The sequence below is a fragment of the Rhinoraja longicauda genome, chromosome 11, assembly GCF_053455715.1.
Source record: "Rhinoraja longicauda isolate Sanriku21f chromosome 11, sRhiLon1.1, whole genome shotgun sequence".
Taxonomy (NCBI): domain Eukaryota; kingdom Metazoa; phylum Chordata; class Chondrichthyes; order Rajiformes; family Arhynchobatidae; genus Rhinoraja; species Rhinoraja longicauda.
Window position 1 is genome coordinate 49,039,747 of NC_135963.1, and position 127,936 is coordinate 49,167,682.

General features: G+C 42.7%; 2 protein-coding genes across 7 annotated transcripts; one reads left to right on the top strand and one right to left on the bottom strand.

Annotated features, from left to right (window-relative positions):
• Positions 1 to 3,920: 3,920 nt before the first annotated feature.
• On the top strand, positions 3,921 to 84,323 carry axdnd1 (axonemal dynein light chain domain containing 1). 6 transcript variants are annotated; one of them, XM_078407631.1, is made up of 29 exons: positions 3,921 to 4,193; positions 6,534 to 6,682; positions 8,826 to 8,945; positions 17,042 to 17,205; positions 20,645 to 20,748; positions 26,727 to 26,847; positions 31,814 to 31,902; positions 33,168 to 33,224; positions 33,795 to 33,906; positions 35,660 to 35,781; positions 36,681 to 36,821; positions 38,865 to 38,969; positions 40,517 to 40,637; positions 43,729 to 43,830; positions 44,885 to 45,051; positions 48,804 to 48,879; positions 52,778 to 53,012; positions 55,458 to 55,668; positions 59,337 to 59,430; positions 63,728 to 63,918; positions 65,729 to 65,825; positions 66,037 to 66,180; positions 70,535 to 70,639; positions 71,171 to 71,194; positions 77,108 to 77,140; positions 78,996 to 79,088; positions 81,922 to 82,050; positions 82,639 to 82,730; positions 83,288 to 84,323. In XM_078407631.1, exons 2-29 carry the CDS (start codon positions 6,556 to 6,558, stop codon positions 83,460 to 83,462), a joined length of 3,351 nt encoding a protein of 1,116 aa, XP_078263757.1. In that variant the 5' UTR covers positions 3,921 to 4,193; positions 6,534 to 6,555; the 3' UTR covers positions 83,463 to 84,323. The 6 variants fall into 6 exon arrangements, with proteins under 6 accessions (XP_078263757.1, XP_078263760.1, XP_078263761.1 ...); XM_078407633.1 differs by lacking the exon at positions 3,921 to 4,193 and adding an exon at positions 4,571 to 5,100; XM_078407632.1 differs by lacking the exon at positions 3,921 to 4,193 and adding an exon at positions 4,571 to 5,030.
• A 13,484-nt stretch (positions 84,324 to 97,807) lies between these two features.
• On the bottom strand, positions 97,808 to 111,199 carry LOC144598139 (podocin-like). The gene is made up of 7 exons (XM_078408030.1): positions 111,071 to 111,199; positions 110,303 to 110,375; positions 108,995 to 109,077; positions 105,205 to 105,408; positions 101,100 to 101,155; positions 99,894 to 99,972; positions 97,808 to 98,080 (listed from the first exon to the last, which is right to left on the bottom strand). Exons 1-7 carry the CDS (start codon positions 111,197 to 111,199, stop codon positions 97,808 to 97,810), a joined length of 897 nt encoding a protein of 298 aa, XP_078264156.1.
• Between the last annotated feature and the right edge of the window lie 16,737 nt (positions 111,200 to 127,936).

A 127,936-nucleotide genomic window follows, 5' to 3' on the forward strand; every position in this document is an offset into this window, starting at 1 on the left:
TCCCTACGGACTTCAGCAAGGCCTTGATGAGTTTCTGCATGGTAGGTTGGTCAGGAAAATTAGATTGCATGGGATCCAAGGAGAGCTAGCTCCCTGGATACAGGATTGGCTTCATAGAAGGAAGCAGAGGATGGTGGTAGAAGGTTGTTTTTTGGACATGTGGCCTATGACTAGTGGTGTGTCTCAGGGATTGGTTTGTCTCAGCCCATCGCTGTTTGCTTTTTTATCAATGATTTGGATGAGAATGTGCAAGACATGGTTAGTAAGCTTGCAGGTTACTCTAAAGTAGGTTCTATCATAGTTATCAAAAATTATAGTAGCTTGATGAGCTGGACTAGTAGGCTGAAGAATAGCTAATGGATTTCAGTGGAGATAAGTGGGAGGAATTGCATTTGGGACGTTAATCTAAGGCAGAACCTCCACAGTGAATGCCAGGGCCTGAGGGAGTGTTGTAGAGTAGAGGTATCTAGGAGTACTGGTACACATTTCCCTGACAGTGGCATCAAAGGTAGACGGGCTGATAAAGAGGCTTTGGGTACATTGGCCTTCATGAATCAGGATATTGAGTATAGACGTTACGACGTTGTTACAGTTGTACAAGAGGTTAGTGAGGCTGCATTTGGAGTATTGTGTTCTGTTTTGGACACCCTGAAAGGACATTAACTTGGAAAGAGTGCAGAGATGATTTTCAAGGATGTGGCCAGGGCTTGAGGGATTAGACATGCTCGGACTTTATTCTTGGTTTCGTTTCTTGGTTTCTTGGATTTTGGTCCTCCAAAATATTCCAGGTGGAATTTAAACTGGAGGTGCCTTGGAGCATAGGATGCTAAGGGACAATCTTCATAGAGATATATAAAATCCATGAGGGGAATAGATAGGGTAAATGCATAGTTTCTTACCCAGGGTGGGGGAATCAAGATTAAGGGACAAGGGTTTAAGTTGAGAAGGGAAAGGTTTAATAGGAACCTGGGGTAGCTTTTTCACTTGGAAGATGGTGGATATATGGAATGAGCTGCCATGTGTAGTTGGGGCAGGAACAATAACAATTTTTTTAATTATCAAAAAATACTTTATTCAATAAATATATACAAAACATGTCCCTTCCAAAACTCCATCCGACATTCTCGGAGGCTATACATGCATCCAATACATACATTGAATACACCAATTACATAAAATTACCCCCCACCCGTGCCACTCATGTGGCCCACTGGCATGGAATCTCTTCCCTTATTTTGAGGGGTGTCTCCACCACCCTCTGCCCCCCATGTCCAGCAGCGGAAGGACCCTAGACTGTGGTCCTCCCCCACAGAGCCTTGGTGTTGGCTGCACCAAGCTTCAGTGAGTCCCTCAGCACATACTCCTGCAGTCGGCAGTGGGCCAGTCAGCAACATTACCCGACGGACATCTCACTCTGCTGGGAGGTCAACAAACCTCGGGCAGACCAAAGAATGTCTTTCACCGAGTTGATGACCTTCCAGCAGCATTTGATGTCAGTCTCTGAATGCGTCCCTGGGAAAAGTTCATAAATCAGAGTCCTCTGTGCCGGAGCTGTTCGGAATAAATCGTGACAGGGACCCTTGCAGACATATCCAGACTCTCTTTGCAAATCCATACTCTGCGAAGAGGTGGGCAACCGTTTTTAAACATCACATGGACAAGTATATGGATGGGAAAGTTATGGGCCAAATGGGACCTCTTGTTGGCATGGACGAGTAAAGGCCTGTTTCTGCGCTGTATGACTCTTAACATTGCTAATTTAATCAATTTTTTAATGCCGCCGTTACAGTTTTACAGATATATTTCTGATATTGCAGCGACAATGCATAGTTGAGATTTTTAAAATTGAGAGAACACTTCAGTGTAAATGCATGGTTGATGGCCCCTTGGAATTATGCTGTATCTATGACTAATAAAACCTTGAATGCCTATTGATGTTTCGTAATGGATTAAATTATTGTCAGGATACATTTGTGGATTCTTTTCAACAACCCAAAGGTTATGACTGTTGCACTAATCAATCTATAATGCAAGGTAATAGCAACCAATTTGTGCATAGTGAGGTCAAACTGAAGAAAAATTAGACCTATAATTTGGTATCAGTATGTAATGTTTGAAAAATAAATATTGGCTGGGGTGCTAGGACACTTTTAGTTTAGAGATATGCGTGGAACCAGGCCCTTTGGCCCACCGAGTCCGCACCTACCAGCAATCTCCGCACACCAACGCTATCCTACACACACTAGGGACAATTATACATACACCAATCCAATTTACTTGCATACCTGTACGTGTTTGTAGTGTGGGGGGAAACCGAAGATCTCGGAGAAAACCCACGTGATCACGGGGAGAATGTACAAACTCCGTACAGACAGCACCCGTGGTCAATAGACAATAGACAATAGGTGCAGGAGTAGGCCATTCAGCCCTTCGACCCTTCGGGATCGAACCCGGGCCTCCGGCGCTGCATTCGCTGTAAGGCAGCAACTCTACTGCTGCGCCACTGTGCTATATGCTAATAAGGCCATTTATTAGCATTCCCTCTTGTTGCTGAGAACAAGGTGGTGTGCCACCTTGAAATGCTGTAGTACTTGTGAAAATACCACCTCTATGTTATATTTCCATTCACCCTTTCCGACCTGAATCCTCCACAAAAATCACTAATTGTTTGTGAACAAATGTCAGTAAACTGCTTTGCCATTTTTTATTTGTCTATGCATTGAAAATAAATTTTATAAATGGTAGAACTTGATCAAATTAATTTTCAAAAGAACTATTGCAGCAACTAAAAAAAAATAATTGTACTTTGCAAACATTAGTCTTGGAAACCAGGCAATATGTTGATGGTTGTTACTGCATACAAATATGTAATAATCAAAATGTTAGATAAAGATGTTCAGCATCTGGCCGATGGGGTTCGCAGCAGGACTTGGCTTGATCTCTTATTCACTCCCCTTTGGGGACTGCTAACTCTGCTCCATGATTGTAGAAACAGAGTAAAATAGAAGCAGGACTAGGCCATTCACCCCTTTGTACCAGCACTACCATTCAACATGATCATGGCTGATCATCTAAAATCAGTATGCCGTTCCTGCTTTTTCTCCTTATCTCTTGATTCCTTTAGCCCTAAGAGCTAAATCTAACTCTCTATTGAAAACATCCAGTGAATTGGCGTCACTGCCTTCTGTGGCAGAGAATTCCACAGATTCACAATTCTCTGGGTGAAGAAGTTTTTCCTCATCTCAGTCCTAAATGGCCTACCCCTTATTCTTAAAGTGTGACCCCTGGTTCTGGATTCCCCCAACATTGGGAACATTTTTCCTGCATCTAGCCTGTCCAATCCTTTAAGAATTTTATGTTTCCATAAGATTCCCTCTCAAACTTCAAAATTCCAGTGAATACAAGCCCCGTCGACCCATTCTTTCATCATATATCAGTCCCGCCATCCAGGGAATTAACCTGGTGAACCTACGCCTTCCCTCAATAGCAATAATGTCCTTCCGCAAATTGGGGATACCAAAATTGCACACAATACTCCAGGTGTGGTTTCACCAGGGCCCTGTGACAGCACAGGTTTTCCTTGCTTTTCTTCTTCGTGCGCCCCTGTTTTGCTTTTACGTATTTAACCTTCCTTTTTACTGGCACTTGAGCATTTTTATGCAATGGATTGTAGGGGTATCTCTAAACTTCGCACTTCACCTTTACCGTGACTTTATGTTGCATGCTCCGTGATATTTAGTTTTAATGCGAAACTTCACCGTCTTTGTTTCCTTTGGCGAACAAACGACTTGAGCAACAAGGTTTTTCATTTCTCCAGTTTCCCCTCAGTTTCTCCTGACGCTCTCCTGTCTGAAGAATGGCCTCGACCCAAAAAGTCGCCTGTTCCTTCTCTCCAGAGATGCTGCCTGACCCGCTGAGGAACTGCAGCGTTTTGTGTCTGTCTTGTGTCTCCCTAAGTTGGCCCAGGCCGGCCGCTTGGTCGTAACCAGGGTGACACAGAGACCAAGCTCGGCCAGGGTCGGAAGCGACGCAGTCTGGACGCTGACAAATCTCTTCAGGCTCGCCGACAACCCTGAGGCGACGATTATTTGAAAGATCAGATATATCATGTAATTGATTACCAGCAAACGCCGCCCAGCACCGGTGGCTGAACCTGGACGAGAGAGAGAGCGGCGGCGGCGGCGGCACCTGAGGTAAGTAAGGCTTTCCTTCCGTGACCCAAGATCATTTATTTAACTCGCTCGCAGTTATTGTTGCATTTAAAACTGCCCATTTGAAAAAAAAAGTTAAAACAAAACAAATTACAGCGTTGATGTTGAACAGTTGTTCTGACAACGGGGCGTTTTTCCCCTCGACCCGAGAAGCCCTGGCAACCGGCGGAGCGTCGCCCCTGGCAACCGGCGGAGCGTCGCCCCTGGCAACCGGCGGAGCGTCGTCCCTGGCAACCGGCGGAGCGTCGCCCCTGGCAACGGGCGGAACGCGGCGGGGGTTGGCTCAGCACGGTCATCCCTGGCAACGGGCCACACCGTCGCCCCTGGCAACGTGCGGAACGCGGCGGGGTTGGCTCAGCACCGTCGCCCCTGACAACGGGCAGAGCGCGGCCGGGTTGGGTCAGACCGTCACCCCTGGAAACGGGCAGAGCGTCACCCCTGGCAACGGGCGGAACGCGGCCGGGTTGGGCAGAGCCCTGGCAACGGGCGGAGCGTCGCCCCGTGGCAACGGGCAGAGCACGGCCGGGTTGGGCCAGCACCGTCGCCCCAGGCAACGGGCGAAGCGTGGTCGGGATTGGGCGGGGCGTGGCCCTGGCAACGGGCAGAGGGCGGCCGGCCGGCAGCGGCGAGGTTGCGGAGGCCGCCGGCGCAGTGAGCGAGAGCCGGACGGCATTGCGGACAAATTGCGCACTTGCTGTCCGTGCTACATCTGGCTGTATTAAAACAACGCTGCAGGCTTGAAAGTTAAGTTGAAAGGGTTCCGTTTAAAACCAGCAAGAAACGCGACATCAGCCTCCGGTCCCAAGTTCATCCTCGCAGGTTCATCCATGTTTTATTCTTCTATGACACGTTAACGTATTGTGCAAGTGAAAGGAAATATCACAAAAAGGTGGGGACATGGTCGAATAGAAATAAGACATGGTCGAATAGAAATGCCATGACATGTTCTACAAAACACAATGCAGAAATTTGGGGATTCCAAGGCAATCAAGGCTAACCAAAGCCATCTAAAAGTGAACTAAATACCAAATTAGAGCTTTGCCTCTGTTTTCACCAAGAAAAGGAAATGGGGGACAGTGAGATCAGTGCGGGGAATACTAATATTAAAAAGGAGCCTTGAAAAACATTAAGGTAAACAAATGCCCAAGATCTGATGGGATCTGTCACAAGTTATTGAGAGAGGCGAGAGATGAGTTTGTGCGGACCTCGATGAAAATCTTTGCACCTCTCTGGCCTGAGGTAAGGTGCCGGAGGACTGGAAAGTCGCTAATGTCGGCCCTTTATTTCAGAAGGGAAGTAGAGAGAATCCAAGGAATTGTAGACTGGTGAGCCTCGTGTCAGTGGTAGGGAAACTATTGGAGAGAATTCTTTGGGATAGGATTTATTTCAATTTAGAAGGGAATACGTTTATTAGGAATAGTCAGAATGCCTTTGACAGGGCAGGTTGTGTCTTCCTAATTTGAGTTTTTGAGGAGGTGGTGAAGGTGATCAGTGAGGGTAGGGGTGGATTTTGTCTTTGTCAATTTTAGTAAGGCATTTGATAAAATCCCCCATGGTAGGCTGATTCAGATTAAGATGCATGGGATTAACAGTGACTTGGGTTTATGGACTCATAACTGGTTTACTGATATATATATATATATATATATATATATATATATATATATATATATATATATATATATATATATATATATATCTTAAACAACAGAGGTCCAAGCTGGCTGGAAGTTTGTGACTCCACTGGTCACAGTCCTCCAGCCAGAATAACACCCATTCACCACAACTCTCAGTCTGCTATGAGTAAGCCAGTTCTGCATTCAAATGATCAAGTTACTGTGGATGCAATGCATGTTAATTTTCTGGATCAGTCATTGGGTGGATTTATCAAATGCTTTACCAAGATCTATGTGGAGCACATCCATTGCCCTAGGCTCATCGATCACCTTTGTCACCTCTTCAAAGAACTCGAGTTCAAGAGAATGATCTGCAGTAGACACAGCCATGCTGACAGTTCCTAATTAGCCTATTCTTTTCCAAATGTGTACATAAGTACAATCAAGCCATACACAACACAACAGGTAATGCAAAGAGAAAAAACACCAGAGTGAAGAATATAGTGTTGCACTCTTACAGTTACAGAAAGTGCAGAATTTAAAAAAAAGTGTAAATGCCATAATGAGCAGTTGGGAGACCCCATTGCTTACGAGAGGTCCGTTCAGTGGTCTAGAGATAGAGTGCATCATCATGATTTTTAGACATTTGTTGTGCCTACTTAGTGTACAAAATTATTGACTTAATTAGAATTAATTTTATTTATAGATTCTACTATAAATACGAAGAGATGTCTGACGAAGATTTCAAAACGGTATCTCAGCTTAATACTGTATCTCAGCTTACTATTGCTGGCCAAACATCTGTCTTATTTCAGTCCACTGACAAAGTGTGTAAAGAAATGAAGGGGCAATCAGGTACGCAACAAACAGACTTGCTTTCATGTCGTTCCTACAAAGTCTTCAGTATGTTCCTAAGTCTTAAGAGTCAATAAAGTACAATTTTAAATGTTGGCATTATTATTTTTAAAGTCATACTAGACCAAGTGGACCCGTTGGGCCCAAACCTCTCCAGCATTGGTGTAGCACCCTCTCCTCCCCTCCCCTCCCCCTCCCCTCTCCCCTCTCCCCCCTCCCCCTCCCCTCTCCCCCCTCCCCCCTCCCTCTCCCCCTCCCCTCTCCCCCCTCCCCCCTCCCTCTCCCCCTCCCCCTCCCCTCCCCCCTCCCCCCCCTCCCCCCTCCCCCCTCTCCCCTCCCCCCTCCCCTCTCACCCTCCCCTCTCCCCCCTCCCCCCTCCCCCTCCCCAGTATTTTGTGTCACACTTCATCTCATCATCGATGTTATAAATGATTGAGGTTTCAACATTGATTTCTGTGGCCACTCACAAGTTACAGGTTTCCAGTCTTAAAATGACCTATTTAGCTTGATTCACTGTTTTTGTAAGTTAATCAATTCTACATCAATGCTAATATATTGTTCCCATTGCAAAGAATCCTTACCTTGTGCAGTAATTTTTATGTGACATCCTGTCCAATGGAAATTCATATACACTAATCTTCTAGGAAGCAAAGGAGACTGCAGCTGCTGAAATTTGTAGCAAAAGAAGGAGAGCACTGGAGGAACTCAGTGGATCAGGCAGTATTTGTGGAGCCAAATGGGCAGTCGATATTTCGGGTTGGATCTCTTCATCTAAGATCCTCCAGCTGCTCTCATTTTTTGTTTGTACTAATTTGCTAGTTCCGTTTTATTCATCCTGCTCACTACATCCTTAAATAACTACCATTTCCCTTTCATTAATCCATTTTGACTCTTTGTGATTGTATTATGATTTTCTAAGTGTTCTGCTACTCTTTGCTAAGTGATGGTTTTTGAACATTTTCCCTATGAAATTGTTAGTACCCAGCTTTCTGTCTGCATCCTTTCATTATATGTTGTTACATATGTTGTTTATCAATCCAACAGGATCCTTTAGAATCCAAGGAATTTTGTAAGGGCATAACCAATGCATCCACTATCTTTGCAGCCACTTCTTTTAAGACTCTTAGATAGGGACTATTGGGTTCAGGGTACTTGTTAGGATCATTAATTACTAATAATTAGCTCAAAATCTCTGAGCGCCTCTGTGGAACAGGAGATGAGCCCTAAGCTCGCTCACCAACGTCGTTCTCTTCCATCTACCGCCGTTACCATCTTGAAGGGAGTTTAACAACTGTTGAGAAGGCATTAGTCTGAGAGGGACTTTAGTTTATCCTGTGGTAAATTGGAGTGTGGCAAAACACCCTGGGTCATTCATGGTGAATTTGAGAATCCCAAATGCATTGGAGCCTGAGAACTGTTACCTCAACATTCAATAACAGCTTCTTCCCATTAACCATCAGGTTCTTGAACTACACTGAACAATCCTAACCAGATCCTTGTCTCAGAACTGAAATACTATGCACTTTGTACAAGATTCCACCATGTACCTTGTCTTGTGGTCATCACCTCGTTAGAGTCCTCCAGGGCCTATAGTGGAAGTTGACGAGAGAGGGTCTGGTCTATTATGATCTATTATGTTTACACTATTATGATCAAGTTACTAAATATAATTGTAATTTGTTGTATTATTGTTTATTTTGTATATTTTTTACTTGTTGCGGTAATGTGCTTGTAAAGCTGTAGAAAGTAAGAGTTTAATTGTTCTGTTCCTGGTGCATAGGGCAACTAAACACTCTTGACTTGATTTCATCTCATTACTGTCTGTAGCATATTTCTGATGCAGGCAAATTTCTTCATCTTCCTTCAAAATACAAATAATTTATTATTTAACTTGATTTGAAAAGATGCAGATTCAGAGTTACTATATAAATGCAAGAATATTACATGAAAAATTAATCAAGAAATTAATTGACATTTTGGGCCACTATGTCATGTATTACATACAAAGATTACAAGCTGTTCAGTAGATTTCAAAATGGACTTAATACTAAATGTGGTTTAAGTGCCAGCTTTGAACATTGAACAAAGGGGTCAAGCAATCTGAAAGCTAATGAAAGCTCTGATTATGCTTTGTTTTCTTTAGAGCCTAATCTAACCTCTGAACAGATATTGGATGTCTGTGCTTGTTTTGATGAAGAACGAATGTCTGATGAAAATGGGAAGGCTGTCTCCAAAGAGTGCACAGATTTGAAGAATGAACAAGGTATGAAGTGGCAACGTCGAAAATGAGTAAGAATCAGGGTCAAAGTTTAAAGAGGAATGTGACAATCATGATCTCTTTTAAAACAAAAATGCTTGAAACTCCTTTAAACTAGCGTATTGAGGATCTTAGTGGTGCCGGAATTATAGGGTTTCTAACTATTGGATGTTGCTCTTATTAATATTCCAAGACACTTTCATAGAAGAATAATACATTTTCCAGTAAACCAGTGAGGTTTAAAGGGAACACAGAAACAGAACTCAAGGGAGGAACGAGAGAGTACCCCAGTGGATGTACCCCTTGGAAATAAATACTCCTGTTTAGGTACTGTTGGGGAGTACAGCCTACCTAGGGGCAGCGACGGCGCCCGGGCCTCTGGCACGGAGTCCGGCCCTGTTGCTCAGAAGGGTAGGGAAAGGAAGAAGAGAGCGATAGTGATAGGGGACTCTATAGTGAGGGGGTCAGATAGGCGATTCTGTGGACGCAGTCGGGAGACCCGGATGGTGGTTTGCCTCTCTGGTGCCGGTGTCCAGGATGTGTCTGAGCGTGTTCAGGATATCCTGAAAGGGGAGGGAGAGGAGCCAGAGGTCGTGGTACATATAGGTACCAACAATATAGGTAGGATAAGGGAAGAGGTCCTGAAAGGAGAATTTAGGGGGCTAGGAAGAGAGTTTAAAAAAAAGGACTTCCAAAGCGATAATCTCAGGCTTACTGCCTGTGCCACGCGATAGTGAGAATAGGAATGGAGTGAGGTGGAGGATAAATACGTGGCTGAGGGACTGGTGCAGGGAGCAGGGATTCAAGTTTCTGGATCATTGGGACCTCTTCTGGGGGAAGTATGACCTGTAAAAAAAGGACGGGTTGCATCTGAACCTGAGGGGAACCAATATCCTGGCGGGGAGATTTGCTAAGGTAATTGCGGAGACTTTAAACTAGTACGGTTGGGGGGAGGGACTCAAACACAGATAGCTAATAGGCAGTGTGTGAGGCAGGAGGCAGAAAAGGGAAACACTCAGACCCAATATGTAGGAGAGAAAGAAGTGAAAAGAAATAAACTGAGAATAAGAAATGATGGGTCCCTTAAATGTGTATATTTTAATGCTAGGAGCATTGAAAGAAAGGTGGATGAGCTTAGAGCTTGGATTGATATCTGGAAGTATGATGTTGTGGCAATCAGTGAAACATGGTTGCAGGAGGGTTGCGATTGGCAATTAAATATTCCAGGATTTCATTGTTTCAGATGTGATAGAATCGGAGGGGCAAGAGGTGGGGGTGTTGCATTGCTTGTCAGGGAGGATATCACAGCAGTGCTTTGGCAGGACAGACTAGAAGGCTCGATTAGGGAGGCTGTTTGGGTGGAACTCAGAAATGAGAAAGGGTTAGCAACACTTATAGGGGTGTATTATAGACCGCCAAATAGGGAACGAGAATTGGAAGAGCAAATATGTAAGGAGATAGCAGATATTAGTAGTAAGCACAGAGTAGTGATTGTGGGTGATTTCAATTTTCCGTACATAGACTGGGAATCACATTCTGTTAAAGGGCTGGATGGTTTGGAGTTTGTAAAATGTGTGCAGGATAGTTTTTTGCAGCAATACGTAGAGGTACCTACCAGAGAAGGGGCAGTGTTGGACCTCCTATTGGGAAATGAGACGGGTCAGGTGACGGAGGTATGTGTTGAGGAGCACTTTGGGTCTAGTGATCACAATGCCATTAGTTTCAATATAATTATGGAGAAGGTCAAATCTGGACCAAGGGTTGAGATTTTGGATTGGAGAAAGGCTAATTTTGAGGAGATGAGAAAGGATTTAAAAGGAGTGAAATGGGACATTTTGTTTTATGAAAAGGATATAATAGAGAAATGGAGGATATTTAACAGTGAAATTTTGAGAGTACAGAGTCTTTATGTCCCTGTTCGGTGGAAAGGAAAGAATAATAATTTGAAAGCCATGGTTTTCCAGGGAAATTGGACACTTGGTTCGGAAAAAGAGGGAGATATACAATAAATATAAGCGGCAGGGAGTAAATGAGGTTCTTGAGGAATATAAAGAATGTAAAAGGAATCTTAAGAAGGAAATTAGAAAAGCGAAAAAAAGATATGAGGCTGCTTTGGCAAGGAATGTAAAAGTAAACCCCAAGGGGTTCTACAGATATGTCAATAGCAAAAGGATAGCGAGGGATAAAATTGGTCCATTAGAGAGTCAGAGTGGACAGCTATGTGCTGAGCCGGAAGAAATGGGGGAGATATTAAACAATTTATTTTCTTCGGTATTCACCGAGGAGAAGGATATTGAATTATGTGAGGTAAGCGAAACAAGTAGAGTAGTGATGGAAATTATGAGGATTAAAGAAGAGGAGGTACGGACACTTTTGAAAAATATAAAAGTGGATAAGTCTCCAGGTCCTGATAGGATATTCCCTAGGACATTGAGGGAAGTTAGTGCAGAAATAGCAGGGGCTATGAAGGAAATATTTCAAATGTCATTAGAAACGGGGATGGTGCCGGAAGATTGGCGCATTGCGCATGTTGTGCCTTTGTTTAAAAAAGGTTTTAAAAGTAAACCTAGCAATTATAGACCTGTTAGTTTGACGTCTGTGGTGGGCAAATTAATGGAAAAGATACTTAGGGACAATATATATAATTATATGGATAAACAAGGCCTGATTAGAAACAGTCAACATGGATTTGTGCCTGGAAGGTCATGTTTGACTAATCTTCTTGAATTTTTTGAAGAGGTTACCAGGGAAATTGATAAGGGCAAGGCTGTGGATGTTGTCTATATGGACTTCAGTAAGGCATTTGACAAGGTTCCACAGGGAAGGTTGATTAAGAAGGTTAAATCGTTGGGTATTAATAGTGAGGTTGCAAGATGGATTCAACAATGGCTGAATGGGAGATACCAGAGGGTAATGGTTGACAACTGTATGTCAGGTTGGAGGCCAGTGTCTAGTGGAGTACCCCAAGGATCTGTGTTGGGTCCACTGTTGTTTGTCATTTACATTAATGATCTGGATGATGGTGTGGCAAATTGGATTAGTAAATATGCAGATGATACTAAGATAGGTGGTGCAGTTAATAATGAAGTAGAGTTTCAAAGTCTACAGAGAGACTTGGGCCTTTTGGAAGGGTGGGCTGAAAGATGGCAGATGGAGTTTAATGCTGATAAGTGTGAGGTGCTGCATTTTGGTAGGACAAATCAAAATAGGACGTACAGGGTAAATGGTAGAGAATTGAGGAATGCAGTGGAACAGAGGGATCTGGGAATAACTGTGCATTGTTCCCTGAAGGTGGAATCTCATGTGGATAGGGTGGTGAAGAAGGCGTTTGGTATGCTTGCCTTTATAAATCAGAGCATCGAATATAGAAGTTGGGATGTAATGTTAAAATTGTACAGGGCATTGGAGAGGCCGAATCTGGAGTATGGTGTGCAGTTCTGGTCGCCAAATTATAGGAAGGATGTCGACAAAATGGAGAGGGTACAGAGGAGATTTACTAGAATGTTGCCAGGGTTTCAGCACTTAAGCTACAGAGAGAGGTTGAACAGATTGGGTCTTTATTCTTTGGAGCGTAGAAGGTTGAGGGGGGACTTGATAGAGGTTTTTTAAATTTTAAGAGGGACGGACAGAGTTGACGTGGGTAGGCTTTTCCCCTTGAGAGTGGGGAAGATTCCAACAAGGGGACATAACTTTTGAATTGAGGGACAAAAGTTTAGGGGTGACATGAGGGGTAACTTCTTTACTCAGAGGGTGGTGGCTGTATGGAATGGGCTTCCGGTGGAAGTGGTGGAGGCAGACTCGATTTTATTATTTAAGAGTAATTTGGATAGGTATATGGATGAGAGGGGATTGGAGGGTTATGGTCTGAGAGCAGGTAGATGAGACTAGGTCAGAGAGAGTGGTCGGCATGGACTGGTAGGGCCGAACGGGCCTGTTTCCGTGCTGTAGTTGTTATATGGTTATATGGAGTGTGGTGTGTAAAGGGGAGTGTTGGAATCAGTACCCAGTGAGCTAGATGCACAACCATCAGGATTTCTGTGGTCAGGTAGGGCATCATTGGAGCTATTTCACCTTTCCTAATGACCTAGTTGATAAAGACTTATTCACAAAATGCTGGAGTAACTCAGCAGGTCAGGCAGCATCTCGGGAGAGAAGGAATGGGTGACGTTTCGGGTCGAGACCCTTCTTCAGGCTGATCTGCAGTTATTTTCTTATACTACTAGTTGATAAAGACGTTGCCTCGTGTCAAACTACATAAACTGATAACTGATACATGCTGAACTAGCCAAGTTTGGAAAGACATGGATCATGATAATATAACCACTCAACAAGCAGCTGAGCTACAGTTTGGAAAATAGATCGTCCCGTCAACGGAAGGCTCGAGGCCCCCGACCGCTGGAGGACAACGAAGGGTTGAACTTTTTTTTGGCTTCCATCACAGTGAGGAATGTGGAAGAGTCACTGTGGTGGATGTTCACATTAAAATGTATTTTGTGTGTTCTGTTGATTTTTATTGGTATGACTGCATGGCAAATGAAATTCCTCATATGTTGCAAAACATACTTGGCTAATAAAGTATGATTATAATTATGATGCTATTGTTACTTATTTACAAGTTGATATGATGGCTTTATTTCCCAAATGGAGAAATTATGGAGTAAGTAACAATGCATCATTTTAAACAGGGAATGTACTTGATAGGAAATGGTGGTCCATTCCAATTTACAGAGCCATGAGATCAAAGAGTGTAAAAGACAGAGATAAAGCGTATAATCTCTTGAGTTTCTTGTGCTATACTGACATGATGTTCTATCTTTGCCTTGCTGCCTCATTCCCTCTTTCCATTGAGTATCTGGGAGTGCAAAATCTGTCCCCTTAGATTGAGAATCCGAAGATCCACGGTTCTCTGAGTGAAGAGGTAGGAAAGATTTAGAGAGATGTGGGCCAAATGCAGGCCAAAGGGACTAGCCTAGATGGGCCATCTTGATTGGCAAAGGTGAGTTGGGTGGAAGAGCTGTTTCTGTGCAGTATGACTTTATGATAGGAATATCTTTGTAATCTCAATGCAAAGTTTTGGAAGATGCCTTTAAGTTGCACATCATTGAACTAAAGTAAGAAATTACGACTGACTGTAAGTGTGCAGTCAGGAAGGCTTGGATATTCTACCAGACATTGATCTTCCTCCCTGACAGATAGGAAGTAATAAAGTAAGGGATTTTGAGAGAGGATTGTGGGTGGGCAGATGGTGCAGGAGATCAAGGCAGGTGGAAAATGAGCAGTGATTGTCATAACGTCATAAATGATAGGAGCAGAATTAGGCCATTTGGCCCATCGAGCCTACTCCGACGTTCAATTAAGGCTGATCTATCTCTCCCTCCTCCATTCTTTCCTTCCCCTGATAACCTCTGATACCCGTACTAATCAATTGTGGGGCTTGAAAAGTAGTGTTTGATGTGAGTAGATGTGGAAGGGCAAGTATAGATGAGTGTGGGGACCAGCCAGAGAGAAGTTGTGCGAGGGATGTGGAAATCAGAAGGGAGGCCATCGTATTAGAGAAAGGATTGGAAGATAATTTTTGAAAGTGTGATGACAAGAGTTCACGGCATGCATGTTCCTGTTAGAGTGGCTAGATACCCTGGATCTGTCTTAGCTGCAGCATGAAAAACTGAGTGGTGACAGGGATTCATAAAATCATGAGGCGCAAGATAAGGTGAGTAGCCACAGTCTTTTTTTCTTCAGTGTTGGGGAGTCTGAAACTAGAGGTCATGGTTTTAAGGTGGGGGGGGGGAATGATTTACAACGGTTCTTGAGCATGGTGCTCATATGGAATCAGCTTCCAGAGGAGGTGGTGGAGGCTTGTACAATTACGACATTTAAAAAACCGTTGGACAGGTGCATGGATAGGTAAGATTTAAGATACATCGGCCAGGCATTGGTAAGTGGTTGATCAACTTGATTGCTGTGCTCTATTGGGTCTCACGGCCTGCTTTCATCTTGTATAGCTCCATGACCCTATTCTCTGTCTCAGGAGGCGGTGGAGGCCGATTCACTGGATGCATTCAAAAGAGAGTTCGATCAAGCTCTTAGGGCCAGCGGAATCAAGGGATATGGGAAGGCAAGAACGGGGTACTGATAGTGGATAATCAGCCATGATCGCAGTGAATGGCGGTGCTGGCTCGAAGGGCCGAATGGCCTCCGCCTGCACCTATTGTCTATGTATCTATGTTTCGATGTATCTATGACACAGATAAACAATATGTGTTGCATCATTACAATTGTTGATACAATTAGACTTGTCCAGCGGATTAATGTTTTTAGTTTCAATCAATGGAGATTCAATGCCTTCTATAATATCAGTAAAGCTACATGGGACAGTAGAATTTGACACACCCCTGCATTAATTTTCTTGATGGCTGTACCACCCAAGTCTGAACGATAACATCTAGGCTAGAAGTCACTATGGATTCCTATTCTACTTTAAATGATTATAGATCATTGAACAGTTTAGCACAGAAACAGGTCTTTCGGCCCACAGTATCTGTGCTGAACATGATGCCAAAATAAACTAATCTCATCTGCCTTCATTCTGCTCTTCAGTCCTGGCATATCCACCTGCCTAGTTTTAAGCTGAGAGGGCCAAAGTTTAAAGAAGATGTGAGTAGTGGGTGCCTGGAACTTGCTGACATGGGTGGTGGTAGAGTCAGATACGATAGTTGCATTTAAGAGGATTTTAGATAGGCACTTGGAGAGGCCTTCCAGTCTTTGACATTTGCACCTGGGAAAAAGATTCTGATTGTGTTGCCTATCTTTGCATCTCATAATTTTATATACTTGTATCAGGTAACCACCCAGCCTCCAATGTTCCACTGAAACAATCCAAGCCTATTCAATCTTGCTTTGTTGGGGTCTTTCAATTAGGGAGAGAAAGGGGACATTGCTTGTTATGTGCATCATCTCTGTTACATTTAAAAAAAACTTTTACTAATTCCACAAAATAATCCTACTGCCCACACAATACCATACAATGCAATACAATATCCTTTATTGTCATTGTACAAATACAACAAGATTTTAATTGTCGCTTCCATAACGATGCTATCAAGTCAAATATTTAAATAAATCACAGCGAACATGTAAACAACAAGAGGGGGGCGGGGGGGGGGGGGAGGAAAAAGAAAAGGGGAAACAGGGTAAAGTGCAAAAAAAGGTTCATGCAGGAGTAAGTTGTGCCAGATGACCCTTGGGGGCAGAGACAGATCATGGCGGGCTCTCAGCAGGACCGATTCAGAGCAGCTATAGCTCTAGGGATGAAGCTGTTCCTTAGTCTGGAGGTGCGGGCGTAGAAGGCTTTGTAATGTCTGCCAGATGGGAGTAGTTCAAGCAGACGGTGGCATGGGTGCGTGGAGTCCTTGGAGATGCTGGTGGCTTTCTTGAGGCAACGTGCGTTGTAGATGTCCTCCAGGACCCATTTACATTAACATTCTACAAAAACAAATCAAAGTCCTTGTTTACCTTGCTGTTTTATTCTTGTTTGAAAGCCACACATAAACTTTATTTTAAATGAAAACTTGAAACAAAGATGCTGTGGATGTGAATGTAAACATGAGAAAGTGGCCTAGCACCCGGGCACCGCCACACAGTGAATTATTAGTTTGGGATTTTATAAAATTCCTCTCTGCTCAGAAATCTTAGAAGTCTGTATCAGCTTTTATTTTCTTAAAAAGTGTATGCATTCCCTGTATCTAAGAAATCTTGGACCAATGAAGAAGCTGCAACAAAACAGCGCTGGCTGGACCTGAAAGAGTTTTTTTTGAGAAACACAAGAAACACAGGGAAATTACTGCCATTGAATTGTTCTCAAAGCTGGTCTCAGAGGTAGCAGCGCCACCTCATGGATGTCAGGTTATGCTTCAATACTATCACATAATTGCCTGAGACAGACACAAAATGTTGGAGGAACTCAGTGACTCGGTGGGACAGGCAGCATCTCTGGATAGAAGGAATGGGTGACGTTTCAGGTCTTGAAATATTTAAGTTTTGATTAATTTGCTAATCAGCTATTGTATTAGTCATAGTATTTTTATTGACCTGTGCTTGTGCAGAGTTATCCCAACTGAAAGAAAAGCTGGACACTATTGACCAACATAAGCCACTGCCACCTCTGCAGCATGACTTCATCCCGGAAGAGATCCTGGTGTCATTGACCACAAAGCCAAATTCATGCTGTCGTGCAGAGTTATCCCTGAAATCCTCAACAGATCTTAAGGTAGGGACATAAAAGTACTTTATATACTCAAGTGCTTACTCTTTAAATGCTAAAGTGCATTACAATAAATTAGTAATGCATTTAGTATTCTCTCTCCAGTTTAAAGAGGGACCAAAATGAACAGTGTCAGACTTGGATGCTTGCAAGGGAAGGTGAGAACTGACCTTCAGCATTGGATCAACCGAAGATTGGAAAGACTGGGCTTGTATTCACTGGAGTTTAGAAGGATGAGAGGGGATCTTATAGAGACTAATAAAAGGACTGGACAAGCTAGATGCAGGAAAAATGTTCCCAATGTTGGGGGAGTTCAGAACCAGGGGCCACAGTCTAAGAATAAAGGGGAGGCCATTTAAAACTAAGGTGAGAAGAAACTTTTTCACTCAGTTCAACTAGTTGTGAATTTGTGGAATTCTCTGCCACAGAAGGCAATGGAGGCCAATTCACTGGATGAATGTAAAAGAGAGTTAGATAGAGCTCTTAATGATGGCGGAGTCAAGGGATATGGGGAGAAGGCAGGAACGGAGTACTGATTGTGGATGATCAGCCATGATCACAAAGAATGGCGGTGCTGGCTCGAAGGGCCAAATGGCCTCCTGCTGCACCTATTTTCTATGTTTCTATGTTTCTATGTAACCCCACACTTTGGCATCCCCGGTCACCCTTCAATCTGCTTGTTGATGATCCATAGGTATTAGGCTATGACATCCCAGCATGTTGTTTCTCCCTGTGCAATCTTTCAAACTCTGTATGAAGTGAATGTTTGGTGGAAACCAAATCTGACTGCTGCCACACTGATTTTTTTTTTCTATCTTCCCACTCTCTTTATGTGAGCGTAAATATTGTGAATTTTCCATCCATCTCCAACTTCCAAATGTCGTGTTCCCTCCTAATGTCCTGTTCCCTCCTAATCCCTGGCTGTCCAATGATGTGTGCCAAACTTCACTTTCCACACCCACCCTTCAGCAGCCACACGTCTCCCCGCACCCAGATTCCAAACTGGGTAGTGGCTGGCAGATTTTTCAGAATGAAAATGTGCTCCAAGAAATCCAAGACGACAGATTTAATGTAGGATTCAAAATATAATTTTTTCCATGCAGCTATGAAGGTTCAGTTTTAATATAAATTAATGATAGCATATACAAATAGTAATGTTTGTGGCCTTGTACAAAGTGTTTGCAATGCTCTTTAAAGCTGTCACAGAGAAACCAAACACAGATTTGTGGTGCCCCAGCACACAGTGCACAGGACCGAATATAGCACTCTGCACTTTATAATCTCATTTAATGTGCAATCAATAATTTACCTGCTCTCATTGATGGTTTTAAATTTACCGTTTACATGCTTTAAACTCTAGGTTAAATGCTTTACCTTTTACCATTTACATGCTTTAATCCCCTGTCTATATGTATTGTATTGTATTGCACTGTCTAATTGTATTGTATTGTATCGTATTGTACTGCACTGTCATCCCCTGTCTATATGTTTTGCATTTGTATTGCACTATGGCCCCCGGTGGCACTCTGTTTCGTCCCATTCGTTGCATGATCTGCAAGGAGTGGAATGGCAAATAAACTAAACTAACTAACTAAGTGTGCGTCATGGTAAAATGGGAAAAAAACATTCATTATGTCCTCTGCCTAAATTGACATCAGTTATGGGAATTTTGGTTGATCCATTAAGCTCCTTGCAGATCTAAGGTTTCAAGTCTGTTAGGTCCTACTGCTCTAGCTTCTTAGAGCATGGAAACCAGCCCTTTGGCTCAATTTGCCCATGCCTGTCTAAACTAATACGATTTGCTTGTGTTTAACCCATTTCCCTCTAAATATTTCCTATTCATATACTGTCCAAAAGTCTTTTAAATGTTGCAATTGCTACTGCCTCAGCACTTCTTCTGGCAGCTGATTCCACATATCCACCACCCTCTGCATGAAAAACCTAGCCCCAGATCCACTTTAAATCTTTCCACTCTCACCTTAAACCTATGCCCTCTAGTTTTAGACTTCTCTACTCTGGGAAAATAAAGTTAGTGGGTATCTAATTTTATAAACCTCTTTAAAGTCATCCCTCAGTGTCTATGGAAAATAGTCCTGGCCTATCTAGTGTGTGCTTATAACTCATGCTTTCCAGTGCAGATGGCTTACTGCTGAATCTTTTCCACACCCTCTCCAACTTTATCATATCCTTCCTACAGCGTGGTGATCAGAACGGTAATTAATACTTCAGGTATTGTCTCACCAATGTTTTTGTCCCAACTCTTGTACTCACGGACATGGCCGATGAGGGCAAGCATGTCATATACAATCTTCACCATCCTTTCTCCATGGTTGCAACTTCCAAGGATACTATGTTCTTCTTCACCGAGGTCGGTCTATTCAAGAACACATCGAGGCCTTTGCCATTCATTGTGTGCATCCTGGACTGGTTTAACTTCTAAAAATGCATCACTTTGTACTTGTCTGAGCAATTTTCTGACCACTGTTATGAGCCTACTGGTAGTCTAGCTGAAATTGACACTCATCATTGTGTGTGTAAGCTTCTTAGCTTAATAACTGAAATGGTATAATCTTAGACTTACTGGCTCATAAAGCTCATTTACTAACATTTATAGTCTTAAAGATTAACCTTTTTGTTTAAATTGAAAGACTAGGACACATCTTCCTCCTTCATAGCCTTCCCTTTCCAATGAAATCAATTGAGTTGTCAGAGTGCTGACTTCCCTGCATAACTGCTGGGAAATGCAGGAGAAGCTGACATTGTATTGTTGGACTCTATCCACTTCCAATTATAGTGAAAAGGAAGTTCAGAACTTTCAAGTTTGTGCTGGTGTTTTGAGTTTCTGAACAAGAAAATCCAGTTGTCAATTTATGTAAAAAAATCTTTTTTTCCCAAGGGCTACTGTTAATGATAAAAATGGCTTTTCTTTGTAACTTAGTGATGCAATTCATACCAAAACGAACAGAACTTGGCTGAAACGTTTCTTAATTCTATCTTCATATCTTGGTTCCAAAAGCCTCCTTACACCACCCCACCAGAAAAATATGCGGATCTCTGATAGCTGTCCAGTTATTTCCACCATCTTCTCCATGATTATAAGGCATATCTTCAAGATACAATGGTTCCTCACAACCACAAAACCCATTTCTTTGTAGTTTATTCCACAGATGCTATACTTAAGTAGGTGTTTTATTTTGCCTCGGTTTATAGAAACATTGTCATTTGATTGCAGGACAGTCATAGGCATTCAGGGCATTTCTTTTCCCCACGGATAGTTTGTTTTTCCAAAAATACAACGATACATGATTTCTTTAATTTAAAGAACAGGATGAAATGAAGTACTTGTTATGATATTATTTTTGGCACATTCTTTGATTACGGTTACAACGATGCAGTTGATAGTTACCAGCTTCGTACAAATGATCCAAATGCTTTGATTCCACAGCAACACAGCATCCGGCCAAGTGATCAAGTATGGCATCACCCAAGTCGGAGAGCAAAGTTCAAGTACTTGATAGATCAGCCCATCTCCCTGGTTCGGGCAGGAAGGTACATTTATCGAGCAAGTTGGGGTGGGGATATTTGAATGGATTATGTTACCCTAAGTTTGAAAAACCCAGCTTATTCGTTTTCCCACACAATTTTGTCATTACAAAGTTTATTTTCTAATTGTGACTCGCAGAAAAACTCAGATTTCATGCTACTTTCTTGTGTAGAAGGTGAACCTGACACATTGTTCTTTTTAATGATTTGACTGATCGGAACACCAGAGCGGCCCACAGTGCAGTGAATGAAGAATGCAGGTTGTGGAGGGAAAAATAGGATATGCACGTTATTCAGAACACTTCACAGAATATCTTAGATGCAATCCATTTATGGAGGCACGGGAGATGCGGCTGCCAGGATGCTGAGCAATAAACAAAGTGCTGGAGAAACTCAGCAGGTCAGGCAGCATCTGTGGAAGGAGTGGACAGATGACATTTCGGGCCTGGATCCTTCGTTAGACTGATGGGATGGGGGGAGAACGCTGAAAAAGAGAGATGGGGTGGATCAAAGCCTGGCAAAGTGATAGGTGGATACAGGTGAAGGGGAGGAGGGGTGATTGGCAGATGGATGGAGGTGAAAATGAGAAAAAGGGAGTCAGATAAAGAAAGGAGAGGAGGAGTGAAATGCAAAGCTGGAGAGAGGGATATGGGTGGACAGGGATGGGGAGAGGGAAGGGGAAAGGGGGGCATAAAAGGAAAATGGGAGACTCGGGATGGGAGAAGAGTGTGAGGAGGATGAGGAGAAAGGACCAAGGTTTTGGAGGTGGTAGGGGAAGATGTGTGTACACCGGGATGGAGGGGTGATGGGATTAAAGAAGTGAAGGAGCATTGGGGGGATATTACTTGAAATTACAGAATTCCGCTACCCCAAGTGGAATTCCTGGCGCTGTTCCCTCAGTTTGTGTGTGGCTTTGCTCTGACAATGGAGAGAAAGGTCAATGTAGGAAAGGGAATAGGAATTAAAATGGTCAGCAACGGGAAGCTCCATCATGTCTTGGCGTTCAGAGAGCAAGTGTTCAGTGAAGCAGTAACCGAATCTACATTTTCTCTTGGCAATGAAGTGGAGGCCACATCGGGAACACTGAATTTAATAGACAAAGGTGGAAGACCTCTGTCTCATCTTTAAACGTTGTCAGGATCTCTGGATGGGAGTGAGAGAGGAGGTGTAGGGACTATTGTTGCATCTCTACCCTGCCCCCTTCCATCCATATCCCTCCCTCCAGCTTTATATTTCTCTCCTTCTCATCTTTCCCATCTGACACCCTTCTGCATCCTTTTCACTCTTGCTTTTGTCAGCGGCACGGTGGTGCAGCAGTAGAGTTGCTGCCTTACAGCGAATGCAGCGCCGGAGACTCAGGTTCGATCCTGATGATGGGCGCCGTCTGTACGGAGTTTGTACGTTCTCCCCTTGACCTGCGTGGGTTTTCTCCGAGATCTTCGGTTTCCTCCCACACTCCAAAGACGTACAGGTATGCAGGTTAATTGGCTGGGAAAATATAAAAAATTGTCCCTAGTGGGTGTAGGATAGTGTTAGTGTGCGGGGAACGCTGGGCGGCGCGGACCCGGTGGGCCGAAGGGCCTGTTTCTGCGCTGTATCTCTAAATCTAAAGAGAAATCTAAATCTTCACCCATCTTCCAATCACCACCTCTCCCCCACCCACCTCCTCACCTGTATCGATCTATCACTTCCCAGGCTTTGCGTCAGTGACTATATCTTGCACCTGATCCCATTGATTTTAGTTTACTGGACATTCTATCGGACGCACATATTGGGTTTCCTGTCATGTCTCCATCACTCTTCCACTGCAATTCTGGCTGTGTCATATTTCTGTCCGCGGCTGTGTTGAGGTGTGGAATCCCAGTCCTAATGGAAAGCAAAGTAATTATTAGCATTTTCTGTTCAGTACAGGTACATTGTTCCCTGAAAGTGGTAACAGAGGTATATGGGGTGGTAAATAAGGCATTTAGTGCATTGGCCTTCATCATTCAGAGTATTGAGGATGGACGTTGCACGTTACGTTACACTTGTGCAAGATTTTGGTGACGTTGCGAATAATTGATCGGACCAGCTTGTTTATGGATAAACCTTAGCATCTTTCTACATTATTGTGTATATGCTGGTGTCGACACTAAGGCACTGGCAGGCAGTGTATGTATGTCCAGATACAGGTTTTCACTACAGATGGGATGTTATCTGGAATTAGTGTGGCTAATCCATATACTGCCTGGGTGTAGTGAGGATGATAATAAGAATCCTTCACACATATAGCCACACCGATATGAGACTTTCAGGCTTAGGCCAAGCCAGGTAAAGGCAACAAGTTGGAGAAACAAGGAACTGCAGATGTTGGTTTACAAAAAAACATCAAAAAGTGCAGTGTAACTCAGCAGGTTGGGGAGTATCTCTGGAGAACATAGATAGGTGACGTTTTGGGTCGGGACCCTTCTTCAGAAACCTCACCTATCCATGTTCTCCACAGATACTGCCTGACCCGCTGAGTCACTCCAGCACTCTGCGAAACATCACCTATCCATGTTCTCCAGAGATGCTGCCTGACCCGCTGAGTTACTCCAGCACTCTGTGAAACGTCACCTATCCATGTTCTCTAGAGATGCTGGCTGACCTGCTGAGTTACTCCAGCACTCTGTGAAACATCACCTATCCATGTTCTCCAGAGATGCTGCCTGACCCGCTGAGTTACTCCAGCACTCCGTGAAAGGTCACTTATCCATGTTCTCCAGAGATGCTGCCTGACCCGTTGCGTTAGTCCTGCAATTTGTGTTAGTCCAGCAAAGGCAACAAGTTTCCTTCTTTACAATGCATTAGTGAATCTTTTGGGTTTTATGATAATCTGATAGATTTTTGGTTACTTCTAACAGCTTTTTGTACCAGATACACTTAATTTTTTGAAATCTTAACTCAAACCAAGCAACAGTCATGTTGAAATTTGTAGTTCAGTATTTCTACGATTTGGTAGACAATGTGAAAGATATGGATAGTAAGTTTGTAGATGGCACTACAAATAGGCGACATCATAGACAATGAAGAAAGTTATCAAGAATTACAAGGGGATCTTGAGCAGCTGGGTAAGTGGGCTAAGGAATAGCTAATGGAGTTTAATTCAGATAAGTGCAAATTTTGCTTTTTGGGAGGTCAAATCAATGTAGGCCTCGGGAGTGTTGTAGAACAGAAGAATTAGGAGTACAAGTACATAGTTCCCTGAAAGTAACTTCCCAGGTAGTCAGGGTGGTCAAGAAGGCTTTTGGAATGCTGGCCTTCATCAGTCAGGACACCGAGAATAGAACTTGGGGTGTTATATTGCAATGGTACATGATGTTGGTGGGCAACACTTGTAATTATGTGTTCAGTTTTGGTCACACTGCTGTACAAAGGATGCTGTTAAGCTGGAAAGAGTGCATAAAAGATTTACAAGGATGTTGCCAGGACTTGAGGGCCTGAGCTATAGTGAGAGGTTGGGCAGGTCTACAAATTCATTGGAGACAAGAGACTGAGAAGTGAGCTTAAAGAGGTGCATAAAATCATGATTATCAATGGACAATAGACAATAGACAATAGATGCAGGAGTAGACCATTTGGCCCTTAGAGCCAGCACCGCCATTCACCGTGACCATGGCTGATCATCCACAATCAGTACCCCGTTCCTGCCTTCTCCCCATATCTCTTGACACCGCTCTCATTAAGAGCTCTATCTAACTCTCTCTTGAAAGCATCAAGGAAATTGGCCTCCACTGCCTTCTGAGGCAGAGTTCCACAGCTTCACAACTCTCTGAGTGAAAAAGATTTTCCTAATCTCCGTTCTAAATGGTCTTCCCCCTTATTTTTCAACTGGTTCGGGACTCCCCCACATTGGGAACATGTTTCCTGCCTCTAGCGTGTCCAATCCCTTAATAATCTTATATGTTTCAATAGGATCCCCTCTCATCCTTCTAAATTCCAAAGGATACAAGCCCAGTCGCTCCAGTCTTTCAACATATGACAGTCCCGCCAACCCAGGAATTAACCTCGTGAACCTACGCTGCACTCCCTCAATAGCAAGAATGTCCTTCTTCAAATTTGGAGACCAAAACTGCACACAATACTCCAGGTGCGGTCTCACTAGGGCCCTGTACAACTGCAGAAGGACCTCTTTGCTCCTATACTCAACTCCTCTTGTTATCATCGGGTGTGTGCATACAGCCTTTTGTACAGGAGTTGAAAAAGAGAGAACATAGGTTTCAGGTGAAAGGGAAAGGATTTAAATAGGAAACTGAAGGACAATATTTTTTTACACAGCATGGTATGTATATGGAATGAATTGCTGGACAATGTGGTTGATGCAGATATAATAACAACATTTAAATGACATTAGGACTGGCACATGGATAGAAAAGGTTTAAAGGAATATTGGTCAAGTGGACTTGATCATATATATCAGAGGACGTTGTGAGAAGCTGGAGAGGAAATTGTGGGAGCTCCAGCTGTGATATACGAATCATTGTTAGTGTCAGGAATCAGTGATGGATCCTTTACGGTGGCAAAGAAAGTTTTTAATACGTTGTCCTTCAATGTGTATGGAAGTTGCAACATTAGGTTACAGTGGTGCAAGACATTGGTGAGGTCACAGTATTATCATATCATATCATATCATATATATACAGCCGGAAACAGGCCTTTTCGGCCCTCCAAGTCCGTGCCGCCCAGTGATCCCCGTACATTAACACTATCCTACACCCACTAGGGACAATTTTTTTAAACATTTACCCAGCCAATTAACCTACATACCTGTACGTCTTTGGAGTGTGGGAGGAAACCGAAGATCTCGAAGAAAATCCACGCAGGTCACGGGGAGAACGTACAAACTCCTTACAGTGCAGCACCCGTAGTCAGGATCGAACCTGAGTCTCCGGCGCTGCATTCGCTGTAAGGCAGCAACTCTACCGCTGCGCTACCGTGCCGTATTATGTTGAGAATAGTTCAGTTTTGGTCACCGTGCTCTAGTAAGGATGTCATTAAGCTGGAAGGATTGCAGAAAAGATTTATGAAGATGTTGCAATGATTCGAGTACCTGAGCTTTCGGGAAAGGTTGGTGAGGCTTGGACATTATACCTTGAAGGCTGAGGGATGATCTTATAAAGGTGTATAAAATCATGAGGGGAATCATTTTTTATCCAGAGTCAAGCACCAGAGGCCATAGGTATAAGATGAGAGGGGGAAGAGTTAAGAGGAAGCTGAGGGGCAACTATATCGCTCGGAGAGTTTAGTTTAGTTTAGTTATAGTTAGTTTAGTTTAGAATGGTTGGTATATGGAATGAGCTGCGAGTGGAGGTAGTTGAGGCATTTAAAAGACGGACAGGTATATGGATAGGATAGGTTTTGATGGATATGAGCCAAATGTGGGCAAATGGGACTAGCTTTGATGGGGCATCTGGCCAGCATGAATGAGTTGGGCCGAAGAGCCAGCTTCCGTGCTCTATAACTCTATGACTCTATTCCAGATTATTGCACAATGCTCTAGTTTATTAGGCCTGTAATTTTGCTGCTAGTTTGCTCGCATATAGTTTTCTTATCCACGGTGAGTTATTGTCCCTCTAATAATTCTTCTCTTTTCTTTGACAACAGCCAATCTCCTGCACTATTCATCTATCCAGGGTTTATTTACATTTCTCCTTGCTCTTGTTTCTTCTGCGCACTTCCTATATGTCTCCTTTTTTTTTGCATTACCTTCCTGTCTGCTGTGTTTTCCTTTGCGAACAGATTTTACTCCCTACTTTCTTATCTTATTTCTCAGAAAATAAAAATACGTTACTTCATTGGAAAGAGGGACTTCTAAAGTCGTTTTATTGCCATATGTTAATGTTAAAATTAGAAGAAGGCTGAGATCACTTCAGCCTTTTCATTAATTCGTTAAAATCTTGTTCCATCTGCATCCATTTTTGTTTTGTGATTTCCTTTGATTTTAACCTTTCCAAACCTTCATACAGGGATATCTCCTTTTTACGCGATGCCGTATATACCAAATGTCCCATTCATATGACGCCTGGATCATTAGCAACCATGGACAAAAGTGCTGCTCGGGCTCAGTTTGAAAAACAGCGTGCCATAGTGAGTAACAATTAAGATATCGAACAGTTTTCGAGCAATATTTATTATGTTTTGCTTCCGGTCTATACTGTTAAAATCTCTCTTCAATGTAGGCTTTTCATTATAAATGTTTATGACCTGAGAAAATAAAATTCCAATTCAACATGACTAGGTGGAAGTGAAGCTATCAAATGGGAGGCATCAATTCAGCTGCCAAGAGTTGAATTCTTTATCAAGCTAAATATGTGCATTTGGAAGGTTTCTTGACTGTGAGAAGTGCTTTCCCTGGGAAGAAGGCAACACAGAGAGAAATAAATATTGGTTTATGAGCAAAATTGTTACTGTAAGCCTGGTTTCTTTACCTAAGTCATTAATACAGAGTATAAGTAGTTGTGGTTCTATCACCGATCTTCATCGCCTCCCACTAGTTACAGATTGCCAACCTAAAAAATTATCCGCTTATCACAACTTAATTTTCCGTTAGTTAGCTAATATTCCATCCATGCTAACATTTTTTCTTCATTGCCAAGAACTTGTGGAGTAATCTTTGATGAGACAACTTATCAAATGCCTTTTAGTAATGAGTAACTATACCGCATAAGTCGTTTATTATCATACGCACAAGTATAGTGAGATACAGGCACTATGAAAAGCTTCCTTACGGCAGCATCTCAGACACATGGACTCAGACTCTATTCCGGACATAAATTGTACACAAATTATATATAAATTATGCAAGAAGGTATAAAAGAAAAGTACTGTGCAAAGCAAGACATTAGTGCAAGAGCATAATGAGAAACAGGTCCATGGTAGTGCAAGAGGTGGTTCACAGGTTTCCGATGCTGATTTAGGAATAGGGTTGTTCAGATCTGTTAAAGAATTGAACTGCAGGAAGGTAGCTGTCAGTGTTGCGAGACATAAGGCTTCTGTACCTCTTACCTGGTGGTGGTAGCAACTAGAGGTGATGGGCGGATGGTGGCGATCCTTAATGATAGGTACCGCCTTTGTGATGCAACATTTCATAGAACATATACAACATGGAACAGTACAGCACAGCACAGTCGCCCACAATGTCCCAGCCTAATGTGATGCTAGGTTAAACTGATCTCCTCCACCTGCACGTGATCCATACCCCTCCTTTCCCTGCATATCCCTGTAGATATCCAAAAGTTTAAATTACACCGTTGCATCTGCCTCCACCACCTATCTGCCCTACCTGTGCCTCTCGTAATTTGATGTACTTCCATCAGGTCTCCCCTCAACATCCGATGTGCCTGAAAAATTAATTCACGTTCATCTAACCTCATCTCGGTCATTCCTCCTGCTGCCCACTCCTGTCAGGCAGGGGAACTTTGTCCAACCTCTTCTTGTAGCTGATGCACCCCTCATCCAAGCACCTCTTCTGCACCCATTCCAAAGCCTCACATCCTTCCTGCTATGAGGCAATCAGAACTGCAGGCAATAGTTCAAATGTGGCCTAACCAAATTCTTATAAAGCTGCATCTTGACTTCCTGACTCTTACACTCTTATACTCAATGTTCTGATCAATGAAGACGAGGATACCATATACCTTCTTTACCGATCTTTCTACTTGTGTTGCCACTTTCAGGGAGCAATTGGCCTGGACCCAAAGATCCTTCTGCATATCAAGGCTGTTAACGGTCTTGACGTTAATTGTATTCTGTCATTCGACCACCTAAAGTGCAGCACCTCACTTGCTTGGATTAAACTCCATCTGCTATTTCTCTGTCCATTTCACTACCAGTTGATCTATAACCCGTTGTACACTTTGACCACCTTCCTCACTGTCACGCAATCTTGCTGTTGTCTGCAAATTTACTAAGCAACCTATCTATGTTTATGTCTAAGATTACATACATCACAAGCAACAGAGATCCCTGCATAGATCCCTGCAGAACTCCATTGGTCACAGAATCCAGCCAGAATAATAATAATAATAATAATAATATATTTATTTTATATAGCGCCTTAACACATGCACAAAGCGCTTTACAAATACAATTAACATAGAAACAAACAGACAAACAGACAAACTATCCTGACGGAAAAGCGGCGAATAATCAACGCCAGCGTCCTCTCACGTCAGGGTCCGGCAGTAGACATTAAAGAACACAAGACACACAGATACAATTTTTTTACACAAAACAGCCATCACAGTGATTGCTCTAGGCATACCCTCACTGTGATGGAAGGCAAAGTCTTATCTACTCCTCGTTCTTCTCCCGTGGCGCCACGAGGCGATCGAGGCTCCCAACCCCTTGAAGCCCCCACCGGGTGATGGAAAGTCCCAGGGTCGAGCCGAGCAGGCCGATGAAAGTCCTGAGCCCCCACCGGGCGATGGAAAATGCCGCGGCCGAGCCACGCAGGGCGATGAGAGTCCTGAGCCCCCACCGGGCGATGTAAAGTGCTGCGGCCGAGCCACGCAGGGCGATGAAGGGCCTGCGGGCGGGTTGATCGTGCCTCGTGCCTCGGGGCGGTCGAAGCTGCTACGGCTGGAGCTCCCAAAAGCCGGTCGCCAGCCAGGGACCTGCGAACTCCCGATGTTGCGGTCTGCAGGGCCCACGGCCGAAGCCTCCGAGATGGTAAGTCCAGGCCCTGCGACCGGAGTCTTCGAGGTCGATCCCAGCTGGAGGCCGCCGACTCCACGATGTTAGGCCGTAGCGCGAACGGAGATACGACACGGTAAAGGTCGCATCTCCATTGAGGAGGAGATTTAAAAAAAGGTTTCCCCCAACCCCCCCACCACCCCCCTACATACACAGAATTAAAAATAAAACAAAACGTACATTTAACATCAACAATGACAGAAAAACACAAAAAAAACAAAAACGGAGACTGCCGGTGAGCCGCAGCTGCAGAACAATGCCCTTCCTACTGCTGCCCTCTGTCTTCCATGAGTAAGCCAGACCTGAATCCAAATGACCAAGTTACCGTCACTACTGTGGATATTAATCTTCCGGATCAGCCTTCCATGGGGCATCAAATGCCGTATTAAATCTATATAGACAACATCCGCCACCCTACTCTCATCGATCACCTTCACCACCTCTTCAAATAACACATTCGTTAGTAAGACACAATCTACCACGTACACTGTCACTACTTGGCTCATTCCCTTCCAGATAGCAGCAAATCCTAAACTGAAGAGTGCTCTCTAATAGCTTCCCAACTACCAACTTGTTCATCGACCTACAATTCCCTAGATTACCTCTACCTCCCTTCTTAAACAAAGGAATAACATTGGATCATCTCCAGTTGTTTGGGATCTTATCTGTGGCTAGAGAAGTTGCAGTGATTTTCATCAAGGCCCCTGCAATTACCTCTATTGCTTTTCTTAATAAGCTGGAATAAATCCCATCAGCTTCAGGAGATTTATCCACCTTCATGCCCTTCAAGAGCCCTAACATCACCTCCTTATTGATCTCAAACTGCCTTTGCATTTTAGTATTTTCTCACTGTCCTCCATGTCCTTCTTGGTGAAGATAGACACAAAATGCTGGAGTAACTCAGCGGGTCAAGCAGCATCTCTGGACAGAAGGAATGGGTGACGCAGAAGGGTCTCGACCCGAAACACATCAGTCTGAAGAAGGGTCTCGACCCGAAACATCACCCATTCCTTCTCTCCAGAGATGCTGCCTGTCCCACTGAGTTCCTCCAGTATTTTGTGTCTATCTTCGATTTAAACCAGCATCTGCAGTTTTCTTTCCTACACATCCTTCTTGGGGAATGCAGATGCAAAATGCTCCTTTAGTACCTCGCCTACATACTCTGGCTCCAAGCACAAATTCCCTCCTTTATCCCCAGTTATCCTTTTGTTTTTAATGTGAGTGTGAAAAGCCTTGGGATTTTCTTCAATCCGACTTGTTTAAAGTATTTAACAGTCTCTTTTGGCCCTTCCAATCACTTGAGTTTATGGTGTGATTTATCTTTTTATGTAATACATTCAGTTTTGATCCTTCAGTTTTGACAATTTACTGTCTATCTTACTCTGACTCCTATTTGCTGGACTTTTTTTGCCTGACGATTTCCCCCTCGCCACCTTTTTTCCTTTGTTCACCTCCCTGCATTATCATCTTGTTCTTTTTCTTACACTTTTTAAATTATGCCTCATGTGAAATGCACCCCCACCCCCCACACCTATCACCACACTCCAACCCTTCAACCTTGCCCATTGTTCAATTTAAAACCAATTGTGATCTCTAGTTTTCTCACAAATTATGCTGTAATGGCAACTTTCCAACATTTCCAATGACTTATTTTCCAAATGCCATTACTACACAGGGAGTAAGAGTGATCTTACGCAGATCCAACTGAACAGATCTTCCACTCGTTATTTCCAGTTTAATTAGTTGTTTATTGAAGCAGATGTACAAACAAGGAGATGAACATACCAGGCTTTACTTATTTTGCATACAAGTCGTAGCTGGCAGCTCCGTCCCTGGTCTGGTCCCAGGTCTCAGGTTTGTCCACTCGTATGTCTGTCCAGGTCTGGTGAGAACTGTGTCTGCCACTCCCTGTCCCTTATGCCCATATATATACACCACCCTGTGCATCTAATGACCGCCCTCAACTGTCCAAAATAATATGCCAAGATATATCTTGACAAAATAATATAATAGGCCAACAGTAGCTAGCCTAGACTTAAATGGCTCCTACATATACCAATGGATCTTCAAACCCATTTATGGTTTCTGTTTAAAGTCTCAATTAAAAGGCAACATTTCCAATAATGGGCTTATACATGAAAGAAACATTGAGTGACTTGAGGTGTACTGGGAGAGGCTGATTCCCCGTCATCATTTGGAGATGACCTCACCCATCGTGTACCTAATGCCATGTAATTTAGTGTTGAGGCCTTCCAGGCCCATTCGCCTTCTGGGAGCTGCTCATGATATTTGTACTCTTGTGTTATTTAGGAACTGCATTTAATACTTTTGATATGAAGTACCTTTTTTCACTCAATAGAGGAAGGCGGATGTATCTGAGAGTTTGATACCAGATGAGTACCACATTGTGAAGAACAGGGGAGTCCTGGGACTGGAGTATTATGAGGAGTGAGTAATCCTCGAATGTATTAAATCTTTGACTAAAGTAGCTTTTTTCTTCAGTGAAAGCTTTTCTCCACCATGTTTGATCACAGCATGGCCCTGCATATAATACAATGCTAACACATCTCTTTTCTAATTTTCTAATAGATTTAGTGCAGGGGCCTAGTTAATATTATTTACAACGGAATGGTTACAGTTGATGTGCCTTTTCCCCACAATCTACTTAATACAGCACATTGAAGCTGCAATTTATTATACAACTGGGGTCATATGAATTAAAGATTAACAGTGGTCTGGAATTGGAGTTGGTATTGAACAATGTTATTAAACAGTCTTCTTCTTTCATGTCCATCATCTATGTTTCAAATGTTTCATCACTGTCTTCGTCCGTCCTGAAAAGGATGCAAACTTCTGGCGACAATCAGTGGGAGCCATCACTTGTACAATAGATGATGGTGGTAGCAGAGTTCAGAGCCGTTTTTACAGCATTATGGGACCCCGGGCAAAGCAGTGTACTGGGGCCCCTACCGTTACTCTCCCCCACCCCCCTTTCCCTACCAGCCCCCCCCTGTCGTGCCGGCGAAAAGCACTTACCGAAAAGCACTTAGCGATGGACTTAGGGTGCTACATTGTTGCGAAAAGCACTTACAGATGCTGTGAGAAGCACTTAGTGACCGAAAATGTTGCGAAAAAAGCACTTATTGAACCTACATTTTTAAAGTAGTATTTATTTATTGCAAGTCACTTAACATACACAGATCAGCATGGGGCCCCTATGCTCGTGGCCCCCCGGGCAAGTGCCCATCAGGCCCATGCGTTAAGACGGCCCTGGCAGAGTTAGCTCAGGAGACTTCCAGTTTCCAGCTTCTGCTATGGGGCTATAAAACAGTAGTCCGGTTTCTTTCATCCACCTTCCATGTTCCTTTATTCAAGGAACCTTTCTAATCATGTCCCTTTCTAATGCATATTTTTACTGCCAAAGAGTCCATTAAAAAAACTAATGTTCTCATACTCATACTCATTAACTCCCAGATCTATTCCCATAATCTTTATATTTGTAATTCTCTTTTTTCTTTGCTTTCTCTCTATTAGTTTAGTCTTTTTTTCAGTCTCTTTTCATCTTTATTTTTTCTTTAAAATTTTTAAAATTGCAGCTATGTAAGAATTCTATAACCAGTTTGTCGTTTATTATTATTTGTACATATGCTTTAAAAAATAAAAAAAAAATAAAAAAAAAATAACGAATGTTCTGTGGTTGATCTTTCTTATAGTAAATATACCACCCTACTGGAAGACCATGAGAAAAAACTGAGAGTATTTCCCTCCATGTGAGTAGTTGTATTAACTCCATGATTGTGCCAATTTGCTTCATGATGCACTTAAAGATCTTTTGTTAAAAAAAGTCTCTGAATTTCACAGTACTTGTAAAAACTGTCCCATTGTTGTCAATGCTATTATTAGCAGCAGAGAGGCCAAGTATCTGCCAAGATAAACAATGACAGACTTTTGCAGAAGCCCTTGCATATTTCTCAATCAATGTACTACGATGGAATAAAGTGATCCACCAAGGCTAATCAAAGAAATTAAGGATTATACGGTATCAGATTAAATTTAAAAAAATAGAATTGCTATGAAAATTGGTAGGCATTGAAAATTAATGGAATTTGAGTAGCAACCAGCAAACAATTACCAAAAATGATTAAAGGAGAAATTTAGCAAGTATAAACTGGCAAGAAACTTATAACGCATTAATTGTGACTTTTGGCAACAAGTGTGAAAACATTTTGTGCTTCATCACTACTTTCCTTCCTCTTCAGCAAATAATTGCCATTTCCCAAAGAAAAACAAAACTGTCGTTCACGCATTTTCCTGATTTGGCCAATGTTTTCTCTTCCCAGGAAACCCTGTGGGAGAATTGAGGCCATTCAGTTATCTCAAGTGATGGATGACATGTTGGAAAAAGCTGGGTTTAATGATAATGAAAAGCAGGAATCAAAAGAAGAAAGTCAGGTATTGTGAGAATGACAGAAATCGTATTTCTATAATTGTTGCGCATGCAGTAGAAACATGCAGGAGAAAAATAAATACCCATTTACAACATCAACATATATATAAAAAATGGATACTGTCTTTGTTGGAGATTAACTTTGCCTTTTTCCTGTTTAACTCTTTGTGTACATCAATGAATTGATCCTCTGACCTCTGCAAGGCAATTGATAAGGTTCTACATGGTAGGCTGCTCAGGGGAAAGTACCTGGGGAGGGGCTGGTTTAGGTGGGAAGGGATGAGTTGCAGAGGGAGCGGTCTCTGTGAAAATTAGAAAGGGATGGGGATGAGAAGATGTGATTAATGATGGGATCACGTGAAAGATGAGGACCAGGGGCATTCTATCCTTCTTGCGTCTGGGGAAAGAGGGAGAAGAACTCTAGGACTCAGAAAAGACGCGGGTAAGGGATCCATCTGTAACAATTGGGGGGAAACCACGTTCACTGAAGAACGAAAACATCTCAGATGTCCTTGTATGGAAAGTCTCTTCCTGGGAGCAAATGTGGAGGAGACATGTACTACAAACCTACCCTCTCCCATAGTTATGTTGTCAACACTTCCTCCCACCCTGCCTCTTGCAAAGATGATATCCCCTACTCTCAATTCCTACATCTCGGCTGCACCTATAAGTAAATGGGGGGATCTTATAGAAACTTACAGAATTCTTAAGGGGTTGGACAGGCTAGATGCAGGAAGATTGTTCCCGATGTTGGGGAAGTCCAGAACAAGGGGTCACAGCTTAAGGATAAGGGGGAAGTCTTTTAGGACCGAGATGAGAACGTTTTTTTTCACACAGAGAGTGGTGAATCTGTGGAATTCTCTGCCACAGAGGGTAGTTGAGGCCAGTTCATTGGCTATATTTAAGAGGGAGTTAGATGTGGCCCTTGTGGTTAAAGGGATCAGGGGGTATGGAGAGAAGGCAGGTACAGGATACTGAGTTGGATGATCAGCCATGATCACATTGAATGACGGTGCAGGCTCGAAGGGCCGAATGGCCTACTCCTGCAGCTATTTTCTATGTTTCTATGTTTCTAAAGATCATCTGAAATAGGGTTCAAGGAGATCTTTAAAAAATTGCCAAGGATTAAGGAACGAATTGCTGAGCTTCAGGCCTGAAGCTCAGCAATTCGTTCCTTAATCCTTGGTAGCAAAGGTAGCAGAGATGTAGCTGGGGTACAGAGCAATTCAAAAATTGGAATATGCAAGAAACCATGTCATGAACTGTGGTGTTCTTTGTGTATTAAAAACACAGCTTATTAATAAGCTAATTCCCCTGAATCTCAAACTCCCTATCCTCATGGTAATTTTCCAATATTAATGATATATAGACAATTTTTTATTTACATCCATATCACTAATAAACATCTAAACTAAATTTAGATAATTATAAAATGATTTTTTCATTGTATTACTATGAATCTCATAAAATAATGCAACATAAAAAAAGAAACTTAAATGTTTTGAATGTTATTACTCAACTTGTATATGGAGTTGAATTTCATTCTTGGGTGTTTATGCTATTATATTTGTCAGCTGACCTGCTTCTGACATTTGATTCCATTAACTTCAGTGTAAAGTGAAAAAGAAAGCTTTAATAATTAAGACTGAAAGATCATTAAAGGTTCTTGTAACATTTTACAACTTAAACAGATTCTACATTCTTGCCACTTGTTTGACACAATTTCCAACTGCCTTGTGCTGATTTTTATTTGCCCAGATGTATCATTTGCTGGATCTGGTGAAAAAGGAGCAAACCATTTACAATATTGTGTTCCATGAGCTTATTCGTCAGATTAGTGTGGATTGTGCAGAGCGAGGAGAGCTTCTTGCCAAAGTCAGGTCTGTCACAACCGTAGATGTTCACTGATTCTACTATCATTTGTTCCAAACTTTGCAACCTAGATACAAATTACCGTATAAAGTCTGCGAATGATTTTACTGATGTGTTGGAGATGCAAGCTAAAACGTACAATTTTGTTTTGTGTAGCCATGAAACATTATTAGAGATGCAAAATCAAACAAGCATTCTGATTGCAGACGTAATAATATATTTTAGTGTTTCAACTATATTTAACATTTTCTTTTAATGCATTTGGGTTGTAGGCTACCAGCTATCTTCCCTCCTCTCCATCAGTCTGAAGAATGGTCCTGACCCGAAATGTCGTCTGTCCATTCCCTTCTAGAGATGCTGCCTGACCCACTGAGTTACTCCAGCACATTGTCCCCTCCACAGATGTTGGCTGACCTGCTGAGTTCCTCCAGTAGTTTGCTTTTTATTCAAGATTGTAAAAGTCTCTTGTGAACCCTCTACTCTTTCAGTCTTGACGCAAAATTATGACAATTTCCCTCCAATGATAATTGACATCATGTCCAAATGTTAAACCAAATAACATCATAGACTTCCTCCCAAATTTGCAAAGCTAGCCACCACCCCAATTCGGAATTTAAATTCTTGGTTGGCCTTTACTGACAGATTGAAATATTACAAAGATCTGAATCGATGATACTGGAGGAGGGATGAATGATTTTAGGATGGAATGCTCTGGGAGGTAGCAACTTTACAGTCATCCAAGACTTGGCTGAAAATATCATAAATGGAAGTGAGCTTTCACAGTTTTATATAAAAAGGAAGAAAAGAGAATGGATTAAAAGGGGAAATCTTTTTAAAAGTTGTTATGATTTTGATTATTTCTTTTAGCTTAAGGTCAGCTATAATATTTATTTTGCTTCTTTCACAGAGAGAGGTATGTAAATTTATTGGACTACATTCCTCGCTATCTAACCAATATGCACAATGAAATCACGATGCAACGGTTATTGGACAAGGAACTTATTTTGGAACTGTTTCTTTTCCAGAATTCTGTTGAAAAACTCAACAGGTAATAATCGTAATCATAGAAGCTTTCCAGAAATGTTATTTTTATTGGGATGTAAGGGCTTTCTAAATGAACTAGTAATTTCCAAATTGTATGAAACTACTGGGTAGAATTGACCATGTGGGGTTTTCCCAGGTGCTCCGGTTTCCTCCCACACTCCAAAGATATACAGGTTTGTAGGTTAACTGACTTCAGTGAAAATTGTAAATTGTCCCTAGTGTGCAGGATTGTGTCAGTATGCGGGGATCGCTGGTCGGCACAGACTCCATGGGCCGAGTGGCCAGTGTCCGTGCTGTACCTCTAAGCTAATCAGAGGTAGGGAAGCTATTGGAAAGGATTCTTTGTGTTAAGATTTATTCATATTTGGAGGAGAACAGGCTAATTAGCGACAGTCAACATTGCCTTGTTTGCGGCAGGTCACGTTTTACAACGTTGATTGAGTTTTGTGAGAATATGACGAAGGTGATCAATGAGGTTAGGGTAGTGGATGTTTGGACACAAATGTATATGGGTTGGTTTATAAATTTACAGATGACACTAAAATTAGTGGAGTCACAGACACTGAGGAAGGTTATGGTGGGATATCGATCAGCTACAGAAGTGGGTGGAGAAATGGCAGATGAGGTTTAATCTGAGCAAGTGTAAGATGTAATACTTATTGATGAAGAATGTAAGGAGAAAGTATATAGTTAATGGCAAGACACCAGTATTGATGTACAGAGGGATCTTGGGATCCAGGTCCATAGCTCCCTGAAAGTGGCAATACGTAGATGGAGTGGTAAATAAAGCGTATGGTATACTTGCTTTCAAGGGTCGGGGCATTGAGCATAAGTGTCAGGAAGCCATATTGCTGTTTTGTAGGGCTTTGGTTAGGCTGCATTTGGAGTATTCTATGCACCTGGTCACCCTATTAGGAAGGATGTGGAAACTTTGGAGATGGTGCAGAAGGTGTTTACGAGACTGCTTCCTGGGTTAGAGGGTAATAGCTATATGATGAGGTTGGACAAACTTGGATTATTTTCTCTATAGCATCGGAGGCTGAGGGGAAACCCATTAGAAGTATATAAAATTATGAGGCATAGATAAGGTAGACAGTCAGAATCTTTTTTTCCATGGAGGGAAATGTCAGAGATATGCGGAGCGCATGTCTTTAAGGTGAGAGGGCATGATTTAAAGGAGATGTGTCAGGCAGGTTTTTTTACTCAAAGTGGTGGGAGCCTGGAATGCGCTGCCAGGGATAGGGTGGATGCAGACAGGATAGTGGCACATAGAGATGCAGGGAATGGTGGGATATGGATCACGTGCAACAGAGATTAGTTGGCATCATGTTCGGCGTGGACATTGTGGGCTGAGAAGCCTGTTCCTGTGCTGTACTGTTCTATGTTCTAAGTTCCAACTCTTTGCAAAGAGTCATAGTAAACAGGAAAATGCCAAGTTTTATCCTTGGTTGGTGTTGAGGTAGTTGCACTAAACCAAATGTAGGTGCACTCTTGGGTTAGGGAGTGGGAAAGTCAGTCAGTCAGTGTTCAAACTCCAGGCCTGTAGATGCTGGAGGAGGAAACTGGATCATTGTGGCTCCCCTGCCACATCATTCCCGCTACATACATTATCACATGCGAATAGTCATTAGAGAGGAATGGGGCGCAGTGGAACCATATCTAAAAGAAGCAAAGTAAGTATCCAGGTTGTGAAGGAAGGGGAGAAGGCTCAAAGATAAACATGGAAAAAAGTTAAGAAACACTCAGATTCTATAGCTGAGATGCAAGTCATCATACTGTGAAAAAGCAACTTTCTGCCAAAGAAGCACTTGGCGTTAATCATTTAACATAAGCTGGAGATTATGTTACTATATGAAATCCATTGTAATGGATGATCCAACAGTCTTCAATGTACTGAGCTTTAACATTACAGAGAAAATCGTGGAGAAAAATGTCCCTTCAAGACTGGTTACAAAGACTGTGTCTTCTGGGCTACATGCTAGTGCTGTTAGCATGCATGTACACCGTTAATAGATGCAATTTCTAACTTTCTGTCTCTTATTTCCAGTGAACTTGCTCTACTTCGAGAGCGTGACCGCAAGGCGACAAAGACCATAGGAAGAACACGGGAGGAGCTGAGTAATGCATTAATTGAAGCCCATAAAAATGCCAAGTGAGTCCTCAGTGTTCCCATGCAAATACTCAGACATTATCAGTTTAGTTTATTGTCACGTGTACCGAAGTACAGTGAAAAGGTTTTGTTGTGGAAAGACAATGCATGATTACAAACTAACCATTCTCAGTGTACAGATACATGATAAAGGAATAACGATTTGTGCAAGATAAAGCCAGTAAAGTCTGATCAAAGATAGTCCATCAATGAGGCAGATAGTAGTTCAAGACTGCTTTCTAGTTGTGGTAGGATATTACTAGCAGGAACCATAATTACAGTAAATAGGAAGGTGGAATTTTAGCATGGAAAATATTAAATAATTTGAATCTCATGGCTGTAGTTTTATTGGCAGTTGGATAGAGGCATATATTATAGTGGAAATTGAAGTAAGAAGCCTTATTGATGGAAGGAAGGTGGAGTTGGAAGCAACCATAATTTTAGTAAGTTGACAACTTTCCCAAAGTCTTCCTCAGTCTAGAGATAGGGGAATTTATAACAGATGCTAAGAACCGAGGAATCGGGTTGGGACCCTTCTTCAGAGTGGACCTTTCAGAAGGGTCTGAAGAAGGGTCCTGGCCAGAATCGTTACCTACCCTTTTTTCTCCAGAGATGCTGCCTGACCCGCTAAGTTAGGCCAGCACTTTGTGTCTATCATTGGCAATATGTTGTAGCTGGTCAGACTGGTGGATTTCTCAAATAGTACTGCCAAATTCTATGTGTAGGAAAATAAACTGCAAATGCTGGTTAAAATCGAAGGTAGACACAAAATGCTGGAGTAACCCAATGGGTCAGGCAGCATCTCTGGAGAGAAGGAATGTCCCGTCCCCCTCTGCTGACATCATTCTGAAGAAGGGTCTCGACCCGAAACGTCACCCATTCCTTCTCTTCGGAGATGCTGCTACCTGACGCGCTGAGTTACTCCAGCATTTTGTGTCTACTGGCCAAATGCCATGCTGAGTGAGATTGCATTTATTAGATCTGGAATTTTCAAACTCTTCTAAGTGTTGCTTTGGTGACGTGGAGGATGTTTGCTGCTATGCCCAATTTTCTGAGGCAACATATAAGTTCTTCTCTTTATGGAAAGAGTTCAAAGGTTTAGATGGGGTGAGGGTGAGGTGGGTATTGGATGACATTTAGAAAGGGACACCTTAAAGAAAATCTTGATTAAACAGGACAAATAAACTGGTTTTTTAAGAGTCATGACTTATTCAATGGGACATTTTTCATGGCATTAAGACACGAACAGACTTAAATGAGAAATGGCTGGAATGTATGTCAAAGTTCATTGTTGGCCTACTTTTTTTAATAATTGTTAAAAAAATTAATGAACTAAGTTTTACAAGATAGAGAATGCTGAATTAAAAAAATCCTTGCCATATTGCCTTTGGAAGAAAGTGGTGAACATGTGAGATGATTTACTGGGGAATGTAGTACGAACAAAAAGTATCTTCATGAAAAGAACCAACTCACAACCGACAGCTTTTATGATTAAGAGGTTAAAAATACAAAATTGTTTTTATTGGTTGACTTTTATTTTATGCCCTCAGTATGCTTGATGAATATCACCACTTATATGAAATGCAGAGAAAAAGACTGATTGCACAAATAGATACTTTAACCCAGGAGAAGGGCTGGTGGAGTGATGCTGCCTATAGCCTGGCACTAAAGGTAATTCATCGTACTGCACCTTTGCAAGTAGCACTTCATTTGTGATAACTTCATTGTTTGTCTCCTCCTTCCATCGTTCCTCAAAATACAGAGTCATAGAGTGATGCAGCGTGAAAACAGGCCCTTCGGCCCTCCCTGCCCTTGCTGGCCGATGTGCAGCATCAACACCAGTCTAACCAGCTGGTATTTGGTCCATACCTCGGGCTCTGGGTTGTTTGCACTTTTTTGGTTTCTTTAATTTATTGAGCTTCTTTGTTATTATATTACGTTTTTACATTATCTATTGTGTATTATGTTTGCAAACTTCTTGTTCTGCTGCAGGTAAGAATTTCATTGTTCCATTTTGGTACATATGATAATAAATCACTTTTGACTCTTGACTTACTTATCCAAAAGTCTCTCACATGTCACTATTGTATCTGCCTCAACCACCACCCCAGCAGTGCGTTCCAGACATTTACCACCTTTCTGTAAAAAAACTTGCCCGGCGCATCTCCTTTAAATTATGCCCCTCTCACCTTAAAGCTATGCTGATAGATATCGGATTTTTCCATCTTGGGAAAAAAGGTTCTGACTGACTACTCTAGCTATACGTCTCATAATTTTATATCCTTCAATCAGATCTCACTTTAATCTCCAGTTCTAGAGAAAACAACGCAAGTCTGTCCAACCTCTCCCTGTACCTAATACCCCCTAATCGTTTTGGTAAACCTCCTCTGCATGCTTTCTAAAGCTTACACATCCTTCCTGTAACGGGTGACTAGAAATGCACACAATACTGCAAATACAGCCTAACCTCTTCTTCTTATCGTGTCCACACATGCTAGATATTGTGTTTCAGCTAAAACTGAACACAACTCTGAGCAATATCATTGTTCTCTGCGTGGCCCTCAGCTTTGCATGCGTGCTCCAATAGAGGACATCTCAGTAGGTGCTCCATAGTTTGTGGTTCAGTGCCGCATATGCAGATGATGTCTTCAGTGTCTATATAACCCCACTTCTTGAGAGTCACTTTACAGTGACCAGTACCAGCTCTCGGTCTATTGAGGCATTTCCATTCAGCCCAGCTTGATCCGGCCCCAGGAGGAAGTTCTTCTTTGGCACTTATGGACATCGATGTCGTTGATGGTGGATTGGCGAGTCTCTCTTCCCATAATGCAACTCTAGTACCTTCAGCTTCAGCATTTGGTTCAACTTCGTTGAGGAAGCTTGGCGTGGACTTTAGCCGACCCTTTGCGGGTTCATGGCCGAATAGGGGATGTCGTACATCTGTGATCTGGCGATGGTGTTCTCTACTGCTTGCTGCACTGCGACCAATCTCTGGTGGCGCTATATCAGATAGCCTAACCAAAGTCTTACAAAGCTGCATCATGACTTCCTGACATTTGTACTCGGTGCCCCAACCTATGAAAGCAGGCATACCATATACATTCTTTACCATTCTATCAACTTACGTTGCCACTTGCAGGGAGTAATGGACTGGACCACAAGGATCCACTTTTTATCGATGATGCTAAGGGTTATGCCATTGATTGTTTATTTGACCTCCCAAAATGCAACACAAAGAACCTGGGTCACTTCTTTATGGGTGATTCTGTCAAATTTATTGCTCCACTCTCTTGCCTTTCCCCTGATCAATTTCAACGCTGATCAATACCATGGTTTCCATTCCATCAGTTTCAGTTTCGATGAAGAATCACTTAAGATCTTTATCGAAAGTCTTCTGAAAATTCCTATAACTAGTATCATGGAAATGATCCTGTTCTATGTAGGTAGAACACAAAATGGGTGATGTTTCGGGTCGAGACCCTTCTTCTGTCTGAACCATTCCTTCTTCTGTCACCCATTCCTTCTCTCCAGAGATGCTGCCTGACCTGCTGAGTTACTCCAACATTTTGAGTCTACCTTCGATTTAAACCAGCATCTGCAGTTTTCTTTCCTACTGTTCTATGACTCAGTTATCTTATTGACCAAATTCACTCAAGTTTATCAGGCATGCTAGCTTTCCCTGATTACCTGAACATTTTCAAGATACTCCATCAAATCTGCTTTCAATTATTAATTCTGGGGACATGAAGTTTATTGGTGTAACAGATGCCCCTATTTTATTCCACAAAATTGATATTTTGAGTAAAATTGATCATGTAACCCATGAAGCACCAATGGTGTGCATGCATGACATAAATCCACATACCCCCATTCCTCCCACCTTGTGATTTGATCCATGGATATGCAAGATGGAGCATATGTGGAAATCATGCACTTACACTATTTAAAGACACTAAATTACTTGCAGATTTTTGGGTTAGGATTGAAGCAGAGACCATTGCGTGAAATAAAGGTGAAGTGTTGGATCGAGTCTCGATCTAGGCATTTTACATTCAAAATTTATAACCAGTTTACTAACATAGGCTGACGCAGAAGGGGAATGAAATGTTCCTTGGAAGGCTTGTCTGAAAATTCCTGCAGGAGTTCGAGGAAGGGGCAGGGGTGAGGGGAGGAGAGAGTGGGGGTGGGAGGGAGAGTGGGGGTGGGGATGGGGAGTTAACTTAATTAAGGGGAATTAAGCAATTAACTTAATAAACTAATAAAGGGGAATTAAGCAATTAACTTAATAAACTAATAAATGTGACCCCCCCCGCCGGGAGGACTGGCGCCCGTCCCTGCATGCCCCGCGCCTGACCTTCCTCCCGCGGTGCAGTGCGGCATCAGAGGGTCAAAGAAGATGGCCGTCGCCGTCGAGCTGCCGCTGCAGGAGAGGTTTCCACTCAACGGGTCCACGGCTCATTCTGGCCGCCGTGATGGCCGCCCGGGGCCAGAGTGAGTGCTCCCTCTCCCTTTCCTCTCCCCACCCCCCCCTCGCCCACCCACGGCCCCGGGGGAGACTCCCCGACTGGCCGGCAACGGGTCGACGGTGGAGGGTTGCCGGGGCAGGAGAGGTTTGGCCCAACAGGTCCACGCCCGTCTAGTCTTATAGATATTTACTGCACGGATGAAAATTTTAATCTGTTACTTTCATTTTAGATTATAGGTCCTTTGGAGTCGGGATGTTATGTCTTAGTAACATCGTTACCTATTTCTGTCTTTGCAGGTGTCTGAAGAGCACAATCTTAAACTAGTTCACGATCTTGAAATCAGTGCAAAACTCTGGAGTACAATTGCACAACATTTTCTAGCACAGCTTGGCATAAAGGTAGCTTGTTGGCTTCACAAATTACTTTAGTAGATTTAGAAATGTATCATCTATTTTAAACAAAAAATGTTCAGAAATGTTTTTCAATTTCAGTTGGAATATTCAGGGCAAATTTGTGTGCACAACTGATGCTGTATTTTTTATTGTTATGAGTTTGTTACAAAGTTGATGCAGATTTTATTTTTCGGTGCTCCGTTATAAAACAATAAATCCTCGTGAAACAAAGAATAAATCAAATGGAAACAGTATATATTACCCATTCTAATGTTTCACAGCCCCTCAGCAAGAAATAAGTTAAAAGTGCCTATCATGAGCACTCTTTAGTTTCAATGATATGTGCTTTGAAATACTTACAATAATGCAAGCCTTGTATTAAGTTAACATGATATCTATCATGATATCTATGAGGTTTGTGCTTTGAATGCACCATTAAAAATATGAAAAATATTATGCAAATTAGAATGGTTCATGTAATATATTGTGCTTTTCATAGAATACTGCACATTTGACCTAGATTTCAAGATGAAAATTATGGACTTTTGAAAAAACTATTTCCTCCCAACCCAGTTCATATGTTTCTCTCACGATCCTGCCCTCCCTTCTATACTCCTCCCTCTGTAAAGCTTTACATTTCACTCTTCTTCTCTCCTTATCTGACATCCCTTTGTCTCCTTTTCATCTCTAGCCTTTGTCACATACTTCATGCTTCTGCCAATTAAATCCCCCTCACCAGCATCCATGTATCACTTGCCAGTCCTCTTTTCCAGCTCCCACCATCCTCACTGCAATGTCTGAAGAAGGGTCCCCCAACCCAAAATGTCACAACCATTCTTTCCAGATTTGCTGCCTGACATGCTGAGATCCAGCACGTTGGGGGTCTCGCTCAAAATTCCAGCACCTGTGTCCCTAGTTTAGTTGGAAATTTACAGACCATGATTACAATTTGCCATGGAGTACCTCACACATGTTGTGGAATCGTCATAATTTCTACTGATGTCGTGTACTCTTTATCAATAACTTGTACCTTTTGAGATTGTTTTCTTCATGCTCTAAGGATGCAGAAGACCAGGCTAAATTACAGGAAATTACTGCGGAATGGAGAGAAAACATGTTGAAGTTCATTAAAACTCTGGAAGATGCAGAGAATTCAAGTTTGGAAAAAAGAAAATCAATTCTATCTGGCTTTCAAAAATGGCATGAATATTTATCAGAGAAAAAAAAGTAAGCTTTATATTGGGTAAGATATTGGCACTGACTCATGTGACATCCAGAGTGAAAAAATCTTTAAAGATATCTATCTATTCAAATTTGTATTTCCTCCCTCAATTTATTTCCCCATTCATTGGATCCAATTCTAATCTTGAGTCCAGGCCAGGAGGCCCAGAATCTACAGTGGTAAATAAAGGAGGAACATAGAATGAAAATAGGCTATGTAGCCCATTAGTTGGACCCAGAGAGGGCGATCTTCTTAGTTAGATGTTGATGCTCTATCTTTGTGAGAATTTAACAACAGAATTTGTTTTGAGGAACAGCAAACAACATGTGAAGTGTTGGCAATGTCCCAACCACACTCAACTCTTGCAGAAAATGTGGAGTTGTCACCTGCAGCATGAGGGGCATTGAGGGCCAGATCCTTGTACCGGAGTCTTTGTCCATGCAAGACATGGCCACTACCAGCGGCAATCACCTAAAAGCCACAGATATATGCCAAGGATTCCACCTTTTAATAAATGACAGATATTTATATCAAGCTTCTACTGCTGTCTTGTAAAAAAACATGTCCAGTAGTTCATTGCAACAGTGAGAAATAGAATGTCATCCGGGTTATAACAGTGAGGAGAGTATGGAAGCTTTATCCCTAAACATAAATTGTGCAGAAATTATATAAGACAGTGAAAAGGAAAATGACTGTGCAAATGAACATTAGTGCAAAATACACAATTAGAAAAATTTGCAGATATGTATATATATTGAAAATACCTCTATGAGTGGTGAAGATGCTCAAATGACAAACATATAGCACTTCATTGGCTTGATATCTACCATTTTAGGTGCAAAATAGCATAGATTGTAATGACCCCGTGCTTTATTGGTAGGCATTCTCAGTGTGATCATGAGAAAACCTTTTACTAATGTTGCGGTGTCCCGAATAACCTGTCTGCTGGGAAGACAGAATAGATCGATAGAATTGGAGTGGCACAGTGAATGATTTGTGGCAGCTACTCAGTTATCTGGAATGCCCCTGGAGAAACCTCTTACCATGGTCGGGGGACATTTGTTCCATACTAATTGCGTAGAATCCTTGCCAAATGATGATTCCTGGATGGGTTGAAGGCATCTTGTTTGTCAGTGTCTCATCCCTCATTCCTGCAGAAATACATGCGGTGCACCAAATCCAAATGGTGTCTCATTTTGGTTGGGGGCATCCATGGTGTGACTGATGTGTATAGTAGCAAATGTGAATTGGATACATGTTCCATGAATATAAAGGTACGACATTGCTACTCTCCAGTCCTTCAGGAACTCACCTGCAGCTACAGAAGATACGAAGATCTTCATCAAGGTCCCTGCAAATCTCCTCTCTTGCCTCTCTCAATATCCAGGGATAGATCCCATTACAGAGGTAATTCCTCAGAGCAATCTGTTTTTTTCCAACTTGGATTAGTCCACACTTTGGACACAAAATAATGGACACAAAATAACTCTGCCATAAAATAATTCTCTATTTTTTGTTTTACTTTTGAGTCTGTTATAACAGCATTTTTAAAATTAAACAGATTAACTCCTATGAAGCACAAAAGCACTGAGCAAATATTTAAATGCTACTAGACCAAGTGGACAACGTTCGCCCCAAACCTCTCCTGCATTGGTGCAGCACCCTCTCCTCCCCCCTCCCCCCTCCTCCCTCCCCCCTCCCCCCCAGCACCTCCCCCGTTCCCTCCCCCTCCCCTCCCCTTCCCCTCCCCCCCTCACTCTACCCCCCTTATCCTCCCTCCTCCCCCCTCCCTCTCTTCCATTAGCACCAAAGGGATGACGGTGAGTAAGGTGGGCCTAAAATTGTCGCGCTATTGTGTACCCTTTCGGCTGTAGTTCAAGAACAAACAAACAAAAACAAACGAGAGTTTTAGTATATAGATATTTATATCGAGATATATGTTAACATGAAAATCTTCAGCCATCAATTTGTTTAAATTATTGGTTACCCATTTTGGATGTTCACATGTAATTTGATCTTGTCACAAATTCTTTTAAAGCCTGCATTTTTCAAATATGAGTTGATCAAAGAAAGATGGCATGGTGGCTTTTGTAGATAAAAGGACTTCCAAACGAAGAACATTGTACTTCAGTTTCGTATGTCACTTGTCATGTGTTATTTTACTTGAGAAGCATGAATACTTTAATAATATATCTTACTAGACCAAGTGGACCCGTGGTGCCCAAACCTCTCCTGCATTGCAGCACCCTCTCCTCCCCCACTCCCCCTCCCCTCTCCCCCCTCCCCTCCCCCCTCCCCCCTCCCCCCTCCCCCTCCCCCTCCCTCTTCCCCTCCCCCTCCCTCTTCCCCTCCCCCCACCCTCCCATCCCCCCTCCCTCCACCCCCCTCCCCCTCTCCTCCCTCCCCTCCCCCTTCCCTATCCCCTGTACTCCATCCCCCTCAACCCCCCTTATCCTCCCTCCTCCCCCTCCCTCCCTCCCTCCCTCCCTCCCCCCCTCCTTTCCTCCCCCCTCCTGCCCTAGGGGATAGATTTAAGCTTTAAAATTTGAATAATTTAAAAAATATAACACCAATTTCACTGAAACTTCTTCCATTAGCACCAAAGGGACGACAGTGAGTAAGATGGGCCTAAAATTGTCGCCTTATCGTGTACCATTTTGGCTGTAGTTCAGGAACAAACAAACAAACAAACAAGAGTTTATTATATAGAATGTTATTGGTACTATATGTTTCTGCTCATTGCTTGGGAGTTGCAGTCGGTCACAATTATTCAGTCTTAATTTGAAATCAAGCAACAATCTATAGTGGGATATGATATAATGAACAGGTGAAGTGTTGCTAACATAATAGTTTGGAGCAGGTAGGCCATGTGGCCTCTTGTGCTTGTTCCACCATTCAATAAGGTGATGGTTTCAGGTGCACTTTCCTGCTTGTTGCCCATAATACTTACCTCCCCCAGAGGCTCATGGGCACACTAAAACTAGTTGTGTATCTGTGTAAATAAAAGCTCTGTCTGTGGTAGGGTTTCCACTATCCCTTATTAGCCAGAACATCCCGTATTTTGGGCTAAATTGCCTTGTCCCGTATGGGACCCCCCCCCTTATCCCGTATTAGGCCCGGAGGGCACTGTAGGCCCGGACGCTGTAGGCCCGGACAGTGTAGTAGGAAAAAAACTGCAGATGCTGGTTAAAATCTGTCTCTGCCTTCCAGACAGTGTACTAACGGTAGCAACCCACCTCTACCATCTGGACAGTGTACTAACGATAGCAATCCGCCTCTACCATCCGGACAGTGTACTAACGGTAGCAATCCACCTCTACCATCCGGACAGTGTATTAACGGTAGCAACCCGCCGCCCAACCCGGACAGTGTACTAACGGTAGCAACCCGCCTCTACCACCCGGACAGTGTGCTAATGGTAGCAACCCACCGCCCGGCCCGGCCCGGGCAGCCGCCCGCCATTGATGGAGCGGGAACATGTGGCCGCTGGCTGGGTGAGGTCGCATGGGGCGCGGGGCAGTGACGCCATCTTGTCTGTATTTGGGAGTGAGATAGTTGGCACCCCTAGTTTGTGGTAAGGTGAAAAGTGACTGCAAGAACATACAGTGGTAGATCTAGAGGAATCTACTGGCAAATGGCTCTATGAGCAAGCTGGGGAACACTTGACAGAAGCATATTTCATTATTGTGGCTTGTGAAAAGTCTGTAGATTATTTAGAAGTACAGCAAGATATTTCTAACAATTTATATTGTTGTAGGAAACGTCACGGACTGAAAACAATGCCTCAAGAAATGCTGCTTACACTAACAACGGATCTAACACACTGGCACGAGGTGATAAAATTTTTTTCTAGTGTTTCATAAAATCATTATGTATTGAATGCATCTCATAATCATAGTCGTAATTTATTAGCCAAGTATGTTTTGCAACATACGAGGAATTTGGTTTGCCATGCAGTCATACCGAAAAAGCAACAGGACACACACCTACATAAAATTTAATGATAATAATAATAATAATATATTCCTTTATTTGTCCCACACCGGTGAAATTTGCAGCAAAGTGGATAGCAAGAAACATTCATTATAAATGAAAATAAAGATAAGGATAATTGTCATCATTTACTGTGTTTTTCCTTTACTGTTACTGTTAACTGTTCTGTTGACTGGTCTGCTGGAAGTAGCGCTGGTTGTGGAGTCTCACAGCAGCAGGAAGGAAGGACCTCCGATATCTCTCCTTCACACACTTGGGGTGAAGGAGTCTGTCATTGAAAGAGCTACTCAGTGTAGTGACAGTGTCCTGCATGGGGTGGGAGTCGTTGTCCAGCAGCGATGTTATCTTTGCCATTATCCTCCTTTCTCCCACCGCCTGTACTGAGTCGAGGGGGCAACCCAGGACAGAGCTGGCCTTCCTGATCTGCTTGTCAAGTCTCTTCCCCATCACTGCTGAGATGCTGCTGCTCCAGCAGACCACTCCATAGAAAATGGCTGATGCCCCCTGCACTCCAAAGGACCTGAGTCTCCTCAGCAGGTAAAGTCTGCTCTGGTCTTTTTTGTACAGTGCATTGATATTTTCGGTCCAGTCAAGTTTATTGTTAAGGTAAACACCCAGGTACATAAGAGTCCACCCTCCCAATGTTTTGACATAAACATCCACTACAGCGGCTGCTCCCCATTCCCCTCTGTGATGGAAGGCAATAAAGTCTTATCTGCTTTCCTCCTTTTTCTCCCGTGGTCGGGGGAGTCAAACCACCCGCAGTCGGCACGATCGAAGCTCCCGCAATCGGGGCGGTTGAAGCTCCTGCGGCTTGGACCTCCCGAAGTCGATCCCTAACCAAGGGACCGCGAGTTCCATGATGTTAAAGTCCGCAGGCTCCCGTGGTTGGAGCTCCCGAAGTCGATCCCTGACAAAGGGATCACCAGCTCCAAGATGGTAAGTCTGCAGGCTCCCATGGTTGGAATTCCCGAAGTCGATCCCCAGCATGAGGCCGCCAGCTCCATGACATTAGGCCGCAGTGCGAATGGAGATACGACACGGAAAAAAGTCGCATCTTCGTCGAGGAAAGAGGTAAAAAAAGTTTCCCCCACCCCCACATAATACAAAACTAAAAGTACACTAAAACATACATTTTACAACAAACTAAAAACAACAAAGAAGGAAAAAGACGAGACAGACCATTGGCGAGGCAGCCTTCGTTGGCGCCACCTGGTGGTAATAGTTTTGGCAGGTGGCCATAGTTAAAGTAAGTTTTGCCAAAGTGATATACAGGTGGTTCTGCTTTAAAGCAATAGTTGCATTCCTAAGAAACCTCGTGTTATAGAAAATTGAGTTACAAAGACAATTGTGTCAATGGGGATATGGGAGTTGAGGGCTAGAGAGTTTCAGACTTGCAATGATAGTTAATTTTCCCACAGGATTTTCAAAAGTAAAAGACTTTTCAACAGTCATAGAGACTAGTCACACAGTTATACATTGTGGAAACAGGCCCTTTGGCCCAACGGCCACACTCACACTGGAAGCAAGAAAAGACCACGACAAATCAGGGCTGGCACCAAATGACCTCAGATGGTGGTTCCCTGATTGTCCAGTTGTTGGACAGGGACAATATCATCCCAAGGGGAATACATCGTTATGAACTGGGAACTGGTTAACCAGTGTTTAGAGGGGAAAGGGGGGGGGGGGGGGGGGGGGGAGAGGAAAGAAACGAAGGGAGGGGGTGGTGTGTATGTAGAAGTTTAATAAAATTAGAAATTTCAATGTTCATACCCCTGGGTTGTAAGCAACCCAAGCGAAATATAAGGTGCTGTTCCTCAAAATTGCGTGTGGGAGGAGGCCCAGGACAAAAAGGTCAGTATGGAACTGGGAAGGGCAGTTAAAATAGTTACCAGTGAAGAGATCAGTGGGCCTTGGCGAACCGAGCGTGTGTTCGTCGCCAAGTCTACGCTTGGTCTTGCCGATGTACAGGAGGCCACATCGGGAACACCAGGTGCAATAGATGAGGTTAGAGGAGGTGCCTGTGAACCTCTCTCTCAGTGGCGCGGAAGTGGCGGCGCCTAACGGCTGCGGCTCGCTAGCAGTCTGTTCGTCTTTTTTCCTTTTTTTTTTTGTTGTGTGTCGGTGTTGGGATGGTTTTTTTTTTTTTTTGGTTGTGTATGTGTGGGGGGTGGTGGTGTGGGTGGGGGGGGGGGGTGGGGGAAACCTTTCTCTTTTAGGTCTCTTCCTCACGGCTCGGCCGCGGGGCCTTCCATCGCCCGGCTCGGCCGCTGGACTTAACATCGTCCAGTGCGGCTCGGCCGCTGGACTTAACAGTGCCCGGTGCGGCTCGGCCGCTGGACTTAACATCGTCCGGTACGGCTCGGCCGCTGGACTTAACAGTGCCCGGTGCGGCTCGGCCGCGGGGCGCAACATCGCCCGGCGCGGCTCGGCCGCGGGGCCTAACATCGCCCGGTGCGGCTCGGCCGCGGGACTTTTCATCGCTGGTGCGGCTCGGCCGCTGGACTTAACATCGCCGGTGCGGCTTGGCCGCGGGACCTTCCATCGCCCGTTGCGGCTCGGCCGCTGGACTTAACATCGCCCGGTGCGGCTTGGCCGCGGGGCCTTCCATCGCCCGGTGCGGCTCGGCCGCTGGGCTTAACATCGCCCGGCGCGGCTCGGCCGCGGGGCCTAACATCGCTGGTGCGGCTCGGCCGCGGGGCCTAACATCGCTGGTGCGGCTCGGCCGCTGGACTTAGCGGTGCCCGGTGCGGCTCGGCCGCGGGGCCTAGCATCACACGGCGCGGCTCGGCCGCGGGACTTAGCTGCGCACGGCTCGGCCGCAGGGCCTTCCGTCGCCCGGCTCGGCCGCGGGATGTTTCAGCGCCCGGTGCGGCTCGGCCGCGGGGACTTCCATCCCCTTGCGGGGACTGTGCGTGTCGGTCGGGGACGAGCTGTCTGTCCGTGGGCGTGGGGAAGAGAGTGGAAGTTTTGTTGCCTCCATCACAGTGAGGGGGTGTTTGGAGTCACTGTGATGGACGTTTGTGTTGGGGTCATGTGTCTTGTGTTCTTTTTTGTGTATGACTGCTATGTAATTTCGTTCGGTACCTTGGTACCGAATGACAAATAAAGCTCTGTTGAACTGTTGAACTGTTGAACTGTTGAACCTGGAAAGACTGTTGGGGTCCCTGGATAGAATCAAGGGAGGAAGTAGAAGGGCAGGTGTTGCATCTCCTGCATTTGAAGGGAAAATGCCTGAGGTGGGGTGAACCAAGGAGTTGCGGAGGGAGCGGTCTTGCAGAAAGGTGGAAATGGGTGGAGATGGGAAGATGTGATTAGTGGTGGGATCACACTGGAGGTGCCAAAGATGTCAGCGGACAAAGTGTTGGATGCAGAGGCTGGTGGGGTGAAAGTCGAGGACAAAGCGAGCTCTGTCCTGGTTATGCCGGGGGAGAGGGCACGAGAGCAGTACTACGGGACACAGAGGAGATACGTGTGAGGAACCCATCTATGACAGGAGGTGGGAAACCACATTCGCTAAAGAGCTAGGACACCGTGGATTACAATTATCAGCACTGGCTCTATTAAGCCAATATTGTGTAATTTATGTTTATTACAACTTTAATAAGTGACCCATATTTGTAAACTTAAGTGTGGCAATTGTGTCCATTAGCCTAATGTGAGAAACTTGCATGATTTTTTTTGAGCACTATCTGAATAAATCTTAATAATCTGAATACATTTTCTTTTCTATTTCAGATGGTTTGTCAAGACTATGAGCGATTTGAAGGATCATTATTTTTAACTAATCAAGAAGACCTATTAGAGATAGTCCAGTTGAAAAATGATTGGACAGAGCTCAGTCTGTCTCTTTTTAATCGACATAAGTGGTCCTCTGATGATAAAGTGGCTGAACAAATATTAATGGAAGAGTTAAACAACTGTGTGAATGTACTTTCTCACCGGCTTATGTTCACGCTCTCAGGGGAAAATGGTATTTCTGAAATTAGTTTATATACATATTTTACTATTCAAACTCTAATATTGTTATGAAACTTTTTTACTGCTGAAATTTAGAGGACTTGCCTCAGAGTTCTTGTCTCAGCAGCTCGGTTGATGCAGCTCCTTGGATGTAACAATGGAGTGCAAGCTGGAAGTTAAATCTAACTGTCAGCAGGAGTCTGCTGTGAGAGCACAAGATAAGAAAATAGGAGCAAAAGATGTCTCCATTTCTCTATCTTACAAATATTTATCTATCTCCATCTAATATTGATCTAATAATCTGACCTCCACCACCTTGGGAGCCTGAGACTTCCAGTAATCCATCACTTCTGAGAGAACAAACTTCTATGTAGCTCAGTTTAAATGATTTACCCCTTCTTTTGTCCCCATGTTCCTTTGTTCATGACTTTTCCATTAGCAGCAATCACTCAGCATCTACCCTGTCAAGCTCCTGAGGAAACTATATGTTTGAATAAGGTCACTCTTCATTCTTCTAAACTCCAAGGAATACAAACCCAAACTCTCTAGCTTCTCTTGTTGGGATAATCCTCTCACCTCAGGAAGTAGCCTGGTGAAACTCCACTGGACTTCCTCCAATGCTACGATATACAGACACACCCCGACTTACATATGGGTTACATCCCATGGACTCTTGCATAAGTCAGATGTTACCTAATTCGGAAATGGAAGTGCTACTGCGTATGCGTAAATTTAATATTCGACATGGAGACCCCATGGGAGCTTTGACATGGAGACCACGTGGGAGCTTTGACATGGAGACCACGTGGGAGCTCCTACATGGAGACCACGTGGGAGCTCCAACATGTGGACCACGTGGGAGTTCCGATGCGGAGACCACGTGGGAGCTCTGACATGTGGACCACGTGGGAGCTCCGATGCGGAGACCACTTGGGAGCTCTGACATGTGGACCACGTGGGAGCTCCGATGCGGAGACCACTTGGGAGCTCCGATGCGGAGACCACTTGGGAGCTCTGATGCGGAGACCACTTGGGAGCTCCAACATGGAGACCACGTGGGAGCTCCAACATGGAGACCACGTGGGAGCTCCGATGCGGAGACCACGTGGGAGCTCCCAACATGGAGACCACGTGGGAGCTCCGATGCGGAGACCACTTGGGAGCTCTGACATGTGGACCACGTGGGAGCATCCACAAGAATAGTTGACTGGCTTGTGGAAATGGACACATGTGACGATAGTAGCCCACTGCTACCGAGGCTACCAAGACGCACAACCTGGAAATAAAATAGTGGGTTAAAGAATGGCTTACATAAGTGTGAGTACGTAAGTCGCTTAATACGTAAGTCGGGTATTGCCTGTGTTTATTTAGGTTAGGGTACCAACATTCCAGCAGTGGCCTCATAAACACCCAGTGTAATCTAACAAAATTTTAGTATTTGTAAATGCCAAGCCCTTCACAATAAAGGACAGTGTCCAAGAACATTGCCAATGTGATTCTGTTATCCTAGTTGGTGGTTGCAGAAGCGATAGCTTGTATTATAAAGATCTGGCATGCAATGGATTTAAGCATTTTAAATATTAGAACAGGAACCATTTGTTTGATCTGCTCCTGAACTATCACAAATGCATCATTGAATATTTTAGAAGAAAAGAAAGAAAGTATTTATTGTGCACTTGGACTGCCAAACATAACCTTGAGGATACAAGCATGATTTTAAAATATTGTACAATTCATTCATAATGATTATATTATTGCTGCATCTGTAAATGTACTCTAAAAAGATAGACCTTTAAACTTACAACCAGTTTATGTTTTCAGCACATCACAAACCTCTTTACAATCTCTGACATACATTTGAACTGTTGCTTGCACAAAATGTGGCAATTAATTTATACATAACAGACATCAATGAAATAATCACCCGACTATTTGTTTCAATTATGCTGCTTGAGGTACAGTTTAGTTTATTTTAGAGATACAGTGCGGAAACAGGCCCTTCAGCCCACCGAGTCCACACTGACCAGCTATCCCCGCACATTAGATGGTGGTGCGATCACCCACATCCATGGGAGATGACAGAAAGCATCTCTTACAATTCACCTGGTCATTGTCAGCACTTTGAAGCGTTTGACGGTAGTAATTGCTGATATCTCTGACTTGGGGCTTCAACTCATGAGCTAGTGAGAATGCTACAACTGAGCTGATACTGATATCTGAATCTATTGTGGATTTTGATAGATTATAACATTAACAATTTGAATAAGCCACAACAGAATAAAATGTCAGGCGATGCAGTGAATTGGAACATTGTTCTTCGTGTCTGAGATTTAGACCTTTTTTGCCAAGTCTCAAACACAATGAGCTCCTACTCTATTTCAGTCTAGATCACAGTAGACAAATAATTATTATTGATGGATGATTCTGCAGAGAATTTTACCTGTAGTCATTTTAACAGGCACTGCTTGGCATTTAATGAAGTTACAGGACCAGCTTGAATCCTGCAGAACTAAATTTGACTTTACCACTCTGGAGGAAAAGGGATTGATAGAATATAATTTGCTGAAGCTTTCTGAGGTTTTCCCGATGTTGATAAATCTAATGGAAGAGGCTATAAAATTATCAACACAAGACGAGGAGGCGACAAAAATGAATCTCCCAGATGTCAGGTATGATCAACTGTAAAGGTTTATTACTTGAACTACGGTCTTTGTCTTGAAACATTATCTGGTTCCCCTTCCATGGGCACATCCTAACTCGCTGAGTATCTCCAGTATCTTCTGGTTTCATTTCAGATTTGTAGTTTTTTATGTTTCTTTATCTACTTATTTATTTCAAGGCCACAGATTAGCATTTGTCCCAGAAAAATGATCAGAAAGCAGTCCCAAATCTCTAATGGAAGACTTTAAATTCTAGCAAAAACAGAAGTTAACCTGGTCATCATAAACAATGAAAATCAACTGTAAACAGTTTTAAACGCAGAATGCCAATTCCAAAATGCTTTCCAAAGAAATCCCAAAACTATCATGATGTCAAAATGAAATGTAATTTTAATTGAATTTAAAATTGAGTTTTAATCCACTTTGGATGAACAATTGGACTCATCCCTCAGGAAGAGTGCTGGTCAAAGGGAAAATCAATTACAGATTCATGTGACTACTAATGTCATGGCTTCAATCCCTGGCTAACTAAATATGTTTGGAAATTGGTTATTTATAATTGTTATGTACATTTGAGATTGCAGCATTAAATACAGACGTAATATGAATTATTAAACTTGCATTATCAATGATGAGGCCAACAGTGACATTGTAGAATTTAGCAAGGACATTCAAAACAACTACAGTTTCAAGTATCTGTTTCAACACTCACTGCCCCACCCTTCCCATTTTTCACATTTCGGCATAATCTGATTGCTTAATATGTTTGGGCAGCTGTAGATTGTGCTCACTTTAGACATACAGTCTTCAGGCAGATTTTTTAAAGCCTTAAGTGAACATAGAATGATATTTTAATCAGGATTACTGACCATTTAATTTCACACCCTGCATGTGATAAAATAAATCAATGCTTACATTTGCATTCAACTAAAAGGCTCATGTAACAGAATAAATTGTAAGATGATTGCAATTTACAAGCAGAGGTTACAAGTCACAGAGGTCTTCTTTTTGTTTTATGTTGGAGACTGATATTTTGCAACAGTCATAAAGCTGCAGGAGAGTTAACTGTCTGCAAGTAGAACTACTCCATTGGTAAGCTACAGCATTATTACCTGTAACAGATTTTTGGGAAGTGACTTCTATGATCTTTCATTTAATTGGCAATATCTCCGATCATCTTGCATAGCTGTTGACCTTCCATTAGGGACGTTTTCTGAGCACTTACATTACGCTTACACCCCTCTAACCTACTGAATTTCATAACTTTCTTCTCCAATGTCTTAACTCCAGATTGAAGTTTGAGTTCCTGAAATCTACTATTGTGCCCATCTTCATAGTCACATCATTTGTCTGATTGGGAATCATAACATTTAGAACCATTTCTCTTTAGCACAAGATCCCTGTGAATGGGTTTTAGTCTAGTGGAATAAAAAATACTCTTCTCTGGAGTGTGACAATATCATAGTTTGACAATATCATATTTTAAAAGGACCTTGCCTGAACAAATCCTTGGCCAAAGGGCAAGAATTCCACCAGCAGAAGATGTCAACAGCTCCTCTTCTCTGAGAAAGGAATCTTTTTGAAAATAGGCAGAATGTCTAGCTGGAGTAAGGGTAGAATCTTTACATTTCCTATTAGCAAGGGAGAAAGCACTAAATAACGTATTTTATTTTATTAGCTCTTTCCTAATTTTTTTTTTTAAAGAGTGCTAAGTAACTGAATACTTCAGTTGTGCCTCCTTCTATTGTACATCATTGAAATGAATTTTCATCCTTCAATGAGTTGAACAGCGATTTTGAGTACCAGCAATGTTATGGGTCTGGAGTGGATGAGTGGCCTCATTCCCCAGGACCAAACAAAATAAAGAATCAATACCCATTAATCTTCAGCACAAAAGGTGGCAGGCGGGGCTACAGTCTAAGAATAAAGGGGAGGCCATTTAAAACTGAGATGTGAAAAAACTTTTTCACCCAGAGTGTTGTGAATTTGTGGAATTCTCTGCCACAGAAGGCAGTGGAGGCCACTTCACTGGATGAATTTAAAAGAGAGTTGGACAGAGCTCTAGGGGCTAGTGGAATCAAGGGATACGGGGAGAAGGCAGGCATGGGTTACTGATTGTGGATGATCAGCCATGATCACAATGAATGACGGTGCAAGTTCGAAGGGCCAAATGGCCTCCTCCTGCACCTATTTTCTATGTTTCAATGCATTAAATTGATGTCTCCATAAAAACTAACAACTAGCCAACAACTTTAATTGTGACCACATAACATGTAACCTCAGTGTATGGCATTGTCTTGTTTTTTGAAATGTAGGTATTAAGAGTGCAGGTCAGTAAACTATGCACCCAGAGCTATTTTTTTGCCAGCAAAAGGGAACCAATAATTTGAGCAGCTCAATATGTTCTCCATTTTTGTTGCTTGAAATAGAGCAAGTATTGGGAGCTTGAAATTGAAATCCAAAGCATCTTTCTGCTCAGTTGGGGCTTGCTTCCTAAAATCTAAATGAATTCTGATGCAATCTATACATTAACCAATTTAATATCTAACGGATAATAGGTTACTAATCTTAGAAAAAAATAATAAGAATCAATGTAGAGAATTGCCTTCTCAAATTATGTCTAGTTTATCTCTCAAACTCCAGTCCGAGTTCCATTAGGCTCCTTATCTTTTTATCTCCTCCTTCAGTGTGCCTCGGTCAGATAAGCCACCAACTCACTCTCTGCTTGTGCAAAACCCTCTTCCCTCCAACCCAATCTAAACAGATATCTTCTTTCACTTAGAACCAGTACATCCATCTGATTTAATTTGGTTCAAGCTGGCATTCTTTTTTCTTTCACCTACTCCTCTCTAATAATGTACACTAAACTCCTACCCAGTGAGATATACTCTTCATCCAACCACCTCAGTACAAGTTCTTACTTTCCTACGAGAATATACCCTGCCTCCAAATTTCTGAAGCGAGCAGAGCCTCTGTCTTTTGTCCCTCTTTTACCCCTTGCTATCATAAACATGCCAAGAAATGCTTGAAGAGTCGGAACAGCTTCATGGAACTAGAGCCAACGGTGCCAGGTACCAAAACCAAACAACAGATGGCACCAGGACACCACCTGCCTTATACTACCTGGACAGCCCTAAACCGCCTCCGCACTGGAGTGGGATGTTGCGGACTCAACCTGAAGAAGTGGGGCTTCTCAGACTCTGACAAATGCAACTGTGGAGAGGTACAGACAATGGCCCACCTACTGACTTGCGGCGGAGAGGCATGCACTGTGGTCGATCTCCGCAGAGGCACAGATGTGGCACTGACTGTGCAAAGCGATGGCAGAACGTCATCTGACACACCAGCGAAAAAAAATCATAAACATGAATTTCCTATTTTTCTTTCTCCTTCATTTTCATCCATTTATCCCCAACGTTCTCCTTACTTGCTCAACCTTGCTCAGTGATGCAAGTGAATATATATTATTAGGGAAGATTCATAATGGCACAGCAATCCTGGGTATAGTATGTAGTACAGAGAAGGGAAAGGTTAGCGGATATTGCTATTTCCGCAAATATGAGGAAATGTTGTGTTCTCTTGATAAAATAGTAACCAGATTGTTATCTATTTTCCACTATAAAACATACAGAATTTAACTAGAATTCTGGTTTTCTTCTTTAATTTCTTTATGTCAGAGAGCAATTTGCAGAAGTGAATCAGAAGATACAGAACTTTTTGATAACACTCTTTAAGATGATAAATTACAAGGACACCAAACTGACACAGCAGGTAAGCCACTGGAGATACTCCCAAAGAGTGGTTGCAAGACTGGAGATGATGGATTTATTTGCAGAGCTATTTGGGGAGTAGTTGTGGTTAACTGCATCGAGGGTTACCTTCCAGCCATCTATACACTAAAACTTGTTTGTTTGTTTGTTTGTTTGTGAACTACAGCCTAAACAGTACACGATAGCGCCACAATTTTAGGTCCACCTTACTCATCGTCGTCCCTTTGGTGCTAATGGAAGAAGTTTCATTGAAATTGGTGTTATATTTTTAAAGTTATTCACATTTTAAAGTTTAAATCTATCTTCTAGGGAAGGAGGGGGGAGGGAGGGAGGGGAGGGGAGGGAGGGAGGAGGGAGGATGAGTGGGGTTGATGGGGAGGGGGGGTGAGAGGGAGGGAGGGAGGGGGGAGAGAGGGAGGGGGAGAGGAGAGGATGCTGCACCAATGCAGGAGAGGTTTGGGCCCAACGGGTCCACTTGGTTTAGTAGTTCACTAATCATGGGGATTTTATTCTGGCTGAAACATTCACCAAAGATAAAGAGACAAGAGTAGTGAGTTTAACTTCAGAGTCAAGTTTAACTATATACCATTTACAACAGACAAGCAGAATACTTTGCACAATGTTATCATGTCACTGCCCAGTGGTTCAATGGTACTTTGTTACATGTACAGAGGTAGGTACACGGAAATTCCTTTTCTGCAAACAGTTGATTAAAAAACTTAGTATACATGGGCACAATCATACTTAAATACAAGAATATAAGAATAGTAGTTACACTGAGTCAGTGCACAAGAGTTGCCATGTTTCTGCTGCCATCTTGTTAAACATTATGAAAAAAGTTAAAGTTAAAAGTTATCAAAAAAAATGATCTTGAAGGGTGGTCATAACTTGGCCATAAATGCCCATTGTCCTTGTGGTGTCACTTGGTTCAAGTAGATGGGGTTGTCCTGACCAGGCAATGTTGTTGATGTCCTCCACCGCTGTTTTGCCACTCCATGCCACTGCAAGCCATTTCCAGTCTGCATGCTCGATCACTTGGAGCACCTCTGAACAACATCCCACTAACAACATGCTTTAGTGATCAAAGTTCCTACACTCTAACGACCATTCAGACTCATTTTACTGCACGAATAAAATAGACATGTCAAACTGTGCACACATTTCCAGCCTTGCAACTCTTGGGGCCACAGTCTAAGAATAAAGGCGAGGCCATTTAAAACTGAGGTGAGAAAAAACTTTTTCACCCAGAGTTGTGAATTTGTGGAATTCTCTGCCACAGAAGGCAGTGGAGGCCAATTCACTGGATGAATTTAAAAGAGATTTAGATAGAGCTCTAGAGGCTAGCGGAATCAAGGGACATGGGTAAGTGACATGTCAGATCGGTCCCAATCCGAAACGTCACCTATCCATGTTCTCCAGAGATGCTGCCTGACCCGCTGAGTCACTCCAGCACTCTGTGAAACATCACCTATCCATGTTCTCCAGAGATGCTGCCTGACCCACTGAGTTACTCCAGCACTCTGTGTATTTTTTTACGGTGGAGATTCACTCTGTGTTTTGTGAATTAAATGTATAATATGCTTCTTCAGTAAAATGATAGAATTTTTTTAACGTTTTGTGCATATAAATAAGAATAAATTTCTACCTTGGCAAGTTTTATAATCCAGAAAATTTAGATAAAGGAAGATAAGATTAAGAAGGAAGTTTAAAATAGGGCAGAAAGCAAGGAAAAAAATTAAAAGAAAAGGTGAACATTCATTGCAATTCATAAAACTGGTGAGCACGCAACAAAAGCTTTTCACTGTATCTCGGTACATGTGACAATGAACTAAGCTAAACTTATTAAACTAAATTGCAGTACTGATGCCCTGTTGATTTACCTAATGCCTCCCCCAGCTAGTTGCCAATCCCGCAGGATAGAATTAGCTGCTGGTAGATCTTTGTTCATTGCTAACATTCTGAAAATCCTGTTTGATGTTCCAGAGCACCACAGTGTTTCTTAAAGAGCAGATAGAATCAGAGCAATCCTGTGTAAGCATGGTGAAAACTAAAGTACTGATACCTGGAGAGCAGTCCAATAGTCAATTTATTTGCCAATGTTTAAACATATTTTTGTTTCCTACGTTGTTTATTTTTAACTCTAATTCGCTTCATTTCAAATTTCTACAATTAGGTAGAAACTGCCAAAGTACACTATCATCTGATACTTGAAATTAGTTGTATTTCAATTTCGATGTAATTTTTTTCTACTATTTATTTTAAATACATGCAAAATGCACCAATATGTTGTTCATTGAGGCATTAAATCCTCCTCTTATCCAGGTGTGAATTCTGCACAAATATACACAATCATGGAATTTGAACTTGTAAAATACTTCCTTGACCGTCCTTCTACATGTATAAAGATCTTATCGAAACGTATAAGATTATTAAGGGGTTGGACACGTTAGAGGCAGGAAACATGTTCCCAATGTTGGGGGAGTCCAGAACAAAGGGCCACAGTTTAAGAATAAGCGGTAGGCCATTTAGAACGGAGATGAGGAAACACTTTTTCAGTAAGAGAGTTGTGAATCTGTGGAATTCTCTGCCTCAGAAGGCAGTGGAGACCAATTCTCTGAATGCATTCAAGAGAGAACTAGATAGAGCTCTTAAGGATAGCGGGGTCAGGGGGTATGGGGACAAGGCAGGAACGGGGTACTGATTGAGAACGATCAGCCATGATCACATTGAATGGCGGTGCTGGCTCGAAGGGCCGAATGGCCTACTCCTGCACCTATTGTCTATTGTCTATTGTCTATCTAGTGCTGTTTCGGTTGCACTTTTAATCTGGCGCCATAAAATAGACCATTGCCATGTCATGCACATCATGATGCAGTTTTTCATTCATGTTTGTGTGGCCTGCAAACTGCATGGGCAACCTTTCTGAGGAAGTGAATATAATTTGCAGAGCATCTGCCTGAGCATGGACGATGGCAGTGAGAACCAGCTTCAGGTGGTTCTACCTTACGCATAAAATTTAGCTCCACCCTACCCCACAATTGTGAACCCTAACGTGCCACTTTGTAACAGTCTTCCCCATCACCAAGCTTCACCGCTCCCCTCTTGCTTCACCCTTTTCCTCCTACCATCCCTCCCTCTCTAATGTCTCCTCTTGATAGTGTGGCGAATGGACATCGGGGTTTTAATGCATGAGTTGTGAAAAGGTACTCAATACAATACAATGTATCTTTATTGTCATTGTACAGGGGTACAACGAGATTGGGAATGCGCCTTCCATACGATGCAATAAATGAATTAGCTAATCAGTATAAATTTATACAACCAAAATTAGAAACAGTTTTAAGACAGTATAAAGTTCAAGTAGGTCTGTGCCGGTTCACTGTGCGATGTGACCATCCGGCTCAGCAGGACTGGTTCATAGCAGCTATGGCCCTGGGGATGAAGCTGTTCCTGAGTCTGGAGGTGCGGGCGTAGAAGGCCTTGTAGCGTCTGTTCGATGGTAGAATTTCAAACAGACTATTGCAGGGGTGTGAGGAGTCTTTGTGGATGCTGGTGGCTTTTCTGAGGCATCGTGTGTTGTAGATGTCCTCCAAGGCTGGTACCTGTGTTCCGATAGTCTTCTGAGCTCTGTAGACTACCCGCTGAAGAGCTCTCCTCTCTGCCTCCGTGCAGCTGAGGTACCACACAGGGATGCCATGCGTTAGGAAGCTCTCTATGGTGCAGCGGTAGAAGGTCGTCAGCAGCTGTTGGGGCAGACCAGACTTTTTCAGTGTTCTCAGGTAGAACAGTCGTTGCTGCGCCTTCTTGACCAGCACAGCAGTGTTAGTGGACCATGAGAGGTACTCTCGTCTACAAGGTAATAATGTATGGCAGACCATCAATAGAAATCTTAATTGCCCATTGTGCAGCACCTGTTCAATGCCATTTTCCAAACACCAATGATATTCTAGGCTACACCTTGATCCAGCAACACCGATGGTGTAATGTAGAATGCACAATGTATTTTCAAGGCAAAAGATTTAGGAGTACAAAAGTCAGATTTAGATTTTTTTTTAGTCGCATTACGGAATCTCTATTGCTTAGAAAATTGAGTTCCTAGCATCTGCCTATTGCACGAAAGCTCTGAATGGTTTGTCTGTACAGTATTCAGATTGACATGACTTCTGCTTGTTATGTTGATTTTTTGCATCAATAAGAGCATCATAAAATTGTTAAATGTACAATGGGCAAGAAAGATAGCAAAACAGTTGATACAAATTAAATATTTTTTTATGCCCTTTCATTTTTCCGTCTTTCAGATTGCCCTCGTTCAAAGTGCAATGAGCCACTTGCTCGTAGATATATTGCTTTACATTGTACATGACGTAGAATATGGTACAGAAAGAGTATACTTCAAATACCTGTCTGGACCAAATACATCTGATAAACTGATGGACAGAGCTCTGTTGGTGGCCAGTCAACTGAATATATTATCAACACAATTGTATAGGTAATAACAAAGTCAGCCCAATTGCCAGAATATTGGTGTTGAAAAATGATGAGGCATTGCTAACATCTTTATCACTTTTGGATGTATAGGCAGATATTTACTATTTAATGTAATTTAATTGAAAAGTTTGTAGATGATCATATACTACTTTCCTGAGCTTAGCATTTTCCCAAGCATCGACAATTATCAAAGTACTTTTGAAGGCAACTTACTGTAATGTTGGAATCTCAGCAGCCAAGTTGTGCACAGTTAAGTTCCAGAAACAGCATTGACATAATAATCAGATTATTTAACTTGTGGCGAGGGATAAAAGTTGGTGATGTCACTGGGAAAAGAGTTTAGCTCTTTAAATAGCACCTCGGGATCTTTTCTAGGTACCTTATCTCAGACAGTAGGGATTTTCTTACTACGGCAACGGAGTGATATCATAAGATCATAAATGATAGGTGTAGAATTAGGCCATTCAGCCCATTGTGTACTCTGCCATTCAATCATAACTGATCTATCTCTCCCTCCTAACATACTCCTGCCTTCTCCCCATAACCTCTGACACCCGTACTCATCAAGAATCTATCTATCTCTGCCCTAAATATATCCATTGACTTGGCCTCCCCAGTCTTCTGTGGCAAAGAATTCCACAGATTCACCACCCTCTGACAAAAGAAATTCCTCTTCATCTCTTTCCTAAAAGAACGTTCTTTAATTCTGAGGCTATAACTAGTCCTAGACTTTCCTGCTGGTGGAAACATCCTCTCAACATCCACTCGATCCAAGCCTTTCACTATTCTGTGTGTTTCAATGAGGTCTTCCCTCATTCTTCTAAACTCCAGCGAGTACAGGCCCAGTGCCGTCAATCGCTCATCATAGGTTAACCTACTCATTCCTGAGATCATTCCTGTAAACCTCCTCTGGACCCTGTCCAGAGCCAGCACATCCATCCTCGGATATGGTGCCCAGAATCTCTCACAATATTCCAAATGCGGCCTGACCAGTGTCTTACAGACCCTCAGCATTACATCCCTGTTTTTGTATGTAAACCTAATAAATGCTAGCATATTACTAAATATGCCCTGGGATACAATCAAAGTTAAATATATTGATAATTAATTAAATTTGCATAAAACTCAATGCTAACACTGAAAATGATGTTCTAATTCCTCCCTTTCTCTCTTGCTCGCTTCTTTCTCTTGCACTTTTTTTCTCACTCTTTATCTTTTTCCTTTTTTCGCTTTATTTCTATCTCTCTTTCCATTTCCCACATCCTTTTTCCCCTTTCCACATTCTCCCTCTCACTTTTGCTTGCGCTCTCTCTCTCTCTCTCTCTCTCTCTCTCTCTCTCTCTCTCTCTCTCTCTCTCTCTCTCTCTCTCTCTCTCTCTCTCTCTCTCTCTCTCTCTCTCTCTCTCTCTCTCTCTCTCTCTCTCTCTCTCTCTCTCTCTCTCCCTCCCCCTCCCTCCCTCCCTCTCCCCCTCCCCCCTCTCCTCTCCCCCCTCTCTTTCTCTCTCTCTTTGAATATATATATATATATATGAATATTTTCTCTCTCTCTCGCTTTGAATATATTTAATTGATTCACAGTGTTCCAGGGTAGAGAACTGCAGATAAATTCCTCCTTACCTCCATCTTAAACAAGTGATCCTTTTATTTTGAAATTCAAAACTATTGAAATAAATGGCAAAAACAGCTTCCTTTGACAATGAATGAACATTGAAACTGGTATCTTTTTGACCTGTTTGTTGCAGTGTTTAATGTCTCTTATCTTTTCGTTATGCCTTTTACCCATTCTGTACCTGTTATGTTTATTCTTCTAGTTGGTGCAGGGACATAGTTGAGGAAACAGTGAAGCAACTGGAAGCAGATCACACAGAAAATCCAGATCATGAATTAAAGCAGCTCGAAAATCTCAAGGTAATATTCCCGATTGACAACAATTAGTTAAGTATTAGGACCAGTTAATGGTGTCTGCTTTATTCTTTTGCATTTAAAATATCTTAGTAATCTTACTGTGTCATTTTCTCCTCAGTAGTTGAAAAGGTGCTTTATCGTTTTGACAGTCTTCTCACAATTATTGAATCATTTTGCTACATGACCACCTTGAATTCTTTTTTTCCCCCGCAAGATGGAGTCTTCTGAGTGGATAAACGTTTGTGAGACTTTGCTTTCAGGAATTCAAGGATACTCAGTCCACTTGTTAATATCCAGAGATGAAGAGGTACAATCACACATCAATAAGACCCGGGATCTATGCACTGCCTGCTTGCGGGTAAGAATGGGTGTTGGAGATATTTAGAAACATATTAACCATGCTTTCCTTTGGCCCAGTGCCAGGTTCTGGTAACTGTGCTGATACGATGAGTTAGTTCCATGATTGAGTTTTGTCATCTGATCTGGACTCTGTCTTTAATAGTTAAGGACTAATGAATATCAGCAAGTTAGTTCACCCTGACAGTGAGTGAGAACTCAGCAAGTGCTGAGAGTATGCATTGTCCACACAAGCATCATTCCAATTAGAAACTCAGATTTTGTTCTGAAGTCATTATTCTTGTGCTCTTCACCCGAAGAGAAACATTTCTAACCGTCTGCGCTATCTATGCCTCTCATAATTTTATATACTTCTATCAGGCCTCTCCTTACCCTCCAGGTTTCAGAGCAATTATTCAAGGTATGTCCAAACCCTCTTTACAGGTAATGCCATCTAATTCAGGCAGCATTCTGGTAAACCTTTTCTGCACCCTCTCCACAGCCTTCCTGTAATGGACTGCCTAGAAGTGCACACAATATTCCCAATACAGCCGAACTGAAGTCCTATAAAGCTGCAACTTGACTTCCTAATTCTTATACTCAATGCCAGGCCAACGAAGGCAAGCATACCATAAGCATTCTTCACCATTCTATCTACTTGTGTTGCCACTTTCAAGGAGCAATGGACTTGGACCCCAAGATACCTCTGTATTCCAATCCTGCTAGGTTCCTGCCATTAACTCTATACTTACCTCTCACATTTGATTTCCAAAATGCAACACCTCACACTTGCTTTGATTAAATGTCACCTGCCATTTCTCCACAAATTTATACAGCTGATTTATATCCCGCTCCGTACTTTGAGAGCCTTCTTCATTGTCCACGACTCCACCAATGTTGGTGCTGTCTGCAAAGTTCCGAACCAACCCATTTATATTCACACCCGACTTGTTCATGTATATACAGACCTCCAACTGGAAAACCGACCTTCACAACCCTGTTGAGTAAGCCAGTTCTGAATCCAAACGACCAAGCAGGAGAGAGTGCAGAGAAGATCAATGAGGATGTTGCCAAATTGGAGGTCCTGAGCCATATGGAGAGATTAGGCAAGCTTGGACTTTATTCCTTGTAGCACCCAGGGCTAAGGGATGATCTTATAAAGATGTTTAAAATCATGAGAGGAATTGAAAGGGCGAATGCACAGAATCTTTTACCCAGGGTAGGGGAATCAAGGACCAGAGGACATAGGTTTAAGATGAGAGGGAAAGATTTAACAGGAACCTGAGGGACAAAGTTCCCTCAGTAATGGATTGAAGGATCAGTCTAGATTTTTGTGCTCATGTAAATAGAATGGGACTCGACTGCGAAACAACAGAATTGATCCACGGATAGCCCAAGTTAGTGAAATAGATGATAGACTGTGGAGCTAATACCCTTGTCAGTAAAGCTATTAATAAAAGTCACAATGGAGAAATAAAGAACTGCAGATGCTGGTTTCTACCAAAAATAGACACAAAGTGGCAGAATAACTCAGCGGGTCAGGCCGCATCTCTGGAGAAACAGGATGGGTGATGTTTCGGGTCCCGACCCAGACATCAACCAGCCTTTTTCTCCGGAGATGCTGCCTGACCCACTGCGTTACTCCAGCACTTTGGGTCTCTCATTAGTATGAATCATGGTCTTATTACATTTTTAAAGACTTATCCTCTTAATTACAAGCAATAATTCATCTGGCACTGAAAATTGTCTTGCGAAGCATTTAAAAATACAAAAGAAACTAAAAAGAAAAAATACCTGACTTTATTTGAAACTTAACAGTTAAATAGACCATTGTGGAAAGTTGTGCAAGAGAGTTCCTCAGAGCACAGAGGCATGGTGGAATGAGCTGCAGCCGCCATTACTGGAGTAGAAGTCTCTGGAATGGGACTTGAATCACAATCTGCTGATCCATTTGAGTGGGCAGAGGAATTTACAACAATAAAAGGCTGACACAACAAAACATAACAGAATCAGAATAGCCTTTATTGTCATCCAAAAAACATGTATTTTGGACGATATTCCGTTACCCACAGTCCAACAATAAGAAGCAATAAAAATAAAGCAATAAAACATACACAATCACAAAACAAAAAAAAACATCCATCACAGTGAGTCTCCTCCAGTCACCTCCTCACTGTGATGGAAGGCCAGAATGTCTTTTCTCTTCCCTGCCGTCTTCTCCCGTGGTCAGGCTGTTGAACTTGCCACGTCGGGGCGGTCGGGGCTCCTGACATTGAAGCCCCCGCCGGACGGAGAAAATCCCGCGGCCTATTCAAGGCCGTGCCGGACAGTGAAAGGTCCGCAGCGGGCCAACCCGTGCCCCGCTATTCGGGGCAGGCGAAGACGCTGCCGCAGCCGGAGCTCCCGAAGTCGGCCCCCACCCAGGGGCCTGCGAGCTTCCGATGTCCACGTGGCCCGAGGCCGAAGCCTCCGGAGCCTCCGAAGGCGAGTCGCAGCCGCACTCACAGCGCCACCAACATTTGGCAAAGTAATGTAGAATGCTACAAACAGGAACTGCAAACAGAGTTAAGGCTTTTAATTAGTAAGGATTATAGCCATTATGGCCAAATGCTTATGCATCGCCAGATGTCTAATTTTATAATCCAAGAAAGCTCATTTAAGATAATTGCAAAGAAGAACTCTCCTGCCCTCATAACTCAACGCTCTGACACCTTGTGATTCTTCAGATGCTGAAAAAGTCTGTCTAACCAATTGGTTTTATTTTTACCACAAAAGTTTCCATTTTAATAAATCATTATGAACAAACCACCTTTATCAGATTTTGTTTATCCACATGTAGTTCTTCCAAGAATTAGTTTAGATTTATTTAATACAGCTGTCTTTAAATTCTTTTGTGTTGTTGGCCTTCATGGACTCACATTTTATGTGTCAGATACTTCAATCCAGTATGAATAGCAGCCTTTTACAATCTGCACTGGTCATTAAAAATAACTGGTCAGACTTACGGTTCAAATCCTTTGCGTTACCTTTCGTGGTTTTCCAGTGATTAGTATCATTCATGAATTGCCCATCTGACAATGATCTATCCTAGTTACCTGCATGGTTTGTTTAGAATGAGCTCTCTTTGACAATGAGTTTCCCTTGCTGCATGCCCAACTTTGCTGATTCTACGATCATATCAATCTGCGCATTTTGCCTGTTTTAATTTACCCGTTGAAAGCCTAAATGTCCTAAGAGTAATTTGTGTTCAATTTCACACGTAATCCTTTCTAATCCTTCTTTTAATAATGAATGCAAAATAGAGCCATGGAGCTTGCAGCATGGAAACAGGCCATTCAGTCCACCATGTCTATGGCAACCTAACTGGCATTCTGGGCTGGTCTATATCCTATATTTGGCCTACATCCCTCTGACCTTTCCTGATCCGATTATTTGTTCAATTGTCCTTTGAAATGTATCAGCTTCTTGCATCAACATCGAACCAGAGTATCTAATACTCTTTGATATTTCTGATCTTTGTTTAAATAGCTCTGCTTGTTCATTTATAGTTCTGTTTGCACTTTTCATTGCACTTAAATGAGATTTGTCTTATATTGTTCTGATTTTATTTTATCACTTGAATAGCCATAACTTTTTTTCCTTCTTGGGGGGCTTGTGAGGAAGTCACTTTATAAAGCATTTGCCCTCTGCATGTATCTTGCGTTTTTAATAAATTTAGTTAATTGCAAACATAATGGAGACCTTTCCTCCAATTGTTTACATCCAGGAACTACCAAATCTAGAAAGATGATCCAACATGGATTGCTACCCTCCTGCCAGAGACCTTTTAAATTTGAATTTATGTGATGCACACTATAAAAGTTTGCACAGAAAAAAAGTCAAAGTGAGCCAAATTGCACCCACAAGATTGTTATTTAAAGCAAATTTGCTTTATAACTGACAGTTCTTCTGAAGTTTAGTGCTTCCGGTATTGTAGAATTAGTTCCATGAGCTGAGAATATTCACAGAAAGCCAGGCCCAGGGTTAAATTTGCAATATTTTGATTCTGAAGTGAAAAGTTTTAGATGAAAAGTGTTTCATGAATGCAAGAAGGCAAATGCAAGAATGCGAATGCTTTCATTTCATTGCTAACTTGAGCAAGGAAATGGTGGCGTCAATACATTCATCATAAGTGAAATGTTATGTATTTGACATTTCTGCCAAAAGAGAATGTCTTCTTTCATGTGTGGGCTGTCATGTTAGATCTTGTATGCATTGCTAATCTGTGAGGAATGCTATGTATTGATGTTTTCTCCGTAGTTTAGTGAAAAATAATAAAATTGTAATAGAATGGGTATGTTATTATTAATCCTCTTCATACATTCTTCATCTTGCAGCGCTCATCCACCAATATTCTTGAGATGTCTGACTCTGATCTATACCTGTTGCTATCAGGGAAATCAGAAATTACTGAAGAGCCCACCACCATTTCATCTTACCTGGTAAAGTCAAACAATTTCTTCTTTAATAGAAGGATGAATGTTTTCTTCAGTATTAAAGTTCAATCAGTAAACAACTGTACATTTTAATGCAATTACTGCAAAATTAATGCAATTTAATAGTAATATAATAGAGTTGCCCACTCTTTGTTCAGTAACATAATTCCACTGATAGAGGCATGCAATTCTGCTTATTTTGAGACAGATAGTTATGAATGTATAGGAAATGTGCCAAAAGAGTCCTTAAATATTTTCCATTCATCAATAAATGTATGGCTTTATTATGCTGAACCTCTTGGTTCCAGTAACGTAAATGTATCCATAAGTGGTGCAAAAGTGGTTATTTCCCGGTCATTCATTCTCTCTCATATGCCCATCAATTCTATTTAGATTTATTTTTTGCTGCTTGTCTACACTAAGAGATAATTTAAATATTTTGCTAATTATTATTGATTGATTCTGTAATGGTGTGCATTCACTTTTATACTGTATGAGCTAATCTCATTAGTCTCCTCCTCTTTTTCTGTGTTGCAGAAAATGAGCACCATTGACGCAACTGTAAGTTTGGGCCTTGAGTTTGGGACATAATTGCCATAAATGTGATATCACCTGAGTGTTTTCTTCAAATTCGTATTTCATGTTTAAGCAGAAAAGTTAAGGAAATAATCGTTCTAACACAAGGTTCAATAAATAATAATACACAACCTTCTGAAGAAGGGTCTGAAGAAGGATCTCGACCCGAAACGTCACCCATTCCTTCTCTCCTGAGATGCTGCCTGACCTGCTGAGTTACTTCAGCATTTTGTGAATAAATACCTTCGATTTGTACCAGCATCTGTAGTTATTTTCTTATATTATACACAACCTTCAAATCAGAAAGAAAGTAAAACAGAAATATTCAGCAATTGGGCAAGAAAACTATAGTTAAAAGATTTGGCTGTCGTAATGGATGATTTTCAAAAGGTCCATGTGTAGACACAGCAAATAATGAGGAAAGCTAAAAGAATGCTGTTGTCAAGGGGCGGCACAATGACATAGCGGTAGAGTGCCAGAGACCCGGGTTCGATCCTGACCATGGGTGCAGTTTGTACGTTCTCCCCGTGACCTGCGTGGGTTTTCTCTGGATGTTCTGGTTTCCTCCCACACTCCAAAGATATACATGTTTGTAGGTTAATTGGCTTTGGCAAAATTGCCCCTAGTGTGTGTACGGTAGTGTAAGTGTGCCGGGATCGCTGGTCAGTGCGGACTCGGTGAGTCGAAGAGCCTGTTTCTGCACTGTATCTCTAAACTAAACTAAAATTATAAAAAAGACACAAAGTTTTGGAGTAACAACAGCATCTCTCCTTCATTGTGGTGAGGTGTGGGGGGGGGGGAAGAAAGCTGGAAGAGAGGAGGGGCAGGACAAAGCCTGGGGAGTGATAGGTAGAAATATCTGAGGGGGTGGGGGGTAGGGGGTTGATAGGCAGATTGTTGGACAAAAGCACAAAATGAAAAAAACAAAAGGTGTGAGGGAAGGATAGAAGAGGTGTAAATTGTGAAGCCAGAGGAAGGAATACAGAACGTTACAAGCAGAAGGAATACACAATACAAGCAGAAGGGGAGGGGAAAGGAATAAACGGGTGTGTTCAGGTGGGGCACAGGTAAGAGAGATGGAAGGGGGGGGGAGGGCTAGAGACAGAAAGGGGAATTGTTTACGGTGGAGGGAACTGATTACAAAAGTAGAGAGGTCATTGGTGAATATAAAAACATTAAACCATTAAATTACCAATTTAATGGCTTACCGATTTATGGCAGGGATGAGGCAAAGAGGCGTAGGTACAACATGAGGAATTGAGAATATTCTCAAATCATCTGTGAATGGTAGTGCAATCTTGAATGGGCTGAGCAGCAAACCCCTGCTCCTAATTTATGTGTCCTATATATCCATTAACTTATTTGATGGTCTTAGCAGAAGATTGAAGTCCATCCACTCCTTATAGAAAGGATGAAAGGAGATGCAACAAAGTCAATTGGACAGACACGTTGCTAGTTTATAAAAGTGTTGGAGTACCTCAACTGGTCAGGAAGCATCTCTGGAGAACATGGATAAGTGACGGTTCGAGTCGGGATCCTTCTTCAGACTGATTGTGGGGGGGGGGGGGGGGGGGAAGAGGGGGAGGGGGGGGGGAGGAAACTGAAAAAGAGGAGGGGCAGGACAGAGCTGGCGGGTAATAGGTTGATGCAGGTGAGGAGGTTTTATTAATACGCAGATGGTTGGACAAAGGCCAGAGATGAAAAGGCAGAAGATGCAAGGCAAAAGGAAGTGGGGGTGGGGAGAACTAAGGGGGAGAGAGTTTGGTGGGGGGAAGAAAGGGGAGGGATAAGAGACGTCTTTGTAGTAGTTATCTAAAATTGTTGTCATCTACCCAAGCGGAAAAGAGGTGTTGTTCTCCAGTTTCCACGTGGGCTCATTCAGGCAATGGACGAGGCCCGGGAATGGGAAGGGGAGTTAAAATGGTTAGCATTTATCTCGACATCGTACAGATAGCCACATCAGCAACCACATCAGTAAGCATGCAGGTACAGCAGGCAGTGAAGAAAGCTCATGGCATGTTGGCCTTCATTGCAAAAGGTTTTTTAGTTTAGGAGCAAGGAGGTTCTACTGCAGTTGTTCAGGGCCCTGGTGAGACCACACCTGGAGTGCAGTTTTGGTCTCATAATTTGAGGAGGGACATTCTTGCTATTGAGGGAGTGCAACGTAAGTTCACCAGGTTAATTCCCAGCATGGCGGACTGACATATGATGAAAGAATGGATCGACTAGGCTTATATTCACTGGAATTTAGAAAGATGAGAGGGGATGTTCCAGAAACATATAAAATTCTTAAGGGATTGGACAGGCTAGATGCAGGAAAAATGTTCTCCATGTTGGGGGAGTCCAGAACCAGGGATCACAGTTTTAAAATAAGAGGTCAGCCATTTAGGACTGATATGAGGAAATACTTTTTCACCCAGAGAGTTGTGAATCTGTGGAATTCTCTGCTACAGAAGGCAGTGGAGGCCAATTCACTGGATGTTTTTAAGAGAGAGTTAGATTTAGCTCTTAGGGCTAGCGGAATCAAGGGATGTGGGGAAAAAGTGGAAATGGGGTACTGATTTTGGATGATCAGCCGTGATCATATTGAATGGCTCGATGGTCATTCCAGCTGTCTTCCCCTACAATATTGGGAGGAAAAATGGAAAATTCGTAGTTGAATAAATGGTAAATAAAGCAAAAAAATATTTAAAAATTGTAGATGTTGCAAATCTTAAATAAGAGCAGAACAAACTGGAAACATTCAGCATGTCAGACAGTATCACCAGAGAGAGAAATGGAATGTTTCAGGTCAATCACCTGTGGTCCATACTGTGTGTAAATGTTGTTATTTGGGGGATTTCGATGTCCTTGTGCTCAAATCACAAAATTAAGAAAGGCAAATGCATGTTAATATTTTTTTTAATGGATTTTGAATGCAAAAATAAAAAGGTCTTGCTGCAGTTATAGAAGTCAATAGTGAGTGCACAAGACACTATATGGTTATGGTTGTGGATCAGTCATATTAACTGACTTGATCGTGTCTGTGTTCTGTGATGTATATCCGGTTCCTGATCCAGTCCGGGTTTTTCTATATGCTAACCACCTGTTGGTAGGGTGGGACTCAGCCACCAGGGGGTCAGTGGGGACTGGGCGCGGAGACGACAGCACGATGGATTGTATCCTCTGAGCATTAGTTCAGCATTCAACACAATAGTCCCCAGCAGACTGGTTGAGAAGCTGCTGGAACTGGGGCTTAGCACCCCTCTGTGTACCTGGGTCCTGGACTTTCTCACTGCCAGGCCCCAAGTGGTCAGGATGGGGGAACACACATCTAGCTCCCTCACCCTGAACATAGGATCCCCCCAGGGCTGCGTCCTTAGCCCCCTACTGTACTCCCTGTACACACATGACTGTAGGGCCAGGTTCAGCTCAAACTCCATCATCAAGTTTGCTGATGACACTGTGGTGGTGGGCCGGATCTCCAACAACGATGAGAAGGCCTACCGGGAGGAGGTGGCTGATCTGGCACTCTGGTGTCAGGACAATAGCCTCCTCTTGAATGTCACTAAAACAAAGGAGCTGATTGTGGACTTCAGAAGGGCTAAACATCCAAGGACGTACACGCCACTGGAGATAAATGGGTCTATTGTGGATAGGGTGAGCAGTTTCAAATACTTGGGAGTCCGCATCGCAGAGGATCTGACGTGGGCAACGCACATTGCCGCACTGGTGGGTAAGGCTAAGCAGCGCCTTTACCACCTTAGACAACTGAGGAAATTCAGAGTGTCGCTGAGGATCCTTCATTGCTTCTACTCTGGGGCTGTAGAGAGCATCCTGTCCGGCAACATTACAGTCTGGTTTGGGAACAGCTCTGCCCAGGACAGGATGGCCCTGCAGAGAGTAGTGCGTTCGGCAGAACGCACCATGGGAACTACACTCGTCCCCCTGCAGGACCTATACATCAGGAGGTGCAGATCCAGAGCAAGCAAGATCATGAGGGACCCCTGCCACCCCAGTAACGGACTGTTCTAGATGCTACGGTCAGGCAAACGCCTCCGCTGTCACGCTGTGAAAACGGAGAGGATGAGACGGAGCTTCTTCCCACAGGCCATCAGGACTGTCAACTTTGATAACCCCAGAGACTAAATTTTTGTCGACACTTTTTGTGCTATGTTTAGTAACTTATTAACTTTATTTATATGCTGTAACTGTAATTATTTTTGTGCACAACCCGCAGGCATTGCCACTTTCATTTCACTGCACATCGAGTATGTGTATGTGACAAATAAATTTGACTTGACTTGACTAAAGAATTTATGCTTCAGCTTGACTCATGCTGATTGAATGGGACAAGAACAATGGTCTCTCACCAAATAACACGTGTTCCCCAGCTCCATTGAGATCAATCACCATTAACGAGATAATGGATTTAATCAGAAGGGCAGGGCCCACACAGTGATTGGCAGGGCTCTGTGGAGTGTTGTGGAGCAGAGGGGTCTAGGAGTGTGACCAAAGTTTCTTGAAAGTACCACCACAGGTAGTGGCCTCACGGGTGGTTAAAAGGCTTCGGGACATTGGCCTTCATCATTCAGATTACTGAGGATAGAAGTTGGGAGGTCATATTACAGTTGCACAAGACATTGGTGAGGCCACATTTAGAGTATTGTGTTCAGTTTTGGGCACCATGTTATAGGCAAGATGTTGTCAAGCTGGAGAGGCTGCAGAGAATATTTATGAGGATGTCACTCAGGGCGAGCTATAGGGAGAGGTTTAGCAGGCTAGGACTCTATTCCTTGTAGCGCAGGCTGATGAAGGGTGATCTCATAGAGGTGGATAAGATCATGAGAGGAATAGATGGGGTAAATGCAAAGAGTCTTTTGCCCAGTGTAAAGGAACCGAGAACCAGAAGACAGGTTTAAAGTGAGGGGGAAAGATTTCATAGGAACCTCAGGGGTAACTTGTTTTTCACAATGGGTGGTGGGTATATGGAATGAGCTGCCGGAGGAGGTAGTTGAGACAGGTGCTATCACAATGTTTAAGTGACATTTGGACAGGCATATGGGTAGAAAAGGTTTAGAGGGTTATCGATCAAACATGGGGCAGATGGGATTAATGTGGAAGGGGCATCTTGGTCGACATGTGCAAATGGGGCCAAAGGGCCTGTTTCCATGCTGTATGTAGACACAAAATGCTGGAGTAACTCAGCGGGTCAGGCAGCATCTCTGGAGAGAAGGAATGGGTGATGTTTCGGGTCGAGACCCTTCTTCAGACTTTATTACCATTGCCTATTATTATTTATTACCGTTACCAGTATAGTGATCAAGTAAAATCTCTTAAGTGTGCAGGGAATTTTATTTAAAAATTAAAACTGATTCGCTATGCATTTTTCTCATTGCTCGATTTAAAGAACTCCCCCAACTGCCCAGACTTGCATCAAAAGAGAAAGTATGGATCATCCCAGATAAGCCATTGATAAAATTAAGAAATATGGACAGAAGTCAGGCAGGTGGAGTTTGCATAAAGGTTCAGCCTTGCTTTTACTAACTGGCAGAGCATGTTTGAGTGCTTACCTCCAGGTGTTCCTCCTACTTATTCTTTAAAGTTTTAAGACATTCCAACACAAAAAGCACAGGGGTGAACTCATTATGTACAAATACGGGAATCCTTTAGGATGTAGATACTGGAATTGAAATGATCATTGCAGTTTTAATGCTCAGTTATTCTGTAGGTTTTTTTAAAATTTGCAGATGCTAAATAGGAAATTCCTTTGATTATCTGCTGCCAATTTGAATTTATACAATAATTAATTTTGGTAATTTTTTTCCCTGTAATCATGTGTTTTAATTTTTATCCTGTTGCAACTCATAAGATCGCAGTTATTCTTACTCTCTCTCCCCCTCTCTTCCTATGTTACAGATATTGGGCTCCTCTGACGACATTGAAGCTGGTGTAAGTTTGGGCATAAAGTAATTGTTATAAATGTTACATCACTAGCTACTTCCTCCATGCATTTTATGACCCATCTCCAACCTACTTTGCTGTTTCCATTGCTCGCATCTGGTAGGAAAAATAAAACTGCAGACGCTGGTATAAATCAAAGGTAGACACAAAATGCTGCAGTAACTCAGTGGGTCAGGCAGCATCTCGGGAGAGAAGGAATGGGTGACGTTTCGGGTTGAGACCCTTCTTCAGACTCGCATCTGGCTGCCAGCTCAAATTTTCATGTTCTTATTTCGGATTGGTAGTTAGTTGTTTTCTGGCTGTCTGCTGCAATTGCTTGATAATTACTGAGTTATTCACTGGTTCTTATTTGTGGCTGATTTTATCTCCAATTAAGTGAACTATTGCTTGATCCAATTTTAAGCAATGAGATATTGAAGTTACAGACACAAAGAACTGCAGATGTTGATTAATACACGAAAGGACGCAGTGTGCTGAAGCTACTCAGGGTCAGGCAGCATCCCTGGAGAACATGGATAGGTGACGTTTCACAGAGTGCTGGAGTAACTCAGCGGGTCAGGCAGCATCTCTGGAGAACATGGATAGGTGACGTTTCACAGAGTGCTGGAGTAACTCAGCGGGTCAGGCAGCATCTCTGGAGAACATGGATAGGTAACGTTTCGGGTCAAGACTGTTCTTCAGACTGATTATGGGGAGTGAAGAGGGAAAAGAAAAGGGGCAGAGCAGGACAAAGCTTGACGGGTAATAGGCTGACTTGGCATGGGTGTTTTTTTTGTTAGGCAGATGGTGGGAATAACGGGCAGAAATAAGGAAGAAAGGTGTGAGACAGGTTTGAAGAGCTGTGGGGAGAGGGGGAGGCACATGGCAGGGGTGTGGGGTGGGTGAGTGGAGGAGAGAAATGGGTGGGAGTCTGGGGTGGGGCACAGGGGAGGGAAGGGGGGGGTGGGGTGGAAGAGGAGGGGGGGAGGGGCAGGGATGGAGTCAGTGAGCGGTTACCAAAAAGTGGAGAATTAAATGTTTATTCTGGGCAGCCTACAACTCAACGGTATGAACATTTAATTTTCCAATTTTAAGTAACATCTCACTAACTTATGCCCCTCCCCTTTCTCCCTTCCCCCCTCTTTCCGCCCCCCACCTCCCTACCCTGTGCCCCACCTACCCTTCTCACACCTCTCTTTCTTATCTCTGGCCTTTGTTCCAACTATGCCTTTCAACCCCCCCCCCCGCCCCGTTCCTATGCCTGAAGAAGGTTCTCAACCCTAAATGTCTTCTATCCATGTTCTCCAGGGATCTGCTGAGTTACTCCAGCACTTTGTGTCCTTTTGAGATATTTAACTTGATTATCACAATTAACATATGTGGCTATTTGAAACTCTACGAACATTGTGGCTTTGAAGTACAAAGCTCTCGGAATGTTTTATGTTGGTAAAGCTTTGCAATATGTGGATAAATTAGCCGTTAATAAGCTTCCTTTGCAAAAATAGTTTTTTTCTATTTAAATCGAACCCATAAACACATGTTCCCTGTGTGATTATTACTTGAAATGTCATAAACATTAGTTGTGTTCCTTACTGTAATTATGTGGCAATGTAGGTCTGTGAACATGCTGTAATGTAGTAAGAAAAACTGCAGATGCTGGTTTAAATCAAAGGTAGACACAAAATGCTGGAGTAACAACGGGTCAGGCAGCATCTCTGGACAGAAGGAATGGGTGACGTTTCGGGTCGAGACACTTCTTTACCCATTCCTTCTCTCCAGAGATGCTGCCTGACCCGCTGAGTTACTCCAGCATTTTGTGCCTACCTGTAATTTCTTATTGTTCCTTCCTTACCTCAAACTTCAGACTTCTGCTCAAGGACCAGTCAAGAGCACCACTGTTGCTGGAGAAAGTCCAGCTAAACATCCAAAAGGTGCTGAGGGAACTGTAGATGTTGAGGTATTGTCAAACCATGAGCATTCTTTTTTCAAATGATCCTCTCTTGAATGAAGTATTTAAAATATGACCATCAAATTATGTCCTCCGGTTGATGCATATGGTGACTGTACAGGCATTGCATACTCACTACAATGAACACACTATTGATTTTTGATCATGTTTATTAATGACTTTTGAAATCGAAATTCAACATGTTAAAAACAAATAAATCACCAACAGACGTCCGTGGACAGGTATTTGCTGCCATGGACTTCCACTATCTGTAGTTGCTACCTCAGGCCTTCCTGCATCTGATGGACTATTATTTGTAGTTGCTACCTCAGGCCTTCCTGCATCTGATGGACTTCTACTATTTGTAATTGCTACCTCAGGCCTTCCTGCATCTGATAGACTACTACTTTCTGTAGTTGCTACCTCTGGTCTTCCTGCATCTGATGGACTACTACTATCTGTAGTTGCTACCTCTGGTCTTCCTGCATCTGATGGACTTCTACTATCTGTAGTTGCTACCTCAGGCCTTCCTGCATCTGATGGACTACTATTTGTAGTTGCTACCTCAGGCCTTCCTGCATCTGATAGACTACCACTATCTGTAGTTGCTACCTCAGGCCTTCCTGCATCTGAACGTGCCAGGTTGGATGTGAAGGGTCAATCCAATGGGCTTGAGACATGTTGGACTCCAGTGACACATGGCTCCCCAACACTTGAATGATGGCTGGACCAAGAATTCAGAAACAATTACGAGTTGTAATTCAATTATTTGTTAACAAAGTAATATCAGCTAAAACACAAACCCACAACATAAATAACTTAAATGAAAGTGTGCCTTTCATCTCCATCACTTGCCAAATCCAGTGAGGTCATAAGTCATAAGTAATGGGAGTAGAATTAAGCCTTTCGACCCATCAAGTCTACTCTGCCATTCAATCATGGCTGATCTATCTCCCCTCCTAACTCCATTCTCCTGCCTTCTTCCCATAACCTCTGACACCTGAACTAATCAAGAATCTATCTATCTCTGCCTTAAAAATATCTATTGACGGCCTCACAGCCTTCTGTGGCAAAGAATTCCACAGATTCACCACCCTCTGACTAAATACATTTCTCCTCATCTCCTTCCTAAAAGAACATCCTTTAATTTTGAGGCTATGACCTCTAGTCCTAGACTCTCCCACTGGTGGAAACATCCTCTCCACATCCATGCTATCCAAGCCTTTCACTATTCTGCATGTTTCAATTAGGTCCCCCGTCATTCTTCTAAACTCCAGCGAGTACAGGCCCAGTGCCGAAAAACGCTCATCATAGGTTAACCTACTCATTCCTGGAATAATTCCTGGGATCCAGTGAGGTTAATGGGCTTGTGTATTCTGTGGCAGAACCAACCAGGCCACAGGACTGGAGAGCCACATCTCAGGGGATCTCAGCAGGAGCAAGCTCTGCAGTTAATCCATAGGGAGTGACATTGACAGATCTTGCTTCATACATTGTTCACTAAACTTGAGACTTCTCTGTTGGATCCCACACGCAAGGGAGTCCTGGAACTACTGCCATTGACATTGTGCTGTTATTTATTGGTATATAACATTTATTCTAACCTATAAAGCAATTTAAAAGCAGCTCAAAGCTAATATGAGCATTGCATTCCCTGGATAACCAAATAGGATGAAAGCTAACACTATTCTTTCTTTAACACTGATCATGTCCATCCTCATTAATCAGTCCAGCCCCTTCTCCATTATACCTCTGCTGGCGACAGGCAGTAACTACAGGTTGCAGCAGTCTATGGCAGCAAATACCTGTCTACGGAAAAACTCTTGGTGGTTTATTTGACTTTGATGTCTGTGCAGTCACCATTGTATGTATCAACCGGCGGTCATGATTTGATGGTCATATTTTTAATATTTCACCTAATGCGAGTTTGAGATTTAATGACTTTGTTTTTAAACCCTGTAAAAGTGAGAATTTCTTTTTTATTCTTTCGACCAACTGATTCTCCAATTTGTCTGACCTTTTCAATAGATTGTAGTTCAGAAAGCATTGAATGATCTTTCATCCAGTGCTAACCATTAACTTTAAATAGTTTTTCATCTCCTCCGTAAATTTTTATTCTTCAGTTTGTTTTTGAATTCATTGTCAAACGTAGAAATATAAAGTGAATGATACTGTATTATTCACAATACATTACACAATATATTAGCATTGAACAAAGGAAATATTTTTATAGTTTATCACAAATGTCATATCATTAACATTATAAGTTCATTAGTAATAGGAGCAGAATGAGGCCATTCGGCCCATCAAGTCTACTCCGTCATTCAATCATGGCTGATCTATCTTTCCCTCTCAGCCACAGTCTCCTGCCTTTGCTGCCATAATATAAAGATTTTAATTAATTTAAAATAATGAATGAATATAAACGTTAATTAATGACTTGGAAATGCTTTCATATTTGGAGCAAGGAAATTATATCATAAGATCATAAGATCTTAAGTGATAATAGAATTAGGCCATTCGCCCATCAGGTCAACTCTGCCATTCAATTATGGCTGATCAATCCCTCCTAATCCCATTCTCCTGCCTTCTTCCCATTACGGCTGACACCCATACTAATCAAAAATATATCTCTGCCTTAAATATATCCACTGACTTTGCCTCCGCAGCCTTCCGTGGCAAAGAATTCCACAGATTCACCATCCTATGCCACATGCTTGGGTCAGAAAGATGTCTTTACCAAAATTTTTTATATTTCCTCTTATTTAGTTATTATTTCCGCTCCACATGATTTTCTTCAAACAAAAAACCTGCATTCTAACAACTGTCTCAATTTATACAGGATACAACTTTTGGAATAATATTAATTAAAGACTCATCAAGCCATACTAAATCTAATGTATTGTACATTGGTGAAGATACTAACATCCATCAGAGACACTTGCAAGAAACTCCTCTGCCCGCTGAGAAGGTAAAACAATAACTAAAAGATATATTGATTACAAAAATATGCTGATTTTTATAAAAATGATCAAACTTTCTTAAAACCTTTCACTTCTATGTCATGTGTTTTTAATGAGCAAGTCAAGTGTTCAAGCCCTGCATTATGAAAAATTAAGAGAATTATCCAACCTGACTTTCTGCTGCAAAATCAAACAATAGCTACTTTGCCAGAGCTGATGGCTTGCTAAATTAATGCCATGCTGTTCTCTTATTCTTGATAAAAAAGCATATTGTTGTTGCTGTAACTCATCAGTATTTCAAGAGAAAATGGTTGAATGAAAGGCTACAAAGTAGTGCAATACTAATTTTTTGCTCTTTTTATATTTTAAAATATATTTTAATGATTCTCACAAGTCTAGAAATAGAGAATTAACAGAGACAACTATTAAAGAAAGAAAATATGTATGTTTGAGATAATTACAACAACAAAGGATTGCATTTGATATCTTTGCTTCACTCGTCAGTAAATTGCCCTTGACTGAAACGTGTCCAGTAGTTCAACTCCTAATGTAATAAAAGTGTTTGCTGTGCACTCAGTGGCGACATTTGTTTGCAGGGTGAACTCAGTGCCGTTACACCTGTAAACCCAAAGGCAACAAGGAATTATGAAGCATTAGTTGAAATGGGAGTACTACAGAAGCAGCTCTTGTGAGTAGCTATTTATGCTTCCGAATTAAATTTTAAAAACTAGATTTATTCTCAACACTGGTGCCCAATCCATTATTTCTGATGCCATACCACTGGAGTACAGCCAATGGTATATTTTTCTTGACAAAAACAAATGTGTAAACAATTTATTAATTATTCAATATTTTACTGATGTGTGTCAGGGGGATGGATTTCTTCCAACCTTAGTCAAGTAAATGATTTTTGAGTTTGCACACTTCCCTGGGTAATTTGATGAAACCTTTGAGGGTGGGGTGCCAGAAGACTGGAGGGTGCAAAGGTTGCGCATCTATTTAAGAAGGGCTGCCGAGAAAAGCCTGGGATCTTGTCAATATTGCAGGGTACCGTGGATAATTCTCTATGAACCATTTAGTATAGCATTTAATTCAGTTGTACATTTTTGGTGTACTCCCTGTTAAATCTATTCTTTCAGTCACACATGACTGCTCTAATCTATGCTTACATATTTCAGTCTCCCATGACGGCATTGTTTTTTGTTTATTTTTAACAATTATCTCTTCATTATAAATCTGTGGCAGAGAAGCAGAGAAGCGTGCCTTGTATGCAGAGGAACAAGCAAGTTCTCTCAATGCTAGCCTGCAGGAAGCTTTGATTAAAATTGAGGACCTGAAACTAGAAGCGAAATCCAAAGTGCTGCCACCAAAACAACTGGAAGTTCAAGAACCAAGTAAGCTTCCATTTAACCAGAAGTAGTTTTATAGCCACCATCAGCTTTTATGTAATCTCTGCAGAATTCACTATAAATCTTGGAGAGATAACGAAATGTTATTCATTGTAATTACTTGCCAACTTCACACAGGGTACACAAAATAACAGGTTTGATTAAGAAGGTAAAATTGATCAAAGTAATTGAGTTAATTGAGTAGTCCAGTCAATCCTGAAATTTAACTATTAAAATAGTTTCAAATGATAGGTGCAAATACACAAGGCAAGACTTTTACTCCTCAGAAATGTCTGTTAATGTCTTAAGGATAAAGTGACCTTGGTCTTCTTCATGTGATAATGTTTATATTAAGTTAAGACTAGTTTATATGTTAATCATGTCTGCAGCCAAGCAAGCTCAAACAAGATCGGGATTAATTGCTCTTGATTATGGAAGTTAATAACATAGTTTAATTAGTGTTTCATTCTTGATATGCAAAAATATTAATTATCATATTATCTACAATTATGCTGATATGTCATTTCTAGCCAAGTTTATGATACATGACAGTGATTATTTGCTTTGATTGCTTTGAATATTTGAAGTGATGTTCGGTTGTAGTAGCTTTAATTATTTAAGGTTGAATATGGTTTACCTGATAAGAAACACTGCAAGTTATGGGAAGAAAGGAAGATAAAATAAGAAGACAACAAAAGATAAGTTAAAGAATCCTAAATCAGAACATCATTAAAACTTGCTGAACTGTTTAGAACGTCACTTCATGTATGTCTGCTCAGAATTTATATATCTTTCTTAAAATTAGGGTTTGCATGAAAGCATACAAATGTTTTTTGAACTCCAATTCTGTCAAAAAGTTGTAAATATTTTAAAGTTATTAATACATTTAGGCTTAACCATGTTATGCTGCTTAATGTCACTATATTGTACAATGTTGCTGTCACTAGTTTAATAATAGATAAATAAAACAATATTTGGTTATTTGTTGAATGATGTGTCTAGTCCTTAAGATTTCCAAAATCACACTGTATTTTGCACACTAAAAACTGTGTTCATTTCAACTGCTGACCTATGGAGTTTAACATAGGTCATCTTTTGAGGCAAATTACAACGCTGATAAATGATGATCTTTATCCCATAATCTAAAACTGTGAGTGAAAAGGTGAGTAGAAATTCAGCCTCTTCTTGAGTTTATCTTGCATTTTATTTCCTGCAAAATTCTTCTTAAACTCTTTCTGACATTCAAAAACAATCCAATAACATAACAATATATCACTCCTTTGCCCTTACCACCTTCACATAATATTGATTTGCTGCAATCAAATGAGAGCTTCCTCTCTCTTTAATTAGTCCCACAATTGCAGGATCTATTAATCTCCTGCAGTATTACATCATTCCAATCTGCACCTGCCTTATAACAGTATTGTTATCCAAACATTTCTTGAAAGAGTTAATCACTGCTGCATCGGACATCTGTTTTGGTATCACTTCCACAACTTCAAATGTTAAAACTTCACATCTTAAAACTTTGCTTAGCCCTTTTCTTTTGCTAGGTACATGCTTGCTTGCTGTGGATGTGTGATGATAGTTTCTCTCCAGCATCATACAGCAGCACCCTTTGTCCTAGTGACTTGACCGCTTTTTGGTCTGGTTGATCATTTTGACCTTTTTTTTCTCAGATTATGCCTCCTCACTCTCCTGTAGTCAAGGCAAATGTGGGTCCCTTGAAGACAGAAGCAGGGGAATTTATTATGGGGAACAAAGAAATGGCAGACGAGTTAAACCGTTACTTTGGATCTGTCTTCACTGAGGAAGATACACACAATCTCCCAAATGTTCTAGGGGCCGGAGAACCTAGGGTGATGGAGGAACTGAAGGAAATCCACATTAGGCAGGAAATGGTTTTGGGTAGACTGATGGGACTGAAGGCTGATAAATCCCCAGGGCCTGATGGTCTGCATCCCAGAGTACTTAAGGAGGTGGCTCTAGAAATAGTGGAAGCATTGGAGATCATTTTTCAATGTTCTATAGATTCAGGATCAGTTCCTGTGGATTGGAGGATAGCAAATGTTATCCCACTTTTTAAGAAAGGAGGGAGAGAGAAAACGGGTAATTATAGACCAGTTAGTCTGACATCAGTGGTGGGGAAGATGCTGGAGTCAATTATAAAAGACGAAATTGCTGAGCATTTGGATAGCAGTAACGGGATCATTCCGAGTCAGCATGGATTTACGAAGGGGAAATCATGCTTGACAAATCTACTGGAATTTTTTGAGGATGTAACTAGGAAAATTGACAAGGGAGAGTCAGTGGATGTGGTGTACCTCGACTTTCAGAAAGCCTTCGACAAGGTCCCACATAGGAGATTAGTGGGCAAAATTAGGGCACATGGTATTGGGGGTAGGGTACTGACATGGATAGAAAATTGGTTGACAGACAGAAAGCAAAGAGTGGTGATAAATGGGTCCCTTTCGGAATGGCAGGCAGTGACCAGTGGGGTACCGCAAGGTTCGGTGCTGGGACCCCAGCTATTTACGATATACATTAATGACTTAGACGAAGGGATTAAAAGTACCATTAGCAAATTTGCAGATGATACTAAGTTGGGGGGTAGTGTGAATTGTGAGGAAGATGCAATAAGGCTGCAGGGTGACTTGGACAGGTTGTGTGAGTGGGCGGATACATGGCAGATGCAGTTTAATGTAGATAAGTGTGAGGTTATTCACTTTGGAAGTAAGAATAGAAAGGCAGATTATTATCTGAATGGTGCCAAGTTAGGAGGAGGGGGAGTTCAACGAGATCTGGGTGTCCTAGTGCATCAGTCAATGAAAGGAAGCATGCAGGTACAGCAGGCAGTGAAGAAAGCCAATGGAATGTTGGCCTTCGTAACAAGAGGAGTTGAGTATAGGAGCAAAGAGGTCCTTCTACAGTTGTACCGGGCCCTGGTGAGACCGCACCTGGAGTACTGTGTGCAGTTTTGGTCTCCAAATTTGAGGAAGGATATTCTTGCTATGGAGGGCGTGCAGCGTAGGTTCACTAGGTTAATTCCCGGAATGGCAGGACTGTCGTATGTTGAAAGGCTGGAGCGATTGGGCTTGTATACACTGGAATTTAGAAGGATGAGGGGGGATCTTATTGAAACATATAAGATAATTAGGGGATTGGACACATTAGAGGCAGATAACATGTTCCCAATGTTGGGAGAGTCCAGAACAAGGGGCCACAGTCTAAGAATAAGGGGTAGGCCATTTAGAACGGAGATGAGAAAGAACTTTTTCAGTCAGAGAGTGGTGAAGGTGTGGAATTCTCTGCCTCAGAAGGCAGTGGAGGCCAGTTCGTTGGATGCTTTCAAGAGAGAGCTGGATAGAGCTCTTGAGGATAGCGGAGTGAGGGGGTATGGGGAGAAGGCAGGAACGGGGTACTGATTGAGAGTGATCAGCCATGATCGCATTGAATGGCGGTGCTGGCTCGAAGGGCTGAATGGCCTACTCCTGCACCTATTGTCTATTGTCTATTGTCTATTGACACTGATTTTTGGGTTTGGTCCACCACAAAGATGTCATCTGCAAACGTAGTTGGAGTTAGATCCACATGGCCACACAGTCACGAGTGTTTAGGGAGTTTACTAAGGAACGAGCATGCATCTTTGTAGAACACCGGTGATAAGAATTGTTGTGGAGGATGTATTATCACCAATCCTCATTGACTGTGGGTCAGATAATCAAGGATCCAGTCGCAGAGGGGGGTGCTGGCTCTTCCATCCAAGTGTTTGGAGATGAGCTGGGATGGATTATGGTGTCGACGGTAGAACTATAGTCAATAAATAGAGGTCTGAGGTAGGCGATGGTCTTAATTAGTTGTTCCAGAAATGATTGTAGGGCCAGGGAGATGGTGTCTGTTGTGACAGTAGGCAATCTGCAGTGGATCAAGCATGTCTGGGAGCCTGGAGTTAACGTCCTGTCTCTTAAAGCACTTCATGATGGTGGATGTGTAAGAAGGAACTGCAGATGCTGGTTTGAACTGAAGATAGACACAAAAAGCTGGAGTACCTCAGCAGGACAGGCAGCATCTCTGGAGAGAAGGAATGGGTGACGTTTCAGGTCGAGACCCTTCTTCAGACTGAGAAAGGGTCTCGACCCAAAACGTCACCCATTCCTTCTCTCCAGAGAAGCTGCCTGTCCCGCTGAGGTACTCCAGCTTTTTGTGTCTATCATGATGGTGAATGTCAGAGATACTTGCTGATAGTCATTAAGGTGCCAGTTTAGGGTGGTAGAGGAGTGCAGCTGGTAGTGTTGCTGCCTCACAGTGCCAGAGACACGGTTTTGATCCTCATCTTGGGTGCTGTGTGGAGCTTGCACCTTTTCCCTGGGATTGCATGGGTTTTCTTCCACATATCAAAAGATGTGCAAGGATTGTAGATTAATTGGTCTCTGTAAATTGCCTCTAATGTATAAGGAGTGGATGAGAAAGTGGACAATACAATACTCTGTGAATGGGTGATTAATGGTCAGCATGGACTCCATGAGCTGAAGGCCCTGTATCCATGCTGTATCTCTAAACTCTAACAGGGATGATAGTGTCATTCTTTAACTTGTGGGGACCTCAGAATGGATGTTAAAGATGTTGGTAAATACTCCTGCCATCTGGTCCATGCAGGTCTGGAAGATGTGGCCGAGGGCTCCTTCTTTAAGTTACTTTCCATGGATTCACTTTCAGGAAGACTGAGTTTACATCTACTACATCCACAATGGATACTGGATGGTTCCCAGATTGCAGATCAAACTAAAGTAGGTGACATTGTAGATAGTGAAGATGATTATTAAGAATTACAGCAGGATCTAAATTAGCTAGGGAACAGGGCCGAACAGTTCCTTGAAAGTATCATCACAGGTCGATGAAGTGGCGATTATGTTTTTTTGGCATGAGAATTGAGTATGGAAGTTGAGATGTTATGTTACAGTTGCACAAGACATTGGTGAGGCAGCACTTGGAGTATTATCTTCAGTTTTGGTCACTCTTCTATAGGAAAGATGCCATTAAGCTGGGAAGAATTCAGAGAAGATTAACGAGGATGTTCCCAGGACTTGAGGGCTTGAACTATAGGGACAGGCGGGGCAGGCTTGGAGTGCAGGAGGATGAGAGGGTGATCTTAAATGTTTGTAGAGTGGATTTATCTTGAGTGGGTTTGATAAGATGAATGCTCATAGTCTTTTTCCCAAGGTAGGCAAATTAAGAACTAGACGGCAAAGTTTTAAAGTGAGGGAAAAAAATTAATAGGAAGCTGAGGGGTAACTTTTTGACACAGACCGTGGTGGGTATAAGGAATGAGCTGCCAGACAAAGTGGTTGAGGTGGGTACGATAACATTTAAAAGCTGTTTTGCAGGTACATGGATGGGAAAGATTTAGAGTGATATGGGCCAAATAGGTGCAAAAGGACCAGTTTAAATGGGGCATCTAGTTTGGCATGACGAGTTGGGTTGAAGGGCCTGCTTCCATGCTGCACGAATGTATGAATCTATGCACACAGTGAAATATGGAGCGACTGGTAATAATCCACCGGAGAACAGATTGCTGGAATGTCATGAGCAATTCAAAGTCCCTTTAAACTATGGAGTCCATGCTGATGGCATTTTGAGCAACGTGGATGAATTCAGAATTTGCACTTGGATGTTGTAAGGCCGTTGCCTGCCCTGCAGAGAAGATGTGATGCCAGGCATCAGAGGCTGCACCTTGGGCGATCTGCAGCTGTTCACTGTTCTTATGGCGAAATGGACAACCTTCAGCTGGATACAAACTCTGTCAATTCTACAGGGGAACGTTAAATAAAGAATGGTTGGCCACTTTGCTGAACACTGCCCACTTAGTCTACAAGCATGACCCTGCTCATTCACTTGGCTAATTATTTAACTGCCCATTCCCCTCCCTCTGACCTCTCTGTCGTCCTGCTTCTCTGCAGTTGTAATGATGCTCAAAGTAAGTCTGATATTTTTTCACGTGCAAATGCTACCTTCTGGTGTCAACATTGAGTGAAATAATTTAAATTAATGAACATTACCAGCATTTCATTTTTATTTCAGATTTCCAATCGCTGTTTTACTTCTGAAATTTAAGATAATTAAGTTTCTCTTGATCTTTTGTTTCTTTATTTGACCCACTCTCATTCTCCTTTGTCTTACATTGTTATCCCTTTTGTCATTTAACCACATTCAATTTTATCATCGTTCTTCCTTTCTGTTTTCGCTTTCCCATTCCTCTGCATTTTACCATTTGTCTATCTCTAACTATTTCAGAATTCTGAATTCAGAGACTATTCCAGACTCTAATTTCATCAACTTGAAACCTTAACTGTGGTCTCCACAAAAATTCTATCTAACCTATTGAGTATTTTCTGCATTTGGAGTATGTTCCTTCTTCGGCCTTCTATATTTCTTAAAACTTCACAACTAGGGTTGCCGGTATTAGCCGGAACATCCCTTATTTTAGGCTAAATTGTTTTGTCCCTTATGGGACCGCCCTTGGCCTGTATTAGACAAGGGGGGGCGCTGTAGGCTCCGACACTGTAGGTTCCGACAGTTTAGGTCCCGACACTCTAGGTTTCCGACATTTTAGCTCCGGACAGTCTAGGTCCAGAGGCCCAGGCGCCGCCTAACGGAGATTGTGTAGCAACCCACCTCCAGGCCCGGGCGGCCGCCATTGATGGAGCGGAAGCACATGGCCGCTGGCTGGTGAGGTCACGTGGGGTGCGGGACGGTGACGTCACCTTGTCCCATATTTGGGAGTGAGGAAGTTGGCAACCCTATTCACAACGCATAGTACACCTTTTTTTTAAACCTTATTTTCCTTGAAAAAACAGATCTGGAATATTGTTCCTGCTTACTTCATTTAATTAGAAGTATCCTAATTGTAACAGATAATCATCGTTAGATCTGCTGATGTGATGTCACACAAATGGACATGAAGACATTGGTGATATCAAAATATAGTGTCCCACTAAGATATTTATACTATTTCTATAAATTGCAACTTTAAAGAGAAAGTTGCAAATGTTGCTTCTTAACTCTAAAATAATAAATTCTCATTTATATTTGACATTAATTCTTTCATCTGCTGTAGTACATTTACAGTGTTTGTTGCTTTCTTCCAAACCTTGTTTCTTGGTTTTCTTTTCTTAGTGTACTGCATTCATGTTGAACCTAAAGTTAATGAATGATGAAGAGTTTATTCCCATCATCAGGCACCAGTAGCCGGTCACTTGTCTAATAGGTGGAGATTCATGGAATAATTTTGGTTTCCAAATCTGATGTAGTACCTATTTACTTCATGAACTCCCAACCTGATCTTCCTACAACCATTAGTTCTGCTCAGTGATCAATGTGTTTGCTTTATTCCATTTCCATTCATTTGCTACCATTCATAAATTCTCCTCCTAATTGTCGTGCCACATGAACTACCTTACCATATTCGAGATGTTTTCTTTCCGTCGGAGTAGTGAAACCTCCAACCCCTATGATGCATTTCTCTCACATACTCGGAATCTACCTAAAGATCTTGTTGTAGAATTGAAGCTCTGGAAACAGTCCAGAATCTCTGTCCTAGGCCATACGTTCAAGGGTAAACCTATGGGATAGGAGCTTCTTGGAAGTGTTACTAACAAACACGAATATGTTTAGAGCTTCTTTCATTCATTCATTCATTCATTCATTCATTCATTCATCCATTTTTGCAATAATTATGGTGTGATACTTTTTGCGATCTCGAAGAAAGTGATACTTGTTCAAGGGCGAAAGAAATATAGCCATCATAATTTTATTGAATTTGCAATTTGGTAGATTGTAGCTTGGTGTAAAAGAAAATCTAGTTAATCCGTGGTGTTTACTGGTTGCCCTGGAATAGGACTTTAACTTTTCTTAACCTTTTGATGGTTTAATTTGCAACATTATTGACTCAGCTGTTCTCTTTGTATTGGAGAATATTTTGCCTAGAAGGCATTTTGGTGCAGACCTGCAATAATCCCTGGTCTTAAATATATACATGGAAATAAATATTAAGAAATAAAAATTAAATTAAGATGAAAGTGGCAGAAAGTAAGGTGTTACCAAATGTTTTTTTCTCTTCTGCTCTCTGAGTTCTCCTTGATCCTGTACTATGGTCATAGGCCTCTCACCCAGGTTTTGAATAGAAACAATAAAACAATGAACTCATCACAAAAGTAAAAAGGTGATTTTAGTGGTATTTGTAGAACAACCATCAGGTGGCAAACTAGAGCAACAAAACTTTGGGAAGTTGAATTATTCCAAGATGCATTTTAGCAGTGGCTCTTCCATTATTCTGCTTGGCATCATTCCCTTAATCAATATAATGTTTTTACAAATGAACAAAGCAATTAAACATCTGGTGTTAGGGAGGGAGAGAGAAAACGGGTAATTATAGACCAGTTAGTCTGACAACAGTGGTGGGGAAGATGCTGGAGTCAATTATAAAAGACGAAATTGCTGAGCATTTGGATAGCAGTAACGGATCATTCCGAGTCAACATGGATTTACGAAGGGGAAATCATGCTTGACAAATCTACTGGAATATTTTGAGGATGTAACTAGGAAAATTGACAGGGGAGAGTCAGTGGATGTGGTGTACCTCGACTTTCAGAAAGCCTTCGACAAGGTCCCACATAGGAGATTAGTGGGCAAAATTAGGGCACATGGTATTGGGGGTAGGGTACTGACATGGATAGAAAATTGGTTGACAGACAGAAAGCAAAGAGTGGTGATAAATGGGTCCCTTTCGGAATGGGAGGCAGTGACCAGTGGGGTACCGCAAGGTTCGGTGCTGGGACCCCATCTATTTACGATATACATTAATGACTTAGACGAAGGGATTAAAAGTACCATTAGCAAATTTGCAGATGATACTAAGCTGGGGGGTAGTGTGAATTGTGAGGAAGATACAATAAGGCTGCAGGGTGACTTGGACAGGTTGTGTGAGTGGGCGGATACATGGCAGATGCAGTTTAATGCAGATAAGTGTGAGGTTATTCACTTTGGAAGTAAGAATAGAAAGGCAGATTATTATCTGAATGGTGTCAAGTTAGGAGGAGGGGGAGTTCAACGAGATCTGGGTGTCCTAGTGCATCAGTCAATGAAAGGAAGCATGCAGGTACAGCAGGCAGTGAAGAAAGCCAATGGAATGTTGGCCTTCGTAACAAGAGGAGTTGAGTATAGGAGCAAAGAGGTCCTTCTACAGTTGTACCGGGCCCTGGTGAGACCGCACCTGGAGAACTGTGTGCAGTTTTGGTCTCCAAATTTGAGGAAGGATATTCTTGCTATGGAGGGCGTGCAGCGTAGGTTCACTAGGTTAATTCCCGGAATGGCGGGACTGTCGTATGTTGAAAGGCTGGAGCGATTGGGCTTGTATACACTGGAATTTAGAAGGATGAGGGGGGATCTTATTGAAACATGTAAGATAATTAGGGGATTGGACACATTAGAGGCAGGAAACATGTTCCCAATGTTGGGGGAGTCCAGAACAAGGGGCCACAGTTTAAGAATAAGGGGTAGGCCATTTAGAACGGAGATGAGGAAGAACTTTTTCAGTCAGAGAGTGGTGAAGGTGTGGAATTCTCTGCCTCAGAAGGCAGTGGAGGCCAGTTCGTTGGATGCTTTCAAGAGAGAGCTGGATAGAGCTCTTAAGGATAGCGGAGTGAGGGGGTATGGGGAGAAGGCAGGAACGGGGTACTGATTGAGAGTGATCAGCCATGATCGCATTGAATGGCGGTGCTGGCTCGAAGGGCTGAATGGCCTACCCCTGCACCTATTGTCTATTGTCTATTGTTATTGACTTGCCAATCAATTTATTTACAAAATGCTGGAGTAACTCAACAGGTCAGGCAGTATCTCGGGAAGTCTGAAGAAGGGTCTCGACCCGAAACGTCACCCATTCCTTCTCTCCCGAGATGCTGCCTGACAATAGACAATAGGTGCAGGAGGAGGCCATTCAGCCCTTCGAGCCAGCACCGCCATTCAATGTGATCATGGCTGATCATTCTCAATCAGTACCCCGTTCCTGCCTTCTCCCCATACCCCCTGACTCCGCTATCCTTAAGAGCTCTATCCAGCTCTCTCTTGAATGCATTCAGAGAATTGGCCTCCACTGCCTTCTGAGGCAGAGAATTCCACAGATTCACAAATCTCTGACTGAAAAAGTTTTTCCTCATCTCAGTTCTAAATGGCCTACCCCTTATTCTTAAACTGTGGCCCCTTGTTCTGGACTCCCCCAACATTGGGAACATGTTTCCTGCCTCTAACGTGTCCAACCCCTTAATAATCTTATACGTTTCGATAAGATCTCCTCTCATCCTTCTAAATTCCAGTGTATACAAGCCTAGTCGCTCCAGTCTTTCAACATATGACAGTCCCGCCATTCCGGGAATTAACCTAGTAAACCTATGCTGCACGCCCTCAATAGCAAGAATATCCTTCCTCAAATTTGGAGACCAAAACTGCACACAGTACTCCAGGTGCGGTCTCACTAGGGCCCTGTACAACTGCAGAAGGACCTCTTTGCTCCTATACTCAACTCCTCTTGTTATGAAGGCCAACATTCCATTGGCTTTCTTCACTGACCTGCTGAGTTACTCCAGCATTTTGTGAATAAATCGATTTGTACCAGCATCTGCAGTTATTTTCTTATACTACTTATTGACTTGCCATATCTCTTGTTTTACTACATTGGCTCGAAATTACATTAGAATCAATGCCTTTTCATCTAGGTTTTTGACTTTTTGACTTTTTGAAGAACAAGCAGTATTGAATGATTTGAAAGGAGGTAGTAAAAATAGAAATTGTTGGACACTTCTACCGTAATGAAGTTTATCTGCTTATTATAGATTAAGGAAGCATAATAACATATTTATAATTCTCTGAATTAAGTATTTAAAATTGTTATGTGCAGAGGAGAATTAAAAACATTACCTTAATATAGAGCACATTTTACCATAATATAGAGCATTTATAGCACATCTTTCTGGTCATTACTGCAGATAAAATGTCTGAGTATAAAACTATACCCCTTTTCCATTATCACTCAAGGCTACTCTTACCCCTTCCTTTATTTTTATATCTATGATGATTACAATGTATTTTATTTTTCTTCTAGGTGCACTACCAACGAGGATGACGTCTGCTAGAACTGTTGTAACAATCGCAAAGTTATCTGTCAAGTCAAAAGGCAGCAAAGCTAAATCTAAGAGCAAAAAGTCATGATCATTGCCTTATTATTTGATCATATAACATATTTACTACAAAAAACAAACAATGCTTTTTCAAAATTTTGCGATCAGTACTTTTTTCATTGATGCAAAATGTGTTTCAAATTCCAGCCAACAACATTGTCTTGAATCATGCTTTAAGTAGAGTTTCCACTTCAGCTTGGTGTTAAGTTGTAAAAGCATTACAAGTAAATGCCTCAAAACAATTCAGACAAATACAAAATACTCTGAATTAAAAATATAACAATGTCTTTGCTTCTTTAACTGAACTCTAGCATAAGTGTCAGAACTTTCAGACCTACAGGGTGTGTTTTCTAATAGGGTGGAATTATTTAGTGGGAAAGGGACAGAGTCGATGTAATAAATCAGTAACTAAATCCTGCCCCATATTCACAAGAAACAACATTCTGTTTACTGGCACGAAGCTTCAGCATTTAATTTGAGATCATTTTGATGTGAATAATGGAAAATGTCAAGCAAACAAACAATCTCCTAATTTGAGGAAGGACATCCTTGTAATAGAGGCAGTGCAGCGTAGGTTCACGAGATTGATCCCTGGGATGGCGGACTGTCATATGAGGAAAGATTGAAAAGACTAGGCTTATATTCACTGGAGTTTAGAAGGATGAGGGGATCTTATAGAGACATATAAAATTATAAAAGGACTGGACAAGCTAGATGCAGGAAAAATGTTCCCAATGTTGGGAGAGTCCAGAACCAGGGGCCACAGAATAAAGGGGAGGCCATTTAAAACTGAGGTGAGAAGGAACTTTTTCACCCAGAGAGTTGTGAATTTGTGGAATTCTCTGCCACAGCGGGCAGTGGAGGCCAAATCACTGGATGGATTTAAGAGAGAGTTAGATAGAGCTCTAGGGGCTAGTGGAATCAAAGGATATGGGGAGAAGGCAGGCACGGGTTATTGATTGTGGATGATCAGCCATGATCACAATGAATGGCGGTGCTGGCTTGAAGGGCCGAATGGCGTCCTCCTGCACCTATTTCCTATGTTTCTATCTATGTTTCTATATTCCCAATGGGAATGCAATTTTTAAAATTGCTCAACTACACCATTAAATTATGAAGAATAAACTACAAGAATAAACTACAATATCAGATGCAGCAAATGAGATACTCTCAGAACAACATCATACATGAGGGGAGAAGTAAGTAAAATGATATGGAAAAAGCACCACTGTCATAATTCATTACATGCAGTTATCCTAAAAAATTATGATGGCCTGATTTTCATGAATTATATCACAAAATGAAGGCATGTATGAATTTTCATTTTATGGTAAGTTTATATTTTTATTATCACTATTTATCTATTGCATATTTACATCGTGATACTGTTTACATCAATAAAGTATGGTTTCTTTCTTCTTAGGCAATCAGGAGCATGATGTTCAGCATGCAAACAATGTGGCCTGGTTTAAAAGGGCATCAATAAACCCAGTGCCAAAGAAGAGTAGGGTAGCATGCTTTGATGACTACAGACCAGTGGCACTCGTCCATGGTGAAGTGTTTTGAGAGGTTGGTTATGGTGCATATCTCATCAAGACCCTGGACCCACTACAATTTGCTTATTGCCACAATCGATCAACAAGAGGTACGATCTCGCTGGCTCACCACTCCACACTGGACCACTTGGACAGTAAAAACACATATGCCAGGCTGGTGTTTATAGGCTACAGCGCACCGTTCCACACCATCCTCCCCTCCAAATTTGAATGCCCAGGAGCTAACAAAATTACAAAAGGTAGCCCTCCATTCTCAGAGTGTCCTGGGCATCCTCCATTATCAGCGAGCTCAAACGTAAATTGGAGGAACAGCACCTCATATTTCGCTTGGGCAGCTTACAACCCAGTGGTATGAATTTGATTTCTCTAACTTCAAATAAACCTTGCATCCCTTCTCTCTCCCCGTCCCTCCCCCACCGTCGTACTAGTTTCACTGTCAGCCTGTTGAGTGCTGCTGTCAGTATAACTCGTTATCACCTAGCCCACAGCCAACAATGGACCATTGAGGACTCCACCGTTCCTTTATAGTCATTCCTTTTTCCATATCTTCCATTCATTTGTCATAAGTACCACCTATATCTCTCGTTCCCTTTTCCCTGACTATCAGTCTGAAGAATGGTTTCCACCCGAAACGTCACCTCTTCCTTTTCTCCAGAGATGTTGCCTGACCCACTGAGTTACTCCAGCTTTTTGTGTCCATCTTTGGTTTAAACCAGCATCTGCAGTTCCTCCCTACACATAACATTTGACTGTACATGTCCTGTTGATAACTAGGTCTCCCTTGATAAATACAAAGGAAATCATGGTCACCCACAGAAAATTCATCACACTTCACTGAGCATTTATAATGCAATTGTAAAATGTAAAATCTTCCCTCGGGCTGTAAAGATAGTTCTGCATCTTTACATTTAGCATACCATTTAAATTGATTGTTCACAGTCTTCTAGATCAATCTAGCTTGTTGAAAATGATTAGGTTACATTTGAATTATCTTGAATATAATTCATACATATTGGCCTAACTTCCCTCACAAGAAAAGCTTAATCCAGTGACAAATATTTCCCATGCACGAGTAGATTGACATTTATAAATAAAAGGGAAGATGGAGTTCTTGACATTTTGCAGAGTACCTGAGAACATGTTAGTTTCATTAAAATACCCCGTTTTTGAACATGTTTACTTTTAGGCCTGGTTTTCTGTAGGCAAATTTGTATTGTGGCATGCAGTATTTAATTAAACAAGAACAATCTGTACTTATTTCAATGAACCACGCATTCTACGTGATGAGATTTATAATTTTCTGCTATGAATGACCTGCTTGTTATTACTCCACCATGTTTGATGCAAGCAGAGCTTTCCTTATTATTTGTCTCCTCTCAGAACCAATGTGTTTTGTAATTTCCATAAGCACTGGACATTTCATTCTAAGTGCATGAGTAAAATGTTTATGTATTTATTTTGCTATTATAATTCAGATAATTTAGCAGATAATTTCCTCCATAATACCACTGGCTAGATGACAAAGGTATCCACATAGCTGGCAAAAAGAAATGATGGATAGTTCTTGTCGCTTAGAATTATCATTTCCATCTCTTATAACATTGGGGAGTCAGACTTGGACTTCTGTTCTTGAGACAGTGTTGGTTTTGTTGTTTCAGTTGCAGCAGTGGTCTCTGAAGATTTCTGATGAATGGTTGACATAGTATTAAGAACATCATAAGGCAGAGGTAAGATGACTGTGGAGGATTTCTCACCAGAAAGTGTTTGCAGATACCGTAGCTGGACAGCAGCAGGACATCCAGAGAGAACATTCGCTGCATTTTTTAGGGCTTCTAAGGCATCCTTCTCAGCTTCAGCGGCAATCACCTGCAATTCATTTCCAAGGATTTGAGAGAAGGGTCAATCATTTGGCAGTTCATGTTTTCCTTATTGGCTTGAAGGACACTTCATTAAATCGTCCATTTTATGGTGAAAAGCTTTTTGCAACTCTGATTCACATAACAAATGTATTTTGTTTCTAGAGGATAAAAACCCCCAGAAATACTAATAGTCTATTCTCAAGTGGCACAGTAGTGCAGCTAGTAGAACTGCTACTTCACAACTCAGGCAAGCTGGGGTCAATCTTGATCTCTGCCGCTGCCTGTATGGAGGTTGCAAATTCTCCCTGTGACTGCAGAGGTTTCCTCCCCCATCCCAAATATATGTTGGTTTGTAGATTAATTGGCCACAGTAAACTGCTCCTGATGTGCAGAAGGGAATTAGAATCTAAGGGAATGTGGGGGGGGGGGGGGGGGGGGGGAATGGGATCAAAGTAATACGAGTGAAAATGAGTGGTTGCTGGTCAGTGTGGACTGGGCCAAAGAGCCCCTTTCCATACTGTATGGTTATAAGGTTCAACTTTAAAAAACATTATGCATTCATCCACAATTGTTTACATGTTGTACTTTGGAATGTGGGAGGAAACCGGGCACAGGGAGAATGTACCATCCTCATACAGACAGCACCCATAATCAGCATCGAATTTGGGACTCTGGCGCTGTAAGGCAGCAACTCTACCACTGCACTACTGTGCCGCCGCACCCTACGCCCAAACTTTGCCGCTTTGATGAAGGTGTTCACAATCGTAAATGGTTACGATGGACAAACTGACTCCAGTGGCAAAAAGGTGATTAATCGGAAGACATGGATTTACATGATGTAACTTGAGGAAACGTATTTTACATGGCAAGTAAGCAATGCATTCACTGAAAGGGAAACTAAAAACCTTCAAATGCTGGCAATTTGAAATAAAACAGAAAAAAACATGAAATACTCATGAAGATCATTAAACGGAGGCGTTCACTCTGATTCTGCCTCCACAGATGTTGCCTATTAAAATAGAATTGAATAAATATTCAAAAAGAAATGGGGAGAATAGGATTAATTAGATCGTTCAACCCAAAGCTATGTTACAAGCACAATGGGTCAAAACATCCCCTTGTGTATCATATAATTGTGTAATTCTATATCCTGTATCCAGAACCAGGGGCCACAGTTTAAGAGTAAGGGGTAGGTCATTTAGAACGGAGATGAGGAAAATACTTTTTCACTCAGAGAGTTGTAAATCTGTGGAATTCTCTGCCTCAGAAGGCAGTGGAGGCCAATTCTCTGGATGCTTTCAAGAGAGAGTTAGATAGAGCTCTTAATGATAGTGGAGTCAGGAGGTATGGGGAGAAGGCAGGAACGGGGTACTGATTGTGGATGATCAGCCATGATCACATTGAATGGCGGTGCTGGCTCGAAGGACCAAATGGCCTACTCCTGCACCTATTGTCTATTGTCTATTCCATGTTTTCCAAAACAAATTAGAGTTATATTTCAAATGATGTATTCCAAATGAGCTTGCATACAGCCCACTAGATGCTCCTGGAACTGGGTATTGTTGGTTTAAATGAGCATTCCTCTGGATTAGATAAAATAGAATATGTCTTTGAATGCTGTTTGGAAATGAAAAAAGGGATGAGTAAACTCGGGCAGTCCACATTTATACTTAATGGCTTTTGTTATACCCCCATCCCGCCCCCATTTTCCTTCTCTCTCCCTGCTAATTTATAACAAATTCTGCTTATGAATTAGAGAGAATTGATGAATTGCCACCAGTTGTTCATGATCTCCTGCAATTAATTCAGCATTTTCTCACCTTGGCTTTTGCTTTCCGATGTGCCTCTGCTTCCACTGCTAATGAATGCTGAAGCTCTGCTGGTAGGCGGACATCTTTGCTGTGATGGAGGTAAATAATCAACAGCAAGATGTTACCCGTTACCACATACATGTTTGCTGTTTCATTCCAATGCATATTTCCACTTTAAGGGAGAATACTGATTCTTAGTATTGCACGTTAAATCTAGCCTACTGTCAGATGGGCTTTGCCAAAGGTTGAACTTTTTGTTGATTGTCATTTTTCCATAGTCCGATGCCAGTGCTTCCCATGGTGTCACCCAGTGCTTTGCTGAGGACTAATGCCTAACTGGCTTCAGGTGACCCTGCTCCTCTCCCAACAATCCCACATCTGGAGTGGTGACCGTAAATGTCTTGCTTGTCACTGCAGCATGCAGCACAATGTTTCTACCTGGCAGAGATCGGCCCTACTTGAAATGACCCAGATGGAGGACGTTTATGGTGACTTGACTGCAGAAGATCAGAGGTATCTCCCACCACTGAATGAGTTAACCACATCCAGTGAACAAACAAAATAAAAGCAGCCATGGCAAAGTGACGATTGTGTCGGAGCATCCATGCACAAAGTCCGCTTGTGGCAGCCTGCACATTACGGAAATGTCAAATAGCTGAGTAGCCTTCTAAAAGCACAGCTCTAGCATATGGGGCAGAATGAAAGTATGGTTCTCATCATGTTGTCACTGATCTTTCCATAACCACCACCCGTTTCCGCTACCAATGTCCCAGACAAGCGAGCACATTGGATGACATCATTCCAATATGTATGCTATGTGGACAAACATCTTCTCGTCAGCGCTCGTCAGGACAACCAGTAAATTACTCTTTAAATTATAATTGTGCCAAATCAAATTCACCCATTAATTTGTATGACTGGTTTCCACAAACAGCTAAGGGATGATGGTGGATCTTGGCTGGGCACATTGCATCCTTCTCTGTGTCCATCTGAACGGGCGAATGAAGCCTCAATAACACCTCCAAGATCAGTATCTCTGACAGTGCAGCACTCCTTTGTCATTGTTAGTGGTTGGTTTAAGTGACATGCTCAAAACCCAGGACAGCGTTTGAAATTACCACCTTCCAAGAAAGTTCCACCTCAATGAAGGCCATAACGTCTGATTACTAATAATGAGTTAAGAGTGGTTTTCAGCATTTCCTGCCTTAAACTTACATTTCAGCATGTTCCACCTTAATTCCCCATTTCCACGTTACCGCGTCAAGTGCAACCTGCAAAACAAAATGAAGAACTGATAAATGAACGAGAGCAGATTATCGTGCAGGAGCATGGGGCTGGTCTACTTGAATAGATGAATGGCAAAAATTGTCACTCAATTTACTACATCGCCATGGAGTTTCAAATCTAGTATTCCAATGGAGGACTTTTTATTGAAATGCTACAGATCCTTTTACTTGGATTTGTTGCTGATGATCAATGTAAAAGTTTCATAGAATCAAAGAATAAGGATGATGGACCTCTTGAACCTGAGCTGACTCTTAGAAAGGATTATCCAATTAGCTCCACATCCTTACTTTCCACTCACCGCCAAATAATTATTATTACATATATATATATATATATATATATACTAATTCCTTCTTGAAAATTACTATTGTCTTAGCTCTAATGGCATTTTGCATATTGCATTTCAGATTTGAACAACATCTTTCCTTTACTTGGAGCAACAGCTTTGGGCTGGGAGATGATGAGGAGAAATCTTGTGCTGGAAATTCAGCGTTTTCTGGGTACTTCCCTTGGGTTGGCTGAGAGAAAAATATATAAGCCTAGAACTGCTATCTCCTGTGCCATGCTTTTATGGTCTGCAAAATAACATTTATGATAGATGTACTTCCTTAAATTAGATGTGGGCTGCTTATAGAAAATTATGTGCATCCCATGAAGATCATTGGGCATATTCAATGAAGTTAAGTGATGTGTGCAACAGTGTAACATTGTACTTGGGGAAAATTGTACTATGTGTGCTAGACCTGTGAGTGGCATAAGTGGCGCACAGTGAAGCAGGCTGTAACCAGAAGATGGAGACCAGCGTTTGCATTTTTAAAGAGCCTGATCTTACCCGGGCCATTGCTTAGTGTGAGCCTGAGAGCTCTGAGAGCTCCCTTGGTTACATCTCCACAAGATTGCTCCTGCCGTCTCCAAATTGCCAATACCCTCAGCACCCATAACCAACCCATTGCGAACCACTCACCAATTCCCCTCTATGACTGACTGGATCTGTAATCTCTCCTCATTTTAAAACTTTCCATCACAAATCTACCCATTTTCTCACCTGATTGTATATATAGTTCCCGTCACAGTCATCTTTCTGACTGAAACCCTCCTGACTAAACCCTCCTGCTTTTCTCCATGTGTAGGAAGGAACTGCAGATGCTGGTTTATACTGAAGATAGAGAAAAAATGCTGGAGTAACTCAGCGGGACAGGCAGACAGACCGAGTCTGAAGAAGGATCTCGACCCGAAACAACAGCCATTCTATCCAGAGATGCTGCCTGTCCCGTTGAGTTACTCCAGCATTTTGTCTCTATCTTTTGTGTCTATCCTGCTTTTCTCCACATTGTTTCCCTCATTGATCTTTGCATCATGTCATTCATCTCGATTGTATAATTCTCCTGTGCCCTTCTATCTCTCCCCGGACTGCAATTCTTTGCAACATTCAGTTCTCTCCCCATCACAATTCTGCTTCTGCAGTCTCTATCCCTCAGAGAGCTTCACTATCCCAATGGTGGCAGCTGAAAGAGGAAGGGTTAGTGGGACCTTTGCTGTGCAAGGCTGGTTCTTATGTGCAGAATGCTTTGGGCTTCCATGCAGTAGAATATCACAACTGAGGATCCGTCATAACACAGGTCCAACATCTGCTGAGAGATCTAAACACAGCAGACAAAATGGTTATAAAAATACTTTCATAATGAGAATGGAGATCGGCAAAAAAAACAAAAGATTGAGGAAAGCACTTCACTGGTCTGGTGGAGAAATAATAAGGTGAAACCGCAGCAAGAAGAATGACAAGAGGAGTGGCATAACCAGTTCATCATCTTCAACCGGGTTCAAATCATCTTTAATCTAAAAAGATCTGTAGTGGAAGTGGTATGTGTGGATGAAAGTGAATATTCAGCAGATGATCAAACTGACCACAGCACTGGAGGTGGGCGAGTGAAACTGATAGTGCTGAAGATGAGGGACAATGTGATCAGGAACATGGACTTTGTTCGCTGCAGTTGTGACTGGAAGTTCTGTTGTTTAGCAAATGATAGGATTAAAGTGTGGCAGGAATAGGATTCAGCTGAAGATAGACACAAAAAGCTGGAGTAACTCAGCAGGACAGGCAGCATCTCTGGAGAGAAGGAATTAGTGATGTTTTGGGTTGAGACCCTTCTTCAGACTGTTTCAGATGCTTCTTCAGGATTCAGCTGTTTTGAGTAGATGCCAGTGACATAGATGAGACAAGGAATGGGATTCTGCTACTGACCTCTCCACAAAGCTGATACTTACCTAGTGAATGGTCAGGGAGAAATGAAGCCATTCTTCCCAGTGAGGTCCTGGCATTGATGTGACTTGCGAAGATGTCATGGTATCTATCAGGTGTGGAGAAGAGGAGGAACAGGACAAGTCCCACCCACAGAAACAATAAACATTGACAGCCAATTAAATGATACCCAGTCTGAAGAAGAGACCCGACCTGAAACGTCACCTATCCATGTTCTCCAGGAATGTTGCCTGACCCGCTAAGTTACTCCAGCGCTTTGTCTTTTTTTTGTAAACCATCATCTGCAGTTGATTATTTCTACAACTAAATGGTAGTGCTAGGCTTAGCCGGTACTGCCAAAGTTGTGAAATACTTCAAAGATTCAACTCAATGTATCTGCATGTGTTACATGTTCGAAAATAACCAGAAGACATCAGAACTATTAAATGTTAAAAAAAATTCTAAAAAATAAAAACACCTAAATCTCTTCAAGGCACACAATACAATTAAAAACAAAATCAATGACAAAATCACAACTCCTCCCCTGCATTGAATGGGGAAAGACTCCCTGAGCCTTTTCCAGCCACTGCCAGATCACGTGCATTGCCCATAGAAATGATGGGAATTTTCCCTCACTGTCTTTTCCACACTTTGCTCCATGCTAACTGCTAACCATCCCTCCTGGGCTCCTGCATTTCAGTTCAGTTTTGTTTATTGTCATGTGTACCAAGGTACAGTGAAAAGCTTTAGTTATGTGCTAACCTGACAGCAGAAAGACAATACATGTTTACAATCGAGCCATTTACAGTGTATAGATACATGATAAGGGAATAACGTTTAGTGCAAGGTAAAGCCAGTTGCATTGATATCCATGGGTCGCGCATAATTATCCAAGGACATGACCCAGAAAATAAACAGTCAATGTTACCCCCACCAAATCTGGACCATGGAATTTGATGTACAGTTCATAACTTGATCCTGGCCTAAAGGCAATGAAGGGAAGCTGAGGGAAATGGTGCTGTCGGAATATATGTGGAGCTTGTTCCATATCTTCAGCTAATGTGAAGGAAAGGAAAGAGACAAGATGGGATCTAAGGTGACTCCTGAGATGACTAGGGCAGGACGAGATGCAAGTGGAATGTGGAACAAACAAAAGGAGCAATCAATGTATTGAAGTGGTGAACTATAAGACAGGTCGAGTCGGGAACGCACAGAGAATATGCAACAGGTAGATCCACAGAGATTTTGAGAGTGCTGCAGCTTCAGGGATTTCATAGAAATATAGAAACATAGAAAATAGGTGCAGGAGGAGGCCATTCGGCCCTTCGAGCCAGCACCGCCATTAATTGTGATCATGGCTGATCATCCACAATCAGCAACCCATATCCCTTGACTCCACTAGCCCCCAGAGCTCTATCTAACTCTCTCTTAAATTCATCCAGTGATTTGGCCTCCACTGCCCTCTGTGGCAGAGAATTCCACAAATTCACAACTCTCTGGGTGAAAAAGTTGCTTCTCACCTCAGTTTTAAATGGCCTCCCCTTTATTCTAAGACTGTGTGGCCCCTGAGAATAAAGGGGAGACCATTTCAACCAAAGATTTTAAAAGAGATGCATTTCCACATGGATAGAGACAAAACATTTGAAAGGAAAGGAGATCAGCAATAAGGCAAAGTCTGAGAAAAGGTCACGGTATGCTTAAAGAGGAGCTAATGGATACGGCAGTTTTCCATGAGAGGGGCGGATACACTGGGTTCAGTTCCAATCCATAAATACTCCACTTAGTTTTATTTACCTTGATTTCATCACCAATGTTTTTTCTTTCCAGGAGAATTTCATTGAATTTCCGATGTGCCAAACTTCGCTTAACAATAGTTTGCACAAGCAATGATAGTGAGTCAGGAAAATTGATGACACTTGTTAATGAGAGGGAGGCATTCTCCACCCGATAGTAGCAGAGTGCATTCACTTCAGCTAACACCATGTCCATGGATATCACCTGCAAAATAAATGCAAGTATCTTTGTGTTACTGCTGCCTTGTAGGGGAATCCACTGAAAATCAACGCAACCCTACTTGTACTGACCAGTCTCTGACTGTGTCTAACAGCTTTACATTTTGAATCTGCTTTTAATAATCATTAAATTCATTCAAAGGTTCAAAGGTCTTTTATTGTCACATGTACCAATTAAGGCACAGTGATATGCGAATTACCATACAGCCATATGAAAATAAAAGCAACAAGATACACAACTACATAAAAGTTAACATAAACATCCACCACAGTGGATTCCCCACATATCTCACTGTGATGGAAGGCAAACCTCTCTTTATAGCTAGCATCTTCTAATCCAAACTACCACCATACCATGGATCCCATGCATCTTAATCAACTGGATCAACCTACTATGAGGGATCTTGTCAACTGCCTTTCTAAAATCCATGTAGAGCTCATCCACTGCCCAACAATCACTTTGCCATCTACTCAAGTAACTCAATCAAGTTTATAACATAATCTGCCCTACCCAAAGCCATGCTGACTGTCCTGAATTAGCCCATTCTCTTCCAAATTTGAGGTAATCCTACCCCAAGAATCCTCTCAAATAACTTCACTGCTACTGACGTGAGGCTCACCAGCCTACAATTTCCAGAATGATCCTTACTTCCCTTCTTAAACAAAGGAACAATATTGTCTACACTCCATGGCCTCACCTGGAGCAAGGTCCCTGCAATCTCTTTTTTTCATAAGTGATAGGAGCCAGAATTAGGCCATTTGGCCCATCACATCTACTCCGCCATTCAATCATGGCTGATCTAACTTCTCCTCTTAACCCCATTCTCCTGCCTTCATCCCATAACCCCTGGCACCCACACTAATGATTAATCTTTCTATCCCTGCCTTAAAAATATCCATTGACTTGGCCTCCACAGCATTATTTTGCCTTTCTGAAATACATGGGATAGATCCTATAAGATTTTGGGGATCCATCCATCTTAATGCTCTTCAAGAGACCCTACACCACCATCTTCTTTACCTCAAAATGCCCCAGCTTGTAAGTCTATCCTACATTGATCTCACCTCCATGTCCTTCTCCTTGGATGATGTTTCGGGTCGAGACCCTTCTGCAGACTGAGAGTCAGGGGAAGAGGGAGATGAGGAAGTCTATGGTGTGAAAATGAGACATCAAAGGGGATGGCGATCAAGGAAAATGTAGAATTGATCATTGTTAGCACGGAGAAGGTGACAACGAACCATACAGATAAAATTTAATCTAGGGGACAGTCAGACTGGTCGGAGAACTAGGAATGGGGAGGGATAGAGAGAGAGGGAAAGCAAGGTTACGAAGTTAGAGAAGCCAATATTCATACCGCTGGGGTGTAAGCTGCCCAAGCAAAATATGAGGTGCTGATCTGCCAGTTTGCGCTGGGCCTCACTCTGACAGTGGAGGAGGCCCAAGACAAACATCAGTATGGGAATGGGAGGGGGAGGTAAAGTGTTTAGCAACTGGGAGATCATGTAGGTTTAGGCAGACTAAGCGGAGGTTTACAGCGAAGCGATCACCGAGCCTACGCTTGGCCTCGCTGATATATAGCACAAATGAGCACCAGCCTTTCAAATGTAATCTATGTTTTAATCAATCTTGATATTACAAAAACAGCTGCAGAAGACAACTGTGATGAAAGCCGGCTACTGGTAAACAACAGGAAGCCATTTAAGAGATGTGGTTTGGAAACTGGCAACACCATGAAACATTCTTGTGAGAAACAGGATGATTAAACCACCAGAAACAGGATACTGGAACAACAATTCTACCGACAGGGCTATTAAACTGTCAGGGGTAGGGACAGGCTGGATGATTGAACTACCACTCTGCTGGGGACAGGGCTATTAAACCGTCAGGGACAGAGACAGGCTGGATGATTGAACTGCCACCGAGTTCGTTGGAGCACTGAGAGTGTGGTACGGGGATAGAGGCAGGCTGGACAAAGGGCCATAAGAGAGTGTCTAAGCAGCAGGGATGGGTTGAAATGGGTTGTGAAGGTAAGTAAGGGTCATGTGGATAACTAATGCGCTTGCTCAACGAAGTAAATGAATATTGCAAATACGCCCCTGAGTGGGGAACTGCCAATTGCCATGCACAGACAATGTATGACCTGGGGGGGTACCTGGGGGCGGTACAGAAGATTGTGCACCTCAGCGCTCTGATTGGAAGGAGCCCGAAGGGGAGGAGGATTCAGCAGAAGGGAGGGAGATTCAACGAAGTTGTACTGTATAAAGAGAAGGCACTGTCTTTGTCTCGGTTTGGAGAGGCACCCGGTTCTGCAGACTCGTGAATAAATTTCTTGTTTCCACGACTTTGTCTCTGGCATCGTGATTGTGAGCACTCACATTTACATCTCACAATTCTCATACGAGCAAACAAGGTCTGATTGATCCTGATCTTTTCTTGCCTCCAGCTCCTCATACCCTCCCCCACACCCGACTCCCAATCTGAAGAAGTGTCATTTAACGTCAAGCTGCAGTCGAGGAACAACAGCCTGACATACTTCGTCTCCCTCAAACTCCAATGATCAGGAGAAAAAATCCAAGTTTATCCAACCTCCAAATAGCTAATTCCCTCTAATCTAGGCAGCATTCTTAAATTCCTATTCTGCACTCTCTCCAAATCCTCCCAGTAATGGGATGGCCAGACAGCACACAACACTCCAACAATGGCCCAACCAATGTTTTATAAATTCAATAACCTATCTATATTAATCCCATTTACTTGCCCTTGATGAATATTTGAGTGCTCATCTAGATACTTCCGAACTCTTGTGGGAGTATCTGTCTCCACCATCCACTCAGGCAAAGCATTCCAGATTCAAACTGTCCTCAGGGATAAAAGATTCTTCCTCGGATTGCCTTTAAACCTCTTTATTCTTAATTGTTTACTGTATGTTCGTGTTGTCACTTGTGAGCGGAGTACTAAGGCACATTCCTTGTATGTGTACGTACTTGGCCAATAAACTTATTCATTCATCCATTCGTTAACTCTAAACCTTTGTCCTTTAGTTCTAGGTGCCAGTGTGAAATGGAGAAATTTTGTACTTTCTATCCCAAATGTGCTCTTTAATATTTGATATACTTCAATCATATCTCTCCTTGGTCTCCTCTGCTCTGTAATAAACAACCTATTCAGTCTCACATAACTAAAACATTCTATCCCAGGCAACATTTCTGCACCTTCTCCTCTGCAATCACATCTTTCCAGCAGCTCGATGACCAGAACAGTATTCCAACTGTGGCCTGACCGATGTTTTATAAAATTGTACCATAACCTCTGTGCTCTTATGGTATAATCTCCAGCTGATGAAGGCAAGTGTCCCTTACACCTTTGTTACCACCTTATCCACCTGACCTGGCACCTACAGGGATCCAAGTAGGTCCCCCTGTTCCCCAACACTGTTCAGCTGTTAAGCACACACATTGTTCCAGATGTTATTAACATTTCAAAAGAAATAAATGCCCTGGGTCCATGTATTTCCTTGGGTTTTCGTTCATTCGTCATACTTGCCGTGATTTAATTACCGTGGCACATTTACCTCGTGAAAGGGAATCCCCAGGGTGGTTTCACGCATATCCACTTTGTGGTAGGTGTCCAGACATGGCATGAAGAAGCAGAGCCCTGTCATTAAATAATTGAAGGACCACATGTCATACATTTTGGTTATCTCAACCCATCAGCACTTTTTGCAAACCCAAAGGAATATTACAAAACATCTGATATGATGCAAAGTTCACAGAAAAACATGGGCGAAGAATGCATCAGTAACACTGCACAACAAGTATGCTTCTGAAGAAGGGTCTCAACCCAAAACGTCACCTCGCCATGTTCTTCAGAAATGCTGCCTGATCTGCTAAGTTATGCCAGCACTGTGTCCTTTTGTGTATTAACCAACGTCTGCAGTTCTTTGGTTCTAAATATTCTGTCTGTATTTCTGTTCAGTACAGACTCTTGCTGGGATCATAGGTTTGGGTAATTTAACCAGCAATATCAGTCATTGAGAAAGATAACAGTCACATTTCCTTTGTAGAATCTCAAGAAGGATCCCGACCCGAACCGTCGCCAGAGATGCTGCCCGACCCGGCCACTTTGTTCTTTTTGGTCACATTTCCTTGTATGTTGTTTCTCCATCAGTTCCCTGAATTCTAGGATTTTTTTTCCTCCTTGTGGATTGTCTTATTACTCCAACTCTAAACTATGAGTAATATTATTTCAAAGAAATCCACACTATAGAGATTTGTTTCAAATAGTATCACTCCCAGTTTTCTACGCCCATCCAAAAATACCAATATTCCCAAAAAATCGCCAAAATCCCAAAGTCCACTTTACCAGTAAAAGCTTCCTGGCAGATACCAAAAATTGCAAAAGTTGCAAAACTCCTAAGGACTCGTACGTACCTTTACACACTTCACTAGTTCTTATTCAGTTCACTCTAATTACATTTTGTAAAAAATATACTTAACAGGGCTGTTAAATATTTGCTTTTGGATGTTAAGCATTTTGGGAAATTATTGGCCAGCCTTACTTATCACAAAGCGATATCTATGTTTTTGAAAATGAGGAATATTGGCAAAATGTTTCCATAACATTCAGGAATAAAAGTGCTTGATATGATTAAAAGATATGATTAACATTCATATACCAAAAATTATGACATTTAAAAAAATGTTGACAGCTACATGGATAGAAAATGTTTGGAAGGATTTGAGTCAAACGCAGGTAAATGGGAGTAGCTCTGGTGGACATTTTGGTTGGCATGGATGAGAAGGGCTAAAGGGCCCATTTCTGTGAGGTATTGTTCTATGACACTGTAAACTAACACATTGCTTTGAGTATGGACACCTACCAGGCCCTTTGGCTCTTCCTGGCAACAGACGGCCCAATCTGAATATCACCGCACGTTCATGTTCATGTACCACCTGCACCACAGAAGGTAATCGGAGAGTTTGTTACAACTATAATGTCAGTTGCTTACATACACTGATCAGCCAAAACATTATGACCACTGACAGGTCAAGTGAATAACATTGATTATCTTGTTACAATGGCACCTGTCAAGGGGTGGGATATATTAGGCAGCAAGTGAACAGTTAGTTCTTGAAGTTGATGTGTTGGTTGCTGGAGAAATGGGCAGGAGTAAAGACCTGAGCGACTTTGACAAGGGCCAAATTGTTATGGCCAGACGACTGGGTCGGAGCATCTCTGAAACGGCAAGGCTTGTGGGGTGCTCCCGGTCAGCAGTGGTGAGAACCTACCGACAGTGGTCTGAGGAGGGACAAACTGCAAACCGGCGACAGGGTGTTGGGCACCCAAGGCTCATCGATGCGCGAGGGCAACAAAGGCTATCCCGTTTGGTCCGAACCGACAGAAGGTCTACTGTGGCACAAGTCACAAACATTTTTTATGGTGGTCACGGGGGGAATGTGTCGTAATACACAGTGCATCGCACCGTGCTGCGTATGGGGCTGCGTAGCCGCAGACATAATGACAAAATGTTTTGGCTCATCGGTGTATACTTCAATTGCTTGTCTAAAACCCAGATTAAAAACTCCATGCCCACTGAACCAATCAGACAAAAGAATCGGTCTGATGCCCTGTGCAGCAATATACTTACCTTAACGCAGAACCAGACAGATACTGGGAACGAGAGAAGAACCAGCAGCAAACAAATGAATGTGAGAATACACTCACAGATTCCCAGACTTCGGTCCCTGATACCTGAGTAAAAGGAGCAGACCAGCATGTCAAATTACTATGACATGGTTCTTCTGAGTGCAAGAAAACCAGACCCACATTAAGCATTTGCCAAAGGCTATCTGCCCAGCTCTCCTGTGTAATAATAATTTTCCAACCAATTTTGATTTCTCTCAAGCATACTGATCATTAGGTCATTTACATGTACCCGTTGTTTTTTGACTTAGCAGGACACTAATTTTCATGCCATCTGCTCATTTGCATGATTGCATCTTGCAGCCAACACTAACTGTCCTGCTTATTAACCTGTTCCTTCAGTTGGGTACATATTGTTTTTAAGTATCTGGAATAAAAAATGAACAACTTTCATGGCTGAGAGAGTCAGTGAATATCACTTAAGGAGGAGTTGCAGTGTTTTGCAGCGGGTGCTAGAAGATGTTCAGGAAGATATTTTGACCTAAGAGATATTCAATAATGGCATGATGTTGGGAAGAACTGGCTCTGCAGCGGAACAAAGGTTCATAAAGATTAAATAACATTAATGAGTCAGTAGTGTTTGTCTGCCATCAGGCCAGGACAGATAGGGCTTGCTAGAGCCAAACGGACAGTGAAACTAAGAGATAAAAGGTCCTGCAGAAATGTGGAAATGAGACTAGGGATTTGTTCACAGGATGGATGGGAGAACTCGGTAACACATTGGTTGGTGCTGCTGCTTTGCAGTTCCTGGCACCTTGGTTTGATTCTGACCTCGGATGACGTCTGTGTACAGTTAGTACATTCCCTCTGCGACCCTGTGCGTCTCTCCTGCATGTTTCTGTCCTCTCCCACATTCCACATACAAGCTGGCAGGTTAATTGGTTCATTAAATTGCCACAGAGTGTAGTTACTTTCATTGTTTGCTGCTGATTGTGCAACATTCAATCCAATTTTCAACTCCTCTGCAAGCAAAGCCTGCGTGCAGCAAGCCCGGGCCAACATTGACACGTCAGCTGAAAAGTGGGCAATACGCAAGTGCCAGATGATGGCATTTCCAGCGCACAAGAGTACATGACCACTTATACTTCACATTGTATGGCACTGTATTTGCTAGTTGCCCCACCATCAATATGCAGGATGTCTCCATTGGCAAGAAACTCAATTGGCCATCTGCATAAACGCTGTGTCTCCAGGGGGAGTGAGGAGTTGGGTCTCCATTGAGTCTCCACTTTACATGAAGGGGAATGTGAATGAATACTCTCCATGTACCCTCGATGCTCCAGCTATACTCAAAAAGGTCATCACTATCAGGACAAAGCAACCTATGTGATTGGAACACGTCCATCACCCTAATTCATTGCCTCCACCACTGGTACACAATGGCAGAAATGTGAAGAGTTGTTGGAATCATAGAGTTATACAGCATGGAAACAGGCCCCTTCAGCCCCACTTGCCCATGCCCACTAAGGTGCCTTCCTGAGCTGATCTTATTGGCCTCCATTTAGCTCGTATCCCTCTAACCCTTTCTTATCCATGAATCTGTCTAAAAGTCTTTTAAATTTTGTAATTGTACCCCCCGCTCCCCTGCTCTACCACTTCCTCTTGCAACATTTTCCATCTACCAAACATCCTCTGTGTGAAAAACTTAACTTACAGGTCCTTTTAAAATCTTTCCCCAATTACCTTCAACCTATACCTTATAGCAGGGGTGGCCAAACTTGCTTAATGTAAGAGCCACATACGATAAAACTCAGATGTTTGAGAGCCGCAAGACATGAACAAAAGAGCCGCAAGACATGAACTTAAATATTTTCACTAACCATGAACATTAAACTTACGTTTTATTCCAATGAGGTCTCAATTCATACCCAGTAAATAATTATAAAGCTTGAAATTTTTTCTTATTTACCTTTTATATTAACTGTGATGAAAAAAGGAGCTCAGCCAACATATTTCCACGAGCCGCATATTAAAGGTCAAAGAGCCGCATGTAGCTCGCGAGCCGCGGTTTGGCCACCCCTGCCTTATAGGTTTAGCCTCTGCCCCCCTGGGGAAAGGGCTGTGAGCATTTACCTTGTCTATGACCATCATGGTTTTATATATCTCCATCATGGTTTTATATATCACCACTCAGCCTCCTATTAAAAAGTATCCACCCAATAACTCAATCCCCCCCAGTCCCGACAACATGCTCTGGAATTTGTTCTGCACCCTCTCTGGCTTAATCATATGTTTTCTATGGTATTACTCACAGTGTCCCAGGTGCGGTCTCACCAACACTCTGTACGACTGTAATGCCACGTCCTTGCTCTTATACTCAATGTCCTGCGTATATGGTTTCTTCACCATCTTGTCTATCTTTGCTGTCACTTTCAGGAAACTATTTACGCCAAGCTCTCGCTGTTCTACAACACTCCACGTCTTGCCCTGGTTTAATTCCAAAAGTGCATCACTTTGCACTCGTGTGAATTCAATCTAGGGCGGCACAGTTGTGCAGCGGTAGAGTTGCTGCCTAACAGCGCTAGCGACCCGGGTTTGATCCTGACTACGGGTGCTGCCTGTATGGAATTTGTTTGTTCTCCCTGTGACCACATGGGTTTTCTCCGGGTGTTCTGGTTGTCTCCTACACTCCAAGGACATACAGGTTTGTAGGTTAATTGGATTCTCTAAATTGTCAATTGTTCCTGGTGTGTAGTATAGTGCTAGTGTACGGGGGTTATCGCTGGTCGGCCTGGACTCGGTGGGCCAAAGGGTCTATTTCCACACTGTGTCGCAAATGTCTAAAGAAAAGTTTACAAGGAAAGGAATTAAATTTAAATAAATACTATTTGTAAAGTTAGCTGTTCAGTATTTTGTAGATTAAGCAAATCTATAATGTGTGCAATTTTATTAGAATTACTTTAACCAAAAGAGCCTTTTTATCTATTGAGTGAAGACTAATGTAGATAATCAAAGGCTGAGGAGTGGCAACATTTAGGAAATAATACTTTGAGCGGAACAAATTGATTCAAGTTTAAGTCCAATATTCATCTTATGTTCTTGAAGTGAAATAGTCCAGAATAAAAAGAGCAAGATGAGGAACGGGCAAAAATCTGACTTCAACCCTGTAATTCTAAGTTATTTTTAGCATGTAATGCATGGTACTTCCTCCACAGATAACCTCCTCCTTCTCCCTTACCTTCCTCTGGTATGTCCATTTCTATCAGGCCATCATGCTCTTCCTCGCTCTCACCAGTGCTCACCACACTGTCCACATCTATGACAGTGCAGCTTGGCATCTTGCCGGGGGAGGAATCTGACCGCGTCTTCCCATTGCTCCCCGATTTGGTCTTCATGTTCTTTCTTGAATTGCTTCTTGTGTGGGTATATTTGTCCTTATTTGTGCTTCTGCTGCTTTGAATGCAATTGTAGTCAACACGTTTCTCCCCAGTGGAAGAACCTTTTTTTTTTTTTGGTGAATTCTTTGAAGACTGGGATATTGTCCTGGAGTATTTTTCCATCGTCGTTGCTGGTTGAAATCCCATCGTGTACAAAATTTCCTTCCTATTTATACTTGTGGTGCCTACAATTTTCATCAGCATCTCAGACTCCTGAACTGGCAGGATGTCAAGTATTACATTGGATTAATTAAGTACCCAGGCTGGTGTTTTGCTAAGAGTTTTATTAATGTGCAGGGAGTGACTGCTTCTCTAGGTTTAATTAGAGTTACCCGTCAGAGATTGTGAACCTGTGAGAATGACACTGTGCTGAATAGCAAAAACAATTACAGATAGTTGTATTGCAATACTAGATTGTATGTAAGGCTGAAAATGGTCTGGACTAATGTGCAGATGAGCAGAGCTGCTGACCTTTCTTGCTGCAATGTTCAGACACCCGCAGACTGTGGCAAAGTCTGAATACTATAACTGGCTGCAAAGCGAAGTCAGGAACATCACTGGTGATAGAGCGGCCCTATCTGATGAACTTAATGCATTCTATACTTGCTTTGAGCAGGAAGCCAACAGGGCAATGACATCTGTCCCATCAGACTAAAGTGATCAGATTCTTCCCATAACATCATACAGTAGCAAAGAAGCAAATTATAGGAATATGAATGAAAAGGGTTGAGGCACAACTTGTGGTTATGGGAAGCAACTGGCTCCAGGGATGGATGCTTATATTTAGCAGTTAACATTCCACATTGATCATCTTCCCATGTTTGTACAAACTTTACCACACTAATATTTTTCTCCTGCAGTCTTGATGTACTGTGATTATATCCTAAAATGTATTCAAGAGAGAGTATTCAAAAGATGTTTTCAAGAGGGAGTTAGATATAGTTTTTTGGGCTAACGGAATCAAGGGATGTGGGGCAAAAGGAGGAACAGGGTACTGATTCTAGATGATCAGCCATGATCATATTGAATGGCGGTGCTGGCTTGAAGGGCCGAATGGCCTACTCCTGCACCTACTTTCTTTGTTTCTATGTAAAATTTCCCTTTTGTAACCTGCATTCCCATTTGACTTGATTTATTTGTTGAATCTGGACAACTTTGATGATATGGTTGGCCTGTGTTTGTATTAGAATGAGAAAGATACAGAGACAATAAGATTTAGGGAGAGAATTTCAGAGGGAGAGACTGAGAGGTTAATGCCATGTTTATAAATGAAGTCGCAAAAGGAATAAGGGAGCACAAGAGAAATTCAAACACCTTATTGGATTGAGCCAAAACATTATGACCAATGACAGGTGAAGTGAATAACATTGATTATCTTGTTACAATGGCACCTGTCAAGGGGTGAGATATATTAGGCAGCAAGTGAACAGTCAGTTCTTGAAGTTGACGTGTTGGATGCAGGTGATATGGGCAGGAGTAAAGACCTGAGCGACTTTGACAAGGGCCAAATTGTTATGGCCAGACAGCTGGGTCAGACCATCTCTGAAACGGCAAGGCTTGTGGGGTGCTCCCGGTCAGCAGTGGTGAGTACCTTTGATACCACAGGACACCTTCAGGGGTCTTGTAGAGTCCATGCCTCGGTGGGTTGGCGCTGTTTTGGCGGCACACGGAGGACCAACAGCATATTGGCCAGGTGCACATAATGTTTTGGCTCATCAGTGTATACCCACTATGAATGTTGTCATTGTGTGTAATTGTGTACACACTTTTATTTTATTGAGAATCATAGTTAATAATAAACTTGCAGTGAATATCAACTTAGTTCTGACCACTGTGATCAAATCAAATGTAAAGCTCACACTATTTAATTCACACAGAAAAGGTGACCAAGTAGAACCGCTAGTCAGCACCCAGTGAGGTTTACTGATACGATTGTTCCTTTTCTGGACGTACTTACAGGCAGCTTGAAGATCCTTTTGGCAATTTTTTCTACGTCTCAAAGTCGCCGTAATGTTTTGAATTTACATTTGCCCGGCTTTCACAATTAATGGGCTGGAAATGTTACAATGCCAAATTCTAGCTTGTACATTTCTCTTGAGACATAGAGAAACAAACTTCTGTTTGCACAAGTCTAGTGTGCAGCATTCAATTACTTTAATACTTCTTTCACAATGTCATTTTGGCTGGTCTGTTTGTGGTTTCTAAATACTCCTGTTTATTATTCAGAATTACATTGCAGTTTTCCAGCTGCATTTCTTTGTCAATGATAGTGTCCCTACAACGATTACACTCAGACCTGGCATCTGCATTACCTTTCCCGGGCCCATTGTAGCTCAACAGCTTCTTACCCGTGGTATCCAATTTCTATCTGAGTGAATATTGTGGACTATTTCATTAATAAGGCACACTGGATATTAAGGTTCAATTAAGGTCCTCTAAAATGCAGGACCAGGAATATCTGAATATTCGTAACCAAGTCATTGGGGAAAGATATATCATATTTCCTGATGCTGCACATTACCTTTTCAGCCCATTGAGCCAATTCACAGAGCAGTCCCATTTCCCCAGTATTTTTTTCTGTTCCTGTTCTTCCACATTCCCATCATCTTTCCACAGATTAGACAATAGACAATAGGTGCAGGAGTAGGCCATTCAGCCCTTCGAGCCAGCACCGCCATTCAATGCGATCATGGCTGATCACTCTCAATCAGTACCCCGTTCCTGCCTTCTCCCCATACCCCCTCACTCCGCTATCCTTAAGAGCTCTATCCAGCTCTCTCTTGAAAGCATCCAACGAACTGGCCTCCACTGCCTTCTGAGGCAGAGAATTCCACACCTTCACCACTCTCTGACTGAAAAAGTTCTTCCTCATCTCCGTTCTAAATGGCCTACCCCTTATTCTTAAACTGTGGCCCCTTGTTCTGGACTCCCCCAACATTGGGAACATGTTTCCTGCCTCTAATGTGTCCAATCCCCTAATTATCTTATATGTTTCAATAAGATTCAAAAGCGAAATAGTTTACAAAGACCAAATAGCCTAACAACCCGCATGTTCTTGGGATGTGAGAGGAAAACAAAGCAACCAGAAGAGGTCCATGCAGCCATAAAGATAACATGCAAACTCCACATAGACAGCACTGGAGATCAGGATTGAACCCAGGTAATTGGAGTTATGGGCAGCAGTTATACAGATGCTCCTCGACTTACAATGCTTCGACTTACGATATTTCCACTTTATGATGGTGCAAAAGCGATACATATTCAGTAGAAACCGTACCTCGAATTTTGAATTTTGATCTTTGCCCGGGCTGTTCCCGGACTCGCAGACCTGTCCGCTGCTCAGCTGGCAGCGTCTTATGCGGTACGATACTCTCTCGTGATGTTGGGCAACGGCAGCGAGCCGCAGCTCCCAGACAGCCACGGTTGGGAGCTGCCACGGCTATGATGTTCAGTAGGTCAAGTGGCTATGATGTTCAGTAGGTCAAGTGGCTATGATGTTCGGTAGGTCAGGTGGCTATGATGTTCGGTAGGTCAGGTGGCTATGATGTTTGGTAGGTCAGGTGGCTATGATGTATGGTAGGTCAGGTGGCTATGATGTTCGGTAGGTCAGGTGGCTATGATGTTCGGTAGGTCAGGTGGCTATGATGTTCGGTAGGTTAGGTGGCTATGATGTTCGGTAGGTCAGGTGGCTATGATGTTCGGTAGGTTAGGTGGCTATGATGTTCGGTAGGTTAGAAACATAGAAACATAGAAAATAGGTGCATGAGTAGGCCATTCGGCCCTTCGAGCCTGTACCGCCATTCAATATGATCATGGCTGATCATCCAACTCAGTATCCCGTACCTGCCTTCTCTCCATACCCCCTGATCCCTTTAGCCACAAGGGCCACATCTAACTCCCTCTTCAATATAGCCAATGAACTGGCCTCAACTACCTTCTGTGGCAGATAATTCCACAGATTCACCCCTCATAGGTGGCTATGATGTTCAGTAGGTTAGGTGGCTGTGATGTTTGGTAGGTTAGGTGTATTAAATGCATTTTTGATTTACGATATTTTCAATTTACGATGGGTTTATCAGAACGTAGCCCCATCGTAAGTCGAGGAGCACCTGTACTAGCTGTGTCACTGGCTGTCGGAAGGACTTACAAGGCTTTGACAAAGAATGGAGAGTTGAAAAGGAGAGATAATGAACATGGAACTGGCTCACTGATAGTTGTAGAGCGAGGACAATATTCAGGGTGGAGGTGTGTGGCAAGATGAGTCCCACGAGGATCTGTGCTGGCACCTTCGCTGTTTGTGATATATATCAATGACTTGGACGTAAATGTAGATGAGTTTGTTAGTAAATTTGCACATGACACGAAGATTGCTGGAGTCACAAGCTGTGAGGAAGGCTGTCATAGTATACAACGTGATAGAGATCAGCTGCAGAAATGGGTGGGGAAATGGCTGGTGAAGTTTAATCCGAGCGAGTGTGAGGTGTTGCACTTGAGGGGGTCACGTATAAGGAGAGGTTATATGGTTGATGGCAAGACTGTCGGGGTTCAAGTTAAAAGAGGGATCTTAGGGTCCAAGTCTTCAACTCCCTGAAAGTGGCAACAGAAGTAGATAGAGTTGAAAAGGGGCCATACGGCATGCTTGCCTTCATTGGCCAACTCATTAAGAGTCAGGAAGTCATGATGCAGCTTTATGTGATTTGGAACACAGTAAACCCTCCCAATAATGGATCACGGGGGGTGAGGGTGGTGTCCGATTTTGCAAATTGTTAGCTGTAACCGAGTGAGGGGGTAAAGTTTAACCCAAAGCCAGAAGGGAAAAAACGCAGCGTTGGGGGACGGGGACGAGGTTTAAACAAGTGGGAGTTCACAGGGCCAATCCACCTCGATCCACCTTTTGGGGGTGTGAAAAGAGAAATGGCGAGCTGGGCTAGTGATGAGGTTTTTGAATGGTTGCCAATTTAAACGGAGTCATATGGATACAAGGCTTGCTTGCAGGAGAGTGAGAGGGAAGACGGAAATATCTGGTAAGGCCCGGACTGATAGAAATGGTAGGTTGGTGGTTAACGATAGTGGTGGATTGAACAGTATCCAGATCCAGTGGTGGATTTGGTATTTAAAGATTCATACACTGACACTGAACACATCCATGAAGGCAGTACACTGGTGGCACGACTGCATCCTGGTCCACACCGTTTCCAAGGTAATTTTCCCCAACTACACTGTGTCTGGAAAGCTCAGTCCTTTATTTGAAGCAGCTCATCTCCTCTATTTTACACACCGCCTCCATCACAACCATCAGAGTACAGTCTAAAAATACGGCACCTTCTTTCTCTGTCCCTCTCCTCCTACCCCGCTCCTTCATTCATCAGTGCTCCCAAACCAGATTTGTTTGCAAAAGGTCACCGCAATATGTACAGTGGGAAGGAATTGCAGATGCTGGTTTAAACTGAATATAGACACAAAAAGTTGGAGTAACTCAGCAGGACAGGCAGCATCTCTGGAGAGAAGGAATGGGTGATGTTTCGGGTCGAGACCCTTCTTCAGACCACAACATGTTCCTTTTGAAGCTTCACTCTAAAAGATTGATTAGTAGGACTAGATGTTACAATCCCTAAGGTTTGCACTACAATTGACTGGTGTTGTTCTTGGGGGTGACCACTAGGTGATGTTGCTACCATTCCGACACATCTTCAGTTGTGTACCTCAACATCACTGGGTGTTTCGGCCTTTTATCACACGACACCCTCAGTCGAGGCAGGCCCACCGCAGGGTGATCAGACCTGGGTGTGTTTCTTATAGTTAGCCTCTAGATGGTCACGTGACAGCCCAGACAGTATCTTTTCTTTTCAGCCACAGCCAGAGACTGCTCCGTTCGGCGGCATTTGCAAGTTCTTTGATTGCCCTCCTTTGGGCCTGCCCTCTGACTCCAACTTCCCTCAGGAGCCTTGCAGTGGAATTGGCTACAAAGCCCCTGCACCCCACCTCCACTGGACGCACTCTTACACTCCAACCTCGCTCCTCTGCCTCTACTGCAAGGTTGGAATATCTCAGCCTTTTCCTTTCAAATGCCTGGTCCACAGCCTCCTCCCAGGGCACCGTCAGCTCAATGATGTAAACACGCCGACAGGAGTTGGACCAGAGGACGAGGTCTGGTCGCAGGTTGGTAGCTGCGATTTCAACTGGGAAGGAAAGCCTCTGGCCTAGGTCAACCCGCATTTCCCAGTCTCTGGCTGCGCTCAGTGGGCATGAGTTGAGAGGCGAGGTGGTAGTCTTCCGTTTCTCTCCTTCCCGGATGAACGATTGGATTTGCGGGAATGTTAGCTGGGCATTGATAGGCATGGCGTTGGTGGTAACTCTCTTGCACTCGAGTGCAGCTGCCAAACACCTCAGCACCTGGTTGTGTCGCCAGGTATATCTGCCTTGTGTTAGGCTGGTCTTACAACCGACCAGGATGTGCTTGAGGTTTGCTGGAACTGCACACAGGGGGCAGGCTGGATCCTCTCCCAGCCAAAGATTTAAGTTTACGGGAGAGGGAAGGACGTCATATGTGGTTCTGATAATAAAGCTCAACATACTTGACTCCATGTTCCACAGCTCACTCCATGTGATCTTCCTCCTCTCAATGCTATCCCACCTCATCCAGCGGCCTTGCTTGGCTTGAATTATGGCTTTGGCACATTCAGCTGGAGTAGCCTTTCGCCAGGTAGGTTTCATTACTCCCAGGCCAAAGCCCCCTCGGCCTTGTTGGACATGGCCCACTATGTCCCGGTGTCGGAGGGCGGATTTTGCGTCCTGTACCACTGCTGCTGGAGTCCATTTCTTCCCTGTTGCTAGGGTTGGAGCGACACCTCTAACTATTGGGTCCCGGGATTCTGTTAGTGTCATGTCCAGCCTTGCTTTGGCGCATTTGAATTCCTCCACCAGGCTTGAGACTGGCAGTGAGAAGGCTCCATTCCCATAGAGTCCTATACTGCTGAGGCATCTCGGTAGCCCAAGCCACTTCCTCACTTGTGAGTTCACAAGTCTCTCCAGCTGGTTGACATGGGATAGAGTGACCTCGTAGATGGTAATTGGCCACATGAGTCGGGGCAGCAGACCGAATTGAAGGCACCAAAGCTTCAGCTTCCCTGGGAGAGCAGTGTTGTTGATTTGCTTGAGGCCACTGATTGTATCCTGCCTGAATTGTTCCACCTGCTCTGGGTCCTTGAGGTGTGCGGTGTACCATCGCCCGAGGCTTTTGACAGGCTTCTCCAGGACAGTTGGTATTGTCTCGTTGTTGATGCGGAACCTTTCATCAGTGAGCCGGCCTTTGACGATGGAAATACTGCAGGACTCGCTGGGTTTAATCTCCATTCGTGCCCATTTGATGTTTTCCTGGAGTTTATCCAGCAGGCGTTTGGTGCATGCTTTTGTTGTTGTTATAGTGGTCATGTCATCCATGTACGCCCTGATTGGAGGAAGACGCAGCCCACTCTTCAAGCGTTCCCCTCCAACTACCCATCGTGATGCTCGAATGATTAGCTCCATTGCCATGGTAAACATCAGAGGAGAGATGGTACAGCCTGCCATTATGCCTATCTCAAGGTGCTGCCAGGCAGTGGTGTTGTCCTGTGTTGTGATGCAGAACTGGAGGTCCTGGTGGTGACCTCTGGGATCTGGAAGAAGTTAAAAGCTGCCCAAAGTGTCTCATGGGGCACTGAACCAAAGGCATTGGCAAGATCTAAGAAAACCACGTGCAGATCTCTCTTTTCTTTCTTGGCAGTTTGTATCTGGTGCCAGATGATGTTTGCATGTTCCAGACATCCTGAGAAACCACGTACCCCTGCTTTCTGCACTGACGTGTCAATGAAGTTGTTGCTCTGCATAAACGCTGAGAGTCTTTGGGCCACAACACCAAAGAAGATCTTTCCTTCCACATTCAGAAGGCTGATCTGGCGGAATTGGCTAATGGTTGAGGAGTTCTTTTCTTTGGGAATTAGGATCCCTCCTGCCCTTCGCCATGCCTTAGGTATGATTCCTTTCCCCCACGCCACTTTCATTAACTTCCAGAGGTATTTCAGAACACCAGGAGTGTTCTTATAGAGCCTGTATGGAATGCCGATTTATTCACAAAATGCTGGAGTAACTCAGCAGGTCAGGCAGCATCTCGGGAGAGAAGGAATGGGTGACGTTTCGGGTTGAGACCCTTCTTCAGTCGTCACCCATTCCTTCTCTCCCGAGATGCTGCCTGACCTGCTGAGTTACTCCAGCATTTTGTGAATAAATCGATTTGTACCAGCATCTGCAGTTATTTTCTTATACTGTATGGAATGCCATTGGGCCCTGGGGCTGATGCTGATCTTGCTCATTTAACTGTGTTCTCCACCTCTTTCCATGTAGGAGGTCTTGTGTCCATCTGGTGCTCAGGTGGGTGAATAGGTGGCATGTCGTCTGGAATGGTGACTGGCTCATGCCTCAGGTTGTCGGAGTACATCTTCCTCAGGTGCTCCTCCAGCTCCCTTACAGGTACGATTTATTCACAAAATGCTGGAGTAACTCAGCAGGTCAGGCAGCATCTCGGGAGAGAAGGAATGGCTCTTCTCCTTGACAAAGAGGCTTTTGACAAACTTATATGGATCTCTATAAAAGCCTGTCCTCGCCCGTTCTTTCTTCTTGTGTTGCTTTCTCAGGCATTCTGCTCTTGGCAGGATTGCCAAGCGCTGCTTTACGTCTGCCTGCAGTGCCTTGAGTCCTTTCCTTTCTGCCTCCGTGGCCTTCCTCCACTTTTCTCAGCTGCCTCCTTTCCTTCACCAGTCTTTTTATCTCCTGCTGCCTCCTGGAATTGTACTGGAGTGATAGTTCCTTCTGTGTCCTCTGTTACTTGAAGATAATGCAGGCTAGCATTTGTTTGTTAAATGGCCAGTTAAGTACAGACTTAGCACAGATCATTATACTGTGAGCAAGCAGAACAAATCTGGTGTCCCATCTGCACTGCAATAAACAGGAGTGGGGGTTAAATGCTCATTATTATCCTGTTCTTCATTTTTGGGGGGTTCTCAAAGGTTGCCTTATTTCCAGTATGCTTGCTGATAAAACTGCAAGATTAATCATTTCATTATCAGCAAGAACCCAATTAAGATTGTAAACAATCAGGTCAATTCTAAGAAAACTCCCCATTGAATTCTGTTCCAAGGGACCGACCCTTCCCATTCCAAGTATTAAAACAATTTCATGGATATCCTGAATCATCTACTGAGGTGTAATTTTACTCACTCGTTATTCAGGCTTCTTTGTCTCCACTCCGACACACTCCGAATGACCAGGGTGTGAATCATCAAAGTTATCTTCCACTGAGAGCTGCAAAGGATGAGATGAGGTGTTAGTTCAGGGCCAAAATAGATTTTTTGACTTTAAGGCAGTCAGTCAGTATGGCACCGGACAGGAAATTTGAGCTGAGGCCAGGATTAGACACATCATGATCTTATTGAAAGATGAGCAGGAAAATAACTGCAGATGCTGGTACAAATCAAAGATATCACAAAAAGCTCGAGTAACTCAGCGGGTCAGGCAGCATCTCAGGAGAGAAGGAATGGGTGATGTTTCGGGTCGAGACCCTTCTTCAGACTCTGAAGAAGATGGTTCTCAGACCGTCAGAGAGATGGCTATAGAAACATAGAGAACAGGTGCAGGAGTAGGCCATTCGGCCCTTCGACCGCTATTCAATATGATCATGGCTGATCATCCAAAATCAGTACCCCGTTCCGGCTTTTTCTCCATATCCGTTGATTCCCGTAACCCTAAGGGCTAAGTGACAGCACTGCGGTGTATTGAGCAGGGTGTGGTGCCTCAGGCGTTGGCTCCTGATAGTGATCTTCACAGCTGCCACATCCTAGTCAACTAGGCAGTAGAGTGTGAGCCCGATAAGCTATTTGCCCTCTGCAAATGCAAAAGCATCTCCCACCCACGTCATCTCATCCACCAAGACCCCCAGGGCAACAATGTAAAGCAATGGAGCCTGCCTGACAAAAATTCATGACAAACTACAGTTACTTCCCCATGACTTGTATCATCTGCCACAGCCATATGTTAACTTCCCTTTGAGAGATTCGGACAGGCATGAAACAGCTCAGGCTCATTTGCACTGGTACTAGCTGCTCTTCATACCAGGCCCCAGCTCAGGCAATGGAACAGGCAGGAACTTTGATAAGAGCTGGCCGGATGCGCAAATTGCTGATCTGGGTTTCCAAATGTACAGGGCTTTTGTTAATACTCTCTCAACTCAGCCACACTCTGTGCACAGTGTTTCATTACACACTTGATCTTTTTTCTCACTTTCCCACTTTTGAAGAATGCTCCCAATCCTGAAATGTGTACGGCTTCTCTTTCTCCAGATGCTGCTTGACCCGCCAAGTGTTTCCATCAGATTCTACTATTATTTCAACGGACATGTAATGAAATGCTAAGGCTCTAGCAGGCGTTGGTAAGGCCACGTTTGGAATATTGTGAGCAATTTTGGGCACCATATCTGAGGAAGGATGTGCTGGCTCTGGAGAGGGTCCAGAGGAGGTTTACAAGAATGATCGCAGGGATGAGTAGGTTAACCTATGATGGGCATTTGTCGGCACTGCGCCTGTACTCGCTGGAGTTTAGAAGAATGAGGGGGGACCTCATTGAAACGTACAATATACAGAATAGTGAAAGGCCTGGATAGAGTGGATGTGGAGAGGATGTTTCCACTAGAGGGAGTGTCTACGATGAGAGGTCATAGCCTCAGAATGAAAGGAATTCTTTTAGGAAGCAGATGGGGACGAATCTATTTCGTCAGAGGGTGGTGAATCTGTGGAAGTCATTGCCACAGAAGGTTGTGGAGGCTAAGTGGATATTTTTAAGGCAGAGTTAGATAGTTTTCTGATTAGTACAGGTGTCAGTGGTTATGGGGAGAAGGCAGGCGAATGGGGTTAGGAGGGAGAGATATACCTGCTATGATTGAATGGCGGAGTAGACGTAATGGGCCGAATGGTCTAATCTTACTCCTATCACCTATGACCTTGCTACCTTGATGCTGGCTCCATGTCTACTGTACTAGTCCCTTCCCGCTGTGAATTTCCAACTTTTCCAAATCCCATTCCAGATTTACAGCTTTCATATTTGTTTGACAACACCCCTTCCTTTTCATGATCTCATTCCTAGTTCACAAATGAATCGTAAGATAACATAGAATGTTCAGAGGATTGTGCTGCAGATTGCATTGTGACTGACAAGTGAAATATTTTATTGACACAGAAAATGGTGTAAAAGCATAAGCTATGTGCAATTTTGAGAACACTGGAACCAATCTTATCACAGAATCATGAGAAAATATGCGCTGTGCAGGGATATTTTATCAACTTACCTCATCCGCACCAACCGTGATACCTATCTATGCGAATCCCATTGGCCTGCATTAGGCCTGTGCCTCTCAATGCCCTTCCTATCTATCTACATGCACATGCATCCAGATATTCACAACCCTGTGTGGGAAAAACATTCTCCTCAGATCTCCTTTAAATTTCTCCCATCTCACCTTAAACTGTTCCCTCCAGTTCTAACTTCCTCTATCTTGAGAAAAAGATTATGTGTGTTCTTCCCACAAAGGGTCGTGAATATCTGGAACAAGCTGTCTCCTGATTCTGCCACCCACCAACACATCAGGGGTGATTTAGCGAATTAGGCAATGAACTAACCTAGCCGTCTTTGGGATGTGGGAGAGAATCGGTGCACCCGGACAAAACACAGAGGCTGGTGGATACGTGGAAGGAGCTGCCAGAGGAGGTAGCTGAGGCAGGCACTATTACAAAACTTAAAAGACACTTTAGAGGGAACACTTTAGAGGGAACTGGGTCAGACGCGGGCAGGTGGGACTAATATAGGTGAGGCACCTTGGTCAGCACGGGCAAGGTGGGCTGAAGGGCCCGTTTCCATGATGTATGACCCGATGACTCTCTTTGACTCTAAAACCCACACGGTCACACGGACAATGTGCAAACTCCACACACACAGCACTTAGGATTCAGGATTAATCCTGGGTCTCTGGCGCAGTGAGGCAGCAGCTCCAGTTAGAAGATGAAACACCCAAATATTTTGGAATACTGCGAATACAGAATGTCACTAATACTCATGGGCATTTAAATATCTGTAGGTATAAGTAGGTATTAAATGCTCATTTACGTCACTGAAAGTTGGCGTACAGGTACAGCAGGCAGTGACGAAAGCTATCGGCGTGTTGCCCTTCATAACGAGAGGATTTCAGTATAGGAGTAAGGATGTTCTTCTGCAGTTGTATAGGGCCCTGGTAAGACCACATCTGGAGTATTGTGTACAGTTTTGGTCTCCTAATTTGAGGAAGGACATCCTTGTAATTAAGGCAGTACAGCGTAGGTTCACGAGATTGATCCCTGGGATGGCGGGACTGTCATATGAGGAAAGATTGAAAAGACTAGGCTTGTATTCACTGGAGTTTAAAAGGATGAGAGGGGATCTTATAGAAACATTTAAAATTATAAAAGGACAGGACAAGCTAGATGCAGGAAAAATGTTCCCAATGTTGGGAGAGTCCAGAACCAGGGGCCACAGTCTTAGAATAAAGGGGAGGCCATTTAAAACTGAGGTGAGAGTGAACTTTTTCACCCAGAGAGTTGTGAATTTGTGGAATTCTCTGCCACAGAGGGCAGTGGAAGCCAAATCACTGGATGGATTTAAGAGAGAGTTAGATAGAGCTCTAGGGGCTAGTGGAATCAAGGAATATGGGGAGAAGGCAGGCACGGGTTATTGATTGTGGACGATCAGCCATGATCACAATGAATGGCGGTGCTGGCTCGAAGGGCCGAATGGCCTCCTCCTGCACCTATGTTCTATGTCTATTGCTTCAGTTAAGTTTTTACTGCTTTTTTTTTTCTTAGTCTTTTATTCTTTCTCTGGAGGTTGTGCTGTTTTTAGTCCAGTTAGTCATCAACTTACAGAGGACCACTTACTTCAGCTGATCACTGATGTTTGAAGAAGGCTCTCAACCTGAAACGTCACCCATTCCTTCTCTCCAGAGATGCTGCCTGTCCCGCTGAATTACTCCAGCATTTTGTGTCTACTGATTTTTACCTTTAAAGTGATCTCTTCAAGACTAATAACTCCTTGAATGAAAACACTTCCACACGTTCAATGACTTTGGTTACCTTTTTACTGGAAGTGTTTCTTCTTCTTCTTTTTCTTCGGCAGTTCCTCAGCATTGAGGATGGCATGGTTCCCCAGTGCAACTGTGGTCTTGGAGGTGACTGATGAGTCCAGTATGGGATCTGCAGGCTCTTCCACAGATGAGGGAAGTAGTGCCTACTGTGGCAAACAGTTTGTGAGATGGTGCACCCCTGTTCTCCTTTGTGCAAGGCTTTTGTGTGCTTCTAATGCTGGGTTCTCAGCACCATCTG

What these genes read in the sequence shown, in the direction of transcription:
- axdnd1 (XM_078407631.1), top strand. Translation starts at nt 6,556, where the DNA reads ATGTCTGACGAAGATTTCAAAACGGTATCTCAGCTTAATACTGTATCT. An exon ending in TTGAAAAACAGCGTGCCATA is followed by an intron (nt 26,848 to 31,813) that starts GTGAGTAACAAT and finishes TTCACTCAATAG; the next exon opens with AGGAAGGCGGATGTATCTGA. An exon ending in CTCCTCTGCCCGCTGAGAAG is followed by an intron (nt 82,051 to 82,638) that starts GTAAAACAATAA and finishes ATTTGTTTGCAG; the next exon opens with GGTGAACTCAGTGCCGTTAC.
- LOC144598139 (XM_078408030.1), bottom strand. Translation starts at nt 111,199, where the DNA reads ATGCTGGTCTGCTCCTTTTACTCAGGTATCAGGGACCGAAGTCTGGGA. An exon ending in CTGTCTGGTTCTGCGTTAAG is followed by an intron (nt 110,376 to 111,070) that starts GTAAGTATATTG and finishes TCTGTGGTGCAG; the next exon opens with GTGGTACATGAACATGAACG. An exon ending in TGGGGATTCCCTTTCACGAG is followed by an intron (nt 105,409 to 108,994) that starts GTAAATGTGCCA and finishes TTTATTTTGCAG; the next exon opens with GTGATATCCATGGACATGGT.